Raw genomic sequence first — 144,179 nt, 5'->3', positions numbered from 1 at the left:
TTAAAAGACTGACTTTTATCATGTTTTTGGAGGCTGACCCTTTCCAGGGGTTTTGACTCTTTTTTGGGGAAATTATCTCCTAAGAGAAATGAATCTTTATTTTAATTAATTTTGGAGGCTAATCCTTTCCAGGGGTTTTTATTGAAATGAAGGAATGTGTGGAAGCTAACCCTTTCCAGGGATTTTATTTAGACAGATGTTGGAGGCTAACCCTTTCCAGGGAATTTTTGTTAATATGAATGGCAGAAAGATTATCTAGTGGAGACTTCTTGTTTAAAGCCCAAGATGAAGGCTGACTCAATGCTGAGGATGATCAAACATGGATCCTAGACTCTGCTAAGGAAGATTGATGAAGATAAGGGTGACAGAGACTGTCCATGTCTCTCATTCCAAAAATGTACTCAATGTGAAATTGAGACAAACTTAGCTTGTTTAAAGTCTGGTTTAAATTGGAAGAAACTCACCAGGGTAGGCTAAAAGGTGACTAGAGACCTGTTCCTATGTTTATAAGAAACCTGATGGGTCCTTGTATACAAGCTCAAGAGGAAGTTGGAAATGCTTTTAAGAAGCCTGTGGGTCCTTGTACAAAGCCCAAGAGGAGGCTAGTCGAGGGTCCTTGTTATAGCACAAGAGAAAGCTATGTAGTTTTGAACTTATTTTGGCTCTAAGCAAATGGGTAAGAGGTTTCACCGGGAATAATTCCTCTTTGGGTGGATGTGTCCTATTATTTGGATTCTAAGGTTTTTGCCAAGATGTTTCACCGGGAATAATTCATCTTGGGGGTTTGAACTACAGATCTCTAATTAGGAAAGAGCCTTCACCGGGAAGACATTCTCAATCCTAGGCCATATTCCTATAATATATATATAGTTTAACTGTCCTAAAGTTTATACTCAAACACAGTTCTAAACTAAATATATGCATAGTTTATATTTGACAGTAATTTAAATAAAGACTGTAAATTGAAAGCTTGTAAAGCCTAACCTGGATGGAGTGGAGGCCATTGAAGAAGTATGTACAGAGTCTCAACAGTATTTTTGTTGTTTTGTTGATAACAGTTGAATATATATGATAAACAGTTAATGGTTTTTGAAAACAGAAGAAGTGAAGATGGACAAAGGTCACATAGTTATCTGAAGAGTTTCACCGGGAATAATGCCCTTCAAATACCAGAAGAATGTTTTGAAAACAGAAAGAAGATTTTGAAAATACAGTTTTGAAAACAAGCTAAGAAGAGAAGGTTTTTAGGACTTACACTCTATTAGAGGCCCAGTACTTTACAGTACTGGTTATAACAGAAATTTGAAAATGATTTGGAATGATATGAGGTTTTGTTGTTTGAAAACCTTAATCGTTTGATTTAATCAGAGATTGAAAACAGTTTTGAGAATTGACAAAAGTCAACTTAATTAAAGTAAAAATAAAGATTTTTACTTAATTAAGACCTAAACAATTAGGGTTTTATCATAAAATTATTCACACAAATAATTAGGTTAAAACAAAATGGAAACATATATTTAAAGTATTTAATAAAACACTTAAAACATACTATTTTATACCTAATAAAAATACATGAATTAAATAATATTTTTATGATTTTTTTGATTATACATAAAATAGGTATATTAAATAACAAGTGTGTGAAAAATGAAGTGAAAATGATTTAATTTGATAGGTTAAATAATTGTGTGAAGTTGTGAAGAAATTTAGTGTGAAAAGTGATAAAAAATATGATTTTCTCACCTAGAGGGGTTGAACTCACGCCCTTTAGGTCACATACCCAAAACCAAACCACTGGGCCAGCGCGCGCTCAGTGTTAGTAACTTGCATTCAATTCATTATATTTTCAAACAAGTAGTAAAACCATGAAAAAAATAAAAGGAACAAAAAGTCTGGGGCGAGGGGGATTCGAACCCCAGACTTGTGGCATGAGGAGACTAAGAGCGCATGTGTGGCCACTAGGGCAAGTTGTTCAGTCGTTAATAACACGCATACCATTCAAAATAAAATAAACTCTCCCCTGAGAATTCAAATTTGCGCGCCACCACCATCTTCGTCTTCAACCTCAAGCTCCATGATTTTGAAATTCTGAACTCACTCGTTTCTCAACCATTTGCAATGATGTAAACATGAAACTTGCTCTAAATTCACTCACGATTCTAAATATGTAACTAACATGAACTATCATTAACTACATCTAACTAATTTACCAGAAATCGTGAAGAACCCTAAAATTTCAAAATTAAATTAAATGACTATACTGAAAGATAAATGGATGATGATAGAGGGTTTTCAATCCTCTGATGATGCTGAACAAGATAGAATCGAGCTATTTCACAAAGAGTACTTAAATTAAAGAGAGGGAGTTCAGAAACTTACCTCTGAAACTGAAGGTCGTGAGGATGATTGAGAGCAACTGAGCTTGAATGAATGATCTCAATAGCTTCCCTGAGACTCAATGATGCTAACTGGATGCTTATTGTAGCCTGAATCCTTCTGAATTGTTCTATGGACCTCCCTCGATTTCAGCTTCAAGTGAACATGGAGGTTGTTGAATTTGGAGTTACAGATGAGCTGCAGCCATCTGGTTAGCTTCACTATGACCTGAGGAGTGTGTCTGGATGATTGGCTTGGCTTGAAACCTCCTGAATCACTCCATGGACCTCCAACTGCAAATGCTCCAAAGCGAGAGCAACAATGGTGTTCCTCCACTTACAGAAGTGATCCAGGTGCTTGGATCACCTCAAATGACCTCCCTTGAGATGTTAGAATGCTCACTTCCCAAAGATAAGCTCTGGTTTGAAGAAATCGATTCTTCTTGCCAAAGAACTTTGAAAAACAATGAACAAGAGAAGAGAAAGAGAAAGCAAGTAATATGGTTGCTTTGGTGTGTTTTCTGAATGAGAAAGAGGCCTCTATTTATAGGCAATTGATTCAGAGCAATTGAGTATGGTAAGCTTGCTTAGTGTAGTGAGTTTGGTTTCTTAGCCATGAAGAAATTCAAAGAATATCCCAAGTGCAATGATGAGCTCTTTGATACCACTCCCTAGCCATCGGTTTTGCTTGATCTTAGGGGACCAAATTGCTGCAGAAATGAGCTCCAATTGGTTGGGAGAAGATTCCTTTGATGAATCACCAATTTGTCATAAATTCAAAAATGCAATCATTACATAATCACATGCCTTTGTTTTTGGAATCTTCTCTAATCCTTATGCAATGATGAAAATGGATGTATGGCATGGTTTCAGATGTGTTATGGGTCGTGTAGCATCCATAAGAGAGGTTATTTGCACAAAATTTGCAAAGTCCAATTTGCACATGACCTATAATTTTACTTCATGAGGCCAACTTTGAACAAGCATAACTCTTAGCTCAAATTGAATTTGGAGAAGGTTGAACACAATTTGGAAAGCCCTAAACATCTACTTCAATTCATTAGTTTATGTCTTCTTCAGAATCATTTGGGAAATTTGTGAAAAATGAGCCCAAAGTTGGATGAAAACTAGGTTAAAACACTTAGAAAAATTTCTAAGTGTTTATGACCTAAACTTCAAAATTTCCAAAACTTCATAAATGGTTGATCTTTTGAAAAAAGTTCCTTTGTAAGATGTTGTTTTATTTTGCAAGATCTACAACTTTCATGTTGGAAGTTTTTTGAGTTGTGTAGGTGAAATTTTGAGTTCTCACCATGCCTTCAAAAACCCTAATTCCCGACTTTTCGCTCCTTGATGAATTTCTTTGAATTTCTTTGGCCAAATGACTTTGACATCCATATATTGATGATATTGATCTTTGAAAGTCATTTTTTGACCAAAAACCTTAAAAGTCAATGATGATCCTTCACAGTTGACTTTTTCCTGACAAAGTGAATTTTTGGGCTTTTGTGTAGAAACAAGATCTTTTCCTCAAATGAATGATGTAAATGGATTATATTGAGGTAGTAGAGATTCTTGAATCATGTCTTGAGTTTTGGATTCATGCCCTGATTAAAAGTCAACTATCTTGGTGAATTAGGTCAAAACCCTAATTTGTCGACCATGTGAAAATAATGACTGTAGACTTTGAATTGAAGTGTGATGTCCAGTAGATCTTGTAATATGAGTTATTTGAAGATGATTGATGTCTTTGAATGGTTCCCTGGGGCTTTTTAGGGTTTCCCAAATGTGATCCCTGATTTCAGTCCTTGATAGGCTCAAAACCCTAGTCTGGTGACCTGAGTAAACCTGTACTCATATGACTGGATGTCTAATCAATCATAGATGAGAAAAGTGAAGTTTTTGAGCCCCATGATTGTATTAGAGACCAGTCTTTGTATTGATTGATCCTTTGCCTGAGCTTTCTTATCTTTGAGCATCCTCGATTAGGTATCAGATGGAGAAATGACTGCTCTGGGTACTTGTCTTGACCTGATAAAAAATCCTGAAGATATGTCATCTCAGGGGGGTCAAAAATTAGGGTATGACAGCAAGGCAAAATTCAGGGCAGCGTGACGCATTTGATCAAACAAGTGGCATGCCATTTTCCAATTGAAGTTCAAGGAATTATGAAGATCTTTTGAAGGTATTATTGAAGCCTTTCTATTATTTTCCATTCCCTCTATCCATTGAAACAAGAACTAAGTGAATAGGGTGGGTATTGAATCATTTATGGAGCTTTAAAGTCATGACTTCACCAAGTCACATTTTGGCCAAGACAAAGGCACTTTTCCAGGGCACGCGCAAAGCATTTTGTCAAACACGTGGTATGCCATTTTGAGTGTCAATTTTAAGGCTCTATGAGTCTCCATATGGATCAAGATTGATGCTAAACCTTTTTTGGCCATGTCCTCTATCTACTGAACCCAAGTTCTCTAATTTTGAACAAGTGTGGACCAAGTTGGAGACATCTAAAGTCATGCCCTGACCAAACCACAGTTCTGCCAAGGATGTGAGACCAAACCAAGCCAATTTAAATTGCTGCAGTTATGCCATAGAGTGTTGTCAAGCCTCTTGCCAAAAATAACCATGCAACTCATGCACACATGAAAGCAACAGAAGGAGCTACTACAAATGCAAGTGATTGTTCACTAAGTTTAGGAGAGAAATGATACACTACTTTGCATCACACCATAAACCATACACACACACACTCTATAAAAACTCTCCACGCCTCACACACGGGGGGACTCTCATTTTTTTCTTTTTCAGTTTCACAAACCTCTTCTCTTTCACCATTCTCTCCTCGCTCTTCTCTCTTCCCCCATCTTCACTCTCTCAACAACCTAACAAACTTCCATCCACCGCAACAACCTCACAACAAACTTCTAACGGCCACCATAACCTCCATTAACCACCTTCAACAACCTCCTTCTTTAGCAAGCATCACCGCAATCAATCATCGGCTCCGATTAACCTTCACCACCTTCATCACTCTCTCTTACCTTCATCCTTCAAGAACTCAACCACTATAACATATTCAAGATAACAAAACTCGCTCTCTCAAGAAATCATCGCCATCTTGCTCATTCGTGACCGTCGAATTCTCGCTAACCTTGCTCTTTTCCCTCTCTCATTTTCAGAGGCTCTCCCTCAAGAGCTCCATTCACGGAAGCAATAGCTATCCATTTTCGCAAGATTACGACAACGTCTCTGAGTATCGATATTTGTTACGAGAAACTCCAGTTATTGGTCCTTCCTTCCTCATCTTCACGAAGAGAAGTAAATTCCGGCGTTTATTTCGCATTGAAGGTCGCATTGAAGTGATTCATCATTTCCTTCGTATTGAGATCGTTGAGTTGAAGCCATAGTAAAGTTTTCCGAAGTTTGCGGTTCGGTTTCAGATAAGTCATCGCATCCCTCTATCAGTATGCTAGTAGTATGTTAGTTTCATGTGTGGTGGTTGATTCTCCACACCGGGATTCAGGTGGATAGCACTAGTGTTGATACTGCATATTCTTGATTTGTTTGTTTCGAGTCAATGTTGTGTGCCATGATTCGTAGTGATAGAATGCTTAAATGCCAAAAATGATTGCACATTCAGAATCTTGAGTTAATTTCGAGTAGAATAGTGTGTTCGCTGAAAGTTTCTAGATTTGCTCTTGTAGTTCCGGCGAAGGTTTGATCAGAAGTGATGATCGGAGCCCTAGCTCCGGCGTCCACGTGGCCATGCATGCTAATTTTCCATTGGTTTTTTCTTCTATTTTATTAAGTTCTCAGTTGAAGAATATTAGGTGTTGTGTTATGATTGGTTTAGGATTTTAATTTTGTTTTATTCAACTTAAGTGAAACCTTGACCAATTGATACCAATGTGGCATTTATGTGTCACGTTTTCTTTTCTGAGATAATGAACAATAATAAATGTAAAATGGAAGATACAAATCTGATTGCAATTGGATCAAACAAAAAACAGGATATAGTCCTTGGACCCCGAATTTCAATTGGGCTTGAGTATTTTACTTAGCAGACACTGGGTTTACTAATGCTATCACGTTTTGACAATGGGCTCAATGCTTTTCCTATTCACACCACCAGACTTCTGGGCCCATTGCGTGCTAGACATGAATTCAGTGTAATTGTTCTTTTACTTTCACACCCCTAGTGTAACAGATTTCATAAATAATAAAAATTTGTTCCTTTCATTTTTTGCTTCTTAATTCATTTTTCTTCAAATAAAAAATGTGAAAAATACGTTTCTATCCAATTAGAATTTTAGGAATTGTTGTTTCTTCCTTTTTAGAATTTAATTGTTGTTTTTTCTTTTATATTTGATTAGTTCTTAATAATGAAAATACATAGTTTGAATTCTTGAAAATATTTTTAAACATGAATAAAAATGCAATTTGTTTGTGAATATTTTTCTTTTAGGTTTAGAATTTAACTTCTTTTGCTTTTGTGAATATTTGTTATATTTTGTGAAATGTCTAAAATACCCCTAGTTGTTAAAGTTGACTTTAGTCAACTTAAACAATTTTCTTCTTAGTTAATCCCCTTGGGTTTTAGTTTAGATCTTGATTAGGTATTAGAATAACAATACCAATTAGATTAGAAAATAGGTCAGTTCCCCTTTCTCATTCTTTTTTCTTTTCAATCTTAAAAAATCTAATAAATACCGAAGAGGATCATACCGCTACTATTTTTCATAGTAGGAAAGAAATGATTGGGGCGTAGGCCCCGGTGTATTTGTTTTCTACTTAGCGGAAGAGAAATGATTGAGGCGTAGGCCTCGGTGTATTTCTTAACTGCTATTTAGAGAAACGATTGGGGTGTAGGCCTCGATGTGCATTATCTAAATATTCAAAAAAACTCTTTTTGGTATGATCTAAGTCACAAACAAATTTCCCTTAAAAAACACCCAACCAAAAACATTCAAAATGCTTAATAAAGACTCAGACTTAAAACAAAGTAAGGAAGTGATGCGAAGCCTTGTAGTGGGTTTTGATTCATCATGGAATTACAATAAAAGACACAAACCAAAGTTCATTTTGCTGCTAAGAACAAGTTAAGTCCTTTCCAAAAGTAGGCGTATAAGTCTCCAAAGGTCGAGCATCGTGGATTGTGACCTTAACCGCTGTTCAACTAAAAAACACAAAACAAATGGAAACTATTGAGCCGAACTATGGTCGCTCTGATTCCTTGTAAGGGATACGTAGGCATTGGGTCGCGGGGCCTAAGCGAGCACACTTGTAAATAATTCTTTCTTTTCCCCGTATTTCTTTTGCATTCATTCGCATTTAGGTTTAGACATTAGATACACCCTTTAGATAGAAACAAACATAGGCGGATACCATTGAGTACGATGGGCGTGAGGGGTGCTAGCACCTTCCCCCTGCGTAACCGACTCCCGTACCCTATTCTCTGGTCGCAAGACCTTGTTCCTGTTAGAGTTAGGTTTTCTGGTATTCCTTTCCCTCGATGGGATAAATATATTAGTGGCGACTCGGATCCATTTTTCGCGGTAGCGACAGCTGGCGACTCTGCTGGGGACGTCAGACCTGTGCTGGTCCATTCTTAGTGAGTCGATCCTAGCCTCTGTTTGTTTCGTTTATTGGGTGTTTCTTTGTTTGTTTAGTTGTTTACATCCTGTATATATATGCTTGCATATCATGTTTATTTTCGTGCTTGCATATCATGTTTACTTTCCGCATGCATCTGGACTATACTATGGGTCCCCGTGGGGGCCACACATATTTTCTCTGTTTGCCGGTTGGGTGGGATGTTCTATGAGGTAAAAGGCCCAATACCCAGGCCAGAGTTGACACATAGGATACCTAGGATAGAGTGGATAGTCATGACACCGGCGAGATGTCAGGTCTTGTCTAGTGCGATCATGAGACCCACGCCCAGTCGAGGTTCAAATGGGGTATCATTGTTGGCATGCATATGCAACAATGGTGGTATCTCAGGAGAACTGATAATGCTGGTTGCCATTGTGACCTACCCTGACCTAGATTCACCTGTGAGTGGGGAGGGATATACATGACAGGTACCATTGGTGACTACTCAGTTCTGTTGGTGACTATTGTTCCTTTGGTTCTGTGATATCTATGTCGGACGTTTGATCTCATGACATCTGATCTGCATCAGTTATTCAGAGGATTGTACAGTGGTTACTAAGATTATATGGACCTTGATCCATGCTTTTGCATTGCATAACATCATTACTTTATCCAATTCATTTGTGGGGGGTTCTAAAGTCTATTTCTAAAAAAAGAGGAAACGAAAAAAAGTAGAAAAACAGAAAAGATGGAAAAGGAAAAAAGAAAAAGGTACTCTATGCAAAAAAAAATAAGAAAAGAAAAGAGAAACAAAAGTTTACGAAAAGACTTTAGGATCCCTTAGAAATGAAACATGCATTCATACTATCATGCATTTTATGGTTCTATCAGAAGCTTGTGGGGGCCCTTCTATTCAGATTTCGATTTCAGAAACATAGTTGACTTCTCACCGCTTCGTGCTCGAAAGTTAATAATGGAAAAACTCCATGAGGTTTCGACTGAGATGAGAACATAAATGGGGACTAATGTGAATTAGTGTATGGAGACTATTCAAGCATTTTCTCTTAGACAAGGAAGAGTTGAGAAAAGTCCGTCAAAGGCTAAATGCAGGTGTTAATCTAACCCTGGGAGAAGGTCTTTTGAATCAGAATGTCTGAAATACTGTTGAGATTCCTATTACTATTAAGGAGGATTCGCAAAAATTTGGAAATTGAAATCTTCAAGTTTCCGATTATCGAAACTGAAAAAAGGTTCCACCTCTTAGAGAAAACTTTGAAAGCCATAAAAGGTCACGACTCCTTCGAGTTAGATATTGTGTGCTTGTGCCTAGCGCCTGATATCAAGAACTGCAAAGGTCATTTATGCTCACTCCGAATGGTTTGGATATGCAAGCCAAAGTGGTAATCATCTCTTGTACATATGTGGAAGTTGCTTGGGGCTCGCGACCGAGGGATAAGCAAGACCTTGTCTATCTTGAACATTGCACCATTCGCATTGCTCGAATCCCTAAAGCACTACAAATTTTTGTGCAACTTCGTTAGAATATTTTTCCATGTGATAATCAAAAGTGTTCTGCAGAGACATTTCTCTGTATCAAGTTGTTGCTTCATATCAAGTGTCATCTCTTCCCGAAATTTTCTTCTCAGTGGCCTTTGCTCGTCAACAGAGAAAGAAAGAATTTAAGAAATGAACCGATGTAATTCCAGTGCCTTGTGCTCACATATATCCCTTATTATTGGTATTTCAGTTGGTGTTTTGGGTCTTCCTCACCATAGATAGCTCTCTTGAGTTCGATGATAATGCAATATTCTTTCAATCATGAGTGTGATTACCGTTCTAACATCTATGTTTGGGGCTCCCGACCGAGGGATAAGCACGACATGGTCTATCTTGAGCTTTGCACCACTCGCATTGCTCGAATCCCTAAAGTAAGGCAAAAAAAACTTACCACTCATGTACGACTTTGTTGGAGTTTTCTTCTGGGAGTAATCTAAAGTGTTTGGAAAGAACATATGATGATGTTAGATGACTACCATGCTGGGGCACCTAGCCATTCAACTGAAGGTGGTAGGACATTCATTGGCAGAATTCAAGTCCTCAACGATTCCAGAGCAATCTCATTCACTCCAAGAGGTTTATGCACAAATTGAAATCTCGATGGGGTATCAAAACTGCAAAAGGCATTCGAGAGCAATAAGTCCATACGGAGTCAAGTCTCCTCAACAATGACATTCATTAATATCTTTATTGCATTCTCATTCCTAACATTTTGTTGTTTATTTAAGCATCGCTAGCATGCAAAAAATTTGTTAATTTCTGAATGAAAATCATAATGCATTGTTTATGTTTGTCTTGAATTAATCCTTTCGTTTTCACTCAAAAAATGTTTTTGGCATTACGATACCAACTTTTACTTATCTTTTGCTTAGGCAAAGAGCAGAGGGAGGATGATGTAAAAATGAAAAAACCCTAATTGTGTGTTGTTGAATAAAACCCTATTGAGGATGTACAGGCATCGTTTCAAATCCCCAAACACCGGAGATATAAGGGTGATAGACCCTCGTTAACCCCTTTGAGCCTTGAAGTAGGAGTTTCTTTTCTGATCAGAAAAAACCCTTAATCTTAACCCTGGGGCAGGGTAGTGTTCATTTAACTTGATCAAGTGTTCAAAACTCATAAAGGGTATGTATCTAAGGATACAACAATGGTTATCCTTCAAAAGGTTGAGGGAAGTCAAAACCGTGATGGTTATCCTTCACCTACCAATAGGACAAAAGATGACGATACCACAATGGTAATCCTTCGTCAATCATGGAATGAGGCAGTCACAATCACTTCTAACGAATCAAAGACAATGCGAGGTCACACGACTTGTTCAAAAAAAAAAGAAGAAAAAAAATGAAAAAAATGGAAAAAAGTGATGAAAGAAAAGAATATAGAAATAAAAAGAAAAAGGATGGTGAAAATAAAGCAAGAACAAAGTCGTGTGATAATGAATCAAAAGAATAAAAGGTGAGCGACTGCCATGTCCGAAAAATCTCATTGATTCCTCAACCGTTTCAAAATTCCTTGTGAGGGATGAACACTCATGTTGAGTTAACTGAATATAGGAATGGAGAACATCACAAAGGGGGTGGGTATCAAATAATTTTGAGCCTAAAAATCCTTTGTTTCTGAAAACCATGAACCAGGCCAAGTTACAACCCTTAAAAGTCCTAATTGAAGTAGGGATTATTTCGAAAACACACTCCGAAGAGATAGCGTTTAGCCGACTCCAAATGAAGCGTAACACATATCTATGTTTGTATTGTATGTCCGCTTTACATTTCATTCACAAGAGGTGGCCACCTCATTGCATAAAAAGTTTTTAAACTTCAAGACTAGCATAGGCTTTGCATTAGAATTATCATTCTTAGAATTAACATTCTTTTGCATACAAAACATTTGCTTAAACATCAAGAAAGTTTCCATGATGAGAATACACGAAGAGCTTGATCATGTCAAAGTAAAAAAGGACTTGAGAACTCCGTAGCGCAAAAAAGGCAATCACTTTAGAGACTGATTATCAAAGCAAATTGTTTGAAGGCTCCATTGAGCATGTGTAGTTTGATGCCCTCGTTTTTTGATCATTAAGGGACAAGTGCCTGAAGACTCCACTGAGCCCGATTAGTTTGATACTGTTCTTGATTGGTTACCCTGAAAGGAAAGGTTTGAATTCTCTGTTGAGCAAATCAATTGATACCTTCTTTGATTAACTACCCTGAGGGGAGAAGTCTGAATACTCTTTTGAGTAGATGCATTTTGATTAAATACCCTGAGGGGAAGAGTTTTAAGACTCCATTGAGCGCGATAAAGTTGCTTCCATAATTTGGTTGACTTCAAGGGAAGTAAACTTGAGAATTCTGATAAGATGTACACTCACGACGAGGAATCTCTCTCGTGAGTTCAGCCAATCTGGGGGAATCAAATTGAGGTTTGACATCTCAAATTCAATTAATCTGGGTCAATCAAGTCGAGGAATCTCTCTCTTAATTTTGACCAATCTGAAGTAGTGATGGCGAGACATCTCTCTCAAAGTTCAATCAATCAGGGATGATCACGATGAGGAATCTCTCTCTTGATTTCAATTAATCGCAAGTAATGACGTCGAGGATTCTCTCAAGCTCACTCAATCTGGGGCAGTTACATCGAGATTCGACCAATCCCTTAGAGGATCCGTTGATCATGAGGGACCATTTCAAATGCTTGAATATGCTGAGGCAGAATTTTCTCAAGTAATTGTGGTGTAAGGATCCTTTCGAAGCAAATGTCTTTGTTAAATCAGATATCTTCACAAGTCAGGCAGCCTGGGGCATACTCTTTTTAGTTTGTATTGAAGAAAGCGTCATTCACCTGTAAGGTGCGGTTGGCCATCTCATACTGGAGAAGTATCACAATGCTTTTCCCCAACAAGTTACTCTCTCCTCAAGCATAGGAGTTTATTTCTCCTAGAAAAGTCTCTCCTCAAGCATAGGAGTTTATTTCTCTTAGAAAAGTCTCTCCCCAAGCATAGTGTAACACCCCATATTTTCTAATTTTAATTTAAATGGAAATTAAATTATTAATTAGAGATAATTTAGTATTTGGTTGAATTATATGGAAAATGATGAGTTATTGGCATTGGGCCTAGAGTGGTGATTAGCAGAAGAGGGGGTGTTGACTAAGCAAGCCCATTATAATATTTTATTTTATTTTTCATAAAATAAAGGAATTGGGAAAAGAGGAGAGGAAAGGAGACAGACTCTGAGAAAGGGAGAACACGTGAAGTGAGAAGAGCCAAAGGGGAAGAAGATCTTCGAAGATTCGACTCTGAGGTAAGGGGGGATTCTTCGGGTTAGTATTCCTTATGTGATTATAGGTAGTATGATTGATTAGGATTGTTGTCTAGTTCAATCGTACGTGTCGGGTTTGGGACTTTGTTAGGTTTTGATGAATTGGTATGAACTACATGATTCTGTTGATGCTCATGTTATGTGTTGTTAATACTTGTATAAAATTTGTCTGAATTATGTGTTTATATGAAAATTGATGTTATATGTGTCATATGTTCTATGTACCTGAAATTGGGGAAATGGGATAGGGAAATGCTGTCAAAATAGTGAATTTTGCTGTGCAGGTACGTAGGAACCGGTTCCCGTATGGGACGAACCGGTTCCCCCTTGTAAAAACAAAGAAGTATGGATTCTGGGCAGCTGGGAACCGGTTCCCATGTAGGGACAACCCGGTTCCCCATAGTAAAAATCCGAGGCGTGATTCTGGAGACTGCCAGGAACCGGTTCCCATGTAGGGACAACCCGGTTCCTGCAGCATTTTTCTAAAAATGTTTTATCTTTGAAAACTCATAACTTTTGATCTGAGTATCCGATTTATGTGCCGTTTTGGGCGTTGCGAAGCTAATGAGATGCTTTAACTGATGAATTGATAAATGGGCAGTAGCCGACTTTACTTTAAGAACTCAAATTAATTATTGATGATTGAAACATGGTATACGTATATGTGCTTATTCATATGACTATTGATGCATGTATTTATGTTGGTGATGGGATTATAATATCCAATGAATGATGTTGGTGTATAACATGTCATAAATGATACATGCTTTGTGACTTACTGTTGAGTTGTCTTATATAATTAATACGTGGTGTGTAATGATGATAGATGTACGAAGTATGATGATGATGATTGGTGATTGTGAATATTAATATATTGTTAATATTAAAATGTTGGTTATGGTGGCAATTAACATTAATATGATGTGTATGTTAATTGTGATGATGTGATGTATGGATGTGAATGATTGAATGATGCTTATACATGTACATACTTGTTGTGACCTTATTGGTAAGAGGTGATAAGCGATGTTAAGCATCGGAATGATGATGATGTATAAAGATGTAAGTATGTGTCATGTGTGCATTATTCATAAATCATTTGCATTGGAAGGCTAATTCCCATTGTGCGGAGATTAGCGGGAAGTCATCGTGTGCCCATGCGGGGTGTGAGCGATGAGGCAGTAGTCGTGTGTTCATGTGGGGTGTGAGCGACTAGAGGGCAGTATCAAAGAGAGAAGTCCTGTGATATGATTCACGAATTTTTGGTACCACATGCATAGTGTCAGTCGAATCATATGCATTGGTTATAACATGATTGGATGAGATCCAGTGTTATGCCTTGGTGTGTTTTTACATGGTTAATGTATTAAAAAGATGTTGTTAATATGACTTGATCCTTGATGAAATTGATGAGTTGTGGGCCGATGGCCAATATTGTTGGATGATGCTTGCTTGTTGTAATAATTCCGACTATATGTATGATTGAGTGGATGATAATTACTATGAGATTTTATTGCTTATGATTGCATAATGCTTATTAATTCGAATGAAACTCACCCTTACTTTGATGATTTCAGATTAAGGGTGTAGCGGCGTCTTGATTGGGTGAAGATAGCTTGTAAGCTAGCCCGTAGTTCGTGTCGAGTCATGCTCTGATTGTAACACTGGGGAACGATAGTTTAGAGACGAATTATTATGTCGGTCTTGTTGTTTTATGATTGTTTTAGAATAACTTGCATGGATAATGAATATGCAATGTTATGGATTATTGTCCGCTGTGTTGAACATGAATTGTAATTATGTTAAGTGGTTCCTCGTGTAGCATGACAAATGACTATGGTATTTTTCTGTTAAAGAAGTTGTGACATCCTTGTATTTCATGTTTACTCTGATTATTATTCTATTTTCCGCGGGGGTTTAGAAGGGTGTTACAATAGTGGTATCAGAGCATAGTCGGTCCTTGTGACCAGAGTCTTGTTGTTAATGTCCTTTCGGTATGCGACATGTGTGTGAAACACTGTCAGTACTCAGTGTGTTCTAACTGTTTGCCTGTAGAAGTGGGATTGAGACTAGTGGGGGAGAAGCTATGCTTCTCGGATATGTCTCAGATGCAAGATGTTAGAGTGATGCGTAGGGCAGCAGTACAAGAGTGTAGACTTATTGTTTTCTGAAGTGAAGGTGACTTGGGCTGAAGACTGTGGTCGTTATTCAGTTGGAGTGTCTCGGAGTAGATGATGGTTATTTCTGAGAAATGGAATTTCGAAGTTGTGATGCTTCAAGTGCTACTGACGTACTGTGATGTTGTCGTGTGAGTAGCCTATGTGAAAGGTCGCTGTCGGAGTAGTGATTAAAGAAAGTATTGACGTAGACCTTGTCGTAGGATTACTAGTAAGTAATTGAGATGATAGTAGAGGTTATCGATATTGTTGAGAAAGTTTCGAAGTGCGAGTAATGCAAAGAGACGAGTGTGATCTCAAGGATAAGAAGGTTGATGATGGCGTACATGAATTTGGTTTCAGGATGTTGTAGAAATCGAGTTTCAGCGATGAAACGTGTTGTTTAAGTTATAAGAAGTTTGGAAGCGAAGAGATGTGATGAGATAATGTTAATAATGAGATTAATTTGGAAAGGATGAGTTTTGGAGCAGAATTTCCATAAGCAAATCGCAGGAAGATTGCTGAATCGTTATGAAACTTTGAAAATTCATAACTGGAGTCCTGGACATCCGATTTGAGTTCCGTTTGAAGCGTCGGAAAGCTAAAGAGATGGAGTTTGTTATAAAAATGGTTGCAGCAGCTGTAACAATATTTAATTGTGACCGGGTGCTGTTGGAAAGAGGTGAAGTACGGTTACACTTGTCCTTAGAACTAGATTGTTCGTTGGTGCGGCATGGGATGTCAGTGTCAGAGTTAAACAGAATAAAGGAATAATGAGGAGGCTTGTTGAGAAGCAATCTTAGAGATTAAATGTGCCAATTGAGAAGTTTTGGAGATGTCGTATAGGGTTTTGTTGCATGGTGTCGGTATTGTATCTTGGATAACGATTGGAAACATTCATGTCTTGAGCTCTGAGTGTCAGATTAATGTACCGTTTGAATCCACGAAGAGGAGAGATTATGTTCTACATTGTGGAAGAGTTATAAATACCATAGACAGATCCTAAGAGGAGATATGATGATGTCGGTTAAAGAAGCATGAACAAGTGTTGAATAAGAATGCCTATTACCGCGATTGCTCGGAACGAAGTCGAGTAGAATATGTCGTTGATGAATAAGATGATCAGGATGATTTAAGTATTAATGGATTTGAGTGATGAGGGAATCAGTAGAAAAAAAAGCAACATAGACTTTGGAACCATTTGTGGTATATTGTGATGCGTCGTTGATGGGTTTGGATGGTGTATTGATGTAAAACCAGTAAGTCGTAACTTATGCGTCGGGACGATTGAAAGCGCAGGAAAGGAATTATCTGACTCATGATTTAGAATTGGCAGCCATGGTTTTGTTTGAAGTTGCGGTAACATTATTGGTATGGTTCAAGATTGCCCCTAAAAATGTCGATGCTGATGGTGAAAGAGTTGGATTTAATTGAACAATTCAGAGAATTAAGTTTGGTATGTGAAGGTGCTCCTACTAATGTTGGATTGGGTATGCTGAGACTGACTAATGATATTCTTGACGAGATTAGAGAAAGTCAGAAAGCTGATGTTGAGTTGATCGATAAGTCGACCTTGAATTGCCAAGGTAAAGACGGTGAATTCAGAATTGACGAGGATGGTGTAATGAGGTCTAGAAGTCGCAGTTGTGTTCCAGATGTTACCGAGCTGAAAAGGAATATTCTAGAAGAAGGAAACCATAGAGAATTATTAGACTATGACAATTTTAATGAGTTTGGGTGCAAACTCGGAAAAGACACTATTATGTAGTAACAACGGTTTATGCTTAAATATGATTGTCGGCTACCTATTGACAAATTGAGGACTTGATCACCCTTAATCTCTTGTTGATAATAGGCGGAATCATATAGATGGTATAAGGTTGCTTGTTACCTTAATGGTATAAGATGTGATGAATGCTGAGATGTGAGAATGACCACTCACCATATTGTGGGAACTTATGAGGAAGTGATTATGAAGGAGTGCAAAGTATTGGACGGTGACTTGAGACGAGTAGTCGTAGTCGTACAGCGAAAGTATGATGTAAAGTGGTGTTATGAGTGCTACTCGTGAGCAGTGAGAATTAATATGTCGGGGTCCTACATGGGGAATATGTGTTTATCTATATGTTGGGTTTAGAATCTCGTGGAAGTAAGGATGTCGTGCCAAAGGATTATGACCTTTTGAATAATTGCCGAGATGATGGATATCCTTTTACGGTTGTACGTAGTTAACGAGTAGGTATTCGGAGAAGTTAAGAAGAAGAATTGATATTACATGATGCTATAATAATCTTGTGATGTTGTAAGGTATTGTGTGGATTTCTAATTGAAATGAAGGATTATACTCTACGAAGGACGAAGTGGATTTCATTCTTAGTGAAGAGTGGGACTCTGTTGAGCTATCTTGTAAGCAATGGTATATTGAGGATGATGAGCTATGTAATTATAACTACTGATGTGCACTCATTTCCATAGTTGGAATGTTTAATAGATGAAGTAAATCAGGAATTTGTTTTTGAGTGCGAGTAAGTATTGACGAGTGGTGAGTTAGAACCATGGATGGTAAAGAATGATTCTTGAACGAATGAGTAAAGAGGGCCAGAGTTGGGTATAACCTAGAAGTCTAATTGATAATGATGGTTGCAATGAGTAATCAGGATAGTGCAGCAAAAGCAGAATGTAGCGTGTTGGGTAATTCTGGTGTGACCTAAGAGGAGCCAGACAATTGGAATTCAATGGTATAGGAATATGAGTATTGAGTTCTTGAAGGAAGCAGTTGGTAAAGAGTGTAAGTATTACTTTATCGCTCAATTGGAAGAGTGTGCCTAAGGTTAGTACATGGGTAAATGGAATCCATTACTACAGTGTTGATCAGTTGTGATCATACCATGGATTGTGTAATTGTATTATTCAGTTATTGAGTGTATTGTATGGATCACACCTCGAAGTTTCATTGTGGTTAGCCGTTGGAATTATAGCGAGTGGTACATCTAGGGATGGTCAAAAGCAACGTAAGAGCTGATATTGAATGCATGAGGTATGCTTATGTTGGTTATGTCAGATGAACTTGGAGGTTCGACTAAGAAAGTGTTAACTGAGAACAGGAAGGTCAGATGGAGGACTCCTATTTGGAACTATTCACTAGAAGTATGTTTTCGAGGACGAAAACTATTTTAGTGGGGGAGAGTTGTAACACCCCATATTTTATAATTTTAATTTAATTGGAAATTAAATTATTAATTAGAGATAATTTAGTATTTGGTTGAATTATATGGAAAATGATGAGTTATTGGCATTGGGCCTAGAGTGGTGATTAGCAGAAGAGGGGGTGTTGACTAAGCAAGCCCATTATAATATTTTATTTTATTTTTCATAAAATAAAGGAATTGGGAAAAGAGGAGAGGAAAGGAGACAGACTCTGACAAAGGGAGAACACGTGAAGTGAGAAGAGCCAAAGGGGAAGAAGATCTTCGAAGATTCGACTCTGAGGTAAGGGGGGATTCTTCGGGTTAGTATTCCTTATGTGATTATAGGTAGTATGATTGATTAGGATTGTTGTCTAGTTCAATCGTACGTGTCGGGTTTGGGACTTTGTTAGGTTTTGATGAATTGGTATGAACTACATGATTCTGTTGATGCTCAAGTTATGTGTTGTTAATACTTGTATAAAATTTGTCTGAATTATGTGTTTATATGAAAATTGATGTTATATGTGTCATATGTTCTATATACCTGAAATTGGGGAAAATGGGATAGGGAAATGCTGTCAAAATAGTGAATTTTGCTGTGCAGGTACGTAGGAACCGGTTCCCGTATGGGACGAACCGGTTCCCCCTTGTAAAAACAAAGAAGTATGGATTCTGGGCAGCTGGGAACCGGTTCCCATGTAGGGACAACCCGGTTCCCCATAGTAAAAATCCGAGGCGTGATTCTGGAGACTGCCAGGAACCGGTTCCCATGTAGGGACAACCCGGTTCCTGCAGCATTTTTCTAAAAATGTTTTATCTTTGAAAACTCATAACTTTTGATTTGAGTATCCGATTTATGTGCCGTTTTGGGCGTTGCGAAGCTAATGAGATGATTTAACTGATGAATTGATAAATGGTCAGTAGCCGACTTTACTTTAAGAACTCAAATTAATTATTGATGATTGAAACATGGTATACGTATATGTGCTTATTCATATGACTATTGATGCATGTATTTATGTTGGTGATGGGATTATAATATCCAATGAATGATGTTGGTGTATAACATGTCGTAAATGATACATGCTGTGTGACTTACTGTTGAGTTGTCTTATATAATTAATACGTGGTGTGTAATGATGATAGATGTACGAAGTATGATGATGATGATTGGTGATTGTGAATATTAATATATTGTTAATATTAAAATGTTGGTTATGGTGGCAATTAACATTAATATGATGTGTATGTTAATTGTGATGATGTGATGTATGGATGTGAATGATTGAATGATGCTTATACATGTACATACTTGTTGTGACCTTATTGGTAAGAGGTGATAAGCGATGTTAAGAATCGGAATGATGATGATGTATAAAGATGTAAGTATGTGTCATGTGTGCATTATTCATAAATCATTTGCATTGGAAGGCTAATTCCCATTGTGCGGAGATTAGCGGGAAGTCATCGTGTGCCCATGTGGGGTGTGAGCGATGAGGCAGTAGTCGTGTGCCCATGTGGGGTGTGAGCGACTAGAGGGCAGTATCAAAGAGAGAAGTCCTGTGATATGATTCACGAATTTTTGGTACCACATGCATAGTGTCAGTCGAATCATATGCATTGGTTATAACATGATTGGATGAGATCCAGTGTTATGCATTGGTGTGTTTTTACATGGTTGATGTATTAAAAAGATGTTGTTAATATGACTTGATCCTTGATGAAATTGATGAGTTGTGGGCCGATGGCCAATATTGTTGGATGATGCTTGCTTGTTGTAATAATTCCGATTATATGTATGATTGAGTGGATGATAATTACTATGAGATTTTATTGCTTATGATTGCATAATTCTTATTAATTCGAATGAAACTCACCCTTACTTTGATGATTTCAGATTAAGGGTGTAGCGGCGTCTTGATTGGGTGAAGATAGCTTGTAAGCTAGCCCGTAGTTCGTGTCGAGTCATGCTCTGATTGTAACACTGGGGAACGATAGTTTAGAGACGAATTATTATGTCGGTCTTGTTGTTTTATGATTGTTTTAGAATAACTTGCATGGATAATGAATATGCAATGTTATGGATTATTGTCCGCTGTGTTGAACATGAATTGTAATTATGTTAAGTGGTTCCTCGTGTAGCATGACAAATGACTATGGTATTTTTCTGTTAAAGAAGTTGTGACATCCTTGTATTTCATGTTTACTCTGATTATTATTCTATTTTCCGCGGGGGTTTAGAAGGGTGTTACACATAGGAGTTTATTTATCCTGAGAATTCATTCTCTCCCCAAGTATAGGAGTTTATTTCTCCTCGGAGTTGTTCCAATCATCCTAGAAAGGGTTCCTTATCCGTGGTTCTCATCCCCAACATGGTAAATTGAGGGAATTTCCTCAAGCTAAAAATTCTCCGAGCTATGGCACATGGTGAGAAGTCAGAAGTTATTCTTCAAGTTAACGAAGAAGTATATCTTGCAAGTTGAAGTCCAATGACCGTTGACATCCCCACAGAGTTCTTAACACTAAGGGGATTCTCCTTGGTGTTTACCTCTCCCGAGGTCAGATACGAAGTTCAATCGATAAGTCAATGGAATATTCTCTAAAGGGCCCTCGTTATCTCTGCATATAGTAATGATTGCATTCATATTGCATCTGCAAAAAGCGTAGCATTTCCATGAATATGGAGCATTATGCCAAAAAATTCAAACATGCATCAATGCATAAGCCAAGTTTGTGTGTGCTCCAAAAGCACAAGGTAATATATTCTCAAAAGAAGTCTCACTTCCTCCCTCAAGTGTGGATTGGATACAAAGTCTTTCTTCATCAAGATCGTTGTCTTTATGGTTATTTCCCGTTTGGTGAGTTCAATTGTCTGGATAACCCATACTTTGTGTGTGGCAATTCAAGTGATTGTCACTCTGGTAGAATTACACCCTGCCTTTTGGCCTGAGGGAACCATGTAGTTCTTATGTCCCGTAAGTAACATTATCTTCTTCAAAGCCCAGTGTTTACTGGCATTATCTAATAGAGTCTGGTCGTCACCAGTCATCTCTTTGTACTCACCTTTTGTGAGTCCCCTTACTGCCTTTTGCATAAGGGATATCTCTTGCTTCTTGCAAGTTTGCCTTGGTTATTTTCCCGTATGCTGCATGCATTTTTAGAGTGCGAATGAGGATGGGCATTCAACCCATCTCATTTTTCAACCATTTCGGTAATCATACTTGGGGTGTGGCAGCTCGAACGAAGGCTACTCTTGAAGAGTTACACCCGCCTGTTGGCCTGAGGGACCCATGTAATTCTTATGCTTCGCAAGCATCAATATCTCAAAAAAAATTTAGTGTTTACTGACGTCTTCTGGTCGAGTCTAGTGGTCATTAGTCTCCGTTGTTATTTTCCCGTTTGCCGAGTACAATTGAAGTGAGGGTAATATCTCATATCTCGATCATTTGGATAACCATACTTGGTGTGTGGCAATTCGAATGATTTCCACTCTTGAAGAGTTCCACCCCGTCTTTGGCCTGTGGGATTCATGTAGTTCTTGCACTCCGCAAGCATATATGCTTTCTTGAAAGTCCAGTGTTTATTGGTACTCCTTAATATAGTCTAGTCGTTACTAATCTTTTCTCAATCAAGCCCAATAGTTATTGGCATCGCTTTCAATCCAGTGTTCATAAACATCCCCAGTAGAGTCTAGTCGTTACTAATCTTCTTCAGTCAAGTCCAATGATTATTGGCATCTCTTCCAATGTCCCGTGATTATGGGCGCGTCTTAGTAAAGTCCAATGATTATTGGCATACCTTTTCAGATCTATAGTCACCCTTCGGCTGTGTCTCTTTTCAAGTCTAACTAAGGTTAGCAATTTGGTAGATTCCCCTACGGCTGGTTTCTTCCTTTTGGAGTCTTCCTACAGCTACGTCTCTTTTCAAGTCTAACTAGGGTTAGCATTTAGGATCGGATTCCCCTACGGCTGGTTTCATCCTTGTTGAGTTACCCTACGGCTGTGTCTCTCTTTGAAGTCTAACTAAGGTTAGCAGTTTGGTAGATTCTCCTACGGTTGGTTTCTTCCTTTTGGAGTCGTCCTATGGTTGTGTCTCTTTTTCAAAGTCTAACTAAGGTTAGCAATTTGGTAGAGTCGTCTACGGATGGTCTCTTCCTTATGGAGCCACGCTACGGTTGTGTCTCTTTTTCAAATTCTAACTAAGGTTAGCAATTTGGTAGAGTCGTCTACGGATGGTTTCTTTCTTGTGGAGCCACACTACGGTTGTGTCTCCTTTTTCAAAGTCTAACTAAGGTTAGCAATTTGGTGGAGTCGTATACGGATGGTTTCTTCCTTGTGGAGCCACGCTACGGTTGTGTCTTTTTTTCAAAGTCTAACTAAGGTTAGCAATTTGGTGGAGTCGTCTACGGATGGTTTCTTCCTTGTGGAGCCACGCTACGGTTGTGTCTTCTTTTTCAAAGTCTAACTAAGGTTAGCAGTTTGGTAGATTCATCTACGGATGGTTTCTTCCTTGTGGAGCCACGCTACGGTTGTGTCTTCTTTGTCAAAGTCTAACTAAGGTTAGCAGTTTGGTAGATTCATCTACGAATGGTTTTTTCCTTGTCGAGCCACGCCACGGTTGTGTCTCTTTTTCAAAGTCTAACTAAGGTTAGCAATATGGTAGATTCCTCTACGGATGGTTTCTTCCTTGTTGAGCCACTCTACGGTTGTGTCCCTTTTTCAAGCCTAACTAAGGTTAGCAATTTGTTTGGTCCGCCTTTGGCTGGTATCTCTTGATAACATTCAACACTCTTTGCTTTACCATATGATGCAAATTTTGATGGTACTTTTGGGTATTCAATCCACTTACACCTCTCATGTCCAGAACTTGTGTCGTTCGTACATTCAGGTTCAAGAAGATTGAATAGGGGCAGCTGTTGCACCCCAAAATTTTCCCACTTATTTATTACCCAATTGGCTTTCACATCACATCCATGTGCATACCTCATGAATGACATCCATTCAATGCATTCATTCATACTACAGTTGTAACACCCCATAATTTCAGCTTATTAATTGATTTGGATTTAAATTAAATAATTGGAATTTTAGTATTTTATTTGAATTTAATTGGAGAACGATGGAATAAGAGCTTTTGGGCTTGTAGTGTGATGTTAGTAAAAGAGGGGTGCTAATTGGTTAGGCCTTTTACTAAGTTATATTCATTTTTATTTTATTTTCATAAAATAAGAAAAGAACCAATTGGGGAGAAAAAGGAAGAACACGTGAAAGAGCAAGGGCAAAAGAAGAGAAAGAGGAATAGAGACAGAATTGGGAGAAACATTCATCGTGAGAAGAGAAGAGGAGCAAGGAGGAGGAAAACCCCAAAGCTCAGAGAGAATCAAGAACCTAATTCCAGGTAAGGGGTGATTACTCTAATTATATGGTATTATGATTTTGATGATGATAGGATTGAATTAAGGAATTAGAATCTCTATTTGGAATGTTAGGTTTTGTGAAATACCAACACCGACATGTAAGATTTGATGAATTGACTGCAATTGATGATGTAGTATTGTTACATGGTGTTATGGTATGTTGTTTGTGCATTATAATCATGTATTTGGAGTATTTTGATGTTATTGGTGATCAATTTCGTAATGGTATGAGTTGGTATGTGTTTGGGATGCATAAAAGCCTTAAAAATCATGTTTTTCAGCTTCTGGGTTCGTGGGAACCGGTTCCCATGTGGGAGGAACCGGGTTCCACTGTGTTAGAACGTTAAAAATAGCATTTTTGGGTCCAGGAACCGGTTCCCATGTGGGACGAACCGGGTTCCAGTAACAATTTCCAGCAGCACGTTTTGAAAACTATTCTAACTTTAAAAGCTTCTAATTTTTGAACCGTAAGTCCGTTTTAGACGCCGTTTTGGACGTTGTTTCTTAAATTAAATAATCTACGATTTAAAGTAAAGAAAACAACAATAACTTGATTTTATTTTGAAAATCTTGATTTATTTCGTTTATGGCGTGTTTTGTACATTGTGTGCATGATTTGGTTAATGTGACAATGTGGTGATGTTGTAATGATATAACTGTGATTTGACGTTATATGAGGTGTGAATTATATATGATGAATAGATTATATGGACGTAAGGTCCGAGTTTTGTATCGTGTTTATAATATTTATTGGGTGATGTCTTACATGTATGCGTGTGATATATTGTATGAATGCTAAAACATGTACATACTTATTGGTGATAACTATGTTGAGTTATGTGAGACGATGTTGTTCATCAGATTGGTGATGTTGTAAGTATGTCATCTGTGTGCATTCATTCATACGCATTTTGGTGATGGATCCCGGTGATGAAAGTGGATCAAAATGGTGGGCATAATTCCCATTGTGAGGAATTTGTGCTGGTTGGACTGTATCTTGGTGATGAAAAAGATCAGTTGGATGGGTTTAACCCATGTATGGTACCACATGCATAAGAGTCTGCATGGTATTTGTATAAATTGTGACATGTTAGGATGAAATCCAGTGTTATGATTGTGTGGTGTTATTGGTGCATATTTTTGACTTATGCTTGTGAGTGATGTGAATTGATAAATCTGAATATGCTAAGTAGGGTGGATAATTGCTTATGAAATTCAATATCTGATGATTTATAATGCTATTTAATTATGATGTAGTCTCACCCATACTTTGATGATTTCAGATTGAAGTAGCGCCCTAAGCGATCGGTGAGGATGACTCGTAGAGTTTATCCGGTTATGTTGGGTCGTGTCGGTCATGCTCTGATCTTGTAACACTAGGGGACGATAGTCTTAGAGTTGCTTGTGATACACTGTTTTTCCATTATTGGTTTATGTACCGTTGATTTTATTAGAGATGTTTTATAACATTGTTGAATGAGCTTTCGCTGTGTTGAACATTTGTTTTGATATTTTTGGATCATTCTAATAAAGCATGACAAACGACTTGGTATTTTATTTATTTTATTAATTGTAACATCCTTGTTGTATAATTACTCTGATCTTTATTATATTTTTCGCGGGGGTTTTTAGAAGGGTGTTACAATAGTGGTATCAGAGAAGGTCGGTCCGTCCGGCCAATTGTCTAGTCAGTTGAGTTGCGCGACAGTTGTATACTGTCGGCGTTTTATCACTTGGTACACGGCATGTGAGTGAATCAATGTCGGTACTTGTTTATTTTGTTGTAGGTGTTGGATTGAAACAGGTGGGGGAGAAGCTTCGCTTCTCGGTTGTGTTTCAGTTGTAAGACGATTGATTCAGTAGGCTGTTGTTGGCAACCGTGCAAGCGTTGTTGGAGTTGTTGTTTTCCGAATCGAAGGTGACTTGAAATTAGGACTTGATTGGTAGTTAAGTTGGAACATCTGGAAGGAAAATGATTAGAGGTAATTGATGATTATTTGTAAGAGAGAGAAATTAAGAAGTTGAAATGTATCAGCTTTGCTGATGGGCTGCGAAGTTGTCAGTTGAGTAGCCGTGCGTCTCAGAAGAGGTTTAGCTGCAAGTTTGCAGAGAGGATTGTTGTCGTATGTTTCAGAAATCGCACTTCGGCAATGGGATGTGTTGCTTAAGTTATAAGAATGTTTGGAAGTGAAGAGATATGATAAGGGGCTGTTTGGAATGTGACCGAGTTGAAGAGAATGAGTTTTGGAGTGAAATTTTTGTAAGCAAAACGCAGGAAATTGCTGAATAGCTACAGAACTTCGAAAATTCATAATTGGAGTTCTGGACATCCGATTTGAGTTCCGTTTGAAGCGTCGGAAAGCTAAAGAGATGAACTTTATTATAAAAATGGTTGAAGCAGCTGTAACATATTTAATTGTGACAGGATGATGTTAGAAAGAGGTGAAGTTGCGGTTACGCGTGCTCTTAGAACTAGACTTGTTTGTTGGTTCGGCTCGGGATGTCAGTGTCAAAGTTGAACGGATTGAAGGAATAATTAAAAGGTTTGTTGAGAAGCAATTTTAAGAATTAAGTGTACCATTTGAGGAGTTTTGGAAATATCATTTAAGGTGTCGCTGCATGGCGTCAGTGTTGCAATTTCGGACAACGATTGGAAAATTCATATCTTGAGATCCGAGTGTCTGATTTAAGTGTCGTTTGGGGCATTGTGAAGCTGACTTAATAACCATGATATATGTTGTTATTTGATGTTTTAAACTTGTTTGAAATGTGTTCCCATTATAAAAACAGAGGCGTGGAAATTCTGGGTTGCTGGGAATCGGTTCCCAGATAGGGACAACCCGGTTCCCCATAGTAAAAATCAGAGACGAGTTGTGGGAAGCAGCCAGGAACCAGTTCCTGTGTGGGAGGAACCGGGTTCTGCTGTGTGTTTTTGGAAAATTGTTTTTACTTTAAAAACCCATAACTTTTGATCCCATGAGGAGATATTCTGAAGTCGGTTAAGGAAGCGCAAAACTTGTTGAATAGGAATGCCTACTACCGTGATTGTTTGAAACAAAATTGAGTAGAATATGTTGTTGAGGAATAAGTTGATGAGATGTTCGATAATAAATATGATTTGAGTTCCGATGGATTTTAGTGAGGCGTGAATTAGTAGTAATGGTGAAATGAACTTTAGAATGATTGAAGTCGTATTTATGATGCCAAAGCAACGACATGTATAAAAGAAAAAGAATTGTAGAGAATTTTTGACACCTATTGATGTGAGGAAGACTTGGTTAAGATTCCGAGTGGAATGATACTTGGACGCGAAAAATGTCATGGGATTTAGAGTGAAACTAGGAGTATGAATGTTGTCGCGGTCTTTTGCTAAGATGAGGATTTTGATTTGGAACGCGATAAATAGTAATGTACGAGTATATAAGTGACTATGAAGTGGATTGTGTAAAATGTTTGGATGTTGGTATCTCACTGACAAGATCCAATGAGAGAGAAGTGTGCAAGTTTTAAAGACTCAGAGTGAACTACTGGACTATGACGATGTTAATGAGTTTGGGTGCAAACTCAGAAAGGACACTATTATGTAGTAATGACAGTTTATGCTTAAATATGGTTGTCGGCTATCTATTGACAAATTGAGGACTTGATCACCCTTAATCTCTTGTTGATAGTAAACGGAATCATATATATGGGATGAGCTTGTTTGTTACCTTAATGGTTTAAGTTGCGATGAATATTAAACCGTGAGCATAATCACTCACCATGCTGTGTGGACTTATGAAGAAGTGAATAGGAAAGAGTGCAATATATTGGACGGTGACTTAAGACGGGTAATCAGAATCGCGCAACGAAAGTGTGATGTGTAGTAGTGTTATGAGTATTACTCGTGGGCAGTGACGAATTAATATGTCAGGAGCCTACATAGAGGATATGTATTGATCTATATGTTGGATTTATAATCTAGTGGATGAAAGGATGTCATTTCGGAGAAATAGTACTCTTTTAAAATAATTGCGGAGATGATGAGTATGTGATTGTGGATGTGCTTAGTTAACAAGTATGTATTCAGCGAAGTTAAGGCGATGCGTTGATACTATATGATGCTATAATAATTTTGTACTGTTGTAAGGTGTTATTGTAGATTTCCCGATATAATGAGGAATTATACTCTATGAAGGACGAAGTTGATTTAATTCTTAGAGAAGAGCGGGACTCAGTTTGAGCTATTTTGTAAGCAATGGTATATTAAGGCTGATGAGTGTGATTATAATTACTTGTGTGTACTCGTTCTGATGGTTAGAATGTTTAAATAGAGGAAGTAAATCAGGACTTTGTTTTTGAGTGCGAGAAAGTGTTGCTAAACGGTAGATTAGTACCATGTATGATAAAGAAGGATTCTGGAATGAATGAGTAAAGAGAGTTGGAATTGGATAAAACTGAGAAATCTAATTAGTAATGATGATTGTAATGAGTAATCAAATAATGCAGAAAAACCGGAATGTAACATGTTAGATAATTTCTGGTATGAATTGAGAGGAGTCAGATAGTTGAAATTCAATGGTATAGGAATGTTATTATCGAGCTCTGGAAGGAAGCAGTTGGTGAAAAGTGTAAGTGTTATTTCATCGCTCATATGGAAAAGTGAGTCTAAGGGTGGTACGTTCGGTAGATGGAATACTTTACTGCAGTGTTGATCGGGTGTGGTCATACCATGGTTGTGTAATTATATTACTTAGTTATTGGGCGTATTATATGAGTCGCACCTTGACACTCCATTGTCGTTAACCTTGGGAGATATGGCGAGTGGTACACCTTGGGATGGTCAAATGCGACGTAAGAGCTGAGATTGAATGCATGAGGCATGCTTATCTTGGTTATGTCAGATGAATTTTGAGGTTCGACTAAGAAAGTGTTAACTGAGAACGGAAGAGTCAGATGAAGGACTCCTATCTGGAACTTTTCACTAGAAGTATGTTTTCGAGGACGAAAACTCTTTTAGTGGGGGAGAGTTGTAACACCCCATAATTTCAGTTTATTAATTGATTTGGATTTAAATTAAATAATTAGAATTTCAATATTTTATTTGAATTTAATTGGAGAATGATGGAATAAGAGCTTTTGGGCTTGTAGTGTGATGTTAGTAAAAGAGGGGTGCTAATTGGTTAGGCCTTTTACTAAGTTATATTCATTTTTATTTTATTTTCATAAAATAAGAAAAGAACCAATTGGGGAGAAAAAGGAAGAACACGTGAAAGAGCAAGGGCAAAAGAAGAGAAAGAGGAATAGAGACAGAATTGGGAGAAACGTTCATCGTGAGAAGAGAAGAGGAGCAAGGAGGAGGAAAACCCCAAAGCTCAGAGAGAATCAAGAACCTAATTCCAGGTAAGGGGTGATTACTCTAATTATATGGTATTATGATTTTGATGATGATAGGATTGAATTAAGGAATTAGAATCTCTATTTGGGATGTTAGGTTTTGTGAAATACCAACACCGACATGTATGATTTGATGAATTGACTGCAATTGATGATGTAGTATTGTTACATGGTGTTATGGTATGTTGTTTGTGCATTAGAATCATGTATTTGGAGTATTTTGATGTTATTGGTGATCAATTTCGTAATGGTATGAGTTGGTATGTGTTTGGGATGCATAAAAGCCTTAAAAATCATGTTTTTCAGCTTCTGGGTTCGTGGGAACCGGTTCCCATGTGGGAGGAACCGGGTTCCACTGTGTTAGAACGTTAAAAATAGCATTTTTGGGTCCAGGAACCGGTTCCCATGTGGGACGAACCGGGTTCCAGTACCAATTTCCAGCAGCACGTTTTGAAAACTATTCTAACTTTAAAAGCTTCTAATTTTTGAACCGTAAGTCCGTTTTAGACGCCGTTTTGGATGTTGTTTCTTAAATTAAATAATCTATGATATAAAGTAAAGAAAACAACAATAACTTTATTTTATTTTGAAAATCTTGATTTATTTCGTTTATGGCGTGTTTTGTACATTGTGTGCATGATTTGGTTAATGTGACAATGTGGTGATGTTGTAATGATATAACTGTGATTTGACGTTATATAAGGTGTGAATTATATACGATGAATAGATTATATGGACGTAAGGTCCGAGTTTTGTATCGTGTTTATAATATTTATTGGGTGATGTCTTACATGTATGCGTATGATATATTGTATGAATGCTAAAACATGTACATACTTATTGGTGATAACTATGTTGAGTTATGTGAGACGATGTTGTTCATCAGATTGGTGATGTTGTAAGTATGTCATCTGTGTGCATTCATTCATACGCATTTTGGTGATGGATCCCGGTGATGAAAGTGGATCAAAATGGTGGGCATAATTCCCATTGTGAGGAATTTGTGCTGGTTGGACTGTATCTTGGTGATGAAAAAGATCAGTTGGATGGGTTTAACCCATGTATGGTACCACATGCATAAGAGTCTGCATGGTCTTTGTATAAATTGTGACATGTTAGGATGAAATCCAGTGTTATGATTGTGTGGTGTTATTGGTGCATATTTTTGACTTATGCTTGTGATTGGTATGAATTTATAAATCTGAATATGCTAAGTAGGGTGGATAATTGCTTATGAAATTCTATATCTGATGATTTATAATGCTATTTAATTATGATGTAGTCTCACCCTTACTTTGATGATTTCAGATTGAAGTAGCGGCCTAAGCGATCAGTGAGGATGACTCGTTGAGTTTATCCGGTTATGTTGGGTCGTGTCGGTCATGCTCTGATCTTGTAACACTGGGGGACGATAGTCTTAGAGTTGCTTGTGATACATTGTTTTTCCATAATTGGTTTATGTACCGTTGATTTTATTAGAGATGTTTTATAACATTGTTGAATGAGCTTTCGCTGTGCTGAACATGTGTTTTGATATTTTTGGATCATTCTAATAAAATAACATCCTTGTTGTATAATTACTCTGATCTTTATTATATTTTTCGCGGGGGTTTTTAGAAGGGTGTTACAATAGTGGTATCAGAGTAGGTCGGTCCGTCCGGCCAATTGTCTAGTCAGTTGAGTTGCGCGACAGTTGTATACTGTCGGCGTTTTATCACTTGGTACACGGCATGTGCGTGAATCACTGTCGGTACTTGTTTGTTTTGTTGTAGGTGTTGGACTGAAACAGGTGGGGGAGAAGCTTCGCTTCTCGGTTGTGTTTCAGTCGTAAGACGATTGATTCAGTAGGCTGTTGTTGGCAACCGTGCAAGCGTTGTTGGAGTTGTTGTTTTCCGAATCGAAGGTGACTTGAAATTAGGACTTGATTGGTAGTTAAGTTGGAACATCTGGAAGGAAAATGATTAGAGGTAATTGATGATTATTTGTAAGAGAGGGAAATTAAGAAGTTGAAATGTATCAGCTTTGCTGATGGGTGTCATACGCCAAAATTTGCCTTCCATATTCCATTTACAATGATTCAAGGTTCAAGATTCAATTCCAAAGCTTTGCTCAAATAATCCCAAGATCCACAGTCAACTGGTTCAAACCTGAAGGCCAACTACAATCAAAGCATGATTCAAACCTACGATCATTGGTCAGACATCAAGTATAGAGGTGCATAACCATCATTTGATCAAAGAATGATCATGATTCCACTAATAGAAACTCAGAGATGAACAAATACAAAAAGGTTCAAATTAGGGTTTCTTAGGAGAAAGTCAACCCAACTTTGACTGGGCATAACTTTCACATGGAACATCAAAAATTCCCCACTCAAAGCCTATTTTGAAGGAAATTGGACTCCCTACAACTTTGTCTCTCACAAGCCAGGGCTAGAAATGATTCATTTGAGAGATACAATGCAAAAGATTACAGGTCATTTTCAAGCATCCTCCAAAAGCAGTTTTTTGTCAAAGAGGATATGATCAAGATAAATGCTCCAAATGAAAAATATATTCCAAAGTGGCTTATAGAGGACCTCTTGAGGTTTCCAAAAAGTCTTAGAACTCCCTCATAGCTTAAAAATTGAGTGAGATATGATTGATCAAAGTCGGGTGATTTTTGGAGGCAATGTGTGAAAAAATGAAGGTTCAAACTGAGAAACTTTGCAAATGGGCCTATGGTTTTTTGATGCAATCTTGGTCCACAAGACATTACCTAGCCCAAAATCATTTTCCACGAAATTTAGCATTATATGTGATTTAATATGATTTTTTATTTCATTTTAATGATTTAATTAACGTAAAAATCAAATATTTTGGTAAAGGAGATATTTTGATTGATTCCAATCAATATTTATGACTAAATGTAATATAATTTCGTGGGATATTAATTGGAGAAAGATCAACACAAACTTTGGCAAAAAAAGAAAGTTTCTATTCAAGAAATAAAATCAATTTTTCTCAAATGGCAAGATTGGATTCAAGGATTCTTTGGGCTCTTTTCTAAACCTAATTCATTCCCCTATAAGTACTGAACCTAAAGCATAGGATTAGGGGACGAAAGATTGGAGAGAGGGCACACTTGCAAGAACAAAAAATCACCAAAGAAACTCCAATTCGGTTTTGGCAATTGTGAGGCTTTTAACAAAAATTGAAGATTGCAAAGGACTCACTGAAGGATTTGGAACGTGTCTGGATCAATACGCTGCTTCAACACCCCCAGAACACCTCCATATAAGCCCAGGTAAGTCGCTAATGAGTTGAACCTGATTCCAATAATTTATGCATCTTCATTACAATTTATTTGCATATTGTGGTTTATATGTGTGTTCCGAACGATTCTGGATTGATTGCTTGATGTTTGCGTGCCTTAAATACGTTTTGCCATTAGAGCCCTATTCGAGTTCTAGGGTTTTAGTTTGGGGGTTTTAATTAGGATTAAGATTGAGGGGAATTGAATACATGGCTGAGTTCGCATGGTTTAAATGAAAAGATTTCAGGTGGTGCGAAAGATTTATATACGTGCAGGCCCAATTCGCTGTTTTCCAGGTTTTGTTTGCTACAAAGAAAACTGTAGCTATTTCGTAGCTACTTGTTCTGAAAATTACAGGTTAAATGGAGAGGATGATGATGTGTTGTTCTGTCGTTGGTTCATTTGAACTGCGCGCGCGTTTTATAAGTTTATGATCATGGTCTTTTTTATAATATAATGAGCGCATACATATAACGAATGGTGCGCTTGGATGAACTGGCAAAGGGGAGAGTGAGTGAGCGAAGGGACGAGGGTTCGATCCCTCGCTCCCATATATTTTTTATGAAATACCTGTTTAAGGATCCAGTGCATGCACCCTGCGTTAGGGCATACCATGAACCCTCATGATCTTACCTTTGGTTCTCCACTCAGCCAAATCCAATGTCCAGAACTTGTCCCCCATACCATGTTCCATACTAACAACCATACTGAATCCAAACCTTAATAAACTAAATAATTTTAATTATTTATTTTTTTAAATTAAAATGCTTTTTAATATATTATGTATATACTAATAATTGTTTTTTTAAAATAAATTAGTATATAATATTTATATTAAAATTTCAATTCGTTGTTCGTTCCGATTAAATCAATTAATCGCTATGGTCAATGATAATTTTAATTAAAATGATTATTTAATTAAAATAAAATTAATTTCTATTTGATTAAATGGTTTCGACTATCTTATTAGTCGCGATGATTAATCTTTCTATTTTCCTTATTCTAATTCGCTATTCTTTTTAATCGAATCAATCGATTACGAGGGGTAATGATACAAATTAATTATAAAAATATCCTAATTCGTTATTAGTAATAATCAGATCATTTGATTAAAATTGGTAACGATACAACTTCAAATCTGTTAACTATGGCGATTGAATCTATTGATCGTTGCGGTTAATAGTGCTAAATCAAATCAGGGTTGTACGCCCAAATCTAAAACATTCAAAACACTTCAAATCAAACTACGGATTTTCATCCTTATTCAAAACTACGATAGGCCATTCAAAAAGCCTTCAAAACAAATTCAAACACCTTCAATTCAAATTCTAAGGGCGTACAACCCTTCCCCGAACTACGTTGACTCTGATTCTCCATAAGGAGATACGTAGGCACTTGGATAACCAAGGCGAGTCCCCTTCCTCTAAATTCTAATCCTGTCAATATAATTAGCCTTGTAATTACTTTCTGTCACCTTTCTTTATAAACCTTGCCATAAACCTTTATCTTTGAATGTTAGCCTTTAGGAAAGGGTTGAGGGTGGCTAACACCTTCCCTCGACCTGAATATAGTATCTTACCCTGATCTCTATACTGCATAGGGTTTCCTATTCGCCCTTCAGAATAGGTGGCGACTCTAAAACATTAAATTTTTAGGCAGGTTGCTACAATGGGCTGCGAAGTTGTCAGTTGAGTAGCCGTGCGTCTCGGAAGAGGTTTAGCCTATAAATAGAGGTTCAAAATCCATTCATTCTAAAACCAAAACCTTTCCAAGCATTGTGTAGCAACCTGCCCTAAAATTAAGCTTTTAGAGTCGCCACCTATTCTACCAAGGCGAATAGGAAACCTTACGCAGTTAAGAGATTCGGGGTAAGTTATTATAATCAGGTCGAGGAAAGGTGTTAGGCACCCTCAACCCTTTCCTAAGGTTTGATCTAAGTTGAAGGTTTATGGAAAAATTATAGAGATTAATAGCTAATGAAATGAGAAGGGCGAAAAGTGAGATTTGAAAGAATTGAGGTTTTAGGGAAGGGGGCTTGCCTTGGTTATCCAAGTGCCTACGTATCTCCTTATGGAGAATCAGAGTCAACGTAGTTCGGGCACAGGGTTGTACGCCTTTGATTTTAATTTGGTTGTTTGAAGGTATCTTGAGTTACCTTGTCGTAGTTTTCGAAATGCGAAGTTCGAAGGTATTTTGAATTACCTTATCGTCGATTTGAAAATCGCAGTATTGAAGGGATGAAAATCCGTAGTATCGTGGTTTAGTGTGTTTTGAATGTTTGGGCGTACAACCTTGATTTAATATGTCACCGTTAGTTGCGATGATCAATAGGTTTAATCATTATAGTTAACGGATTGAATGAAGTATTGCTGGTTGCTCTAATCGATAGATTCGAACGTTACGGGCAGCAAATTAAGTGTATTTTAATCTTGTAATTTTTTATCTCTTGTCTAATGCGACTAATAGATTTAGTCATCTCTAACCCAGAAAGCCCCTTTTGAAGGTGATGAATCCTAATAATGGCATATTCATCAACCTGCAACTAAACACAAATCAAACTATCCAGACAGCTTTATAACATCCTGATAACTTGAGGAACAAGATTGGGTCATAAAAAGTTGAGCCCTTTTGCAAGAAAATCCATTTTGACCTTTATTTACTTCACACTTTCCATCAAAAATCGACCAACTTTGATGAGGCATATCTCCCTCAATTTTTAAGATATAGGGAGTTCTAGGACTTTTTGGAAACCTCAAGATGTCCTCTACAAGCCACTTTGGAACATATTTTTCATTTGGAGATTCTATCTTGATGATATGGCCTTTGACAAAAAACTATTTTTGGTTGACCTTTGAAAAGGACCTATAATCTTTTGTACCATATCTCTCAAATTAAGCATTTCTGGACTTGGCTTGTGAGAGACAAAGTTGTAGAGGATTCAATTTCCTTCAAAATAGGCTTTGGATGGGAAATTTTTGATACTTCATGTGGAAGTTATGATCAGTCAAAGTTGAGTTGACTTTTCCTATAAAAAAACCCTTAATTTGAACCTTTGCTTTGTTCATTTCTGAGCCTTTATTAGCGGATCATGATCAACCTTTGATCAAATGATAGATATGTCCTCAAATACTTGATGTTGACCAAGAGTATTGAAGTTTGACTGTATTTTGCCTATAATTGACTTTTAGGTCAGCATAGTCGATTATTGATCATATGAGCCATTGAATGAGAAATCCTTGGGATTGAAGCTTGATAATTGACATGGAGATACCTTGAGACATATGAGACACCTTGAGATCCATTTTAGGCCTTAAAGATTCAATCTCCTTTGATAAATAGCAAACCCTAGTTTAAGAGGCCTTCGATTAGGAGAATGTTGCTTGAATAAACCCTTGAGCCTTGAGTCATTGAGGATGAAGTGAGATGGGCAAATTTTGGGGTATGACAGCTGCCCCTGTTCAATCTTCTTAAACCTGAAGAGTCAGATAGGCACGTCTGCCTATCGTGATCTAAAGGTAGAAGATGATTGAACACTGAAAATGCCCTGAAATTTGCACTTGTTGGGAAGAAATTCCGTGGGAGATGGGCTTAAAGATGCCATCCAAGGTAAATACACCTCTTTTTTCCTGGATGTGAAGCAGATGCTTTTGAAAGGAACTGATGTGTTTTGGTTGTAGCACGGCCTAAAAAGTAACCTGAATTTTGTGCAATGTTATGATGCATGCGATGTATGATGCAGTGAGCTTCTCAAAATAAATGAGAGCGATGTATGTGTATGCATTATGTATGAATGAGGTATGCAATTGAATGATGCATGACAGTTAGTGATGTTAGTTGAAGTTATTAACTTTGGAAAATAAAAATAGAACCTTGTTTGTTATTGATGAAATTTTGAAGAAGATCACTGCCAAGGGACTAACGTGATAAACCCAATTGAAGAACCCTTTGAAAAAACTTGTGATCAGGGAAAATAAATCCCTATTTGCTGTCGGAGATGATATTAATTAACAAGACGATTTGAAGAAGATCACTGCCAAGGGACTAACGTGATGAATAAACCCAGCTAGCAATAGCGATTCGCCGTTTGCTGTGTAGAAGATAGTCAACTTGTTATGGTGCTAGCAAGGGTTTGTAGTTTGTAGGTAACCCACTTACTATAGTTCTAGTAAGTCGTCGCGGTTGGTATACCTACTCACCATCGTAGTTTGAGTAAGTTTATCGTAGACGGTAGGGCCCACTTACTATAGTTCTAGTAAGTCGTCGCGGTCGGTCGTATCTACTTACTATTGTGGTTTCAGCAAGTTTATCGTAGATGGTATGACCCACTTACCATAGCTCTGGTAAGTCGTCGCAGTTAGCCATACCTACTTGCTATCGTAGTTGGAGTAAGCTTATCGTAGATGGTATGACCCACTTACTATAGTTCTAGTAAGTCGTCGCAGTTAGCCGTACCTGCTTACTATCGTAGCTTGAGTGAGTTTATCGTAGATGGTATGACCCACTTACTATTGTTCTAGTAAGTCGTTGCAGTTAGTCATACCTACTCACTATCATAGTTTCAGCAAGTTTATCGTAGATGGTGTGGCCCACTTACTATAGCTCTAGTAAGTCGTCGCAGTTAGCCATACCTGCTTACTATCATAGTCTTGATTAATCCCAAAAGGATCACTTGCCATAGCCCTAGCAAGCTCACCTGGACCAATGGGATCCACTTGCCCCGGTTCGAACAGCTTTACCTGCATAGAAGATTGTTTGCTATAATTCTAGCATGCTTGCCTGTATGAAAAAGATTCACTTGTTTGGAGACTCACGACTCGAGGGTCGAAGAAAAATAGCATGCCAAATATTCATGACTCGAGGGTCGGAAAGGAAACGATATGTTTTGAAACTCACGACTCGAGGGTTGGAAAACACACCTGTCACAACACGAGGGTTGGAAACTCACGACACATGGGTCAGAAAATACACCTATCACAACACGAGGGTTAGAGATCTCACGACACGTGGGTCGGAAATTACACCAATCACAACACGAGGGTTGGAAACTAGGCTTTTGTAGTATTTGAATGCACTAGATGATATGCATATGCTAATGCGTATGTATGTATGCTGATGCTGATGTCAATCCCAAGATTTTATCTCCTTATTGAACCCGTTGAACTTGTTTACTCCATGCTTGCACCTATACCATGCCTATGCTTATGCTAGCTTGGTAATGTTTATGTATGTGGATAATGCTTATGCTTATGTATATGTTGATTGATGTAACGAGTGGAACGAAGTAATGTCTTCCATAAGACTACCTAAAAAGGTTTCTGGAATGGATATGAAAATTTGTCTTAAAGAAGACTACCTGGAGAGGTTCCTAGCAAGGATAAAATTTGTCTTAAAGAAGACTAACTAAAAATGTTTTTTTTTAGCAAAGGATAAGGGATGTCTTAAAGAAGACTTCCTGGAAAGGCTGAAAGATGTCTGAAAGGACTACCTAAAAAGGTTCTTAGAAAGAGAATGTCTTAAAGAAGACTACCTAAAAAGGTTCTTGGAAATGGCGATGATTGTCTTAGAGCAGACTACCTAGAAAGGTTCTTAGACAAAGAATGTCTTACAGAAGACTACCGAAAAAGGTTCTTGGAAATGACGATGATTGTATTAAAGAAGACTACCTAGAAAGGTTCTTAGAAAAATAATGTCTTAAAGAAGACTACCTGAAGAGGTTCCTGGAAAGGATGACAATTCGTCTTGAATAAGACTGCTTGAGGAGGCTCCTAGAAAGGATCGTGAGATTTGTCTTAAAGAAGACTACCTAAAAAGGTACGGTGTAATGTATCAACCCATGTATGTAATGCATGATTTATATGTTTTTGCATGATGCTCCAATGATAAGCGTATATAGCTTGCTAATGCTGGATGGTTGTTGGATGCTAGCGCGACTTCCCAATATCTTCGTTTGAATTTTGAAGACCGTAGTTAGGAGAAAGATTTGTTCAATGTTGTAGAGTGCGAGAGCGCCTTTTCCTTATGTTGTGCGCCTTGTGGATTTGATATCCATTGCCCCAATATTTTTGTGGGAAAAGATGCTTATGATCTCCAAGATGTGAAGGAAGTCCCCTGAGAAATAACCTTGTCATATGCTTCGACGTTTAGACTGAAGGGTATGCTCTTGATCTCCAGGATATGGAGGGTTATCCATAGTGTTCTATCCTTTTGGTTTAAATTCTTCCCATGTTTGACATGCACCTGTTTGTTATTGCTTCGAGGTGTGCCCCAAGTCAATTGAACCTCAGGAAGAATGCCCCTAGTGAATAGGATGTTTGATTTCATGCCCCTGTGATCCTTGAAATTTTGCCCCTGTTTAGGAGAACCCCCTGGATGTGGTTCCCCCCATTCCAGAGTCTTTATTGGAAATGATCGCCTTTAACCAATTTCGAGATCTCCTTGAATGCTAAGTGTATGCTCGTATATGACGTTGTACCCTTTGAAAAATAACTCCAATGCAATGCGTGTGCAAGTTTTGAAATCGAAGTCCGTTATGAATTAGGACTGGATGATTTTAGAAAGAATGCTTGAAGAAGCGCAATGGTTAGGAATAGTTTTAACAAACTTTAGGAGTCAGTATAACAAAATCCTGCTTAATATGCTTTCGTAGTTAACCTTGCCTCAATTAGGACTTTTGAATGTTGAATTTGGCCTGGTTCACGGTTTAAGAAACAACAGATATAAGACTCGAAATTTATTTAACCCACCCCTTTCTCCTTGATGTTCTCCAAATCCTAAGAATTCGCTTAATCCAATGAATGTGCTTTGTTTGTAAGAGAATCGTTTCAGTTGAGCAGAAGCCTTTAGTGAAGATCCAAGCATTGGTGTGAAGCTTTGATGGTTTAGCAGTCACAAGATTATCCTTTGTATTTCGCCTTTGTTTTTTTATCCCTTATTTTTGCATGAACCAATTCCTTTGACTTTGATCCATCGGGATGCCCTAATTTTTTTGCCTAAGTCGTTTTTGTTTTCTTTCATGGAATTTTCCATTTGACTTAGCGGGCGCTTTTCTCCTTTTCTTTGACTGCTCCTTTGGTCCTTGGATTTTGAATATTATGACTACCATGTCGATTTTGATTTGCAAGCTTCGTCTTTGATATGTCCTCGATCTTGAATGATATATTGAGGAAGAAGATGTTGTGAATGTTATCTCTATTGCTTCCTCAATCTTGGATGAACGCGAGGAAGAAGATATGCTTGAACCTTATGCTTGAATCTTTGCTTGGATTGACTGATTCTCTTGACAACCAAAATACGCCATTGAATTAATTGAAATCTACCCTGCCCCTGGTTGAAAACAAGGTTTATTTGAAAAGTAGAAACAAACTCCAACTCCTGGCTCGAGGGATGACGAGGGGTTAACATCCTTATATCTCCACTGTTTAGGAATTGAAACAATGCCTGTACATCGTCGGTTCAGTCTTACCTTGAAAGCATATGTTTAGCTGGACTTAGTTATTTGTATCCGTCCTTCTCCCTTAAGTCTGCTAATAACCCTAAATTTGAAATACAATAGAATAGAAGTGTGCGAGTGGAGAGTCTTAGTGGTGAGCGAATGAATTGACTCCAAAACCTGCATGGTCATCCCATTAGAATTGCTAATCCGAAGGTACAACTTTTATCCCGAGAAACACTTAGCGATCATAGGGGTTAAAATTCTGACATGATAAACACCTATTGATCCTAGGGACAATCTCCTTTGTAGATCCATTGATCTTGTTTTACTCCTTAGCTCTTTAGACTTGTAGAAGTAAGGGCAACCTCGAATTTTCCTTAGGCACGTCAAACCTATCGGGAATAAATTGTTAGCGGTGGGTTTTCGTCGTATCGGAACTTCATGAGTTTCCTTTGACTGAACCTCTTTTGCTTTTTTTTTTTAGGATAGTATCATACCGTTCGTAACCCCCAGAGATTGTAGATTGATAGAGAGAACGCCTATGACCCTTTTGCCCCTTGGTGTGGAGTTAACACAGGTCGCCTTCCCTCCATCCTAGTTATGCATCTTTGTTCAGGATTTTACCCCAGTTGGACAAACCCTTGCCCCCAGGTTATCGTAGAGCGTCCTTGTGAGTTTGATATGTTCTAAGATGAACCCCTTTATGACTAGATACATCTTGAGTGTATCTATGAGGGAACTTCTTTGTTGAACTAATCCTTGCTCGATGACAACCTTTATTGTATTTACAAACCCGTTATGGAAAGGCATGGACATGCGGCTGGCATTATGAAAGGCAACCTTTTTTCCTTTTGTGAGACCAAGCTCATTCCCATTAATTAGTCCTCCTTTCTCCGTAGTTTACGATCCTTTGATTGTCTTCTTTGCGGGTCTCGGGAAATCGGCTAGCACGGTAAGTGTAGATGCGGGCGAAGGTAGAAATGCAAATGTAGATGCAAATGTATGACTGCATGAAAATGCGGATGCGCGAGTATGCGAGAGACTCTTTGTATTATAACTCCGTGTATGCAATGCATACGTGTGATGTATAATCCTAGGGATGGCCTTAGAAGCGACATTAGACCCTCGTGAAATCCTTGCAAGATAGATGTTATGGCACGCCAATGGAAATCCCTTAGATTAGGGAGTACGCGGAAAGTAGCAGCTGATGACCGTTCAAGACAGTCACCAAGTCTCATGGCAATCGAGAGGCCGTTCGACGTGTATTAATAAAGTTGTCCCTCGTGGGAAGGTTCTCTATGCGGAACACAACCTATCTAAGGACGATATCGAACAAAGAGAAATCCCTACAGGCTAGGGATGAAAGATGTATAGATGGAAAACCAAACCCTACGAATTAGAGGGTGCGCGGGAATAAGCACGGGGTGACCGTTCAAGACAGTCACTAGATCTCATGGCCATCGAGAGGCCAATCGATGTGCGTTAATGAGGACGTCCTTCAGGGGAAGGACACGTCGCTGTGAACAACATATGGGCCTAAAAGAAAATCCCTATAGGCTAGGGAGTACGTAGGAGTAAGCACGGGGTGACCGTTCAAGACAGTCACTAGATCGCATGGCCATCGAGAGGCCAATTGACATATGCTAACGAAGATGTCCTTCGTACGAAGGATGCGATTCTTAGAAATGGAATCCCTACAGGCTAGGGAATGCGTAGGTGTAAGCACGGGGTGACCGTTCAAGACACTCACTAGACCGCATGGCCATCGAGAGGCCAATTGACGTATGCTAACGAAGATGTCCTTCGTACGAAGGATGCGATTTTAGAATTAGAATCCCTATAGGCTAGGGAATGCGTAGATGTAGGCACGAGGTGACCGTTCAATACAGTCACTAGATCGCATGGCCATCAAGAGGCCAATCGACGTATGCTAACGAAGATGTCCTTCGTACGAAGGATGCGATTTTGGAATTAGAATCCCTATAGGCTAGGGAATGCGTAGATGTAGGCACGAGGTGACCATTCAAGACAGTCACTAGATCGCATGGCCATCAAGAGGTCAATTGACGTGCGTAAACGAAGATGTCCTTCGTGGGAAGGACACATAGTTGTAAGAGTACAAAGATATAAAAGGAAACTCCCTACAGGTTAGGGAGTGCGTAGATGCAGGCGCGGGGTGACTGTTCATGATAGTCACTAAGTCTCATGGCCATCGTGAGGCCAATCAACGTGCATAAATGTAGGTGTCCTTCGTGGGAAGGACATGGTTTTGGAAATAGGGTCCCTGCAGGCCAGGGAACGCGTAGGAATACCTGCAAAATCAAAACGCAAGACATTCGTAGTATAAATTGCAACCACACAATAAGCATATAAGCACATAAGCCCTAGGTTCATAGGTTCGACGTAACGGCTTAGGGTGCCTACCCTTCCCATTGGTATGTTCTAGAAGGTCTCATGGGGTCGTTTGTAGCCGCCGAGACTTTTTGTCTCTTTGGATTTTAGAACAACTCATTTTATCCATGAGGTTCGAATTTTAGGGGTAGGTTCCCAGAGAGATCAGCCAAATACCAAGTCCTGCCCTTAACAAAGTCAAGCTTCGTATCATAAATTTTCGGATATTCAACCCACTCTGAGTGGAATTATAATAAGACTCGTAGGCGATGTAATTCCCCTCTGGTCTTAAATATAATTCCCACGCTTATGTTTAACAGCAATTTATATCCCAAAAAGCAATGAAATAACACATATTCAAATTAATAAACATTTAATTAAATTGCAGTAAATAAGTGAATTGCGGTAAATAAATGTAATTGCAAGTAAATAAATAAATAAATAAAATTTTAAATATTTACAATAAACCATAAACCCTAATCCGAAACCCTAAAAATTTTGCCAAAAACCTAAACCGTTTGCTAAAAACCTAAACCCTTTCAAGACTTAGGAGCCTAATAATTCACCATTATAGTTATCCCCAGCAGAGTCGCCAGCTGTAGCAACCTGTCCTAAAATTAAGCTTTTAGAGTCGCCACCTATTCTACCAAGGCGAATAGGAAACCTTACGCAGTTAAGAGATTCGGGGTAAGTTATTATAATCCGGTCGAGGGAAGGTGTTAGGCATCCTCAACCCTTTCCTAAGGATTGATCTAAGGTGAAGGTTTATGGCAAAATTATAGAGATTAATAGATAATGAAATGAGAAGGGTGAAAAGTGAGATTTGAAAGAATTGAGGTTTTAGGGAAGGGGGCTCGCCTTGGTTATCCAAGTGCCTACGTATCTCCTTATGGAGAATCAGAGTCAACGTAGTTCGGGCACAGGGTTGTACGCCTTTGAATATGAATTTGGTTGTTTGAAGGTATCTTGAGTTACCTTGTCGTAGTTTTCGAAATGCGAAGTTCGAAGGTATTTTGAATTACATTATCGTAGATTTGAAAATCGCAGTATTGAAGGGATGAAAATTCGTAGTATCGTGGTTTAGTGTGTTTTGAATGTTTGGGCGTACAACCCTGATTTAATATGTCACCGTTAGTTGCGATGATCAATAGGTTTGATCATTATAGTTAACAGATTGAATGAAGTATTGCTGGTTACTCTGATCGATAGATTCGATCGTTACGGGCAGCAAATTAAGTGTATTTTAATCTTGTAATTTTTTATCTCTTGTCTAATGCGACTAATAGATTTAGTCGGGTCGAGAAGGGAATTAAACAAAGGATCAATTAAAATTATTTCTCGTCAATGCGACTAATAGGTTTAGTCGGATCGAGGAGAAAATTATATTAATCCCGAATCAATTGAATAAGAATTAAGGTTTTTGCCAAATGGCAGTGGGATTGGGCAAACCCTAATGCATTGATAAACCTATCTATGATTTAACAATTAAAACTAATTAAATAAACTAATCAAAATCATCAAATAATCGGGAAAATCCTAAAACCTAATCATAGCCCTAATCCTAATTTTAATTATATTAGTAATTCAATGTTAAGTAATTCAACTAATTACCCTAATTAAAAATACTAACTAATTATTTATTGACTAATTTAAATGAATTACTACAACTAATCTTATTGATTTAAAAGAATTTTACTATTTTTTATAAACAAGAATTTAATTAGTTTGAAAAAAAACAATAAAAAAACAAATCCATATGATAAGAAATAAAAAAAAACTTGTAAAAACCTGGGTGTGAAATCTTGTGTGGTGCGTTTCTAGATGTCCATGGTAGGGAAGCATGCTTTTGGCCTTTAGATCTGATTGTGGTATGATCCTAAGGAGGAGATATGATGGGCGTATCATGCACGCGCATGGATCTGCAGCACCGGATCCTTAAACCAACCAAACATGCTAAATGGTAAAAAGAAGGCTTAAATACACTTTTCGTCCCTGTAAGTTAGCGTGTTTTTGATTTTCGTCCCTGTAAGTTTTTTTTTTGGGTTTTAGTCCCTATATTTTACTTTTTGCTTGAGGTTTAGTCCCTAAAGCCAAAATCCGCAGGAAAATCTGCAGGTTACCTGCGGATTTTCTTGTGAAATTTCCTGCGGATTTTGTTTTTAGGGACTAAAACGAACGCGAAACTGAAATATAGGGACTAAAACCCAAAAAAAAAACTTACAGGGACGAAAACCAAAAACACGCTAACTTACAGGGACGAAAAGTGTATTTAAGCCTAAAAAGAATTAGAATGCCAAGTATAGGGATCGAGCCCAGGTCCTTGGACTCAACCCAAAACATGCCCTTTGCCAATTGCGCTCGCTGCAAGTTGTGTTTATAATACACTTCGTAAATAATATATACAATTAATAATAAAAATATTCAAAAACGAAAAATGCTTCGCGCATAGCACTGTTGCGTCGTCTTCTTCATTTTTTTCTGGATATTGGAAACTTTTGGCTACGGTTTTCGTGTGTTGCCATAGCCTTTCCCCTTAAAACCTGCAAATCAACATCAATCGAGACACGCGAATAACCCAAATCGACTATAAACTATGCCACGGATTCAGTGAGCCCAATAATTTGGCCTAAAATCATCTCTAACCCAGAAAGCCCCTTTTGAAGGTGATGAACCCTAATAATGGCATATTCATCAACCTGTAACTAAACACAAATCAAACTATCCAGACAGCTTTATAACATCCTTCTAAACATGAAAGCTCAATTAAAACACATTTATAATGCCTGAATCACCATAATCGAACATGACAAAATATGCAAACCGTGACACCTAATAGTGTTGATTCAAGGGTCCTTGGCCGCTGATGATGACCTGTTTGGCTTCATAGATTACCGAAAAAGCTTCTTGGACGTTCAGGATGGCTTGAGTCGGTATAAAACTCCGGCTGCAAATAGCTTGAACCTCACAGATTTTTGGAGTTCTGTTAGAGTTCTTTTGCCTGCAATTTCGTCCCAAAAAATCCCCCTCTGCCTTGGACATGTTATGGTTATATATTATCACCAATTAGGTCAACAAAAATTGACTAAATCACTCTTGAATCAAATATTGGAAAATTGAAGAATATTTGATTTCAAACCTTCCAAATTGGGACCAATTTCAATCCATTTAATCCAATCTTGTTTGCACGAATTTGTTGTCAAATATTGAGTATCATGGCAATTGATTATGATTGGAATTTGTTTTTAAATCATATCTTTTATTTTCCCTTGATTTATTTGAATTGAATCACCTTTAAAATGAATAAAAATTCATAATAAATCCAATAAACCATACAAATTCGTGGCAATGACATTTGGACCTCTTTGATAACTTGAGGAACAAGATTGGGTTATAAAAAGTTGGGCCCTTTTGCAAGAAAATCCATTTTGACCTTTATTTACTTCACACTTTCCATCGAAAATCGACCAACTTTGATGAGGCATATTTCCCTCAATTTTTAAGATATGAGGGAGTTCTAGGACTTTTTGGAAACCTCAAGATGTTCTCTACAAGCCACTTTGGAACATATGTTTCATTTAGAGATTTTATCTTGATGATATGGCCTTTGACAAAAAACTGCTTTTGGTTGACCTTTGAAAAGGACCTATAATCTTTTGTACCATATCTCTCAAATGATGCATTTCTGGACTTGGCTTGTGAGAGACAAAGTTGTAGAGGATTCAATTTCCTTCAAAATAGGCTTTGTTTGGGAAATTTTTGATACTCCATGTGGAAGTTATGATCAGTCAAAGTTGAGTTGACTTTTCCATTAAAAAACCCTTAATTTGAACCTTTGCTTTGTTCATTTCTGAGTTACAAGTTTCTCTTTCTTTCTTAAGTTACAAGTTTCATTAGTTTCAAAGGAGGAAGAATTGCAATTTCCAAACCTTGCAAGTTCTGACCAAAGTGTTGCTTCTAACACTTCCTAAACATCATATGGAAGTTGTTTGATCCACTCACACACCCCAAAAATACCTAAAACTCAGAATCACCATCTCACCTCCATATGAACACAAAATGAACCTTAACATGCCGATTTCCATTCTTGCTCATATCTGTCCAAAGTAACACTTCAAACATCATCCATGACCTGTAACACCAGAATCATCAAATTCGATTCTCACATCAAGCAACTGCAGATCGGGTACCACAGTTTGATCCAGATGAATTCAATCCATTCCAAGCATTCAAACACCTTCCATAAGGTCCATTGAAGCTATTCAGATCCTTAAACAACATCTGGAACATCTCTTTTGCAGAATTCGATCTCCACTTTTAAAGTAAGTTCTCTTGAACTTCAAACTTTATCATTCGTGCATCATAAATGAAATATTACTTTGCTATCTTGTTTCTGCACCATCACTGAGTAATAGCCCTCAATCAATTTCCTAATTCATCAACCATACATGATTTCATGATCAATCTCAAAATTAGGGTTCTTCGTGTTCATCAGAAAATTAATGATCTTAGAGTGAAAATAAATGAAATTAAATGGTACCATCATGTTCCTTGTGAAAAACCGAGTGAGATAGACTATCTACTTGACCAAAATGGTTCAGTTTCAAAGATTTTCAAATTCTTGGTAGGGTTGTGTTCTTGGCGCCAGATTTGGTTTGGAAAATTCAAATTCTTGATTTAAAATATAATCAATTGAACGCGTATATATTATAAGCCACAAGTGTGGCTCAGTTGGTTGTTGTTTTGAGTGGTAACCCCAAGGTCACGAGTTCAAGCCCTTGTGAGACCAAAACCTTTTTTTAACACTATTTTTCATCATATTTTTTCACAACTTCAACCAATCATTTAACATAGCAAATTAATTCATTTTATCTTTATTTTTTTGCAAACTTGTCATTTAATATGTCTATTTTATGATTATTGATCAGTGCATTTTGATGCACATTCCTCTACGGTTGTACTTATACATTTCCATGGTTTGCTTTTCTTATTTTTGTATTTTATAATGTTTTTATATTTTAATTTATTTTTATTGTTATTTGATTTTCGTATTTAATTTTCAGCTTTAACAGTCTGCACGGAAACGATCATAACTGGAGTTCCAGGAGTCCGATTGAGGCGTTCTAATAATCGACGGAAAGCTAAGAGAAAGAGCTACAATTCTTATGTTGGAGTAGAAGTCAGAATCGGACTGTAGGAGGGCCAGAAAATTCGTTAAAGTTGCAGCACTAGTTTTAGTTAAGTTTCGGGTCAATTAGTTTTGGGCCTGGGTCGTATGTTTGACCCAGTTGGATTGTAAAACGGGTTGTACTCTTTCCCCTTAGGGTAGCAGCTGTGGTACTGTAGCAACCATTCACTATTCACAAAAAAAACCAGGCTTGTACGATCCCATGGCGAACTAATCCCTACTGAGTTGATTTGCTGTAATTCGGATTCCAAAACTTGAGGTTAATACAATTTCACAATTCATTTTCTATTCATATCAATTCTGTTTATGTTGTTTGTTTGCTTAATTCAAATCATCATATATAGTTTTGTTAATTTGATTGACTTATGTTTTCCTACAATCGAATGCGTATTATCGTTTGCTTAATCCGTTAATCCGCTGATTTCATTAACCGTTTGCTTAATTCGGTGAAAAGAGAAACATAATTCTTATAATTTCTATCTCGCTTGTGGATTGTTGTTGTGATCAAATATGAATAGATTCCGCTTAGGACAGTGATATTTTAGTAATCGATGATAGATAGGAACCGAAACAGCAGATTAGCTTAACTCCATAATCACTTATTTTCAAAACAGCTTATTTCATAATCACTTATTTTAAGCGCTTTTTTTCTAAATCGAACCCAAACCAACCCCCCCCCCCAATTTCGACTTTGCTTTTAGTTAATAAAATCAAGAATCCTTGCGATACGACTCGAGCCATTGTCGCTGTACTACGTTTTACAAAATACTCGTTTTTGATCCGTGCGCGACAGCCGATCAATTATGAAAAAAAAATCCAAAAATATTTTGTTTTTGATTATTTTTCATTTAATTGAAAAACAAGTTATTTTCATGACTTTTTTTTAAAGCCTTTTTCTAGGGTTTTCTCTTTCAAAAAAACTCTTGATTAAATCTTTTTGGATTGATCAAGTCATTTTAAAAACAAATGGGCCTCTCGAATATTAGAGAGTGTAAGTCCCATCCCTTTTTTTTATACAGTTTTTTTTAAAAACAAAAACTTTCAAACTGTTTTCAATCCTCGATTAAAACAAACGATCAAAGTTTTCAAACGATGAAACCTCGCGTCTGTTAATAAATCAATCAACCATGTTTTATAAAATAAAACATGGGCATCCCTTAAGGTATAAGTCTCATTCCCTTGTATAAAATTAGGTTTTTCTATGTATATACGCCTATCTTTTTATACCCCAATCGATTTGATTTAAACCTTTAAATACAAATCAAAAATTAGGTTTTTCTTTCTTTCAATCTGTAAGAAACCTAACAATCAAAACTTGTTGGGCCTCTCCCTGAGTATAAGTCCCACTCCCGTGTACATAACCTTGTTTGATAAGCCGTTCATCCTTAAAGGTATATTTCCTTCATAAACTCCAATGTACACACACACACTTTGTCATATATACTTATTCATATATTTGTTCATACTTGTTCATATACTTGTTCATGTTATATGCTTGTTCAACTAACACTAGGTTCCCCATAGCCTCCTATTGGGCTTCGTGCAAAGAATTTCTCTTAGCTAGGTTAGGACATAGAGTATGGTTTCCCGTTGAAATCGCTCTAAGAGCTCAAACCAACTATACCATGCCTCCGCTTGGGCTTCATACAAACGACTGTGCCTCCCATAGCCTCCTCTTGGGCTTACAAAGCAAGGATCCTCGATTGTCCCTCCTATAGCCTCCTCTTGGGCTTACAATGCAAGGACCCTCGAATAGCCTCCTCTTGGGCTTCGTACAAGGACCCACGGGCTTCTTAAAAGCATCCCCATATCCCCAATCAAATACCCTAGGAGATTAGACATTTATCATCTCTATGGCAGGAGTATCTCTTCTATATCATCATAATCAAACTTTTTGCCACACGGCTGGCTCATCAAAACTTTTTGCCACACGGCTGGCTCATCAAACTTTTTGCCGCAAGGCTGGCTAATCATACTTTTTGCCACAAGGCTAGCTAAACAAAACATATTTATCATTCTAAGAACCATAAGTGGCACAGCCCAGGTTTTATAATGAAAAGATTCAAACAAAATCAACAGATGTATGTGATGAAATAGATTAGATACATCGATCATTGAGATGACATTTGTCTCTTATCCTTTGCTTCCACTAGCATAAGTGGGAACTACGATTGCTCTGACTTTCTCAACATCCCTTTGAGAATACGTAGGCACAAGGTCTCATCCTTGGCGAGCAAACTTCTATCTCCCTCAAACCACTCAAACCTTAGCTTCCCGTAGACCTCGAGCTACAGATGCTCTAATTCCCTCTAAGGGATATGTATGCAGAAGATTGCGATGATCTTTGCGAGCATAATCAAACAAACACCTTAGGTCCCACCTATCTCACAACAGAAAACTTCCTCAATAGCATAGAAAGAAATAAACAGACAAATATAACAAAGAAACCTATAGGGTACTATAGATACGTAGGGTGCTAATACCTTCTCTTCGTATAACTAACCCCTTACCCGAAATCTCTCCCCCTTTTGCATTGCTTTTAATTTTGTATTATTTGCATTGCATATCTTTTAAGGTTTGTGCAACTTTTTTCCTTTTCCTGCTTTGGAAACAATAAAAAGTTTGGTCGTGACCCAAAAACAAAAAATCATCTTTTGAGCCCGAGCCCAAAGAAGGCATCCGGTGTCTCATCCTGATTTTCCCACGACATGAAGCTAACAGAGCAAGAATTCAACCTTAACTCTCCCTGAATCAAGCACACGAACTCCATTTTCAGAGCTTCCACGTTGAACTTCTACAAGTAGATTCCTTCACCAATTCATCTTAAATTTATGGCTACAATGTAGCTCTCATCACTCTAATGCTCGTGGTATGGTTTATTTTTAACTGGAAGTGAGTTTTTCTTGTGTATTTTCAAATCCCTTTTAATTTGTTCTTTTGGTTTTTCCCAAAACGAGTAAGCTATGGTTTGAATAAATATTTCGTGAGGGTATGGTTGTCTTTGTTTTGATGAGACGAAGAAATTGGCATAAATATAAGCTCATGATTTTACCATTTGTGGAGGACGAGTTCAGGGTGGCTGGAGGTTGAAGATGATGATGTGTTCGTCTTCAACCGGTGACAAAATGCCACTAGTTTTCAAAAAATGTTTAAAATGTTATTTAGTGTGTTATTTGATAAAGTCCATGATATGCACAGCGTGCCAGATTCTTTGATCTGCTTACTAACGCGTTTTGACATTATCCAGTGGTCAATATTATTTTGTTTTTATTTTCTTTTATTTTTTTATTTAACTTCTAAAGTTAATAACTCTTTCATTTTAATTCCTAAAAATACCATTGTTTTTGCTAAAATTTTCTCTTCTTTTTCTCTTTCTGGTTTATATTTTTCCATATTTTTATTTTTGATTTTACTATTTTTCTTGATTTTGGCTATATTAGCTTTATTTTAATTAGTTTAAAATTGTTTTCTAACCTTTAAAAAATATGAAAAAATTTGTCAACACTTGTTGACTTCTGTTTGACCTATGATAAGTTTTTGAGATTTTTGTTTAATGTTATGATACCATTTATGTATTTCATCACAAATTTCCAATTAATTAATATTTTTTGTCATTTTAAAATGATTTTGAGTTTGTAAAAATTATGAAACCTTTTTCTAAAAATCATATATAGTTTTCTTGATTTTATTATGGTCTTGTGAGAAATTTATTTGGTGTTTGGATACCCCTTAAGTATTTCATGAATAATTTCTTAATTTTTGACCATTTTAAAATTCTTTTAATTTGTTTTAATTGAAGTGTTTGTTTCTTTGTGATTAATTATGAACTTGGGAATATTTTGTGATATCTTGACTTAACTTCATTAATATCATTAGATCTAGGATGTTGATACGTTTGAAAGAACCAAATCCATAATATTAGATGAATGATATTAATGATAGTTTGATTTTTCTTTCATCTCTCTTTTTTTATTAGTGGCTGTAAGTCTTGATTGACTTCATTGTGTAGAGGTTTTGATTCTATCAGTCATATGATGAATCATCAAGATGAAATTCCATAAAAATCAAAAGGAAATCATTTGGACATTGTGGTTCTAATTCTAATACACCTCTCCCCTTCTTCTTTTTCTTCTTTGTCCCGTATCAGAGAATGATCATTCGTGGCCTAAACCTGTGTTTACAAGCCCAAGGATGGTTGACTATTTGACATTTGGTTCAAAAGCTTTGAAAACTTTTTGTGTAGAGGTTTTGATTCTATCAATCCTCATATAAGTTTTCCTCAACCTTGACCTAAGTTCATTAGTTAATCATTGTTGATCATTCATACTAACTACTAACTACTAATTTCTAACTATTAACATATAACACTTATTTTATATTTCTTATATTATCTTGCTTTATTTTATGCTTTATGCTTTATATTACTATCCATCATTCATTATCATGTTTATGTGTATGTTCTTTTCCTTTTGTCCGTTTGGACCTATGTTTATGTTTATGCACATTTCTTCCTTTGTCCATTTGGACCTTTTATTTTATTCTTAAAACAATTAATAATCAAACTTTAACCACAAAAGACTTAAGGATATCTTGGACTATCGTTACTATCCCTTGGCATTTTGGAGTTATGGATCTTTGGACTTTGTGTTAGGAGCATTGTTCTTTGAGAACCTCTGGACCTTATGATCGTCTTATCTATTATGCTTGTCTGGAAGTCCTTGGAGTTTACTCCTAGGCATTGGGTTATTTATCTTTGTGTATGCAGGTAGTGCTGTAAAAGTCCTTGAGGTTTAATTCCAAGACATTGTGATTGGGAATTCATCTGTACACAGTTGTTACTCTGCCCAACTTTTGCCACAAGTTCTCAGGGTGCATCTTCAAAGCTTGGTGCAAAATATTATGTTCATCTGGATCCTATGCTGGGTATTATGCTTGTTTGGTTGGTTTAAGTCCAAAGGATGAGAAATCAACATTGACTCTTTAATGTCAAGTTTTAGCTTCTTGTTTGGTTAGATTGTTCTTGTCTTTAGGTTTTATTTTATGCTTTAGGATAGTCCCTTCATCTCCTCCCATGTTCTTTGATTTTCAAAACTTCTCCATCTATTTCAAAATTTTCTTATGTTTGCAAAATTTCTTAAAAAATATCTTTTGTCCTTTGTGGCTCTTCTTTTAAAAGTGTAAGCATGAGTAATTGTAATGGTGGAGATGTAATTCCATAAAGTCTCGATATTGATTGATACAATGGGTTCTTTTCAACTTGAAAGAGTTAGTGGCATACTTGTTGATTTATCTAAGTTGGATCCCTTCTTTCATTTGGGATGCAAATAATTCATTTGTTTTTATGTTCATGGCAATTGGATGAGTATTTTCCCCCATAATGACAAAGCGTTTATTTAGTTTTAAAACCTTTTGTTTCCCTTTTAAGTGGAACTACAGTTGCTCTAAATTATCGAGTGTACTCAGGAGGTATGTAGGCACAAGATTTTATGTCTTACCGAGCGTAATTTTAAAATCAAACAAACTCTCTCTTTATGCACACAATTTCTTTTAACACACTAATTTTTTAAAAGGTTCCTGTAGAGTACCACAGATGTAGGGGGTGCTAACACCTTCCCCTTACATAATCAACACCCGTACCTAAGATCTCTGCTTTTTTGTTCTTTTGATTTAAAAACTTCTTTGGCTTTATTTCGCTCTTTTCCCATTTCCTTTGGAAATAATAGAGCGCAGTGACAACTTTCACTAAAATAATGAGTCAAGTCAATCCAAGGCTTTGATCTCAATTTTCCCCGCTACAATGATTTAAATGACGTATGATGGTGTTGTATGGTGTCTAATTGTATGTTGTGGTATAGAATATGCGTGAATACATTGTTTTTGCTTGCTATATTGTTATAGTGTTGTTGCATGATGTTTATAGCATGTTTTTAGTGTATGGCGGCAAACATTGGCGTGGTACATTGACTAAGGTGAAGGTCATTGTACATTGTTGTTATGGCATGTCTACTATGTGTCATGTATCATGGTGTTTAGACGGTGGTCCATTTTTGGTCAGCCTCAATCCTAAGGTGGGGACTGGATGCGAGTAGCTGGTTCTAGGTGGAAATCATTGAAGCGTTACTTATGGTGATGGTAATGATTTTTGGTGAGCCTCAGTCCTATTGTGTAGATTGAGTGAGATTTTGGTATGTTGTGTGCCTATGGTAAGGATCGGAGCGGTGAACCTAAGTGTTCACTGTAGCGGTGAAATTGGTGAGACTAAAGCTATGGGAAAGACTTAACTCGTTTGTATTAAACAGAGTCGCCACCGCGCTTTCTAATTTTCAAAAGGAATGGGAGAAAGAGCTAATAAAACCCACAAAAGTTTTTAAAATCAAAACTAATAAACTTATCAGAGATTTGGGTAAGGGGGTTTGTTATACAAGGGGAAGGTTTTAAGCACCTCTCATATTCATGGTACTCCATGGGAACCTCTTTGAAAATATTATTGTTTTTGTGTACATTTATTTGAAAAGCATATGTGAACTTGTTTAAAAAGAGTATGGGGATGGGAAAAGAAGTTTTTGAAAGTGAGCTCGATAAGACATCACATCTTAGGCCTACATACCCCTTTTAAAGAAAAGGGAAGTCTGAGCTTTTGTAGTTCCTCTTAAAAGGAAAATAAAAGAGGGCCAAAGTGGCCAAAATCTTTTTTGGGTGTTAAGCTTTAACAATACTTAACAAGTTTTTAAAAGGTTAAGCTTTAACAATACTTAACTAGTTTTTAATAAAAAGGGACCAAGCTTTAACAATACAAGGTCAATGGGTTAGATAAGCAAAGTATATACAAATGGTAATACAATGGATAATAAGTACAAAACACAAGGATGGAAATCAACAAGTAAATGTACATGGGCAAAGAATAAGGATCAAGGTAAACAAGTCACACTTAACATGGATAAACAAAGATCGAGATGTTTTTGTATTAGGGTTTGAAATTAGGGTTTTTAAATCATCACCTAAACCTAATTAATTTTTTAATGATTAAATACCAAATTCTTAAAGATAATTGGTCTGAGGGTACAAGGAAAAGCCAAGGATACATTATCCTAACCCTAAACATATATTTACAAAAATACACAAATATTTTCAAAGAAATAATTTTTGTTGATTTTTCTAATACTTAAATACCTCTTTTTGATTTAATTTTTAAATGAATTAAAAATCAATATTTTTGGGTGTTTAATTTATGACATGAAAATATATAACATAAATAAGCAACACAAAAAAATCAAGCTAAAATGGTTAATTTCACTATTTTAAAATGATCTTCAAAGTTATAAAAAAAAAATGAATTAATGATAAAAAGAAGGTTTTGTGGCCGCCAAGGTTTGAACCCACGCACCTTGCTTCAATTCTCAAAACATACACCACTGGGCCATGCGCGTGGCCCAGTTAGGAGACATATCCAGTTCAATATAACACAAAGTCAGTGGTGAAAATTATGAAAAAAATAAGAGCAAAAGGTCTGGGGCGAGGGGGATTCGAACCCCAGACCTGGGACACGCGCACAATACACACACTATTACCAACTGAGATATTATGATGAAGTCGTTAGTGAATGGTTGTTATTCAAAATAAAATAAAACAAATTTCAAAAATTCAAATTTCCACTTCATCTTCTTCATTCAGCCACGAAGAACAATAACAATGTTAACAATGGCACAAATTCATACTTTCTCAAAACTGAATCAATTTTCACAAAATAAAACATCATTATGATCAGCATCAAGACACGAATTCAAAATGTAACTAACTATCATTTATTCATCTTCAAATAAGAGAATTTATGGAAAACACACATGAACTCTAAAACTGATTTTTAAAATTAAATTCTTAAAACTCAAAATTAAGCCCTAAAACCTTAGGGCTATTGATCCTTACATTGTTCTGAATAGAATGACCACAAGTTTTGTTCAGAATGGTGCTTAAATGAGTATGCTCGAGTTTGAGTTTGATACCTCTGGAAGTGAAGATCAATCTGAACCTAGGAGTGTTACAGAAGCTCTTTCTTGATTTGGATAGCTTCCTTGTGTTGTAGGGAAGCTAAATAAATGCTTAATTGCTCCTTAGGAACTCTATAACTTGGAACTCGATTGTACCTACAAGATGAAAAATTCAAAGAGCAATAATGGCATATGAGTGTTACAGTGATGAATGGATGATCTGGACAGCTTCTATATGATATATAGAAGGTATCTAGATGATTTGTTTGAGCAATGTGCTTGAGGAATGAAGTTTGGAAGGATAAGGCCTTTTATGAAGCTTTAATGGAGGTTTGAGAGCAATTTTTGTCTAAGGTTTTTTGGAAGTGTTTGGAGGTGATCAACAACTTCCAAATGATGTATGGAAGATGTTAGAAAGGTTGGTTTTCACCCGGAACTTCTCTAACTAAAAATTGCTATAAAAATGCAAATGACACAAAAAATGGATTTTGGAATGAAGAGTGAATTTGGGATTTCCTGTGTTTTTGATCAAGGAAGTGAGGCCCTCTATTTATAGGCATGAATTAGGGTTTGTGGAGGGAAAAATCTCAGAATTTGGCCTTCTCATGTGATAGTTGTACCATATTGCTTCTTCATGAAGAAAGGAGAAAATTGTGGTTCCAAAAGCAAGGTACAACTTCAAGCATGCTTCCATGAATTTATTCTGAGTAAGGAGAGGTTTCTTGTGAGGTTTGAAGTGCTTTTGCTACAGAAGAGACATGTTTAGAGGCTAAATGCGAGTGGTTGGATTAAAGCCTCTTTACAAGAGTGGAAGTGTGATCTTTATGCTTGAAATGGAATGATTCATTGTGTAATGGCTTAAGCATGTGGATCATAGCTCAAAAGAGTGTGTAAATATCTGATTATGGCCTCTAAAACAAGTTAGAGGACTTCTACTTCAAGTATTTTTCAGATTTGGATCAAGATTCAAACTTGTTCTTCATGTTCATAACTTCCATTTCAAGTGCCATGGAGTCATATTGACAAAATCATATCTCCTAGCTCAAGCCATGGAATTTCATGCTATTGGTCTATTTGGAAAGCCCTTTCCACATACTTCAATCCACTTGTTAAAAGTTTTCTCAAACTCTTTTGGGATCATGGAGAAAAATGGCCATAAAGTTAGGAAAAATTCAAGTGAAAACACTTAAAAAATTTCTAAGTTTTTTGAACATAGTCTTCATAATTCCACATCTCTTAAAATATTCACTTTTGATGAAACCATGAGGAGAGACAAAGTTGTTTATTTGATTAATATCTACAAATTTCATGTTGGGAGATTTTTTGAGTGTGTAAGTGAAATTTGAAGTTCCCAAAATGAGGTCAAAATCACTTAAAAACCCTAATTTTAACTTTTGTTGACTTTTTGATTCTTGATGAATTTTCTTGATTTCTCTTGGTCAAATGTCTTCAATAGTCATATGTTGATGATTTGAATCCTCAAAAGTTCATGGTTGACCTTTTTTCTCAAAAGTCAAAGATTGACCCACACAGTTGACTTTTTCAGATGAACTGCAGTTTTGTGGATTACACGTGAACCAAGGTATCCTCTTCAAATGAATGGTGTGAATGGATTATAATGTTGATTTAGATGCCTTTGAATCATTGTTTGAGTCTTGGAGCCATGTCCTGATTAAAAGTCAACCCTCTAGTGGAATTAGGTCAAAACCCTAATTTGGGGCCTCAGGTGAGCTTGGGAGTGATTGATCTTGAATTGGGCCATCTTTGGATTTGGATATTGATGAGAAAATACTTTGAATCATAGGAGGATGTTGAAATTCCTTGTGGGCCTCAAAACCCTAATTTGCTTAGTCTCCTCTTTGATCAGTCTCCTGTCTTGGGACACAAGTAACAAGCAACAATTTTTGTATTTCTTTAGTTAGCAGATGATATGCATGATGATAATGATGATCCTAATATTTAGAAATATTGTGGGATCTCAGTGGTCCAAAATTAGGGGTACAACATTCACATATTGGTACCACATTCATTGAGTCATGGTGTTAAGTCTTTAGGCATTGTATAATTGTTGTTATTGCATAATTATTATATTTCATGATTGTTGCCATCGCTTGAATGTTGTTATTACATGAAAGATGTGAAATTGGGTGTGGTTGATTGTGTGGAAGGTGGTGGGTGAAATAAGTGATTATGCATGAAATAATCTGTTACTTACTCATTAGTATGCATTGCTCTATATAACTATGATATCTCACCCCCTTTTGTTTGAATGTTTCCTTCACGTGGGTAACGCGCTGGAGATCCTTAGTGAAGGTATTGACATGAGTTGAAGATGAAGGATAGAAAAACACTTAGAAAGGGGGGGATTGAATAAGTGTGACTTTAAATCTTGGACGATAAAAATAAATTGCACAATTATTTTTATCCTGGTTCGCTGTTAACGAAGCTACTCCAGTCCACCCCCGCAGAGATGATTTACCTCAACCTGAGGATTTAATCCACTAATCGCACGGATTACAATGGTTTTCCACTTAGTCCGCAACTAAGTCTTCCAGAGTCTTCTGATCACACACTGATCACTCCAGGAACAACTGCTTAGATACCCTCTAAGACTTTTCTAGAGTCTACTGATCAACACGATCACTCTAGGCTTAGTTCACTCCTAAGACTTCCCTAGAGTATTCTGATCAACACGATCACTCTAGTTACAAACTGCTCAGCCAACTGCTAAGACTTCCTAGAGTATACTGATCACACGATCACTCTAGTTCCTTACAACTTAATGTAATCTATTCAAGAGTTTACAAATGCTTCTTAAAAGCTATAATCACAACTGTGATATTTCTCTTAAACGTTTAAGCTTTGATCTCACTAAAATATTACAACAGCAATGTAGTGAGCTTTGATGAAGATGAAGATTCTGAGTTTTGATTTGAACAGCGTTTCAGCAAGTTAATTTGAATTGTCTTTGTTCAGGATCGTTAACCTTGCTTCTCATCAGAACTTCATATTTATAGGCGTTGAGAAGATGACCGTTGAATGCATTTAATGCTTTGCGTGTTCCGTACAGCATTGCATTTAATGTTATACGCTTTTGTCAACTACCTCGAGCCTTGTTCACGCTGTGTCTACTGACGTAGCCTTTAGTAGCTTTTAACGTTCCTTTTGTCAGTCAGCGTAGTCTGCCACCTGTACTTCCTTCTGATCTGATGTTTGTGAATACGACGTTTGAATATCATCAGAGTCAAACAGCTTGGTGCATAGCATCTTCTGATCTTCTGACCTTGAAGTGCTTCTGTTGCGTGATACCATCTTCTGATCTTCAGTGCTTCTGATCTCATGTTCTTCTGATGCTTCCATAGACCCATGTTCTGATTCTGCTTCGACCATCTTCTGATGTCTTGCCAGACCATGTTCTGATGTTGCATGCTGAACCATTTGAGACACAACTTCTGAGCGCTGAATTATGCGTACTCTTTATATATTTCCTGAAAGGGAAATTGCATTGGATTAGAGTACCATATTATCTTAAGCAAAATTCATATTATTGTTATCATCAAAACTAAGATAATTGATAAGAACAAATCTTGTTCTAACAATCTCCCCCTTTTTGATGATGACAAAAACATATATAAATGATATGAATTTGCGATCAGAAAGAGTAGACGGCAAAAGACAAATTACACAGCTATAGCATAAGCATATGAATATGTCTCCCCCTGAGATTAACAATCTCCCCCTGAGATAAATAATCTCCCCCTGAAATAAATACTCGAAGAACTTTGATAAAAGACTTCCCTGATTATTTCGGTAGAGACGATCATATAAGCTTCTGCCTTCAGAGAATTCATAGCTTCTGACTTCTGCTTCCATTGGACAGCTTCAGAACTTGAATTTCTTTAGATCCTTAGAACACTCACAGCTTCTGATTCCTGCTTCCATCGTGGACAGCTTCAGAACTTGAATTTCTTTGATCTTCAGAACATTCACAGCTTCTGACTTCTGCTTCCATTCAGGACAGCTTCAGAACTTGAGTTTTCTGGATCTTTTAGGACATTCACATCTTCTGATTTCTGCTTCCCTCGGATAGCTTCAGAACTTTGAATGTCTACCAATCATCACTTCATGCTAGATTTGTATCAGAACATTGTTGAATGTACCAGAGCATCATCTGAGCATCTCTACATCCTGAAATGTTACAGAACAAAAACTAAACGACAAAAGTCAGCATGAACGAGTTAGAACATAAAATGTATGTTTGAACACATTATATGTATCAGAGCCATATAGGCTGAAATAATGTATCAGAGCAAATAATGTATCAGAGCCATAACATTATATGTATCAGAGCAAATAGAATTTTGTCAGAATAGGATAGACAATGATATTCAAATTCTATTATCAGTGCTTCTGATTCATTCTTCTTTCTTGCTTCTGATTTCTGAAGCTTGACAGCACTCAGCTTGCTTCAGTTTCCATGGTTTTGCTTCTGGTGTTTGCTTCTGAAGATTCACTTCACTTCTTTATACCTGCAAAACACTTAAACCATATAGAACTTGCAGTTCTTGTTAGTGAATGTGTGGGAGCCTCTTTACCCAGCAACTGATAGATTTAATCAAATCATTTATCATTTATCTTCTCCCCCTTTTTGTCATAACATCAAAAAGAAATATTTCAAAAGATTCAGATGCATAAGACAACAAATAGAAAACATTTACTGGAATGTAAAACGAAAGAAACTTTCTCATTGATAATCAAAAGAGGATTACAAGAAGATGTGCAACAAAGAAAAATAAAGCTACTAAGACCAAATCCTAGGACCCTAGCTAAGACAACGTCTGTGCCAGCATGCCATGAAGGAGTAAAACGCCTCATTGACTGCTTCTTGGGCTTTCAGGCGAGGGATCAGGGAGACTTGGTCCTGAAGCAGATCTTCCACCATCTTTACCAGAGACAACATTCTCAGCAGGTGAAGATGAAGAGATTTCTTCAGAAGAGATTAAGGGAGAGGAAAGGTTAGATGAAGAGGACGCTGAGTCTTGAAGGTCGAAAGATGAGGAAGAAGATGGAGATGATGGAGGGCTTTCACCAGGAGGATGAAACACTCGTCTAGAATAATTTCCAGACAACATTGCTTCGAAAGGATTCACCTTGAGAGGATCATAGGTGATTTTGATCTTTTTTGGTTTGGAAGGTGATGTTTCAACAGCTTTCCTTTTGTTGTTTTGATCATTTTCATTATTTCCTGGGCTTGATGAAGAGTTCATGATGGGTTTGCAGAAAAATGAACAAGTAGGGTTTGATATGGAAGAGAGAGAGAGAAGAAGGAGATAGAGAAAGATGAGAGGGAAAGAGAAGAGTTTGAAGAGTATTTAAAAAGAAATAAAATGAAACGAATGATGACTAGCATTTAATGTTACGTGACGTGAGGAGAGATAATAAAGACAAATGAGGTGACTAGCACAGTTACCTATGGTCGGCGTCCCTTCAACTGCACGCGCGTTTATCCATGAATAGTAACGACAGGTTTACCATCCCGAGATAAAACGTAACAGCTGTTTTGCTTTAAAAGAGGTTCTGAATCAACTTAGACAATGAAACGTTAGTAATAACCGAATCATAATTTCTAAAAGAATTCAATCAGAACTTCTGACTAAAAAAGAATGTTCCACATTCATTTCAGAAGATACTCATACATGAGAACTTCTCATCTTCTCATTCTGGGCATAAATCCATACTGATGTTCTTCAGAATGAACTTAAACCTATCTTCAGCCAGGGGTTTTGTAAAGATATCAGCCCATTGATGGTCTGTATCAACAAAGTTTAAAGATATAACACCCTTCTGAACATAGTCCCTTATGAAATGATGTTTAATCTCAATATGTTTAGCTTTTGAATGAAGAATAGGATTTTTAGATAAACATATAGCAGAAGTATTATCACAGAATATAGGAATGTTACTCTCAAATATCTGATAATCTTCTAACTGACTCTTCATCCAGAGCATCTGTGTACTACAACCAGCAGCAGCTACATATTCTGCTTCTGTCGTTGATAGAGCAATAGTTGCTTGCTTCTTGCTGTACCAGGAGATCAAATGACTTCCAAGAAATTGGCAACTTCCTGAAGTACTTTTTCTTTCAATTCTGTCTCCAGCATAATCAGCATCACAGAATCCTACTAAGTTGTATTCTTTAGATTTTCTGTAAACTAAACCAACATTAGTAGTACCTTTCAGATACCTTAGAATTCTCTTAACAGCAGTTAAATGAGATTCTCTAGGATCTGATTGGAATCTAGCACACAAACAAACACTGAACAGAATGTCAGGTCTAGAAGCAGTCAAATATAGAAGAGATCCAATCATACCTCTGTATAACTTCTGATCTACCTTCTTACTTACCTCATCCTTACCTAGGATGCATGTTGGATGCATAGGAGTTTTGGCTTCTTTGCAGTCCAGAAGATTAAACTTCTTCAGAAGTTCCTTCACATACTTGGTTTGGTGAACATATGTTCCTTCTGATGTTTGATTTATTTGTATTCCAAGGAAATACTTGAGTTCACCCATCATGCTCATTTCAAACTCAGCCTGCATAGACTCAGCAAACTCCTTTCCAAGTGTAGCATTAGATGTTCCAAAAATAATATCATCTACATATATTTGACAAATTAAAATATCCTTTTCAAAGGTTTTACAAAAGAGAGTAGTGTCCACTTTTCCTCTAGTGAAGCCATTATCCAGAAGGAAAGAACTTAAGCGTTCATACCAAGCTCTGGGAGCCTGTTTCAATCCATACAATGATTTCTTAAGTTTAAAAACATGATTAGGAGACATAGAGTCTTCAAAACCAGGAGGTTGATGGACATAAACTTCTTCATCTATATAACCATTTAAGAAGGCACTCTTAACATCCATCTGATAGAGAGTGATGTTATGTTGAGTGGCAAAAGAAATTAATAAACGAATAGATTCTAACCTGGCCACTGGTGCAAAGGTTTCTGTGTAGTCAATCCCTTCTTGCTGACTATAACCCTGAGCCACCAGTCTGGCTTTGTTCCTTACCACCTCACCCTTCTCACTGAGCTTGTTTCTGAAGACCCATTTTGTACCAATTATATTGAATCCATCTGGTCTAGGAACAAGATCCCAAACATCATTCCTTGTAAACTGATTTAGTTCTTCTTGCATAGCAATTATCCAGTCTGGATCTTCTAGAGCATGATCAACAGAAGTTGGCTCGATCAAAGATACAAGACCTAATTGACAGTCTGCATTGTTCTTAAGGAATGCTCTTGTTCTGATTGGATCATCCTTCTTTCCAAGAATGACATCTTCTGAATGACCAGAGATAAGTCTGGATGATCTTCTGACAGATGGTTCTTCAGATATGCTTAGATCCTCCAGAGAAGCTGATACTTGATCTTCAGATTCTTTGCTTCTGAGAAGCTCTGCTTCTGATGCGTTGCTTCTTGGCTCAACAACTTCTGATATGTCAATATCACAATCTGCAAAATTATCAAACTGCTTTGGTTTTTCAGAACCAAGCTTATCATCAAACCTGATATTGATTGAATCTTCTACAACCAATGTTTCAGTATTGTATACTCTGTAGCCTTTTGAGCGTTCAGAATATCCAAGAAGAAAACACTTTTGAGCTTTGGAATCAAACTTACCAAGATGATCTTTAGTGTTCAGAATAAAACATACACATCCAAAAGGATGGAAATATGAAATGTTGGGCTTTTTATTCTTCCACAATTCATAGGGAGTCTTATTTAGAATAGGTCTGATAGAGATTCTATTCTGAATATAGCATGCAGTGTTTATTGCTTCTGCCCAGAAATGCTTAGCCATATTGGTTTCATTGATCATGGTTCTGGCCATTTCTTGCAGAGTCCTATTCTTTCGTTCTACAACCCCATTTTGCTGTGGAGTTCTAGGACAAGAGAAATCATGGGCAATACCATTTTCTTTGAAGAATTCTTCAAAGGATTTGTTCTCAAATTCACCACCATGATCACTTCTGACCTTTATGATTTTACACTCTTTTTCAGATTGAATCTGAATGCAGAAATCAAAGAACACTGAATGAGTCTCATCCTTGTGTTTCAAGAATTTTACCCATGTCCAGCGACTATAATCATCTACGATGACTAATCCATATTTCTTTCCTCTGACAGATGCTGTTTTGACTGGTCCAAACAGATCAATGTGCAAGAGTTCTAATGGCCTTGAGGTAGAAACAACATTCTTAGACTTGAATGCAGGTTTGGAGAACTTGCCCTTCTGACATGCTTCACAAAGAGCATCTGATTTGAATTTCAGATTAGGGAGTCCTCTGACAAGATTCAGTTTGTTAATCTGAGAGATCTTTCTCAAACTAGCATGACCTAATCTCCTGTGCCAGACCCACTGCTCTTCAGAAACAGACATAAGACAAGTCACCTTCTGACTCATAAGATCTTGCAGATCTGTCTTATAGATGTTGTTCTTCCTCTTGCCTGTAAATAGGATTGAGCCATCCTTCTGATTTACAGCCTTGCAAGACTTTTGATTGAAGATTATATCATAACCATTGTCACTTAATTGACTGATAGATAAGAGGTTATGAGTTAATCCTTCTACAAGAAGTACATTAGAAATGGAAGGAGAGTTACCAGACTTTATAGTTCCAGAGCCAATTATCTTGCCCTTCTGATCTCCTCCAAACTTGACTTCTCCTCCAGACTTAAGCACCAGGTCTTGGAACATAGACCTTCTTCCTGTCATGTGTCGCGAGCATCCAGAGTCCAGGTACCATGACATGTTGTGCCTTGTCCTTTTTGCAGTCAAGGATATCTGCAATAGGAATAATCTTATCCTTAGGTACCCACATCTTTTTGGGTCCTTTCTTGTTAGATTTTCTCAAGTTCTGATTGAACTTGGATTTAACATTGTAAGCAATAGGAGGAACAGCATGATAATTCTTAATGTGAGTTTCATGATATTTCCTAGGTTGTGTCACATGCTTCTTAGTGTGTGTAATGTGAAAACTTTGAGCATGTGAAGTGTGCCTAATATCATGTGAGTGGCCATACTTGAACTGATCATACAATGGCTTGTATGTGAGTTTCATTTCATCAACAGGTTCAAGTTTGTATGGGGTTTCACCCTCATAACCAATGCCAACTCTTTTGTTTCCAGACACAGCATATATCATAGAAGCTAGCTGACTTCTGCCAATACTTCTAGATAAGAACTTCCTGAAACTTAAATCATATTCTTTCAGAATATGGTTTAGACTGGGAGTGGATTTTTCTGAATCAGAAGGAGATCCAACATTATTGGATAATTTTAAAAGTTTTTATTTTAATTCAGAATTCTCCAACTCAAGCTTCTTTGTTTCAAATTCAAATTGCTTTTTCAGCTTTTTGTATTTGAGACTAATCTGAGACTTGAGTTCCAGAAGTTCAGTTAGACCGGAAACTAACTCGTCTCTAGTAAGTTCAGAAAATACCTCTTCAGAATCTGATTCTGATGTAGATTCTGATCCATCATCTTCTGTCGCCATCAGCGCACAGTTAGCCTGCTCATCTTCTGAATCATCTTCTGACTCATCCCAGGTTGCCATAAGACCTTTCTTCTTATGAAACTTTTTCTTGGGACTTTCCTTCTGAAGATTTGGACATTCATTCTTGTAGTGTCCAGGCTCATTGCATTCATAGCACATGACCTTCTTCTTGTCAAATCTTCTTTCATCAGAAGATTCTCCTCGTTCAAATTTCCTTGAACTTCTGAAGCCTCTGAACTTCCTTTGCTTGGTCTTCCAGAGTTGATTTAGCCTTCTGGAGATCAGGGACAGTTCATCTTCTTCTTCAGATTCTGATTCTTCAGGATCTTCTTCTTTGGCCTGAAAAGCGTTAGTGCATTTCTTGATATTTGATTTTAATGCAATAGACTTACCTTTCTTTTGAGGCTCATTTGCATCCAGCTCAATCTCATGGCTTCTCAAGGCACTGATCAGCTCTTCCAGAGAAACTTCATTCAGATTCTTTGCAATCTTGAATGCAGTCACCATAGGACCCCATCTTCTGGGTAAGCTTCTGATGATCTTCTTTACATGATCCGCCTTGGTGTATCCCTTGTCAAGAACTCTCAATCCAGCAGTAAGAGTTTGAAATCTTGAAAACATCTTTTCAATGTCTTCATCATCCTCCATCTTGAAGGCTTCATACTTCTGGATTAAAGCTAGAGCTTTAGTCTCCTTGACTTGAGCATTTCCCTCATGAGTCATTTTCAAGGACTCATATATGTCATAGGCCGTTTCTCTGTTAGATATCTTCTCATACTCAGCATGAGAGATAGCATTCAGCAAAACAGTTCTGCATTTATGATGATTCCTGAAAAGCTTCTTTTGATCATCATTCATTTCTTGCCTTGACAGCTTCACGCCACTGGCATTTACTGGATGTTTGTAACCATCCATTAGAAGATCCCATAGATCACCATCTAGACCCAGAAAGTAACTTTCCAGTTTATCTTTCCAGTATTCAAAGTTTTCACCATCAAATACCGGCGGTCTAGTATAACCATTGTTACCGTTGTATTGCTCAGCAGAGCCAGATGTAGATGCAGGTGTAGGTGTAGACTTTTCACTTTCATCAACCATCTTTTAAATGAAGCGTTTTTCTCTTCCTGAATCTTTTCTAAACACGGTTAAGTGCTTGCACCTTAGAACCGGCGCTCTGATACCAATTGAAGGATAGAAAAACACTTAGAAAGGGGGGGATTGAATAAGTGTGACTTTAAATCTTGGACGATAAAAATAAATTGCACAATTATTTTTATCCTGGTTCGCTGTTAACGAAGCTACTCCAGTCCACCCCCGCAGAGATGATTTACCTCAACCTGAGGATTTAATCCACTAATCGCACGGATTACAATGGTTTTCCACTTAGTCCGCAACTAAGTCTTCCAGAGTCTTCTGATCACACACTGATCACTCCAGGAACAACTGCTTAGATACCCTCTAAGACTTTTCTAGAGTCTACTGATCAACACGATCACTCTAGGCTTAGTTCACTCCTAAGACTTCCCTAGAGTATTCTGATCAACACGATCACTCTAGTTACAAACTGCTCAGCCAACTGCTAAGACTTCCTAGAGTATACTGATCACACGATCACTCTAGTTCCTTACAACTTAATGTAATCTATTCAAGAGTTTACAAATGCTTCTTAAAAGCTATAATCACAACTGTGATATTTCTCTTAAACGTTTAAGCTTTGATCTCACTAAAATATTACAACAGCAATGTAGTGAGCTTTGATGAAGATGAAGATTCTGAGTTTTGATTTGAACAGCGTTTCAGCAAGTTAATTTGAATTGTCTTTGTTCAGGATCGTTAACCTTGCTTCTCATCAGAACTTCATATTTATAGGCGTTGAGAAGATGACCGTTGAATGCATTTAATGCTTTGCGTGTTCCGTACAGCATTGCATTTAATGTTATACGCTTTTGTCAACTACCTCGAGCCTTGTTCACGCTGTGTCTACTGACGTAGCCTTTAGTAGCTTTTAACGTTCCTTTTGTCAGTCAGCGTAGTCTGCCACCTGTACTTCCTTCTGATCTGATGTTTGTGAATACGACGTTTGAATATCATCAGAGTCAAACAGCTTGGTGCATAGCATCTTCTGATCTTCTGACCTTGAAGTGCTTCTGTTGCGTGATACCATCTTCTGATCTTCAGTGCTTCTGATCTCATGTTCTTCTGATGCTTCCATAGACCCATGTTCTGATTCTGCTTCGACCATCTTCTGATGTCTTGCCAGACCATGTTCTGATGTTGCATGCTGAACCATTTGAGACACAACTTCTGAGCGCTGAATTATGCGTACTCTTTATATATTTCCTGAAAGGGAAATTGCATTGGATTAGAGTACCATATTATCTTAAGCAAAATTCATATTATTGTTATCATCAAAACTAAGATAATTGATAAGAACAAATCTTGTTCTAACAGAAGAGAGTGCTCTTCGTTATGATTTTGTCGAGTCGGTATCTGCTCTGTGTGGTTGTCTTTTTTTTTACCTCTCCGTTTCACTTGGGAGGACGGCACGCTAGACCCTTCACGCGAAATTTGGAAGGAGAATGCGCCTGTGGTGGGATGAATTTTGTTTCAGTTCTTCCTACGATATCACACGAACTTTCTTATTTGTCCTACGAGTAGGAAAGGGGAAAAAAGATCTCAACTAAACCCTAGGAGTTTGCTAAGTGTGGGGATTCACCTAGACTAGAAATTCTGGAGTCCGGGAGGTCGGTTATACATAGGGAAGAGTTTAAGCACCCTACATATCTGTAGTACTCTACAGGAACCTTCTCTGTGTCTAAATGTGTTTGTGCTGTTAATGATTATTGGGAAAGTTTCTCCTTTGTATTAGGAGAAGGAATTGAATTGAATAAAAGAAAGACAGACAGACTGACTGACTATTTTTGGTATTTTATTAGCTCGCTGAGATTCCTTGTGAACCTCATGCCTACATATCCCTAATGGAAGTCAGAGCTTAATGTAGTTCGGGGAACTAATTAATTATTAATTATTTTTGGGTGCCTTGCTTGAAGCTCAAGGTTGAAGCTTGAATTAAATCTCTGTTTACAGTAAAGAGACATGAATTTATCTTTACAGAGAGGTATTTCTACTATTCCACCACAAACATTTAAAAGAGTGACAGAATAACTGAATTCATTTCATTCAAGAGGGGGACCTTACTTGTGTATGTGCAAGTATACCAGTCAAATGCCTCTTAAATGAAAGAAAAATGCTCATCCAAATTAGGGAAAGTTACCACATGTCTGGGTTTTACTGCCAGCTCATGCCTTTCAAAATCCTAAATGGGAGACTTGATTAAAATGAAATGTAATGTTTGTTTGTTTGAATGTGGTGAGATAGAGGAAAGATCTCTCTATAGAGATAAGCTATGTCTATCTACTGTATAAAAGATTTGATTTTTAACTGGCTTTTATGAGGCCCAAGCTTGAGGCTTTTTGATTAATGTATTATTTATTGACTCTGGGAGATGACTCCACTGGGGGTTAATTACAAGGAATTTTTGTATTCTGTACAAGGCCCAGAATTGAGGCTGACTCTAGCTAGAAAAAAAATATTATTTTCTGCCTTGTACAAAGCCCAAGGTTTTGGCTGACTGAGTATGAATGACTCTAATCGGGAAAAGATCCTAGATGTTAGGAATCTTTGACACATGAAGTATGGTCTATCTGCCTTGTACAAAGCCCAAGGTTGTGGCTACCTGAATGATGAAGGACTCACTAGGGAGACTCTATTATCTGCCTTGCACAATGCCCAAGGTTGAGGCTGACTATTAACAGGGGAGTTTTATTGTTTTGGTGCCTTGTATGAAGCCCAAGGTTGAGGCTAACTATTTTTGTTGCGTTTTGACTCTACTGAAGGATTTATTTATTAGAAGACTGATTTTTTTTGGAAGCTAACCCTTTCCAGGGATTTTGACTCAGCTGGTGAGTTTATCTTTTGAAAATAATGATTTTTGGAAGCTAACCCTTTCCAGGGGTTTTGACTCTTTTGGGGAAATTATCTCCTAAGAGAAATGAATCTTTGGTTTTTGAAGAAGTGATTTTGGAGGCTAACCCTTTCCAGGGGTTTTATTCTTTTAAACAGGTTTTTATTAATTGACTTTGGAGGCTAACCCTTTCCAGGGGTTTTATTAAGATGAAAGAATGATTTTGGAGGCTAACCCTTTCCAGGGGTTTTGACTCTTTTGGGGAAATTATCTCATAAGAGAAATGAATCTTTGGTTTTTGAAGAAGTGATTTTGGAGGCTAACCCTTTCCAGGGGTTTTATTCTTTTAAACAGGTTTTTATTAATTGACTTTGGAGGCTAACCCTTTCCAGGGGTTTTGTTAAAATGATGGCAGAAAGATTATCTAATGGAGACTTCTTGTTTAAAGCCCAAGATGAAGGCTGACTCTTGCTGAGGATAAGCAAACATGGATCCTAGACTCTGCTAAGGAAAATTGATGAAGATAAGGGTGACAGAGACTGTCCATGCCTCTCATTCCAAAAGGTGTACTCAATGTAAAATTGAGACAAACTTAGCTTGTTTAAAGTCTGGTTTAAATTGGAAGAAACTCACCGGGGTAGGTTAAAAGGTGACTAAAGACCTGTTCCTATGTTTATAAGAAACCTGGTGGGTCCTTGTATACAAGCTCAAGAGGAAGCTGGAAATGCTTTTAAGAAGCCAGTGGGTCGTTGTACAAAGCCCAAGAGGAGGCTAATCGAGGGTCATCGAGGGTCCTTGTTATAGCACAAGAGAAAGCTATGTAGTTTTGAACTTATTTTGGCTTTAAGCAAATGGGTAAGAGGTTTCACCGGGAATAATTCCTCTTTGGGTGGATGTGTCCTATTTTTTTGGACTCTAAGGTTTTTGCCAAGATGTTTCACCGGGAATAATTCATCTTGGGGGTTTGAACTACAGATCTCTAATTAGGAAAGAGCCTTCACCGGGAAGACATTCTCAATCCTAGGTCATATTCTTATAATATATATATAGTTTAATTGTCCTAGGGTTTACACTCAAACGTAGTTCTAATATATATATAAACAGTTCTATATTTGACAATAATTTTAAATAAAGACTGTAAATTGAAAGCTTGTAAAGCCTAACCTGGATGGAGTGGAGGCCTTTGAAGAAGTATGTACAAAGCCTTACCAACAGTTGATGGATAATAGTTGAATATATATGATAAACAGTTAATGGTTTTTTTGGAAAACAGAAGAAGTGAAGATGGACATAGGTCACATAGGTATCTGAAGAGTTTCACCGGGAATAATGCCCTTCAAATACCAGAAGAATATTTTGAAAACAGAAAGGAGATTTTGTAAATACAGTTTTGAAAAACAAACTATGAAAAGAAAAAGGTGTTGGGACTTACACTCTATTAGAGGCCCATATAAAAAAAGAAGATTTACTGTTTATGCAAACAGTTGAAAATGATTTGAAATGATATAAGGTTTTGTTGTTTGAAAACCTTAATCATCTGTTTAATCGGAGACTGAAAACAGTTTTGAATATTGACAAAAGTCAACTTAATTAAGACAAAGATGAAATCTATACCTAATTAAGACCTAAATAATTTAGGGTTTTATCATAAAGTTATTCACAAAATAATTAGGTGAAAACAAAATGAATATATATATTTTCAAAGCATTTAAGAAAACACTTAAAACATACTATTTTAAACCTAATAAAAATATATGAAATAAATAATATTTTTATGATTTTTTTTGATTATTCACAAAATAGATATATTAAATAACAAGTATGTGAAAAATGAGGTGAAAATGGATATTTTTGATAGGTTAAATAATTGTGTGAAGTTTGTGAATAAAACAAAGAAAAATAGTGGTAAAAAATTGGGTTTGTCTCCTCCAAGGTTTGAACACACGCCCTCTAAGTCACCAGCTCAAAATAACACCACTGAGCCAACGCGCGCTTGGTGATTATAACACACACCCATTTGGTTATGTTTCAAAAAAGTGGTAAATCATTGAAAAATAAAAGAATCAAAAAGTCTGGGGCGAGGGGGATTCGAACCCCAGACTTGAGGCATGAGGAGACTAAGGGCGTATGTGAGGCCACTAGGGCAAACGATGAATTCGTTTGTAAAACGCATACCATTCAAAATAAAATAAACCTAGCCCATGGATTTGAATTTCGCGCGCCACCATAGTCATCTTCTTCCTCGAGCTCAAAGATTTTCAAATTTCAAACTCTCTGGTTTCTCAACTAAATGGCATGATGTAAACATCAATCTTGCTCTAAATTTCCTCATGAACCCAGATATGTAACTAACATTTATTTATATTAACTATAGCTACCTAATTTCTCAGAGAACTCTAAGAACACATGAACCCTAAATTTGAAATTAAATGACGAACAAGATGAATAAATGAATGATGATAGAGGGTTTTCAATCCTCTGATGATGCTGAACAAGATAGAATCGAGCTTTATCACAAAGAGTACTTAAATTAAAGAGATAGAGTTCAGAAACTTACCTCTGAAAATGGAGGTCGTGAGGATGATAGAGAGCACCTGGGCTTGTATGAATGATCCCAAAAGCTTCCTTGGGACTCAGTGATGCTAACTGAATGCTTATTGTAACTTGAATTCTCCTGAATTGCTCTATGGACCTCCCTCGATTTGAGCTTCAAGTGGACATGGAGAGTGATGATTCTTGAGTTACAGATGAGCTGCAGCCATCTGAACAGCTTCACTATGACCTGAGGAACACGTCTGGATGCTTGGCTTTGTTGGAATTCTTCTGAATTGCTCTATGGACCTCCAACTGCAACAGCTCCAAAGTGAGAGCAACAATGGTGTTCCTCCACTTACAGAAGTGATCCAGGTGCTTGGATCACCTCAAATGAACCCCTTTGAGATGTTAGAATGCTTACTTTCCAAAGATAAGCTCTGGTTTGAAGAAAACGATTCTTCTTGCCAAAGAACTTTGAAAAACCATAAGCATGAGAAGAGAAAGAGAAAGCAAGGAATATGGTTGCTTTGGTGTGTTTTCTGAATGAGAAAGAGCCTTCTATTTATAGGCAATTGATTCAGAGCAATTGTGTATAGTGAGCTTGCTTAGTGAAGTGAGTTTGGTTTCTTAGCCATGAAGAAATTTCAAGGAATATCCAAGAGTGATCATTGCAATTTCGAGCCAGCCCCCCCATCCATTGATCCTATCTGATCTTAGGGAACATTTCTGATGCAGAGTGAGCTCTAATTGGTTGGTGAGAAGATTCCTTGGGTGATTCATCAATTTGCCATAAATTCCCAAATGTAATCATTACATAATCACATGTTCTTGTTTTGGGAATCTTCCTCAATTCTCATGTCATGGTGGAAATGAATGCATGGCATGTTTTCAGATGTGTTATGGGTCGTGTAGCATCCATAAGTGAGGTCATGTGCACAAAATTGCAAAGTTCAAAAATGATGCATGACCTATAATTTTACTTCATGGTGCCAACTTTGAACAAGCATAACTCCTAGCTCAAAATGAATTTGGGGAAGGTTGAGCATAATTTGGAAAGCCCTAAACATCTACTTCAAATCATTAGTTTAAGGTTTCTTCAGAATCATTTGGGAAAATTGTGAAAAATGAGCTCAAAGTTGGATGAAAACTAGGTTAAAACACTTAGAAAAATTTCTAAGTTTTTATAACCTAAAGCTTCAAAATTCCAAAACTCTTAAATGGTTGCTCTTTTGAAAAAAGTTCCTATGTAAGATGTTGTTTTATTTTTCAAGATCTACAACTTTCATGTTGGAAGTTTTTTGAGTTGTGTAGGTGAAATTTTGAGTTCCCACAATGCCCTCAAAAACCCTAATTCCCGACTTTTTGCTCCTTGATGATTCTTCTTGAATTTCTTTGGTCAAATGACTTTAATATCCATATATTGATGATTTTGATCTTTGAAAGTCATGGTTTGACCAAAAATCTTAAAAGTCAAAGGTGATCCCATACAGTTGACTTTTTCCAAATAAAGTGAGATTTTGGACTTTTGTGTGGAATTAAGATCTTCTCCTCAAATGAGTGATGTAAATGGGTTATATTGAGGTAGTAGAGGTTCTTGAATCATGTCTTGAGTTTTGGATCCATGCCCTGATTAAAAGTCAACTATCCAGATGAATTAGGTTAAAAACCCTAATTGTCGACCAGATGAAATTGGTGACTGTGGATCTTGAATTGAGGTGTGATGTCCAGTGGATCTTATTGTATGGATCATTTGAAGATGATTGAAGTCTTTAATAGATGTCTTGGAGCTTTTTAGGGTTTCCCAAAGGTGATCCCTGATTTCAGTCCTTGATAGGCTCAAAAACCCTAGTCCGGTGACCTGAGTAAATCTGTACTCAGATGACTGGGGGTCTAATCAATCATAGGTGAATATAAAAGTGAAGCTTTTGAGTCCTATGATTGTGTTAGAGACCAATCCTTCTATTGATTGATCCTTTGCCTGAGTTTTCTTGTCTTTGAACATCCTTGATTAAATGCCAGATGAAGAAGTGACTGCTCTTGATATTTGCTTTGACCTGATGAAAATCCTGAAGATATGTCATCTCAGGGGGGTCAAAAATTAGGGTATGACAGATGCCCCTATTTAAGTTTCTTTTATCTGGAGGGAGAGAGATTGACATCTCGATCTCTCCTGCGTGAAAGAGACTTAAATATCAAAGAATGTCCGAATTTTGGGCGCTCCTGAGATGTTGTAATTGATAAAATCTTTACATGAACTGATCCCGTTGTCGCACTTAGCGGGGGATGAGGAGACAAACTCCTGTAGGAATACGTCATGTGGATTCTGGTGAATGGATGGCAATGTAGGATGCGCAATCCATCTTCTTTAACTAAGTGTTGACACTTAGAAAAAGGCAAACAACCTCCCCCTTGTTTCGGATGTCCATATCTCGAAACTGGTCTCATTCGTGTTTGGACAATATCTCAGATAAAGAGAAAATTTCCAAAGATTTGTTTCTTCATCAAACTTCTTACCAGCACTTGGAGGTAAGATACCATTTGACGGTAAATAAAGAAACTTCAAAGGTTTGTTTCCTCATCAAACTTCTTACCAGCACTTGGAGGTAAGATACCATTTGACGGTAAATAAAGAAACTTCAAAGGTTTGTTTCCTCATCAAACTTCTTACCAGCACTTGGAGGTAAGATACCATTTGACGGTAAATAAAGAAACTTCAAAGGTTTGTTTCCTCATCAAACTTCTTACCAGCACTTGGAGGTAAGATACCATTTGACGGTAAATAAAGAAACTTCAAAGGTTTGTTTCCTCATCAAACTTCTTACCAGCACTTGGAGGTAAGATACCATTTGATGGTCATAAAGAAACTTCAAAGGTTTGTTCCCTCATCAAACTTCTTACCAGCACTTGGAGGTAAGATACCATTTGATGGTAAATAAAGAAACTTCAAGGATTTGTTTCCTCATCGAACTTCTTACCAGCACTTGGAGGTAAGATACCATTTGACGGTAAATAAAGAAACTTCAAAGGTTTGTTTCCTCATCAAACTTCTTACCAGCACTTGTAGGTAAGATACCATTTGACGGTAAATAAAGAAACTTCACCATCCCTCCTTTCAACTTGACGTTTTTGAAGGATTGTCATATGGTCCCGTGCTCTTTTGAGGGGCTAATGACTTTGCTCGAAAGTGGATGAACTATCTTCGGGAAGAGGACTACCATTCACCTATTTATGCTGAGGAATCTGAACTATCTTCTGGACGAAGACTACCATTCACTGACTCCGTTGGGGATCATTTGTCGATCCACTGGGGAAATACCAAACTTCTGAGGAATTCAAAATGCGAAACAAACTATTTTATTTGAAGAAGATTGTCGAGCGTCGCTCTGCAGGAGATTCTCAATTGGGGAATTCCAAAAGTGAACAAACTATCTCTTTGAGGGAGACTACCATTTGTTGACTTGCTTGGGGAATTTGGGTGTATGAACCTTCTTCATGAAGAAGAAAACCCTTTCACAACTTTGCAGGGGAATCTTGAGTATATGCCCAAGTAATTTGGGTATTAACATGATCAAAACCTGGCTAGACTATGCTAATTACGCAAATATGGTGTGAGACAAAATGCATGAATACTACGATGATTTATGAAATGCAAAGTGAATGTGAATAGAATTGTCGCGGATGTAAAATCCTATGATACGACTTGAATCTTGTTGACCAGAAGATTTCTTCTTCTTGTAGTTTGAACTCTGTTGGGAATACCTGGTTATCAGTTGTTCGCTGTCCGAAGTGAGTAATATGAATTGAAGTGAAGATCCGCCATCGGGAGATGTTCGCAAAGCGACCTCATGGGGAAATCTTGGTTCCCGGAGTCTCAACCGTTCTCGGAGTAGCTGTTTGCATTCTTCCTATTGTTTGTAAACCTTAGAAAGAAAATTTCACCTCTATTTTTTTGCAAGTAAATTCATTTTTATTTTATGAAAACATTTCGTTTCAAAAAAATGACTGTTTAAATTAAAAACGCATTTCAAGAAACTGAAAAAGACTCGATTGCAAAGAAAGGCACAAGGCTCAAATTATTATTTACGAAATGGTAATCAGCCAAATGCTTGATTCCATGGAGTATTTACAAAGTTGGAAATTGGTAATTTTTGGGAAAGGGCTACGATGAAACGTGACGACCGTTATCTTTCCCTTCCACTCCGAGTTGCGTTGTATTCGTGCTTCGTAGAAGATGACCTACTGCTGATGAATACTCCGCTATGGATTTTTGAATGATCAAGTTTGTCCTGAACACAGTTACTTGCCATATATCCCTAACTTTTGCGTAAACTACCCCTTTCGGGTTTTAAGTCTACCGGGATTGATTATTTATTTTTTTATGTCTCTAACTTTTGCCTGAATCGCCCTTTCGGGTTTTCGATTCACCGAGACGCTCTTTTTTGCCTAATCTGCTCTTTGCGAGTTTTCAACTTAGCGAGCTGTTCTTTTGTTTTTATTTAGGCGAAGTATTTCTTGACTGCGTCGACGTTCACAGGACGGGTGAATTCTTCTCCATCCATAGTCGTGAGTATTAAGGCTCCTCCTGAGAAAGCTCTCTTGACCACGTAGGGGCCGTCATAATTGGGAGTCCATTTCCCTCTCGAATCTGTGAGAAAAGATTGAATCTTTTTGAGTACAAGGTCGCCTTCTTTGATTGTGCGAGGTCGCACCTTTTTGTTGAAAACTTTCTTCATTCTTTGTTGATATAGCTGACCGTGGCATAAAGCTGTCATGCGCTTTTCTTCGATTAAGTTCAATTCATCGAATCTGCTTTGACACCACTCGGCCTCTGTTAATTTCGCCTCCATCAAGACTCTCATTGATGGGATCTCAACCTCTATGGGTAGGACTGCTTCCATGCCATATACAAGGGAGAAAGGAGTTGCTCCAGTCGAAGTACGTACTGATGTACGGTAACCATGAAGAGCATACGGGAGTATTTCATGCCAATCTTTGTAAGTGATGACCATCTTCTGAACGATTTTCTTGATGTTTTTGTTAGCTGCTTCTACAGCTCCATTCATCTTTGGTCTGAAAGGAGATGAGTTGTGATGCTCAATCTTGAATTCTTCACAAAGCTCCTTCATCATTTTGTTATTCAAATTTGACCCATTGTCAGTGATTATCTTGCTAGGAATGTCGTAGCGACAGATGATGTGATTCTTGATAAACCTGACGACAACTTGTCTTGTAACGTTTGCATATGAAGCTGCTTCAACCCATTTGGTGAAATAGTCTATAGCTACCAAAATGAAGCGATGTCCGTTGGACGCTTTTGTCTCGATCATTCCAATCATGTCGATTCCCCACATGGAGAAAGGCCAAGGGGAAGAGAGTATATTGAGAAGAGATAGTGGCACATGAATTCTATCGGCGTAGATCTGACATTTGTGACACCTCTTTGCGTACTGGTAGCAATCTGACTCCATCGTCAGCCAATAATATCCTGCTCTCAGTATTTTCCTTGTCATGGTATGTACATTGGTGTGAGTACCAAAGGAACCTTCATGTATCTCTCTCATGAGTACTTTTGCTTCTTTTCTGTCAACGCATTTGAGCAGAACCATGTCGAAGTTTCTCTTGTACAGAACATCTTCATTCAGGAAGAATCTACAAGCTAACCTTCTCAAAGTCTTTCTATCTTTCTTTGACGCCCCAAGAGAGTACTCTTGCTTTTGAAGAAATTTCTTGATGTCGTGATACCATGGTTTGTCGTCGATGATTGCTTCTACTGTGAAAACATGAGTAGGCCTATCCAGGCGCATAACATCGATCCGAGGAATGTCATTCCAATGATTTATCCTAATCATGGAAGAGAGTGTGGCTAATGCATCAGCCAAGTTGTTTTCTTCGCGAGGAATGTGATGAAAATCTACCCTGTCGAAGAATGGTAACAATCTTCTCGCGTAGTCTTTGTAAGGAATTAGCCCTGGTTGGCGTGTTTCCCATTCTCCTTTGATTTGATTAATGACCAAAGCAGAATCTCCGTATGCATCCAAGTGTTTAATTCTTAGATCCACGGCTTCTTCGAGACCCATGATGCAAGCTTCATATTCGGCCTCATTGTTTGTGCACTTGAAAGTTAATCTGGCAGTAAATGGAATATGGGTACCTCGAGGAGTAACAATGATTGCCCCAATTCCTCGTCCATAAGCATTGACAGCTCCGTCAAAGATTAAGCCCCACTGGGATCCTATCTCAGGTCCTTCGTCTGGTAGTGGCTCGTTGTAATCTTTCATCTTGAGGTACATGACGTCCTCGTTCGGAAAGTCGAAACTGGTTGATTCATGACCATTGAGTGGATGGTGAGCCAGGTGCTCAGCTAGAATGCTTCCTTTCACGGCTTTCTGTGCGTGATACTCAATGTCATATTCTGATAACAACATCTGCCAACGGGCAATTCTCCCAGTTAAAGCAGGCTTCTCAAAGATGTACTTGATTGGATCCATATGAGAGATCAAACAAGTAGTATGTCGAATCATGTACTGGCGGAGACGCTTGGCAGCCCAGGCCAAAGCACAACACGTCTTCTCGAGCATGGAGTAGCGGGATTCACAGTCAGTGAATTTCTTGCTTAGGTAGTAAATGGCATGCTCTTTTCTCTTTGTCTCGTCTTGCTGCCCAAGGACACAACCCATGGAATCTTCTAAGACGGTTAAGTACATTATCAAAGGTCTTCCTTCCACTGGAGGAGACAAAATGGGTGGTTCGAGCAGATATTCTTTAATGCTGTCGAACGCTTTCTGACAATCGTCTGTCCAGACGCAACTTTGATTTTTCCGTAGAAGTTTGAAAATAGGAGCGCAAGTTGCAGTCATGAGATATATGAATCTCGAGATGTAATTCAGACGTCCAAGAAATCCTCTAACTTGTTTCTCGGTTCTGGGTGAAGGCATTTCTTGAATTGCCTTGACTTTGTCTGGATCTACTTCAATTCCTCGTTTGCTGACAATGAAACCAAGGAGTTTTCTTGAGTAGACACCAAAGGTGAACTTGTTGGGGTTCAGGCGAAGCTGAAACTTCCGTAAGCGTTGAAATAACTTTGTGAGATTTTGTATGTGATCTTCTTCATTTGCTGATTTGGCGATCATGTCGTCCACATACACTTCCACTTCCTTATGCATCATGTCGTGGAAAAGCGTAGTCATGGCCCTTTGATAAGTTGCCCCTGCGTTCTTTAGTCCAAAAGGCATAACACGATAGCAGAACGTGCCCCAGGGGGTGATGAAAGCTGTTTTCTCCATGTCTTCAGGTGTCATTTTGATTTGGTTGTATCCTGAAAATCCGTCCATGAATGAGAAAACTTTGGATTTTGCTGTACTGTCTACCAACATATCAATATGTGGTAAAGGAAAATCATCCTTAGGGCTAGCTTTGTTCAAATCTCTGTAGTCGACGCACATGCGGACTTTTCCGTCTTTCTTAGGAACGGGAACAATGTTAGCTAACCACTGAGGATATTCTGAAGTGACGAGGAAACCTGCGTTGATCTGCTTTTGAACTTCCTCTTTGATTTTCATGGCCATCTCCGGATGAGTTCTTCTCAATTTTTGCTTGACCGGAGGGCATTCTGCTTTTGATGGCAAGTGATGCTCCACTATACTGGTATCCAACCCTGGCATATCTTGATAAGACCAAGCGAAGACATCTGAGAATTCTTTGAGCAGTTATATCAAACTCTCTCTGATCTCTGAACTAAGCGAAGCTCCAATCTTAACCTCTTTTCTGTTTCCATCGGAACCAAGGTTAATGATATCTAGAGGCTCATTGTATGGCTGAATGGCCTCTTCCTTTTGTTGAAGTAATCGTGAAATTTCCTTTGATATTTCTTCGTCTTCTTCTTCCTCTGCCTCGAATACAGGAAACTCAAAGCTTGGAGAAATCATACGATCGCACGTTTCAATGGGGTATTTTATGATTAATCTGCATATGTGTGATAAATTTTATTTAGACAACGAGGGAAGACTCAGTGTATGCAGTTAATGGAATTTTTGATGTTTTTTAAGGGTGTTTTTTAGGATTACCAATTTCCGAAAAAAGAAAAGGAAAAACTAACGACGGAACAAAATGACATTTTTATTTATTGACAGTCATTTCTTGAAACAAAGACCCTATAAAACAAAACTCTATTGCTTTGGGCGAAGCAAAGAGGGACATTTTCCTAAGAAATAGTAAAATGCAAAGCCCTATGAAACATCTCTTCACCCTGGGCTATGGTGAGAGGATAAAATAACGGTGAAAGTTCTTACTTAGGAGTGCGAACAACAGTTGTAACTTCAACAGCTGTCCAATAGTGGCGAACCCCATTGTGCACTAGGTAATCTGGAACCTTAGGCTTAAGCTGGCCTGTGGTAGGTCTTGATTTACCAACCACTGTCTTTGCAACACTCAGACGATCTTCTTCTACTTCAGCAGACTGAGCGGTGTGAGCATACCCCTTTCCAAGTGGAGTATGTCGAACTTTCTTTTGAGGAAACTTCCAATCTTCTGAATGGAGAGACTCGTTGTCGGAGACACTTTCGAGATCATCCTCTTCTGTATTTTGGTCATGCTCTTCTCCCAAGATGGCATTGACCAGGTATGTGAACTCTAAATCAGTAGCCTCGGAAGGTGACTTGGGGATATAATCCTCAATGATGATTTCACCAGTCGATGATGATGAATAGTAAGGGTTATACATCTCTTTTGGCTGAGAGAGGTACTCAAAATCACTATTCCATCCAGTTGGAACAATATCTTCCAAAGAGGTTTTTGAGCTTTCAGGAGCGGAGTATTTCACCTTGTAGTTGAATTTTCCGCTTGGTTCTCCTAATGTGTCCCAAGTTTCTTCGGATATAGGGGGAACTTTTTCTGATGAATCATGACTTCTGGTGGTGAAGCTGTCAGTAACTTCATCATTGCTTGATTGAGTCTTACTTTCAGATCCTTTAGTCGAATAACAGCAAGGTGATTCAGACTCTGATAGGGCTATGTATCCTGCTTTGTTAAGATAGGATAGCCATTCCTCTTCATCGGTGTTTTCCGTACCGATGGTATTGACTGTTTGTTGAACAGGTTGAAGAAAACCTCCGCTGCGGAAAGTTTCTTGAATTGGAAGAACTACCTCAATTCCTGGAATAGTCTTTGATGATGTTGGAAAGAATCCAACTCCTGTTCTGTTCTTGTTGTTGGCAGGAATATTAATGTGCCCCCAACCACTGGTAGTGCCATCCTTTACAACTTGGATTGCATCTTTGTAGGAAGAAATAGACGCTGCTTTCTCTTTTCCTTTTTCCTTGTCCAAGGAAAGTGCTTGGAATTCAGTCCCAACAACTTCTTTTGGTTCTATGTCGGAGAATGATGACAGGTTGCTGACGATCAGAGCTCGTTCTCCACATACGGTTACCAATTTGTCATTTCTTATGAACTTCAGTTTCTGATGAAGTGTTGAAGTAATTGCCCCAGCCTCATGAATCCATGGGCGACCTAGCAAACAACTGTATTGTGCTGGAATGTCCATGACTTGGAAAGTGATTTTGAACGTCTGAGGTCCAATAGTTATGGGAAGATCCACTTCTCCAAAAACTGACTTCCTTGATCCATCAAATGCTTTGACGATGACATGACTTTTTCTTAGAGGGTAATCTTCGAAGGATAATCTTGACAATGTTGATTTCGGCATGACATTGAGAGAGGATCCGTTGTCTATTAGGACTCCTGTGAGTACATCACCCATGCAGCCAACTGAGATGTGAAGTGGAAGATTATGGTCTACTCCTTCTTCAGGGAGATCTTCGTCACAGAAACTTAGGTTAGTTCCGGCGGAGATGTTGGCAATGATGTTGTTGAATTGGCTTATAGTAACACTCGGTTCTACAAAAGCTTGTTCCAAAACTTTCTGTAGAGCTTCCCTATGAGCTTCAGAACTCAATAGCAGGGAAAGGACAGAATTCCTAGACGGAGTATGTAGCAATTGATCTACAATGTTGTATTCACTCCTCTGGATTAACTTCAAGATCTCATCATTTTCTTTCGCTTGAACAGCATTGGTCGGATGATTTTCTTGCCTATGTGGTACTTCCTCCGAAGGTTTCTCCACATTTTCTGTTGTTCTGTTGAAGACTCGTCCACTTCTGGTGACTCGATTAACATCAGCAATGTTGACAACAGACGGTAATGGTATCTCCTTACCATTTTCAATGTATGTAGCATTGTACTTGTATGGTATAGCCTTGTTGGACTCATACGGTACAGGACCTGGTAAGTAGATGACTAGTGGAGCAACTGCTGTCTTCCTGCTATCGTACTTAACTTGCATTGGTTCAACTTGATTAATTTGAGGAGATATGGTAAAGACTTCGTCATCTTCCCTATTGGCAAGAACTGTAATGGTATTATCATCCATCAATTTTTGAATGTCGTTGCGAACACGCAAACATCCTTGTGAATTTCTTCGACAAATTCTGCATCTACTGTAAGCGTGGAAATCTGTTCCAAAGTAGGCAAGTCCATTTAAAGTTTTATGGAACCTGACTACCGATCCTTCAAGATCTTCAACTTTGTAGATTTTGTATTCTCCTGGACATCCTTGAACCATGTTGATGTCATGTTCAGTCCTGACTCGGATATGTTGAATCCATCCTAAGTCCATTTGTTCTTGTAATGCAGCTTGAACTACGGCACATCCTTGATTATTCTTTGGACAAATTTCTCATGTGAAGTAGTTGTGAGGTGGTACATGGCCGTACCCAGCTTGTTTAGCGTGCATCTTAACAAGATTTTCCCCTATCTGACGAATGTCGTAGATTTGAATGACGTTAGGGTGTTGATCTATCAGATTTACTGAAGCTTCTTTATGCTGCGGCAAAGGATTTGCTTGGACGTTTGGACTAGTATCTTTGAAGGATAGCATTCCGCTCTTCACTAATCGTTGGATGTCAATCTTGAAAGGGAAACAGTTTTCAATATTGTGACCTGGTGCCCCCTGATGATAGGGACAAGATTGGTCAGCCTTATACCATGGTGAGGAACTGTTTGTAGGATTTGGAGGACTCCTTGTCTGAATGAGTCCTTTCGCCAGTAATGTTGGAAACAATTCCTCATACGGCATTGGTAATGGGTCAAAGGCAGGATACCTTGGAGCCCGATTGTTGTTGAAATTTAGAGGTCGAACCTGTTGCTGAGGTTGCTGCGACCTTTGTTGAATTTGTTGTTGCGAGACCTGAGGTTGATAAGCTGGCGCTGAGTTAACAACCGGAGTTATTGCTGCAACTTGAGGTTGGATTTTCTTCTGTATTTTGTGTAAGACATTGCTGACATCTTGATCCTTTTTCTTCTGGAAAGAACTTCCATACTTCCTTGGACCAATAGAAGATTCTGGTTCTTTGTTCAAGCGTCCTTCCCGAACTGCTTCTTCTAAACGTACACCCATGTTTACCATCTCGGTAAAGTCACTTGGTGCACTTGAAACCATTCGTCCGTAGTAAAATGGACTCAAAGTTTTAAGATAGATTTTTGTCATTTCTTTCTCTTCAAGTGGTGGACAGATTTGTGCAGCAACTTCACGCCATCTTTGAGCGTATTCCTTGAAGCTTTCCCTATCCTTTTGAGTCATGGCCCGGAGTTGATCTTTGTCGGGAGCCATATCCAGATTGTACTTATACTGTTTGACGAAGGCCTCTCTGAGGTCTCGAAAAGTACGAATCTCTGAACTGTCCAAATTCATGTACCATTTGAGTGCAGCACCTGTCAGGTTGTCTTGAAAATAATGAATGAGTAATTGTTGATTATCAGTCTGAGTTGACATTCTTCGAGCGTACATTACGAGGTGACTTTGTGGGCATGAATTCCCTTTGTACTTCTCGAAATCTGGTACTTTGAATTTGTGAGGAATCTTAACATTTGGAACCAGACAGAGGTCTGCAGCATTCTTTCCAAATAGATCTTGTCCTCGAAGAGTCTTGAGTTCCTTCTGCATTTGCAGAAACTGTTCCTGGAACTCGTCCAATCTTTCATACACGCCAGCGTCCTCACTGGGAGCGTGATGATATACTTGTCCTCCCTGTGGAGGAAAAGTATGCATAATAGGTCGTGGAGAAGCCATGACAGCATATCTTGGAATCTCAGCATTCTGTTGTGTGAAACCCATTGTCGTTGCTCTTGGAACTTCAATTTCCAGAGGTTTGTAACCCTCCGGTGGTTGCATCTCCATTGTAGCTCTTGGAACTTCAGAAACTGGGGGTATGTACCCCTCTGGAATAAAGTTATACGGCATGCCCCAAGGTCGGTTGGGTGGCATGGTATACTGAGGAATAGGAGTAGAAACAATCTCGGAAACCACAGTCCTTTGCGGTTCTTCTGGCGTTGGTCGATTCTGTGCAACTACCAGGGCTTCTACCATGCTATTGAGCCTTTCAATAGCATCTTTGAGAGTATTAACCTCTTCTCTGAGTTCTCCATTCTCTTGCTCAAAGTCTTCCATTCTTTTCTTGCGACTTGAACGAGTGTTGTATGGATGAGACAGCTTGAAAGTCTTGGTTCACCTCCTTCTCCTCCTCTCTTTCTGGAGAAAGGAAAGTGACTATTAGATCCGCGACCATTCTCGTGTCAGTGCGTACGACTAAAGCGATGCATGATATGCAATTAAGTTAATATTTTTCAAGGAAACACCATAACTACGTTATGAAACATCAAACTTTTATTAATTAAGCGAAAACGCCGTTTTTTACACACTTTGAAAAAGAAATACAGAGAAACTGAGAGAAAGGACTTTAAAACTTTGACGAAGAGCCGACTTCACGTTCTAACATCTTCTTCTGTTTCTTGAGCTGAGCGTTCTCTGATGTGAGCTGATCGATGATCTAGGAAGCAGGAGGGATATGATGAGAAAGTGACGTTTGTGACACTTGTCGATCGAGCACTTCAAGTAACTCATCCTTCCTTCTTAGGATGTTATGAATCTCAATGTTTTCCGTGTTGACGATTCGATACTTGTTCCTCCAAGCATTCCTTTCTTGGTATACCTTGTTTAATGCCGCTTGTAATTTTTCAACATCGGTGGAGAAAAGGTAAATTGGTTCCCTTAGGGGAATAGGTTCTTGATGTTGATATGGCATCCTGAGCTTGAATGCTCTGACGCGTACCCATTGAAGGTAAGGATCCAAGGAGATGCAAAGATGTTTTCCTAACAATCTTCTCCCTTTGCTGTGAACAAGACGCCAGGCTTGGACAATTTCCTTCTTCAGCATCTTGCCATGATCGTCGATGTTTTTGAAGAACAGACCCTCCAATTGGATGTTACTTGGTATATTTTTCATGGGATAGCCGTATTGACGACGGGCTAAAGCTGGATTGTAACTGATTCCTCCCTTAGTTCCAATAAGGGGTATGTTGGGAAAACTTCCGCAACTGAAGATGATCTTGGTTTCGTCGTTGTCAGGACTACACCACTCAATGTCCGTATGAGTGAGGGACATGATTTTCTGTGACCAGTAAAGGCCATCCCTCATATTCCAGAAAGTGCTAGACTTTGGTAGGTGTGAAACGAACCATTTGTATAACAACGGTACGCAGCATGTGATTAATCCTCCTCGCTGCAGGTTTCTTGAATGCATAGAGTGATAAGCATCCGCAAGCAAGGTTGGAACTGGATTTCCAATTAAGAAGATCTTAATTGCGTTGATGTCGACGAAATCGTTAATGTTAGGGAACAAAAACAATCCGTAGATAAGCAAAGCCAAGATTTCCTCAAATGCGCTCATATCTTGGATGCTGACGAAGTACCGAGCTTGATCAAACAGGAATTTGGAAGGCAATCCTTGAATTCCTCCTCTACTCACCATATGAGTTCTGATGTCGACTACGTTCAAAGGAGTAGTTGCAGCAATGATAATGTCGTCAGGATTCTTTTCCAAACCGAAGTACGGATCTTGCGCGTACACGGGTATTCCAATCAGACGAGAGTACTCCTCCAACGTAGGCATGAGCTGATAATCTGGAAAGGTGAAGCAGTGATACGTTGGATCGTAAAACTGTACCAAGGTGGGAAGGATCCCATCCACAATGTTGGTATTGAGCAAAGGCATAAGTTTTCCATACTTCTCCTTGAAAGCCTGGGGGTTGACCACCAGTTTTCCGAGCTTTCCCAGTTCCTCGACCTGGGGAATCTTGAAGGTGTATTTCCTAGCTCTCTTTCTTCCGTAATCCATGGTATAGATCCTTAAGTCCTTTCTCCGTTTCTCTCTTTCTATGAAGTTTAAAACGTTTATTATTTAGTTTCCTTGAAAAATGACTCGAAAAAGACTCTTTTTGGTTTTAATTATTATGATGAATGATGCATGAATGCATGAATGCACACACAAGAGTTTTTAAACAAACATGGCGTAGAAGGGTATAGTGGTCATGAAGTCAAAACGTAAACCTCGCCCCAATGGTAAACTAAGGATAAGGATTTTTGTACCTGTAGAACGGGTTCTAGGGGTCTCAGAGTTTTTGCTCAACCTTAAGGATACGTTGATTGGTATCTATAAGAGAGTTTTCTCTGAGTGTAGTATCTGCGTCACAATTACTTCCGTAATCACCGCTCTACGTCCTAAAAAAGGCTTTAAGTGGGGTTAATGTGTTTCTAGGTCCTCCTGGTACAAATCAGTCTCGGAATGCATTGGCGCAGTTAATCACAACCAGCCAGGCGAACCCCAAGAGTAGAATTGTGAACCAAGATTAGAGGGTCTTCACCGGGAAGACATCCTCCATCCTATCTTATGTTGCACTCAAATCCGGGTATAGGATTTCTCACCACAAGGGGGAATCAAGCCCTTTCCCGATACAGAATAAACAAAATAAACAAATATATATGCAACAAACACATGAAATGACACAGAGGTTAGGCAGGACCTCTCTTGTTTGAGGGGGAATTTGGCATCCCTAATTCCTCATTGGGGCTGGACCAGCAACAGGTCAACCATTGGTTTGGATGAAAAACCAAGGTTTTTAACACTTATATCCCCAGCAGAGTCGCCATTTTTCTGTGGTTGTCGTTTTTTTTACCTCCCCGTTTCACTTGGGAGGACGGCACGCTAGACCCTTCACGCGAAATTTGGAAGGAGAATGCGCCCGTGGTGGGATGAATTTTGTTTTAGTTCTTCCTACGATATCACACGAACTTTCTTATTTGTCCTACGAGTTTGCTAAGTGTGGGGATTCACCTAGACTAGAAATTCTGGAGTCCGGGAGGTCGGTTATACATAGGGAAGAGTTTAAGCACCCTACATATCTGTAGTACTCTACAGGAACCTTCTCTGTGTCTAAATGTGTTTGTGCTGTTAATGATTATTGGGAAAGTTTCTCCTTTGTATTAGGAGAAGGAATTGAATTGAATAAAAGAAAGACAGACGGACTGACTGACTATTTTTGGTATTTTATTAGCTCGCTGAGATTCCTTGTGAACCTCATGCCTACATATCCCTAATGGAAGTCAGAGCTTAATGTAGTTCGGGAAACTAATTAATTATTAATTATTTTTGGGTGCCTTGCTTGAAGCTCAAGGTTGAAGCTTGAATTAAATCTCTGTTTACAGTAAAGAGACATGAATTTATCTTTACAGAGAGGTATTTCTACTATTCCACCACAAACATTTAAAAGAGTGACAGAATAATTGAATTCATTTCATTCAAGAGGGGGACCTTACTTGTGTATGTGCAAGTATACCAGTCAAATGCCTCTTAAATGAAAGAAAAATGCTCATCCAAATTAGGGAAAGTTACCACATGTCTGGGTTTTACTGCCAGCTCATGCCTTTCAAAATCCTAAATGGGAGACTTGATTAAAATGAAATGTAATGTTTGTTTGTTTGAATGTGGTGAGATAGAGGAAAGATCTCTCTATAGAGATAAGCTATGTCTATCTACTGTATAAAAGATTTGATTTTTAACAGGCTTGTATGAGGCCCAAGCTTGAGGCGTTTTTATTAATGTATTATTTATTGACTTTGGGAGATGACTCCACTGGGGGTTAATTACAAGGAATTTTTGTATTCTGTACAAGGCCCAGAATTGAGGCTAACTCTAGCTAGAAAAAAAATATTATTTTCTGCCTTGTACAAAGCCCAAGGTTGTGGCTGACTGAGTATGAATGACTCTAATAGGGAAAAGATCCTAGATGTTAGGAATCTTTGACACATGAAGTATGGTCTATCTGCCTTGTACAAAGCCCAAGGTTGTGGCTACCTGAATGATGAAGGACTCACTGGGGAGACTCTATTATCTGCCTTGCACAATGCCCAAGGTTGAGGCTGACTATTAACATGGGAGTTTTATTGTTTTGGTGCCTTGTATGAAGCCCAAGGTTGAGGCTAACTATTTTTGTTGGGTTTTGACTCTACTGAAGGATTTATTTATTAGAAGACTGATTTTTTTTTGGAAGCTAACCCTTTCCAGGGATTTTGACTCAGCTGGTGAGTTTATCTTTTGAAAATAATGATTTTTGGAAGCTAACCCTTTCCAGGGGTTTTGACTCTGTGGACCTCCGTTTTTTAATCCCGGGCCATACCTCTGTTCTGTAGAGATACGTGAACTGACTCTTTTTTATCGCTTAATGCTTTCGCATTTTTGAAAATTCACAGAGTCGCCACCGACCTTTTATTTTATCCAATTAAGGAAAGGTTTATAAAAGAAACAGAAAAAAGACCTTTAAGGAATTCTGGGTAAGGGGGTAGGTTATACAAAGGGAAGGTGTTAGCACCCTTTGTATCCATGGTTATCCATGGGCTCTTAAGTTTGCTTAGCTCACTTGTTTTTCGATCACTTTTCAATTGCTTTAGAATGCTCATATGTGGTTTCAAATACTTTTGTAAATTGAATTTTGTAATGATCCTTGTATGGATGTATACAAAATGCTTGTTTATCTTTCGAAAGATGTTTTGAAAAGAACGTTAACTTTGTAATAATCCGTGTTTGGATGTATACAAAGTATTGTCTTTTTTGAAAGTTTTGTTTTGAAAAACAACAGTGTATGAGAATTTGTTTGTTTTGATTTGAGCAAGCAAACTAGGAGGTCTACCCTGAGTTGTAAGGTCTTTATCCTATTTCCTTTAAAAATCTATCCTTTCACCGGATATAAACGCAAGGTTCGATTTTGTACTCAAAATAGTAGAATTTTGACTTTGATTTTGAAAAGAATGAGAAGGGATTACCTTAAGAGGTGCAAGTGTGATTGTGTTTGTATTCAGATATTTTATCTTTGAAGTTAGTGATCTAACGGTTCAATTTTATCTTTGACATACACGCAGTTTATATTTGCTGGAAATTAAAATGCGGAAATGTAAAGTGCGGAAAGTAAATCTACGCTATTACATCGATTGTGCAGGAAATGTAAACTAGCCTATTTACACGAATTTGACATCCTATACATTTATCTAGGAATTTAAATTGCAAGAAAAATAAAAGGCATGTTTTTTGGATTTTTTATGATTGGTTTTAATTGTAATTAATGCATGATTAATTAAATTAAAATGAAGAAAAAAGATGAAAATAAATTTAAACCTAGAAATTAAGTTTAAAATATGTACAAAATATTTATCAATTAATTTTAAAACAAAACTAATTTTTTTGGAATTTTGAAATTGATTTGAAATTGATTTAAGTTAATTAAAACATAATTATGCAAATAATTATACAAATAATTAAAACTTAAAGAGAAAATTATTCAAAATATGTACAAAATTAGTTTATAATATATAAACAATATTTTATATAAAGAACAATTTTTTTATGATTTTTTGATTGGTTAGAATAATTAAAAAGCAAATATATAAATATATACTAATTAATTATGCAAAATATTGAAATTTTGAAGAAAAATAAAATATTTTTATTTCAGAAAATAATATATTATTTTAGAAGCTTAAAAATATTTTTTGTGTATTTTTTTGGATTTTTAAAACTATTTTTAATTAATTTAACAAAGAAATTATAATAAAAATAGAAAATAAAAGGATACTGATCAGGTGTGGAAATTAAATAAGGTCCATGGGATAGGCCCTCATTCTGATGCGTTGGATGGATAATAAATGAAATCAGATGGCTCAGATTGTGAGGGTCCACCAATTATGACGCGCCTGCAAACACTGAAACCAAGGGTTAAGTTTTAAAAAAACGCGCGCTTGCTGTCCAATGAGGTGAGGACACCTCATCATCTTCAACCTCTCGCCAGGACTTTTAATAGCGCTTTCTTATCAAAAGCGCTGTAATAGATGAAGCTTAAACCTGGAAAATAACGAATAGGGGTTAGACATAAAAGAAATTAGGCGCGATGGTACCATTCAACTCGTCTTGTTCCACTGAATGTAACCATGCCCTTTATTTGCTTTAATTTTGGCCCTAATGAAGAACCCTAATTTTGAGCTAAGAAAACCCTAAAATGGTATATGCTACAAACAGCCATTAAGATCCAATTGAAGCTCCAGAAACGACCAGAGCTTCAAACCAAACACAATTATGCATCTACATCTTGTTAAATATGCGTGTGTTATGAGATATAAGTTGGTTTTAGTTTGAACAAACCGTGGCCTATATAGCTCGATTCAATGAGGTTTAAGACTTGGAAATGATTGGAATTGTTTCAGTGAAGCTCAGAGATGATGTTTGAATGTTTATTTTGTATTAAAATTGACTGAAACTTAAAATTCGAATTTCAAGTTTCTTTGAAAATTACAAGTTGTTACAAGAGTGCTATGTGCTTATGAATGCTACTGAATTCGTTTTTTTTTTGTTACTGAAGTATGCTAGCCTATATATAAGCATTGAAGTGCTTAAAATTGAAGCTAAGAAGCATCTAGTTGCCTTTGTGGAATTCTTGAGTTTTTTATATTAAAAAGCTTTGAATTATTGACCAAGTCTTCTTGTCTTCAATGCACTTGCCTTGCTCTTCAATTCTCTGCAGAAAGATGAAGATTCCTTGGGTGAGTCATGCTTGGAAATTAAGCCACCCATTATCCATCCATTTTCCTTTTAATTTAATCTTAAAATAAGATAAAATTATGCCAAAAAATGGATAAAAATGATATGGGCCTTGTCTTGGTCGTGGAAGGCCCATAATATTATGGAAATGATGTTTGAACCATGAAAACTTGGCCCCATTTGAAAAAAATGCATTTTTGAGCAATGTTGACTTTATGCATTTTCCAAAATTTAGCCAACTTCAACAAGGTGTAAATCCTTCAATTTTTGTCATATGAAGGAGATCTTGCACTTTTTGGAAACCTCAAAGAGTCCTCTAACCAATTTCTTTGGTCTCATGTCAAAATGATTTTTGATGCTCCTTGTGTGTCCTTTTGAAAAAAGTGTCTTTTTGTTGACTTTGAAAATGACCTGTAATGTCTTTGATCATATTTTTCAAATGGTGAATCCAATGACCATGGGATCAATGGCATTTGAAAGATAATTGAATTTCCTTCAAAATGAGCTTTGGTTTGAATTTTTTGGATGAAGGATGAGAGAGTTATGATCAGTCAAAGTTGAGTTGACTTTTCAGGCAAAAACCCTAATTTTGAATCTTAGGGTTTTGTTGATTTTTGATCTTTCCTTGATGAATTATGATCATCCAATGATCAAATGATGAATCCTTTGACAAAATATGGACTTTGACAAAAAATTTCATTTTTGACTGTCTGTTGACTTTTTTGGTCAAACGGGTCGTCTGTTGACTGTTTGAGCTGCTGACGGTGCGTCTGAGTGAATTGAAGTTTGAAAATTTGTATGATGGTACTTTGAGATATATGGATGTGTATGAAATCCATTTGAGCTCTTCAAAACTTGTTTCTCCTGTAAAAACAAGAAAACCCTAGTCAGGGACTGTTTATGTAGGAGACAGTTAAGCGTACCTCATTTTTGTGCAGTGTTGAGTCTCTGCTAATCACGTGATATTCAGAAGACTTCTAGAACAAAAATCTTGGAATTTTGAATTGTGAAAGATTGATTTGATTGATGGTACAAAACACTGAGAATTGTACTGCCAGCAGTTTGGCTGTCAACTGACTGTCCAGGTATTGATGTAGCAGTTAGAGTGAAAAATCAACAGTCAAAGTTAATTTTCTTTTTTGTTGTTTTTTTGTTTTATGTGAAAAATGAAAGTTATTTACATGACTTGTTAAAAATACAGACATAATAAATAACTAATATTTACTGTATGCGGGCAAAATTACCGATAATAACCCTGAAAATCATTTAATGCACAGAAAAATGAATATTTGACTGGCAGAAAACACATAAAATATTATCTGAGTAATTAAGCAATATTATGACAAATAGTACAACATTTAATACTGACAGTACAAATATTACATACTATATTGAACAGTACGACGAATAAACGGTACATTTAAGAAATACGGCAAATCTTAAAAATGACGATTGATAACCCATGCTATAAATAGTAACATGTAGATGATTGGGAGCATAAGCATCCTAGGTCCACAGTGTTCCGGGCTATGTAGACAGAAGAAAGACATGATCACTATAGCAATGGTGATGACCATAAGAAAACACGTTTCCCACCGCTTTGCCATTTTGTCGGGAAAGAAGAAAGGATGGATTATGAAGTGGAAATTTGAGAGATGAATTAGAATTTGATGTGAGATTTTATGGAAGAAAATGGGAGGTATTTATAGAATGGAAAGGAGGATAGAGTCGTTGGGGAATGATGTGATTCCGTACAAAAGGAAAATTTGAGTGGAAGTAAGATTTGAAAGAAAGTGGAGATAGTGTTGGGAAAAAGAGAGATTTGATTTTTGAAAAAAAAAGAGATTTGAAAAGATTTTTGAAAATAATGGAATATAGTACAAAAATTAGTGGGAAACAAAAGATAATAATAATCTACTTGTTACCAGTACAGTCTGAGTTTCCTGATTCTGCGCCTGCAAAAAGATTTAACTCTGTACCAATTGTGTCAGTACTATTTATCTGTAAATAAATAAATAGCATGTGTGAAGTAATAAACAGTATTTGGCGTTTGCGTAAGAATAAATTCAACTGCAAGCCAAATTACTGTATAAGAAAAATTCTAAAAACTAAGTATTTCATATGTCAGGATATTTGTTGAAATAAAAATCCATGATTATATGAGACTTTTAATTTTCAGATTGGAGTTTTCTTGAAAAAAGATGCGGGCAAATTTTTGGGTATAACAGACTCTTTTGGGGAAATTATCTCCTAAGAGAAATGAATCTTTGGTTTTTGAAGAAGTGATTTTGGAGGCTAACCCTTTCCAGGGGTTTTATTCTTTTAAACAGATTTTTATTAATTGACTTTGGAGGCTAACCCTTTCCAGGGGTTTTATTAAGATGAAAGAATGATTTTGGAGGCTAACCCTTTCCAGGGGTTTTGACTCTTTTGGGGAAATTATCTCCTAAGAGAAATGAATCTTTGGTTTTTGAAGAAGTGATTTTGGAGGCTAACCCTTTCCAGGGGTTTTATTCTTTTAAACAGGTTTTTATTAATTGACTTTGGAGGCTAACCCTTTCCAGGGGTTTTGTTAAAATGATGGCAGAAAGATTATCTAATAGAGACTTCTTGTTTAAAGCCCAAGATGAAGGCTAACTCTTGCTGAGGATAAGCAAACATGGATCCTAGACTCTGCTAAGGAAAATTGATGAAGATAAGGGTGACAGAGACTGTCCATGCCTCTCATTCCAAAAGGTGTACTCAATGTAAAATTGAGACAAACTTAGCTTGTTTAAAGTCTGGTTTAAATTGGAAGAAACTCACCGGGGTAGGTTAAAAGGTGACTAAAGACCTGTTCCTATGTTTATAAGAAACCTGGTGGGTCCTTGTATACAAGCTCAAGAGGAAGCTGGAAATGCTTTTAAGAAGCCTGTGGGTCCTTGTACAAAGCCCAAGAGGAGGCTAATCGAGGGTCATCGAGGGTCCTTGTTATAGCACAAGAGAAAGCTATGTAGTTTTGAACTTATTTTGGCTTTAAGCAAATGGGTAAGAGGTTTCACCGGGAATAATTCCTCTTTGGGTGGATGTGTCCTATTTTTTTGGATTCTAAGGTTTTTGCCAAGATGTTTCACCGGGAATAATTCATCTTGGGGGTTTGAACTACAGATCTCTAATTAGGAAAGAGCCTTCACCGGGAAGACATTCTCAATCCTAGGTCATATTCCTATAATATATATATATAGTTTAACTGTCCTAGGGTTTATACTCAAACGTAGTTCTAATATATATATATATATAAACAGTTCTATATTTGATAATAATTTTAAATAAAGACTGTAAATTGAAAGCTTGTAAAGCCTAACCTGGATGGAGTGGAGGCCTTTGAAGAAGTATGTACAAAGCCTTACCAACAGTTGATGGATAACAGTTGAATATATATGATAAACAGTTAATGGTTTTTTTGGAAAACAGAAGAAGTGAAGATGGACATAGGTCACATAGGTATCTGAAGAGTTTCATCGGGAATAATGCCCTTCAAATACCAGAAGAATATTTTGAAAACAGAAAGGAGATTTTCTAAATACAGTTTTGAAAAACAAACTATGAAAAGAAAAAGGTGTTGGGACTTACACTCTATTAGAGGCCCATATAAAAAAAGAAGATTTACTGTTTATGAAAACAGTTGAAAATGATTTGAAATGATATAAGGTTTTGTTGTTTGAAAACCTTAATCATCTGTTTAATCGGAGACTGAAAACAGTTTTGAATATTGACAAAATTCAACTTAATTAAGACAAAGATGAAATCTATACCTAATTAAGACCTAAATAATTTAGGGTTTTATCATAAAGTTATTCACAAAATAATTAGGTTAAAACAAAATGAATATATATATTTTCAAAGCATTTAAGAAAACACTTAAAACATACTATTTTAAACCTAATAAAAACATATGAAATAAATAATATTTTTATGATTTTTTTTTATTATTCACAAAATAGATATATTAAATAACAAGTATGTGAAAAATGAGGTGAAAATGGATATTTTTGATAGGTTAAATAATTGTGTGAAGTTTGTGAATAAAACAAAGAAAAATAGTGGTAAAAAATTGGGTTTGTCTCCTCCAAGGTTTGAACACACGCCCTCTAAGTCACCAGCTCAAAATAACACCACTGAGCCAACGCGCGCTTGGTGATTATAACACACACCCATTTGGTTATGTTTCAAAACAAGTGGTAAATCATTGAAAAATAAAAGAATCAAAAAGTCTGGGGCGAGGGGGATTCGAACCCCAGACTTGAGGCATGAGGAGACTAAGGGCGTATGTGAGGCCACTAGGGCAAACGATGAATTCGTTTGTAAAACGCATACCATTCAAAATAAAATAAACCTAGCCCATGGATTTGAATTTCGCGCGCCACCATAGTCATCTTCTTCCTCGAGCTCAAAGATTTTCAAATTTCTAACTCTCTGGTTTCTCAACTAAATGGCATGATGTAAACATCAATCTTGCTCTAAATTTCCTCACGAACCCAGATATGTAACTAACATTTATTTATATTAACTATAGCTACCTAATTTCTCAGAGAACTCTAAGAACACATGAACCCTAAATTTGAAATTAAATGACGAACAAGATGAATAAATGAATGATGATAGAGGGTTTTCAATCCTCTGATGATGCTGAACAAGATAGAATCGAGCTTTATCACAAAGAGTACTTAAATTAAAGAGATAGAGTTCAGAAACTTACCTTTGAAAATGGAGGTCGTGAGGATGATAGAGAGCACCTGGGCTTGTATGAATGATCCCAAAAGCTTCCTTGGGACTCAATGATGCTAACTGAATGCTTATTGTAACTTCAATTCTCCTGAATTGCTCTATGGACCTCCCTCGATTTGAGCTTCAAGTGGACATGGAGAGTGATGATTCTTGAGTTACAGATGAGCTGCAGCCATCTGAACAGCTTCACTATGACCTGAGGAACACGTCTGGATGCTTGGCTTTGTTGGAAACCTTCTGAATTGCTTTATGGACCTCCAATTGCAACAGCTCCAAAGTGAGAGCAACAATGGCGTTCCTCCACTTACAGAAGTGATCCAGGTGCTTGGATCACCTCAAATGAACCCCTTTGAGATGTTAGAATGCTTACTTTCCAAAGATAAGCTCTGGTTTGAAGAAAACGATTCTTCTTGCCAAAGAACTTTGAAAAACCATAAGCATGAGAAGAGAAAGAGAAAGCAAGGAATATGGTTGCTTTGGTGTGTTTTTTGAATGAGAAAGAGCCTTCTATTTATAGGCAATTGATTCAGAGCAATTGTGTATAGTGAGCTTGCTTAGTGAAGTGAGTTTGGTTTCTTAGCCATGAAGAAATTTCAAGGAATATCCAAGAGTGATCATTGCAATTTCGAGCCAGCCCCCCCATCCATTGATCCTATCTGATCTTAGGGAACATTTCTGATGCAGAGTGAGCTCTAATTGGTTGGTGAGAAGATTCCTTGGGTGATTCATCAATTTGCCATAAATTCCCAAATGTAATCATTACATAATCACATGTTCTTGTTTTGGGAATCTTCCTCAATTCTCATGTCATGGTGGAAATGAATGCATGGCATGTTTTCAGATGTGTTATGGGTCGTGTAGCATCCATAAGTGAGGTCATGTGCACAAAATTGCAAAGTTCAAAAATGATGCATGACCTATAATTTTACTTCATGGTGCCAACTTTGAACAAGCGTAACTCCTAGCTCAAAATGAATTTGGGGAAGGTTGAGCACAATTTGGAAAGCCCTAAAAATCTACTTCAAATCATTAGTTTAGGGTTTCTTCAGAATCATTTGGAAAAATTGTGAAAAATGAGCTCAAAGTTGGATGAAAACTAGGTTAAAACACTTAGAAAAATTTCTCTGTTTTTATAACCTAAAGCTTCAAAATTCCAAAACTCTTAAATGGTTGCTCTTTTGAAAAAAGTTCCTATGTAAGATGTTGTTTTATTTTGCAAGATCTACAACTTTCATGTTGGAAGTTTTTTGAGTTGTGTAGGTGAAATTTTGAGTTCCCACAATGCCCTCAAAAACCCTAATTCCCGACTTTTTGCTCCTTGATGATTCTTCTTGAATTTCTTTGGTCAAATGACTTTAATATCCATATATTGATGATTTTGATCTTTGAAAGTCATGGTTTGACCAAAAATCTTAAAAGTCAAAGGTGATCCCATACAGTTGACTTTTTCCAGATAAAGTGAGATTTTGGACTTTTGTGTGGAATTAAGATCTTCTCCTCAAATGAGTGATGTAAATGGGTTATATTGAGGTAGTAGAGGTTCTTGAATCATGTCTTGAGTTTTGGATCCATGCCCTGATTAAAAGTCAACTATCCAGATGAATTAGGTTAAAAACCCTAATTGTCGACCAGATGAAATTGGTGACTGTGGATCTTGAATTGAGGTGTGATGTCCAGTGGATCTTATTGTATGGATCATTTGAAGATGATTGAAGTCTTTAATAGATGTCTTGGAGCTTTTTAGGGTTTCCCAAAGGTGATCCCTGATTTCAGTCCTTGATAGGCTCAAAAACCCTAGTCCGGTGACCTGAGTAAACCTGTACTCAGATGACTGGGGGTCTAATCAATCATTGGTGAATATAAAAGTGAAGCTTTTGAGTCCTATGATTGTGTTAGAGACCAATCCTTCTATTGATTGATCCTTTGCCTGAGTTTTCTTGTCTTTGAACATCCTTGATTAAATGCCAGATGAAGAAGTGGCTGCTCTGGGTATTTGCTTTGACCTGATGAAAATCCTGAAGATATGTCATCTCAGGGGGGTCAAAAATTAGGGTATGACACTCTAAGATATAACACTAGGGAATTAAACGCTTTTGTGCTTAATTTATATTTTGGGGAGATTACTTTGCAACCTCCGATGTTTTTATTTCATTAAATTAATATAAGATATGAATATGCTTAAAGATATTTAAATAATAGTTTGTTGCTATTTTCCGCTACAATAAAATGAAGTTAGACACGGTGATGTTTGTGACTGTTATTATTAATAATTTTTAAAAAGTTGTATGTGTTACATGTCATATGATATGAGCAGGTTTTTGTTAATGAAGATAGCATCCTAATTGTATGGAAATTTTGAATACACTAATTTTTAATTATAAATACGCGGGGGAAAATTAGGGTGTTACACCAATAACCTAATTGTACAGAAAGCCCTAAATCTACTGAAATCCCGAAATGTACAAAGCCCTAATCCATTTACGAAAACATGCACACAATACTTACCTGGAATCGAAACTTCGTCTTCAGTTGTTCCTTCAAACGCAGGTTGAATCCTTCCTAATTGCTTTCCTTTGAAATTGCCTTCACAATAGCCTTCAAAATCGCCTTCGTGTAGCAAACTTAGGGTTCCTTCATTTTGAACATCAAAGATGTGTTATCCTTTCGTTTTGGTTGCCATTTGGAGTCCACTAATCCACGTCATCAAATAACATGCCACCTGGAAGTTATTTTTGGAATTTGACTAATGGTTCACTAAGAGAAGGACAAACGTGGTTTGGTTTAAACAATTAAAGGACCAAAGTGACACGAAAATAAAATTAAGGGACCAATTTGAACCCAAGGGTATAGTTAAGGGACCAAAATGAGTATTTTTCCTTACAAAAACAACATTTTCCATCATCACCACCAATAAAAAACCCAAGAAAAATTCATAAAAAACAACAAACAAAGGCGAACAATTTCTTAACTAAAGAAGTTGATTTTTTTTCTAAATTTACGATTTATCGTGTTGTTCACTTAAAAATAGATGAGGATGGGCATATAAAAAATAATACATTAAGAAAACCTAAAATTCCAAATAAGATTTTAAATATATGGATTGATATCAAAACCCTTTCATTCACGACGACACTCGTCCTCTCTTTTATCTATAATTTTTCAAAATTTGTTTTACTTACCTTGAATGATAAAATAAAAGAAAAATTATACTATTAGATAACAGATCACCGAAAGAATGAATTGAATTGAGACATATAAGAATCAATTGTATTTTTTTATTTCACTAAAATATTTTTATTAGCTTTGAGACAATTATATTTTTTATTAGTTTAATGATAAAAATGTCACTATTTAAAAATGAATAAGTTAAATGTTGCAGGTTCGAACTCGCGTTCATGCAATCACATGCTAATAAATTTTTATTTTAACGAGACTAATAAAATTTTATTTTCATTTTAGTTCATCACAATTGATAAAATAAGTTTAATTATACACATAATTGATACTAACAAATAAACTATAAAACATCTATTGCTACTACTTATCTACTATCTATCCATAACTATTCAATTGAACAAACGATCTAAATTGTCTTTTCACCAAAATTTAATTGCACTACTAAAAGGTCATTTTGGTAACTAACAAATTAACCATGAACTTTAAATTTGGACTAATGAGAGAATGAAAAATGGTACATTATGTCAAAGAAACTAACAAGTGTCACTTTGTTAGTGGCCACATTTCTTATTTCAAAATCACTCCTCTCTTCTTCCTCCTCATTCTCTCTCTCTCTCTCTCTCTCTCTCTCTCTCTCTCTCTCTCTCTCTCTCTCTCTCTCTCTCTCTCTCTCTCATCTTCTCTTCTATCTTCTTTTACAGGAAACCCTAAAACTGCCGTAGTCACCAAAATTGAAGTAAAGAAAGAGCTGAAAAAGAGAACAAGAAATGGCATTAGGGTTACGATCGATAACTAGAGATCTAGCGATCGATAAAGAGAGCGGTGAAGAACTGATGCACGTCCAACCCGACGTCGACATAGCCCTCGCGAATCACCAGACACTCTCTATATTACAACCAAGTAAGTAAAACTCTGAAATTCCCTCATTCATTCAAATTCGTAAATCACGATTCTTGCGGTTTTTTATTTGGGTTATTCTTGGTTTCACAAGAAAGTGATATGGGTTAGTGATGCTGATAAATCTAAAGGATACGCTGTTGATTTCTTATTGATTTCTCTTCATGGTGATTCTAGAGATCTTGATGCTTATTATGTTATGTGTCTCTATACTCAGGTAACTTATATGTTATAACCATTCTTTGTGTTTCACTTTTGTTGTTACTTTGATGTACTTTATAACATGGTCTATAATCTTTGATGTTGTTGTCTTCTTCCCTTTATCTTTGTATATTGTCGATCAATTTCAGTTTCTTTGGGATTTGATTTAGGTTGCTTGGAAATGAACTATTCTGATCACTTGATGAAGTCAGTGTTTCTTGAGTTATCAATTCAGTTATGCTCAATCATTCAAATAAAACTTATTTACAACTAATTATTTCAGTTATTTTCCTCAAATAAATTTAGGAATTTGAGTTGTTTGGAATACTACTAATTGTAACACCCCATATTTTCCGTTTATTAATTTAATTTGAATTTAAATTAATTAATTGGAATTTTAGTATTTTAATTTGGATTGATTTGGAAAATTATGGAATAAGATCTATTGGGCTTATAGTGTGATGTTAGTAAAAGAGGGGTGCTATTTGGTTAGGCCTTTTTACTAAGTAGTGTTCATTTTATTTTATTTTTCATAAAATAAGAAAAGAACCAAGAGAAGAGAAAGAGAAAGAACACGTGAAAAGGGCAAGAGAAGAGAAAGAGGCAAGAACGTGAAACCGGAAGGAGAGCATTCAAGAAATTCGTCGAGGTAAGGGGGGACTCTTCCTTTTAGTATCTCTTATGTGGTCTTAGGTAATAGGTATATTGATGTATGGTTTGGTTCGATTAGACATTGGGATTGTTAGGTTAGGGTGTTATAATTTGGATTGAATTGATGAAAATTGTGTGAACTATTTGGTTAATAATGAGTTTAAATGATGTTTTGTGGTGTATGAATGAATGGATGATGTTTGTATGCCTGTATATGATGTCTGGAATCGTTTTTGGGTGAAAAGGGTGTGAAATCGCAGGCCCGTTGAGCGGAGGGGCGTCCGCTGAGCGGAGGACCCGACCTGGTTAGCTTCTGTCTAACGTCGCTAGAGGTCCTCTGAGCGGAGGTCTGAAGGAATTCGCTTCTTCCTTGCGTCGCTAAGCGAATCTTGCGATGTGGGAATTTTTCTAAACTTTAAAATAGCGTATCTTTTGATTCGTGAATCCTTTCTTAGTGCCGTTTTGGGTGTTGTGCAAGTAATTAAATGTTTTATATGATGAATGATGAATATGGGCAGTGGCCGACTTTATTTCTTTAAAACTCGATTTATTTACTTGATGAGAATTGAACATTGTGTGCATATGAAAGGTGTGTGGCAATGTAATTGATGTGATGATGAATTGGTTGTGATTATTACTATGATTGTGATGAATGCATGACTATTTTAATGATGTTGAAAACATGTACATACTTATTCGGTGATGTGGTGTTGAGATGAGTTGTTCATCGTGATTCGGTGATGTTTTTAAGTATGTTATGTGTTTCATTCATTCATATGCATTCGGTGATGGATCCCGGTGATGTTTGGATCGTTGGTGGACATATTTACCATTGTTCGGAAATTGTGTCGGTGGGCCGTATCTCGATGAGGCGTAGATCGGTTAGGTGGATTGATTCCACGGTTTATTGGTACCACATGCATAGTGTCAGTTGTGTCATATGCATTTTGTCATAACATGATTGTATGGATTTCTGTGTTATGTGTTGTAATCTATTATTGTGTGAATTGATGAATAATAGATGTGAATCTAAATATGTATAATTAGGTGAACGGTATATTATGATGCTTGTTGCTTACGAATTGCATAATATTTACTAACTGCGATTGAGACTCACCCTTACATGTTGTCATTTTCAGATTGAGGAGTAGCGGCATTAGTGCTCGGTGAGGATGACTCGTAGAGTTTATCCGTTATGTTGGGTCGTGTCGGTCATGCTCTGATCTTGTAACACTGGGGGACGATAGTTATAGAGATTTATGAGATTACTCTATTTTATTTGGTGTTGGATTATATTTCCATTTGGTTATATTGACGATGTTTCTTATTCCGCTGTGATAGACATGATTGTGTTTTTGGTAAATCGTTTCCTAGTGAAGCATGACTTGACCATGATTGGTTTATTTATTTTAAATAATTGTGGCACCCTTGTGTTTATGTTTTTACTCTGATATATTTATTTAATTTAACGCGGGGTTTAGAAGGGTGTTACAACAGTGGTATCAGAGCATAGTCGGTCATTGTGACCAGAGTCTTAGTGTCAGTCTTTCCCTTTGTATGTGACAATTGCGAGTTATCACTGTCGATACTTTTGGTTCTAATGGAATTATTTTGTGGATTAGCAGAATAATGGCTGGAAGAGATGGAAGAAACGATGATGTTATCACTGAGGCTTTGGGCATGATTGTTGGTGTGCTGGGAGGGAATGCAAATGGAGCTGGGATTGGTGCTGACAGACAATTAGGGAATTTTCAGAGGAACAATCCTCCGTTGTTCAAGGGCACGCATGATCCTGAAGGTGCTCAGAAGTGGCTTAAGGAGATCGAGAGGATTTTCAGAGTCATCGATTGTGCTGAGAATCTGAAAGTAAGATATGGTACTCATATGTTATCCGAAGAGGCTGATGACTGGTGGATGGCTACTAGGGCTGAACTGGATGCTGATGGTGTTGCTATTTCCTGGGCTGTGTTCAAAAGAGAGTTTCTGAGGAGGTATTTTCCTGAGGACGTTAGAGGCAGGAAGGAAATTGAATTTTTGGAGCTGACTCAAGGTAACATGACGGTACCAGAGTATGCTTCAAAATTTGTTAAGTTGGCGAAGTACTATGTTCACTACAACAATGATGAAGCTAGTGAATTCTCAAAGTGCATCAAGTTTGAGAATGGTCTTCGTGATGAGATCAAGCAAGGTATCAGGTACCAGAGAATTCGGCGATTTATCGATTTGGTGGATTGTAGTAGGATCTTCGAAGAGGATAACCTTAAGCTGAAGTCATCTCACTCACGCGAGTTGGTTGACAAGAAAGGTAAGAAGCCTATGGATAGAGGTAAGCCATATGGTAGAGGAAATCCTAGAGTTGGGGATTGGAAGAGGCCTAGTGGGGGAGATTCTAGTGCTCCTGTTAGGTGTTACAATTGTTGTGAGACTGGGCATAGAAGGAATGAGTGTAAGAGTGGGGAAAAGAAATGCTTCAAGTGTGGTAAGGAGGGTCATATTGCTTCTGATTGTAGGATGAAGATCGTGACTTACTACAATTGCGGAGAAGAGGGTCACATCAGTCCACACTGCACTAAACCAAAGAAGAATCAGGCTGGTGGAAAGGTCTTTGCTTTGTCTGGGTCAGAGACTACTCCGGAAGATCGTCTGCTTGTTTGAACTGTCCTATCGACATATTTGGTAGAAAGTTTGGAATGGACTTAGTGTGCCTTCGACTTGAACAACTTGACGTCATTTTGGGGATGAACTGGTTATAATTTAATCGAGTTCATATCAATTGTTTTACGAATACGGTTATCTTTCCTAAAGAGGTTAGTGTTGAGGATTTGACTATGTCGGTCAAACAGATGAATTTGGTTGTCAATGATGGAGCGGTGGTATTTATGTTGTGCTCTTCAATGAAAGTGAAGAGGGAAGCTAAAACTGATGAACTACGAGTAGCGAATGAGTATCCGGAAGTATTTCCAGAAGATGTTAGTGAGTTGCCACCTGAAAGAGAAGTGGAGTTTGCTATAGAGTTGATTCCTGGAACTAATCCTGTGTCGATGGCACCGTATCGCATGTCGGCATCAGAATTAGCTGAACTGAAGAAACAATTAGAGGAATTGTTGGAAAAGAAGTTTATTCGTCCTAGTGTGTTACCGTGGGGTGCACCGGTACTATTGGTTAAGAAGAAAGAAGGTTCAATGAGACTATGTGTTGATATTAGACAACTGAACAAGGTGACAATAAAGAATCGATACCCTTTGCCGAGGATTGATGATTTGATGGATCAGCTGGTTGGAGCTTGTGTGTTTAGCAAGATTGATCTAAGGTCTGGATATCACCAAATTCGTGTGAAGGCGGAAGATATTCAGAAAACGGCATTCCGCACGAGGTATGGACATTATGAATATTCTGTTATGTCGTTTGGTGTTACTAATGCACCTGGTGTTTTCATGGAGTATATGAACAGCATATTTCACCCGTATCTTGACAAGTTTGTGGTAGTGTTCATTGATGACATTCTAATTTACTCGAAGAGTGATGAAGAACATGCAGAGCATTTAAGAGTGGTATTGGAGCTATTGATGGAGAAGAAGTTGTATGCGAAATTGTCTAAATGTGAATTCTGGTTGAAGGAAGTAAGTTTTCTTGGCCATGTAATTTCGAAGAATGGTATCGAGGTAGATCCAACGAAGATGGAGGCGGTATCTCAGTGGGAGACGCCAAAGAATGCTTCAGAGATTCGTAGTTTTCTTGGTCTGGCAGGTTACTATAGAAAGTTCATTGAGGGATTTTCGAAGTTGGCGTTGCCAATGACTAAGTTAACAAGAAAAGGACAGGTATTTGTATAGGATTCAGAATGTGAAAAAGGTTTTCAAGAATTGAAGAAGAGATTGACGAGTGCTCTGATCTTAATTTTGCCTAATCTAGTGAAGTCTTTCAATGTGTATTGTGATGCTTCACTGATGGGTTTAGGTGGTGTGTTGATGCAAGATAAGCAGGTAGTGGCTTATGCTTCGAGACAGTAGAAAATTCATGAAAGGAATTATCCGACTCATGATTTGGAATTGGCGGTTGTGGTATTTATGTTGAAGCTGTGGAGACATTATCTTTGTGGTTCTCAATTTGAGGTATTCAGCGATCATAAGAGTCTGAAGTATCTCTTCGATCAAAAGGAACTTAATATGAGACAGAGAAGATGGTTATAATTTCTGAAGGACTATGATTTCGATTTGAATTACCATCCCTGTAAAGCAAATGTTATTGCTGATGCATTGAGCAGGAAGTCATTGCATATGTATATGCTAATGGTGCGAGAATTGGATTTAATTAAGCAATTCCGAGATTTGAGTTTAGTATGCGAAAGTACTTCTAATAGTGTTAAGTTGGGAATGTTGAAGTTGACTAATAATATCCTTGAGGAAATTCGAAATGGACAGAAATCAGACGTTGGCTTAGTAGATAAGTTGACATTGATTAACCAAGGTCAAGGAGGTGAATTCCGAATTGACGAGAATGGCGTTATGAGGTTTGGAAACCGAGTATGTGTACCCGATGTTGCTGAAATCAGAAAGAGTATTCTGGAAGAAGGACACCGAAGTGGATTGAGCATTCATCCTGGTGCTACCAAGATGTATCATGATTTGAAGAAGTTGTTTTGGTGGCCTGGAATGAAGAAGGAAATTGCTGATTTGTTTATGCTTGCTTAATTTGTCAGAAGTCGAAAATTGTGCATCAGAAATCGTCGAGACCGATGGAACCGTTGTTTGTTCCGGATTGGAAGTGGGATGGAATTTCTATGGACTTTGTATCTGGTTTACCTAGAACGGTCAAGAATTGTGATTTTATCTGGGTTATTGTGGATAGGTTGACGAAATCTGCTCACTTTATACCAATAAGAATGGAATATCCGATGGAGAAGTTGGCTCAGTTGTATGTTGAGAAGATAGTGAGTTTGCATGGTGTTCCGGCTAGTATTGTGTCGGATAGAGATCCGAGGTTTACTTCTAAGTTCTGGACAGGATTGCAAGAAGCCTTAGGTACTAAGTTGAGATTGAGTTATGCTTATCATCCGCAGACAGATGGTCAGAAGGAGAACGATTCAATCGTTAGAGGATTTGTTGCGAGCTTGTGTATTGGAGAAAGGTGGTACTTGGGATAGTTATTTACCTTTGATTTAGTTCACCTACAACAATAGTTATCATTCAAGTATTGGTATGGCCCCGTTCGAGGCATTGTATGGTAGGAGATGTAGAACGTCGTTGTGTTGGTACGAATCTAGAGAAAATGCGGTGGTTGGACCGGAGATTGTGCAGCAAACTACAGAAAAGATCAAGATGATTCAGGAGAAGATGAGTGCTTCTCAGAGTCTTCAGAAAAGTTACCATGACAAAAGAAGGAATGATATTGAATTTAAGAAGGGAGATCATGTATTCATGCGAGTTACTCCGATGACTGGCATTGGGATGGCCTTGAAGTCGAAGAAGTTAACTCCATGTTTCATTGGTCCATTTCAGATTGCTAAGAAGATTGGGAAGGTTGCTTATCAGATTGCTTTACCGCCTGCACTCGCTAATTTGCATGATGTGTTCCATGTATCCCAGTTGAGGAAATACATTGCGGATCCGTCTCATGAGATTCAGGTAGACGATATACAGGTGCGAGATAATCTGACTGTAGAGACATTACCTATGAGGATTGAGGATCGTAAAGTGAAGCAGTTGCGAGGTAAAGATATAGCAACAGTGAAAGTGGTTTGGGGAGGACCAGCCGATGGAAATGTTACATGGGAGTTAGAGATCCAGATGAAGGACTCTTACCCGGAACTTTTCGTCTAAGGTATGTTTTCGAGGACGAAAACTCTTTTAGTGGAGGAGAGTTGTAACACCCCATATTTTCCGTTTATTAATTTAATTTTGATTTAAATTAATTAATTAGAATTTTAGTATTTTAATTTGGATTTAATTGGAAAATTATAGAATAAGAGCTATTGGGCTTATGGTGTGATGTTAGTAAAAGAGTGGTGCTATTTGGTTGGGCCTTTTTACTAAGTAGTGTTCATATAATTTTATTTTTCATAAAATAAGAAAAGAACCAAGAGAAGAGAAAGAGGAAGAACACGTGAAAAGGGCAAGAGAAGCGAAAGAATCAAGAACGTGAAATCGGAAGGAGAGCATTCAAGAAATTCATCGAGGTAAGGGGGACTCTTCCTTTTAGTATCTCTTATGTGGTCTTAGGTAATAGGTATATTGATGTATGGTTTGGTTCAATTAGACATTGAGATTGTTAGGTTAGGGTGTTATAATTTGGATTGAATTGATGAAAATTGTGTGAACTATTAGGTTAATAATGAGTTTAAATGATGTTTTGTGGTGTATGATTGAATGTATATGATGTCTGAAATCGTTTTTGGGTGAAAAGGGTGTGAAATCGCAGGTCTGTCACAAACTTGAGAATTGGTAAAATCGCAGGTCCGCTGAGCGGAGGGGGGCCGCTGAGCGGAGGACCCGACCTGGTTAGCTTCTGTCTAACGTCGCTAGAGGTTCCCAGAGCGGAGGTCTGAAGGAATTCGCTTCTGCCTTGCATCGCTAAGCGAACCATGCTGTGTGGGAATTTTTCTAAACTTTAAAATAACGTATCTTTTGATCCGTGAATCCTTTCTTAGTGCCGTTTTGGGTGTTGTGCAAGTAATTAAATGTTTTATATGATGAATGATGAATATGGGCAGTGGCCGACTTTATTTCTTTAAAACTCGATTTATTTACATGATGAGAATTGAACATTGTGTGCATATGAAAGGTGTGTGGCAATGTAATTGATGTGATGATGAATTGGTTGTGATTATTACTATGATTGTGATGAATGCATGACTATTTTAATGATGTTGAAAACATGTACATACTTATTCGGTGATGTGGTGTTGAGATGAGTTGTTCATCGTGATTCGGTGATGTTTTTAAGTATGTTATGTGTGTTTCATTCATTCATATGCATTCGGTGATGGATCCCGGTGATGTTTGGATCGTTGGTTGACATATTTACCATTGTTCAGAAATTGTGTCAGTGGGCCGTATCTCGATGAGGCGTAGATCGGTTAGGTGGATTGATTCCACGGTTTATTGGTACCACATGCATAGTGTCAGTTGTGTCATATGCATTTTGTCATAACATGATTGTATGGATTTCTGTGTTATGTGTTGTAATCTATTATTGTGTGAATTGATGAATAATAGATGTGAATCTGAATATGTATAATTAGGTGAACGGTATATTATGATGCTTGCTGCTTACGAATTGCATAATATTTACTAACTGCGAATGAGACTCACCCTTACATGTTGTTATTTTCAGATTGAGGAGTAGCGGCATTAGTGCTCGGTGAGGATGACTCGTAGAGTTTATCCGTTATGTTGGGTCGTGTCGGTCATGCTCTGATCTTGTAACACTGGGGGACGATAGTTATAGAGATTTATGAGATTACTCTATTTTATTTGGTGTTGGATTATATTTCCATTTTGTTATATTGACGATGTTTCTTATTCCGCTGTGATAAACATGATTGTGTTTTTGGTAAATCGTTTCCTAATGAAGCATGACTTGACCATGATTGGTTTATTTATTTTAAATAATTGTTGCACCCTTGTGTTTATGTTTTTACTCTGATATATTTATTTAATTTTCCGCGGGGTTTAGAAGGGTGTTACACTAATGGTCTTGAGAAGAAAGCAAATCAGGTAGCTTCATTGCTATTCTTTCATTTTCAAGGAAATTCATATGAATAGTTTTCGTATGTTGTAATTCTTTTACTTTCTTTATATGCAACTTACAAATTTTCTTTAAATGCAGCCTACAAATTTTCTTTATATGCAGCAAACTTATAAAGGAATTGGTTAGTACATGAAAGAGTTTTTCATTCTTTACTTTCTATATATGCAGCCTAAAATTTTTTATCATAATTTTGGTTTTACTTCTTTAGAACAAAGTTACAGAGATGATTTGGAGTCTCTAGGCTATGTTCTTTTGTACTTTTTAAGAGGAAAGTGTGTCTTGTCCTATTGATTCTACTTTCAACAATTCTTGCGAGTATCGATTGTTTAAGACTTTTTAGGTAAATGTAGAACTTAATTATTTGGTCCTTGCACTTTAGCCTTCCTTGGCAGGGTCTGCAAGCTGCCACGAGAACACAAAAATACGAAAAGATTTGGAAAACGAAGTTATCAATTCGCGTTGAGGTATGTAGATTATGGTTTCGCGCTAAGGTACTTTGCAAGTTATATCCTGTGGAGACTCTAGGCTATGTCTCTTTGCTCTTGAGCGAATAAATATATTTTTTTTATAAATTGTGTAGGCCCTGGAAATTTTTGTTTGGTTCATGTCAATTTGACTCCTCTTCTCAACGTTGTTGGCGAACAGGTATGTTGTAAAACATTTCATCATATCAGTTTGGGTTATATATATTTGACTGCCCTGGTTTAATTGAGATGGAAAGCTGGTATGGAATTGCTTTTTCTTAGATGATACTACTCATTCAGATGCCTACTCCATCCTTTTTCGTTTTTTCTATATTTATTTTTATGTGAAACCGATACATAACTAATTTACTTCATTCCAGGTTCACATGGAATCAGACATCCCAATAAATCAAATGAATATTGTTATTCCCAAAACTCAAATTCCAACGTGGTTCAGCAAACAAAATGAAGGTAGTTCAATAAGTATCGGCCCATCATCCATTAAGCATGACAAGAATTGGATAGGTGTTAGCTTGCTACTTAAAATTTGTAGCACATGATAATCCGACTAATTTAAGTGAAGAACTGTGTGACCTAATATTGCGTTTGGTTTTCAATGTAAACGGTGTGGGATCTATCCAATTATTCATATACGTCTTGGAAAAGATCTGCTCACAGTTGATTTATATCACTTGTTGCTAATGTTTTTCAGTAGGGAGGAATTTTTTGGTATCATAAGTGATACTACCTCCGGTTCCATTTATAATAAAAGATTTATTTTTCAGATATATTGAATAAATAATGTATTTGGACAATATGTTGGATGATATTAGTGGTATTGAATTGAAAGTTATAGTTGATCAGCCCCCTCTTATGCACTTGGAGGTAAAAATTTGTGGTTATCCTTGGATATTTAAGGAGGGTCTGGAACAGTTAAACCCGCAAATGATGTAAAGTGGAAAATCGTCTGTTCAGCCATATTATTGAACTGATTGATGAAAAACCCAAAAATTCAATAGAATCAGTTTGATATTTTGTATTTTAAAGATGATAATATGCTGGTTTTTTTTAGTTCTCATTTTATGCTATCGTCAATATTAACGTGCATCGTTAATAAAGTGATAATGAACATGCTTGGTCATTCATTATCTCTAATGATCACTTTTGTATATTTATTTATTCCTTTTTTAATTAAATAATTTATTCCAAATTTTCATGTAAATTTAAATATAATTTTTATGGTATCAAATAAATTTACATGAGAGATATTTATAAATATAAATTTATCAACTCCAGTGAATTTTGTCGTTAAAACTTATTATTTTCACAAGTCACTACCACCACAATACATTTTTAACCTTTAACATAAAAGATGCTATAGATTTAAGATATTAGTTTTTATCAACTTTGTATTTGAAAACTAGATGTGATATAATTTTTATTAACATGAATTTTATCAGTAAAACTCACTATTTTTACGAGTTACTATCATTATGATACATTTTTTATTTTAATCAACAAAATATTTATACATAGTAATTATGAATGAACTTACCCGTGCGGACACATGAGTCTTCTACTACTTAGTTATAAAATATAAAATGTTACGTTACCAATTTCACATTTTTGAAAAACTCTAAAGGTTAGAGATCAAAAGAAATTGCCATTGATTTTATAAAAAAGAAATCCAAATAAAACAATTACAAAAGTTAAAACAAACAAATGTCATATTTATATTTATAAAGATTAAAAATATATTTAAATAATAACATATTTTAAATATTACTAACATTTATACTTAATATATCGTTTCAAATTTTAGAAGTGAACAACCATGCAAAAGCATGGTGTTAAACTAGTTATAACTTATAAGGGTGGAAAAAGACTAACTTAAACTAGAATTTTCATGAATGGATTAAATTTGGTTTATTTTTATTTTTATTTTTATTTTTGGTTCCTTTATTTTAGCTCATTCATCAAACTAATCTATTTTAAGTTAAAATAGTTTGTCTCCTTTCACATTTTACACTTAAATTTGAAAGCATGTATATTTTTTAATGACGTGTGTAATACGGTGGGAGAACTGACTTTTAAAATGTTGTGGATAGTAAGAGTCTCCACTAACTTTTATTTTATCCAATATGTAGAAAGGCTAAAAGAATAGGAAAAGACCTTTTAAAAAGATTTTGAGTTCGGGGGGTAGGTTATACAAAGGTAAGGTGTAAGCACCCTTTGTATTCATGGTTATCCATGGGCTCTTAATTGCTTAGCTCACTTTTATTTTCAAAATGTTTGAAGTGTAGTGTGTGAATAGAGAAAACTTTGTTTAAGGACTTTAGCTTGTAAATAAGCGTAGCCTTGTTTGAAAGTATTTGAAAATAAGTGGGAAAAAGAGTTTTGAATTTGAAAAGAGTATGCAATCAGGAGCACCTACCCTAAGTTTAGAAAAAATGTTCTTTTAGCTTTTCAAGGTGAAAGGGCTATCCTTACCATAAAGAGGGCAGGTAGTCCTTTCATTGGATTTAAAGGGTCATCGAAATTACCGTTTGCCACAAGACTGACCCTGCCATAAAGAGGGAAGGTAGCCTAAGGGAAGGATATAATAGTCATTTAATCTTTTTAGGCAACAAGCGAGGATACCTTAGCATTCGAAGGGACTATCATCATTTATCGAGGCAACATCGAGGGACGAGAACATTTTATTCGTAGGCAACCCGAAGGGACTATAATCTTTTATTCCGAGGGACTATGATGATTTGAATTCGTAGGCAGCATATGCTAAGGTATCCCTACATCCGAGGGACTTGACTATTTTTGATCGAAAGGCAGCATGAGAGAGATTACCTTAAAGGTGAGTGGGTGCAACAATCATGTGAATTGGATTCATATATTTATCTTGCATTAGGTGAGCTATATTCAATTAATTGTTTTGTCACTCCCTATTTTACTAGCCACGCAGTTAATATCATACAAAAATTTAAAGTGCGGAAATTAAATCCTACGCTATTACAAGGCTTCGGGGAGGGGGATTACAATACCAAAATGGGGGATGCGGAAAAGTAAAATCCTAGTTTAAACTATTACAAGGCTTTGGGGCAGTTACATAATAATTAATAAAAATAGGCGGAAAATAAAATCCTAATTACTATTACAACCCTTAGCAGTTACATAATATGGAAAAACTACGGAGAATTAAAATACGGAAAAAATCCTAATTACTATTACAACTTCGAAACAATTACATAATAATTATTAAACAATAATAAAATCGGGAAGTCGAGAAGTGGAGATGAGAAGAAGAGAATTTAGGGTTAAAAAAAAGATTTACTTGTTAATATTAAACTAAATCTAATTTAATTAATGAAAATAAATCTAATTATCTAATTATATACAAATTAAATCTAATCCAATTAAATCTCTAATTGATTTTAATTATTAAGTCTAAAAAATCTAATCAAATCCTAATTACTAAATTAATCAAAATTATGTTAAAAAAATTAAAATAAAATAAAATCAATTAAACCTAAATCTAATTATTTAAAAAAATATTCTAATTACTAAATCTAATCTAATTAAATTTTAAATTGTAAATTAATCCTAATTATTAAATCCAATCAAATCCTAAATCTAATCAAATAAAATTAATGTTAGGAAAAAAATCAAATCAAACTAGAACTAATATTTTTGTGTTTTTTATGATTTGGTAATGATTAAACTAATTAAAATATCCTAATTAAATTAAAATAAATTAGTTGAAGAAATAAAGAAAAAAAATTAATCGGTTAAAAAAACCTAATCCTAATTAATTAATGGAAATCAAGGGTTAATAAATAATTAAAAGTTAAAAGGTTAATTAATAAAATAAGAGAAATAGTAAAAAGATGATGAAAATTGGGAGAAAAAAAATGATTGAGGGACGTCGACGTTACCGGCATGAGGGTTGTTGGGCTGCTACTTTTTGCGGTGCCGTTGGAGGGATCGCCGGCGGTTGAGGTGTGAAGGAGTGATGCGGACGCGGTTGATTCGGTGATTCTGACTGAATTCCACTTCTCTTTTGTTTTCCTCTTCTATGTCTTTGGTAGATTATTTTCGATGTGATTTCATCTTTTTCCCCATATGTATTCTCTCTTCTCCATTCACACAAACAAAATCAAATCAAAAGAAAAACAACACTTTTAAAACAATAGTCATGGCCATCAATTGAACCAATAAAAGCTAGCAAAAATAATAAAAAATAAACAACACCACCTAGGGCTCCGGTGGCGGTTTGTAGAGGAAAGATGGGTGTTGAACCGCTCGGTTCTACGGTGAGAGGAAGATATAAGTTCTTGAGTTTTTTTTTTTGAAAGTGTTCTTGATGTTCTTCAACAAGCTATGAAGTTGTTGTGATATTCATGAGAGAAAGTAAAGTTTGATCTTAGAGAGAAGGAGGAGAAAATATTTTGTGTTTGTGAGAAGAGAGAATGGGAATAAGGGTTAGAATTGTTTGAAATTGTTTTATAAAAGTGAAAACTTAGACTATATATATACAAAAATACTAGGTCAACAATTTAGAAATAAAAATTGAATATTGAATCATCATAAAAGTCAAAAATTGAAATTTAATATGATTGACTAATATTTTCTTAAGATTCCTTTACTTGTTTCCCAAGTTGTGAAAAGTGTTAAAAATAGAACAAATAAAATTAAAAACTTTCTTTTTTGGATTTTTTGAATATTTTATGATTTTTGGTGATTTTTTGACTAAAAAATGCATAAAAGTGAAAATTGACTATTTTAAAAAATGTCTATTTAATTAGTGCGAAAAATAAATTAAAATAATAAAAAAATGCAATTTTTATGATTTTTTGAATAATGGAAATAAAGTTAGAATTAAAATTAGAAAACAAATAAAAAAGGAGAAATGTTAGAAGTGAGATTCGAGCCCGAGACCTCTTGCTCATGTACCTTTTAACCTCAAATCCTTACCAACTGTTCTACTTCACTTATTCGAAATAAAATGACGTTTGCAATTGTATGAGGGCAAATTTTGGGGTATGACAGCTGCCCCTGTTCAATCTTCTTAAACCTGAGGATTCAAATTGGCCTGTGTGCCAATCGGTATCTGAAGGTGGAAGAGGGTTGAACACTAGAATACCCAGAAATTTGCACTTGTTAATGTTTGAACTTGTATCAGGGATGAGCTTAGAGATGCCATCAGCAGGAAATATGAAGTGGGCTTAAAGATGTCGCCAGGATATTGAGAGAATTGATTGAGATGGGCTTAGAGATGCCATCTAGCTTGATAGACTTGAGAGTCAGAATACGTCATACTATCATACCCCAAAATTTGCCCAACATATTTATTCATATTTCAGTCCATCTGACTTTCAAAGGCTCAAAGATACACAAGAAAGAAGCATGCAGTCTCTCTCCTAAACAACAGCCTCTAAATTAGGGTTTCTGATTTAATCAAGGAATTTGAACTTCTGATACCTCAAGTGGATTCCATGATCTCTCATATGATTCAAAGTACCCTCATGCCAAGTTTCAAGCCCTGCTTCAAAAGATTGCTCACTCAATGACCCAAATAATCAACAGTCGATTAGTTTGACCTAAAAGTCAACCGTGGTCAAAGTACAGTCAAAACTCCTGATTTTTTGTCAACATCAATATTTTGAAGTCCCATTCATCATTTGATCAAAGGTTGATCATGATTCATCAAGGAAAGATCAGAAATCAACAGAACTCAAAGTTACTAATTTAGGGTTTTTGAACTAAAAGTCAACCTGACTTTGTCTGATCATATCTCTCTCATACTTTATCAAAAATTCCTCAACCAAAGCTCATTCTCAAGGAAATTCAATTCTCTACAACTTTGATGTTGGGACCAAGATCCAGAAATGCCTCCGCATAAGAGATATAGGCCAAAACATTATAGGTCCTTCTAAAAGATTGCAAAAAGTCATTTTTTTCTCAAAGCTCATAACTTGAACATGATAAACTCAATTAAGATGAAACCAAAAGGAGCTTTTATAAGACTCTTTAAGCTTTCTAAAAAGTCCTAGATCACTTCCATATGATCAAAATTGAAAGAGATATGAGGTGTACAAGTTGGTCAAATTTCAAGAGACATGCGAAACCCTAATTTCATAACTTTGTGCTTTCTAAGCTAATGGGCCTAGGAATTACATTCCAAACATGATCATAAGCCTAATAAAGACCTATAAAACCTTCTTCATATTTTTTTTATTTTTATTTACATTTATTTAGATTTTTTCAAATAAAAGCTAAGTAAATTAAGTAAAATACTAAAAATAAATAGATCAACTCATGAGGCTTTGGTCTTAGTCATTTGGAGGCCCAAATAATACTACAAAGAAGCTCAAATTTCGTTGGTACAAGATATGGAGAGAGAAGATCCAAAAATAGGAAGAATATGTGATTTTTCAATCAAATTTCCATGACTCAAGAGATTGGATTTCCTTCCATTATTGTTACCCTAATTCCTTCACTTATATATACCTTGCAATTTCAGACTATAAGAGGACGAAAAATCAAGCCAAAGGACTAGGGTTTCCAAGTGCAAAGTTACACCTAAAGTTTACAATTTTCAAAAACTCGATTGGCAGACCTCTTTAGAGTTTTATAATCATCCAGTCTTGTTCTTCAGGTAAGAGAAGGTAAGAAGCATTCCTTGCACAGTCCCATGCTCGTCCTATAGCTGCACATACACATTCATATTTCTCAAAACACGTTTATTATCGTTTAGTATCCTATCGCTGGTTTCAATTAAAACTAATGTTACTAACGTGTGTGTATGATGTATTAGAAGCGATTTGATCATTCACTCGCAGATTTTGGTGGCCGAATGATCACTTGCCATTGTTAGGGCAAAGGAGCTCGTGAGTTTTGTATGCATAGTTACAGGGGGATTCACCAAAAAATGATACCACAAGCGTGTTCATGGGAAGATTTCATGAGGATCTGGGCGTTTTCTTGTGGTTGCTAACGTCTATTTTTTTTTTGAGTTTTGCGTTGTTGCAGATTCGCTACGAAACGTTGCAGCCAGAGCCGTAGCTAAAACATCCCAGAATCGTAGCTAAGATTTCTGCAATTTTTCGCGAAGAAGATGAGTAGCACCCCCACACGTGGTGACGATCCATTCGTTGGTCAACGGATCTGACTTCTCCGTGCGCGTGTGGCTATTCGCTATTGGCCGGTCAATCTTCTCGACGTCCTCTCTCTTTCCCTCATTGGCCAACACGCAAACGGAGGGACCCCACTTTGTCTTTATTCAAAATCCAACTTTATTACATAGTTTAATTATTATTGTTTGGCTTTGGTTTAGTAAACAACTAATTCTTGCAGATCAGCTGGTCATGTGAAAAGGCTGGGAACCCAATGGACCTGGGATCGATCCCCAGGTTTCTTGAATTTTTATTTTTTCCTTTGGTTGGTTCTTCTTACAAATCCAGCGCGAATGGCCAGAAATTGCCTATGGTACACCTCCCTAATCCAGCCATCGGATCCTCCCAATCACCAATCAGACGCACCAGGAAGCGCAGCTCCATGGTGCACCCTCAGAGGCGCCCCACACCTAACCAAAGCTGAGTTGTTTTTTTAAATCTTTTATTTTTTTTAATTACATAAATTTTTTTTTTAATTTTTTTTCTTTCTTCTTTCTTTCTTTTATTTGTTAAATTTTTATTAAACTATTTTACATCTTATTTTTATTTAATAATTGTATAACCATTTATTTTATTTAATCAAATATTCGATTTTTTTATAACATTAAAAATAATTGTTTTTTTTTAGTTTTTTTAAGCTAATATTTATTTTAGGGTAACAATTTTAATTTTGGGCTAATTAAATTTATTTTATGCCTTAAACCCTGATTTTATCATGACCACTAATCACTGTTATTGGTAGGTGTTGTCCATTAACCTTAGTCTAGGTTTTTACCTGTTTCTTCTATTAATCATAATTAACTTCTGTCCCTTTCGGGATTTGCCTTTTGCCTTGCATTTAATTTGTTTGCCTAAATTATTATTATTTTAATTTTTGATCTACCACGTTATAATTGTTGAGATCTTTAATGCACTAACATTTTTCTTCTTTGTGCCCAATTTTCAGGTTTAATCAAAGATCTTTCAGCCGCGCGCCTCGCCATACCCAAAAAAAGCTAAGTTTCTATTTAACATCATTTTTTTTTTATTTTTTTATTTTTGCCTTTCGAATTAAAATAGGGTTTGCCTCCATAGTTAATGAATCTGTAATACACTAACCTTTATTAATTTTCCTTTTGACTTGATCAAGGGTTCGAGGAAGATCAAGGCTCAAGATAATTAAACTAATTACTCATCCCTCTTATTTTCTGCTTTAATTCCCCCATCCCCGCAGGTGTTTATTGTAATAGCGTAGGAATTTTTATTTTTCTGCCTTTAATTTCTGCTTATTTTAAACTGCGTGGCTAGTAATCCTAGGGAGTGCAAGACTATTAACTGAATATAGATCACTAACTTACAAGATAAATATCATCGAAGTTAACCACGTGATTGTTGCACCCACACACCTTTAGGGTAATCCCTCTTGTTGCCTTATATTGTTGCCTTAATTGTTGCTTGTTGCCTCTAAGTGTACTAAATAGTCAAGTCCCTCGATTCCGAGGATACCTAAAGCAAGGTTGCCTTAAAGAATAAAAATCATCTAGCCCCTCGATGCTGCCTCGAAAAATAAGATGATTGTCCTATTGCTAAGGTATCCTCGCATGATGCCTAAAAGATTAATGACTATTATATCCTTCCCTTAGACTACCTGCCCTCTTTATGGCAAGGGACAGTCTTATGATGAACGATACTTTTTCGATGACCCTTCAATATCCAATTGAAAGACTTCCTGCCCTCTCACGGTATGGATAGACCCTTTCGCCCTAAAAGCTAAAAGAACGATCTTTCAAACTTAGGGTAGTTGCTACTAATTGCTTGCTCTAAAATTAAAATTACTTTTCACACCTCTTTTCAAAATCAAATTCAAAAAGACTACGCTTATTTACAAGCTAAAGTTCTTCTTCGAAAATCTTTTCAAACAATTCAAACATTTTGAAAACGAAGTGAGCTAAGCAATTAAGAGCCCATGGATAACCATGGATGCAAATGGTGCTTTACACCTTCCCTTTGTATAACTTACCCCCCGAACCCAAAATCATTTTAGAAGGGTCTTTTCCTGTTCTTTTTGCCTTTCCAATTGGATAAAATAAAAGTCGGTGGCGACTCTTGCTTACCGCAACATTTCTTTAAAGTCAGTTCACCGTATTATACATACGTTAGACTATATCTGAAAGGATATACTTAGGATGAGTCATACGTTAGACTAGGTCCAATTGCATCGATAGATGTCTGGATATGCCGTATATTAGGCGGAAGGACGGGTCGTACGTTAGACCGGGTCTGATTGCATCGATAGATGTTTGGAGAGCTGTACGTTAGGCTGAAGGATGGGATGAGTCATACGTTAGACTGGGTCCGATTGCATTGATAAATGTCTGGAAAAGTCGTACGTTAGGCTGTAGGATAGGTCGTACGTTAGACCAGGTCCCCTATGTTGATAATTGTCAGAATACAACGTACGTCAGGTTGTATCCTAGGATAAGTCGTACGCTAGACCGAATCCTTTGTATTGAGAAGTACCAGAGTGGGTCGTACGTTAGGCTGCATCTGAGCTTAGTATGTTGAGAAGTGTCCATTTTCGTGACCCCATTGTCGTGACTCCATTGTTGTGACTCCATTGTCGTGATTCAATTGCCGTGACTAAATTATCGTGACTCCATTGTCGTGACTCCATTGTCGTTTTTTTCTGAATTGAGTGTCATGATTAAGTCTGTCTCTTTCTTTGACCGTGTCGGTACCGTTCGTGGTGACCGAATTAGATCTTTGAATGTGGATCGTGTCAGCGCTGTTCGTAGTAACTGAATTAGATCTTGGAAAGATGATCGTGTCTACACCGTTCGTGATGATAGAATTAGATCTTTAAAGGTCGTTCGTGTCAGCGCCGTTCGTAGTAACTGAATTAGATCTTGGAAGATGATCGTGTCTACATCGTTCGTGATGATAGAATTAGATCTTTGAGAGTTGACCGTGTCAGTACCATTCGTAGTAACTGAATTAGATCTTGGGAGATGATCGTGTCTACACCGTTCGTGATGATAGAATTAGATCTTTGAGAGTTGACAGTGTCAGTACCGTTCGTAGTAACTGAATTAGATCTTGGAAGATGATCGTGTCTACACCGTTCGTGATGATAGAATTAGATCTTTAGGAGTTTACCGTGTCAGTACCGTTCGTAGTAACTGAATTAGATCTTGGAAATTTGGAGATTTTGTTTATCTGCTTGTACCTGTATCCTGAAAAAAGTAAAGTTAGTCTTTATGCAATGTCATGATGCATGTATTATGTGACGAGTCTCTCAAAATAAAATGAGAAACTTGTATGTTTATTATGAAATGATGCATGCAATGTATGAATATGTTTATGCCATCTGGAGTATATTAGTGATTTTTCTAGATTGAGAAAATAAATCTCTATATCATTGTGATTTTGATGTCTGATCTTGTTTTGAAGATGCTCAGCTGGGGATTTATGATTTTTGCTTGGGGATGAGAGCCATTTCAGTGATTGATCTTGATGTACCATGACTAGGGATAAAGAGAGAAGAATAAACCCGTTTGGGGAAGAGAAAAGTGTCGGGGAACCGGCAGAAGATGTAAACTCTGTTGAGGAACTTAGTCTTTGTTGGGACGAGAACATTTGAAGATATCTTCTTAATGATTACTCTGTGGGGATATGATCCTGTGAAACTGGATTTGTGGGAAGGCATGGATGTCTTGGACGTTGCCCCCAGTATTATAATAACTGCCATTCCTGGATTTGTATTGATTGGGACACACCCATAAGTGTTGGTTGAAGTGTCAAACAGGCTTTGCACAGCTTTGCCCCTGCTAGTAGGGAGTTTGAAGAGATTCGCCTCGCGATGACTTTATGAGATGTGTATTATGGATGACATGCCCCCAGTAATCATAAATTGAGGATGATGCCCCTGACTGATCGAGAGGTAGCTTCAGACCCACTTGGGTGCATGCCCCTGTTTGTTTGGCATTCTTGAGAGATTCTTAGAATCTTGACTTAATTGCCCCCAGATGGATTGGACAAAGCATGTCATGCCCCTTGTATACGTTGCTTCTGGAATGATCTTGTCTGTCGGGATAACTGTTAGTCATTAGTCGTACCCTGTGCAGATTCTTCCTGTTGCTAACATTTGAAATTATGTAGCAGAATATGTTTAATAATAAATTCATGAGATGCAATGCATATGTCTGTCTTGAGTTTTTTTGAAAAACATTAAAACAGGAGATGTAAAAGCGTGATATTTGTAAAAACGTGATGTTTGTAAAAATGAAATATCAACTCAGCATCTTTGGTAAACCTTAAGGAGTCAGGATACCTTTTTTGGTGACAGTATGCTTTTGAACTAACCATGCTTCAGTTAGGACTTTCAAGGGTTGTAACGTGGCTTGGTTCACGGTTTAAGAAATAAAGGATAATGGCTCAAAAATTTATTTATACCCATCCCAATCTTCGTGATGTTCTTCGAACCTATGCTTAGTTAACTCTGTGTTTAAGCCTTAGCCAAGCTTGAAGTTGTAACATTGATATTTGATGATGGTTAAAGTACCGGAGGTTTATTTGGACAGGCAGTCATCCTTTTTTTTTAATACTTTCTTTTTGTCGAGGATTTGTAGTGACCTCTTTTGAAATGTTTTCTTTTGTCGAGGAAATTTTTTAGCAACCACCTTTTTAACTTTGATTTTGTTATCCCTAACTTTTGCCTGAACTGTTTATTTTGAGATTACAATCAGCGGGCTGTTTCGATTTTGATAAGTCTCCTTCATAGGTTTTGACTTAACAACTTTTTCCTTTTTGGTGGATATCGACTGGGTGACTTAATGGTTGCAGGAACCCATCATTATTTGTGTAGAAGCGTACTGGCATGACTGAGATAACTAAGCAACTACCCTGCCCCAGGTTTTAATTTGTACGAGAAAGAAAACTTCCACTTCTTAGGCTCAAAGGGTTGACGAGGGATTAACATCCTTATATCTCCACTGTTTAGGAATTGAAACAATGCATGTACATCGTCAGCATAGTCCGTTCAAAAGCATATTATATGAGGTTGCGGTATCGTTTTCGTCATCCTCCCTCAAAAGTCATACAGCTTTAGCAAGAATCGAGTATCACAAAACATATGCAAAGTAAAGACACAATTTAAAATGAGTGATAGCGAAATAATTCATTCAAGACAAACATATGCAATGCACTGATGATGATTATTAAAACAGATAATGTCTATCATAAGTCGAATGTTTAAACAAATAGAATAGAAATTGCGCATGAGAATAAGTCTAATGGTTAAAAAGTTCATCCTTCTAGACATTAATCATTCTTGTCGTGATTAGGCATGGGAGCAGTGATCACTACAGGAGTCTTGGGAGGATTGAATTCGATTTCCCGAGCATCAATCATATCTTGGATCTTGTTCTTCAATGACCAACAATCATTCGCATCATGTCCAGGGCTATTGGAATGATATGCGCACCTCGCATTGGGCTTATAGATAGGAGCGGAAGTGTTGGGCTTCACAGGAGGATCCTTTACAGTAATCAAGTTTGCCTTCAGCAGATGTTGCAGTACCTGTGCCAGCGACATATTGATCTTTGTGAACTGACGCATAGGTGCACCTGGCTTGCTTCGTTGTTGTGGAACTGCTTCAACAAATAGGTTGAGTTCATTGCGACCTTTCTGGTTGTACATAGCATTAGCCATATGAGGCTTCTCAGGTGAGTTGAAGTCAATGATCTTGTCGTCAATTAAGTCTTAAATCCTATGCTTCAATGGTCCACAATCTTCAGTATCATGAACAGGGTTGTTCGAATGATAAGCATATCTTGCATTATACTTGTACCCAGGAGCGGGATTGGTAGGAACTGAGTATGGAGGCAATAGAGTTCTCAAGTTCTGATTGAGCAGTTATTGCAGAACTTGAGACAGTGGCATGTGCAACGGAGTAAATGATCGCTTAGGTTTGGATTTCCGATTATCTTTACTACCTTGATGCTTATGTTGATTCTTCTCCTTCTCGATCAGAAGTGCCTTCAATTCTTCTTGCCCCTTGGCCAAGTTAAGGATCATCTCTTGGAACTGGTTGTTCTGAGCCTATTTTGACTGATTGCTCGAGATCCATGATGCTGAAATAAACAGCGAGGAAGGATGAGAGACCTATTGTAAGAAACCTACTATGCGATGTTATGAATTAAAATGCAATATTTTCAAGGATCTATAGGAAATTTAGTTAGCAACATTGGAAAATGATTTGGTCGCATCTTTGTTTGAAGAACTCTAATTCTTGGATGTTCTTCTATGGGAATCAAGCTCACCATATCCAGTGGGTCATAGCCTCTGATTCGGGATACTTCTGAATTTGAAGGAGTATGGCTAGAGGAAAATAAATCCTCTTTCCCCTTGATAGGTATTGAGTCTTTGAATTGGAAGGTATATGGCCAGAGGAAAATAAATCCCCTTGCCCCTTGATAGGAATTCAGTCCTTGATAAGAGTTCTTGAAATTGTGCGCCCAAAATTCCTAAGATCCTTAAAAGGGTTAATTAACATGTGATGTTATGATGTTATGATGTCATGATGTTATGTGAATGCAGTGCATCAGGCAAAGCGTAAAATATTAAGGACAAACAAGTCCTACAAATAAAAACCTGCAAGGAAATCAAAGGGTTAGCAGCACACACAAGCAAGTCACACAAGTGTCCTTAGGTTTAAAGGCTTGCATGGAGTCTGACCAGGTAACTACCCTTCCTAAAGGTACTTCTATGGATAAAGAGTTTTCAGCAACAGGGTTCTACCAGTTACTCAGAATTGTCAACCCCTCTAAAGCACCCTCGGACATGATGCATTCGCATCATGCAATGATACTTTAAGAAAGAACCTATCTGAGTTGTAGTATCGGGTAGCGACTAGGCCCTCAACATTTGTCAAGAGTAGCCCCCCACTACGTCCTAAAGGCCAAGATGGGTTAAAGGGTAACTAAAGGTCCTTAAGCTCCAGCGCACCCAAAGGTACATACATAGACCTCCCTCATTTGAGAAAGGTGTGCATATATCTATGGAGTCCTAACTTAAGTGTAAACTTCATATTGACTCATCTCCCACGTATGTGAAAGAGGTCGCCATGACTATGCCACTCCTATCTTAAGTGTACTTGAATCCGGGTATAAGATTCGTCCTTCATTTAAATCCCAAGCAACCTTTAAAATAAAGCAAGCAAAGCAAATAATAGAAAACATTTAAGTGATCCTAAACTTTAAGGTAACCCCTCTTTTATTCGAATATATCCCCAGCAGAGTCGCCAGTTCTGTAATACGGTGGGAGATCTGACTTTTAAAATGTTGTGGATAGCAAGAGTCTCCACCAACTTTTATTTTATCCAATATGTAGAAAGGCTAAAAGAACAGGAAAAGACCTTTTAAAAAGATTTTGAGTTCGGGGGGTAGGTTATACAAAGGGAAGGTGTAAGCACTCTTTGTATCCATGGTTATCCATGGACTCTTAATTGCTTAGCTCACTTTTGTTTTCAAAATGTTTGAAGTGTAGTGTGTGAATATAAAAAACTTTGTTTAAGGACTTTAGCTTGTAAATAAGCGTAGCCTTGTTTGAAAGTATTTGAAAATAAGTGGGAAAAAGAGTTTTGAATTTGAAAAGAGTAAGCAATCAGGAGCACATACCGTAAGTTTAGAAAAAATGTTCTTTTAGCTTTTCAAGGTGAAAGGGCTATTCTTACCATAAAGAGGGCAGGTAGTCCTTTCATTGGATTTAAAGGGTCGTCGAAATTACCGTTCGCCACAAGACTGACCCTGCCATAAAGAGGAAAGGTAGTCTAAGGGAAGGATATAATAGTCATTTAATCTTTTTAGGCAACAAGCGAGGATAACTTAGCATTCGAAGGGACTATCATCATTTATCGAGGCAACATCGAGGGACGAGATCATTTTACTTGTAGGCAACTCGAAGGGACTATGATCTTTTATTCCGAGGGACTATGATGATTTGAATTCGTAGGCAGCATATGCTAAGGTATCCCTATATCCGAGGGACTTGACTATTTTTGTTCGAAAGGCAGCATGAGAGAGATTACCTTAAAGGTGAGTGGGTGCAACAATCATGTGAATTGGATTCATATATTTATCTTGCATTAGGTGAGCTATATTCGATTAATTGTTTTGTCACTCCCTATTTTACTAACCACGTAGTTAATATCATACAGAAATTTAAAGTGCAGAAATTAAATCCTACGCTATTACAAGGCTTCGGGGAGGGGGATTACAATACCAAAACGGGGGATGCGGAAAAGTAAAATCCTAGTTTAAACTATTACAAGGCTTTGGGGCAGTTACATAATAATTAATAAAAATAGGCGGAAAATAAAATTCTAATTACTATTACAACCCTTAGCAGTTACATAATATGGAAAAACTACGGAGAATTAAAATACGGAAAAAATCCTAATTACTATTACAACCTCGAAACAATTACATAATAATAGTTAAACAATAATAAAATTGGGAAGTCGAGAAGTGGAGATGACAAGAAGAGAATTTAGGGTTAAAAAAAAGATTTACTTGTTAATGTTAAACTAAATCTAATTTAATTAATGAAAATAAATCTAATTATCTAATTATATACAAATTAAATCTCTAACTGATTTTAATTATTAAGTCTAAAAAATCTAATCAAATCCTAATTACTAAATTAATCAAAATTATGTTAAAAAAATTAAAAAATAAAATAAAATCAATTAAACCTAAATCTAATTATTTTAAAAAATATTCTAATTAATAAATCTAATCTAATTAAATTTTAAATTGTAAACTAATCCTAATTATTAAATCCAATCAAATCCTAAATCTAATCAAATAAAATTAATGTTAGGAAAAAAAATCAAATCAAACTAGAACTAATATTTTTGTGTTTTTTATGATTTGGTAATGATTAAACTAATTAAAATATCCTAATTAAATTAAAATAAATTAGTTGAAGAAATAAAGAAAAAAAATTAATCGGTTAAAAAAACCTAATCCTAATTAATTAATGAAAATCAAGGGTTAATAAATAATTAAAAGTTAAAAGGTTAATTAATAAAATAAGAGAAATAGTGAATAGGTGATGAAAATTGGGAGAAAAAAAAGATTGAGGGACGTCGACGTTACCGGCATGACGGTTGTTGGGCTGCTGTGTTTTGCGGTGCCGTTGGAGGGATCGCCGGCGGTTGAGGTGTGAAGGAGTGATGCGGACCCGGTTGATTCGGTGATTCTGACCGAATTCCACTTCTCTTTTGTTTTCCTCTTCTATGTCTTTGGTAAATTATTTTCGATGTGATTTCATCTTTTTCCCCATATGTATTCTCTCTTCTCCATTCACACAAACAAAATAAAATCAAAAGAAAAACAACACTTTTAAAACAATAATCATGGCCATCAATTGAACCAATAAAAGCTAGCAAAAATAATAAAAAATAAACAACACCACCTGAGGGCTCCGATGGCGGTTTGTGGAGGAAAGATGGGCGTTGAACCGCTCGTTTCTACGGTGAGAGGAAGATATAAGTTCTTGAGTTTTTTTGTTTTGAAAGTGTTCTTGATGTTCTTCAACAAGCTATGAAGTTGTTGTGATATTCATGAGAGAAAGTGAAGTTTGATTTTAGAGAGAAGGAGGAGAAAATATTTTGTGTCTGTGAGAAGAGAGAATGGGAATAAGGGTTATAATTGTTTGAAATTGTTTTTTAGAAGTGAAGACTTAGACTATATATATACAAAAATACTAGGTCAACAATTTAGGAATAAAAATTGAATATTGAATCATCATAAAAGTCAAAAATTGAAATTTAATATGATTGACTAATATTTTCTTAAGATTCCTTTACTTGTTCCCCAAGTTGTAAAAAGTGTTAAAAATAGAACAAATAAAATTAAAAACTTTCTTTTTTGGATTTTTTGAATATTTTATGATTTTTTGTGATTTTTTGACTAAAAAATGCATAAAAGTGAAAATTGACTATTTTAAAAAATGTCTATTTAATTAGTGCGAAAATTAAATTAAAATAATAAAAAAATGCAATTTTTATGATTTTTTGAATAATGAAAATAAAGTTAGAATTAAAATTAGAAAATAAATAAAAAAGGAGAAATGTTAGAAGTGAGATTCGAGGCCGGCACCTCTCGCTTATGTACCTTTTAACCTCAAACCCTTACAAACTGTGCTACTTCACTTATTTGAAATAAAATGACGTTTGCAAATGTATGAGGGCAAATTTTGGGGTATGACAACTGCCCCTGTTCAATCTTCTTAAACCTGAGGATTCAGATTGGCCTGTGTGCCAATCGGTATTTGAAGGTGGAAGAGGATTGAACACTAGAATACCCAGAAATTTGCACTTTATAATTTTTGAACTTGTATCAGGGATGAGCTTAGAGATGCCATCAGCAGGAAATGTGAAGTGGGCTTAAAGATGCCGCCAGGATATTGAGAGAGTTGATTGAGATGGGCTTAGAGATGCCATCTAGCTTGATAGACTTAAGAGTCAAAATACGTCATACGTTAGACTGTATCTGAAAGGATATAATTAGGATGAGTCGTACGTTAGACTAGGTCCAATTGCATCGATAGATGTCTGGATAAGCCGTATATTAGGCGGAAGGATGGGTCGTACGTTAGACCGGGTCTGATTGCATCGATAGATGTCTGGAGAGCCGTACGTTAGGCTGAAGGATGGGACGAGTCATACGTTAGACTGGGTCCGATTGCATTGATAAATGTCTGGAAAAGCCGCACGTTAGGTTGTAGGATAGGTCGTACGTTAGACCAGGTCCCCTGTGTTGATAATTGTCAGAATACAACGTACGTCAGGTTGTATCCTAGGATGAGTCGTACGCTAGACCAAATCCTTTGTATTGAGAAGTACCAGAGTGGGCCGTACGTTAGGCTGCATCTGAGCTTAGTATGTTGCGAAGTGTCTGTTGGAGATGGGCTTAAAGATGCCATACGGGCGTTGTCAAAGAGTATATCGGAGATGGGCTTACAAATGTCATTTGGATGTTAGGAGTATGAAGTGAATTGATTGTAGTGACTCTATTGTCTTGACTCCATTGTCGTATTGTCGTGACTCGATTGTCGTGACTCCATCATCGAGATTCCATTGTCGTGACTTCATTGATATGACTCCATTGTCGTGACTCCATTATCGTGACTCCATTATCGTGATTCCATTGTCGTGACTGCGTTGTCTTGACTCCATTGTCGTGATTCAATTGTCGTGAATCAATTATCGTGACTCCATTGTCGTGACTCCATTGTCGTGACTCCATTGTCGTTTTTTTTCTGAATTGAGTGTCATGATTAAGTTTGTCTCTTTCTTTGACCGTGTCGGTACCGTTCGTGGTGACCGAATTAGATCTTTGATTATCAATCGTGTCAGCACTGTTCGTAGTAACTGAATTAGATCTTAGAAAGATGATCGTGTCTACACCGTTCGTGATGATAGAATTAGATCTTTAAAGGTCGTTCGTGTCAGCGCCGTTCGTAGTAACTGAATTAGATCTTGGAAGATGATCGTGTCTACATTGTTCGTGATGATAGAATTAGATCTTTGAGAGTTTACCGTGTCAGTACCGTTCGTAGTAACTGAATTAGATCTTGGGAGATGATCGTGTCTACACCGTTCGTGATGATAGAATTAGATCTTTGAGAGTTGACCGTGTCAGTACCGTTCGTAGTAACTGAATTAGATCTTGGAAGATGATCGTGTCTACACCGTTCGTGATGATAGAATTAGATCTTTGAGAGTTTACCGTGTCAGTACCGTTCGTAGTAACTGAATTAGATCTTGGAAAATTGGAGATTTTGTTTATCTGCTTGTACCTGTATCCTGAAAAAAGTAAAGTTAGTCTTTATGCAATGTCATGATGCATGTATTATGTGACGAGTCTCTCAAAATAAAATGAGAAACTTGTATGTTTATTATGAAATGATGCATGCAATGTATGAATATGTTTATGCCATCTGGAGTATATTAGTGATTTTTCTAGATTGAGAAAATAAATCTCTATATCATTGTGATTTTGATGTCTGATCTTGTTTTGAAGATGCTCAGCTGGGGATTTATGATTTTTGCTTGGGGATGAGAGCCATTTCAGTGATTGATCTTGATGTACCATGACTGGGGATAAAAAGAGATGAATAAACCCGTTTGGGGAAGAGAAAAGTGTCGGGGAACCGGCAGAAGATGTAAACTTTGTTGAGGAACTTAGTCTTTGTTGGGACGAGAACATTTGAAGATATCTTCTTAATGATTACTCTGTGGGGATATGATCCTGTGAAACCGGATTTGTGGGAAGGCATGGATGTCTTGGACGTTTCCCCCGGTATTATAATAACTGCCATTCCTGGATTTTTATATATTGGGACACACCCATGAGTGTTGGTTGAAGTGTCAAACAGGCTTTGCACAGCTTTGCCCCTGCTAGTAGGGAGTTTGAAGAGATTCGCCTCGCGAGGACTTTATGAGATGTGTATTATGAATGACATGCCCCCAGTAATCATAAATTGAGGATGATGCCCCTGACTGATCGAGAGGTAGCTTCAGACCCACTTGGGTGCATGCCCCTGTTTGTTTGGCATTCTTGAGAGATTCTTGGAATCTTGACTTAATTGCCCCCAGATGGATTAGACAGAGCATGTCATGCCCCTTGTATACGTTGCTTCTGGAATGATCTTGTCTGTCAGGATAACTGTTAGTCATTAGTCGTACCCTGTGCAGATTCTTCCTGTTGCTAACATTTGAAATTATGTAGCAGAATATGTTTAATAATAAATTCATGAGATGCAATGCATATGTCTTTCTTGAGTTTTTTTGAAAAACATTAAAACATGAGATGTAAAAGCGTGATATTTGTAAAAACGTGATGTTTGTAAAAATGAAATATCAACTCAGCATTTTTGGTAAACCTTAAGGAGTCAGGATACCTTTTTTGGTGACAGTATGCTTTTGAACTAACCATGCTTCAGTTAGGAATTTCAAGGGTTGTAACGTGGCTTGGTTCACGGTTTAAGAAATAAAGGATAATGGCTCAAAAATTTATTTATACCCATCCCAATCTTCGTGATGTTCTTCGAACCTATGCTTAGTTAACTCTGCGTTTAAGCCTTAGCATAGCTTGAAGTTGTAACATTGATATTTGATGATGGTTAAAGTACCGGAGGTTTATTTGGACAGACAGCCATCCTTTTTTTGTATTACTTTCTTTTTGTCGAGGATTTGTAGTGACCTCTTTTGAAATGTTTTCTTTTGTCGAGGAAATTTTTTAGCAACCTCCTTTTTAACTTTGATTTTGTTATCCCTAACTTTTGCCTGAACTGTTTATTTTGAGATTACAGTCAGCGGGCTGTTTCGATTTTGATAAGTCTCCTTCATAGGTTTTGACTTAACAACTTTTTCCTTTTTGGTGGATATCGACTGGCTGACTTAATGGTTGCAGGAACCCATCATTATTTGTGTAGAAGCGTACTAGCATGACTGAGATAACTAAGCAACTACCCTGCCCCAGGTCATAATCAAGGTTTTAATCTGTACGAGAAAGAAAACTTCCACTTCTTAGGCTCAAAGGGTTGACGAGGGATTAACATCCTTATATCTCCACTGTTTAGGAATTGAAACAATGCCTGTACATCGTCAGCATAGTCTGTTCAAAAGCATACTATATGAGGTTGCGGTATCGTTTTCGTTATCCTCCCTCAAAAGGCATACAGCTTTAGCAAGAATCGAGTATCACAAAATATATGCAAAGTAAAGACACAATATAAAATGAGTGATAGCGAAATAATTCATTCAAGACAAACATATGCAATGCACTGATGATGATTATTAAAACAGATAATGTCTATCATAAGTCGAATGTTTAAACAAACAGAATAGAAATTGCGCATGAGAACAAGTCTAATGGTTAAAAAGTTCATCCTTCTAGACATTAATCAGTCTTGTCGTGATTAGGCATGGGAGCAGTGATCACTACAGGAGTCTTGGGAGGGTTGAATTCGATTTCCCGAGCATCAATCATATCTTGGATCTTGTTCTTCAATGACCAACAATCATTCGCATCATGTCCATGGCTATTAGAATGATATGCGCACCTCGCATTGTGTAACGACCGTTTTTCTTTAATTATTTATTTATGTGAATTAATTGTGAATTATGTGTTAATTATATGCTTAATTGATTTTATGTTGTTTTATTTGGGAATTGTTAGTAAATAATATAAGATAGTAAGTGTTGTTAATTATTGGGCCTAAGTTGATATTAGTAAGTGAGGGGTGTTAGTTAGAGCCCATTAGCAATTTAAGATAGTAAGGGTTTAACTAAAACAAGGGTTTTAGAGGTAATAGAAATTAGAAGTTCATTTTGGGGTTTTTGGTGAAAGAAGAGAAGAGTAGAGTGAAGAGAAAGAAGGGAATCTCAATATTGAAGCTAGAGTTGTCTTCAATCCAAACCTAATGTAAGGGTGGGAATCTTTCATGCTAAAGGGATGTATGATGATGTTTTGGGTGGGATTTAATTGTATGTTGCATCCATGGAAGTTGTGTGTAGAGATGTTAGGGTCTATGAACAAATGCTTGATTTGATGATTTGAAATGTGTTTAATTGATGGTTGATGATGTTATGATGTTATAAGACCCATAATATGTGTTGTATTTGTGTTTATACCATGTATTCTGTGGTTGTTCATGATGTTTGATGTTTTCCAACTTGATTGGGTTGAGTTTAGGGGTTTTGGGATGGGTTTCGTATGCTGTTTTCTGTGTTTGGGAGTTTCTGAAAATCGCCAGTTCGCACCGCGAACCCTTGTTGGCGCCGCGAAACGCTTGGCAGAAACTCAGGAAAAATTGGATTCGCTCAGTTCATGCCGCGACCCCTTGTTGGCGCCGCGAACTGCTTGGCAGAAACTTAGGAAATATTTGATTCACCCAGTTCGCGCCGCGAACCCTGTTTTGCAGAATTTTTTCTAAACTTTGGAATGCTGTATCTTTTGAACCGTAACTCCTTTTTAAGTGCCGTTTGAACCTACGTGAAGCCCTAATTGATGTCTTGCCGTAGAATATGCTTTGTATAACTTTGGAAACTCTTGGAATCTCCTTGAATTGGATTTTTGTTGACATTGGATATCCGGAATTGATTATGTCGTTTAAGTTGATCATGTCGTATACGTAGATTATGTTGTTTGAGTCGATTATGTCGTTAAGTGGGATTGTGAATGTGCATCATTGAGTCACATTCATTGCATTGTTTGAGACGGCCCTAGTGGCAATTGTTTGAGACGGCCCTTGTGGCAAATGTTTGAGACGGCCCAATGGCAATTGTTTGAGACGGGAGTTTTACTCCCATGGTACCACATGCATTTGCATTGTTTGAGTTGCATAAGTAAAGTCGTATAATGAGTCGTATTTGAATATTTGTTGTGCATAACATGAGTGTTATCTCGTGCCGATTTGATGGTTGTTTCGTTGAGCATATGTGATAAATGACTATGTATGCCTTAATTGAGATTGAGATTATAGTTGTGAGTGATGTGAATATTAGTAAGTGATGTATGTTGAGAAGTGGTGACCGATGTATGATTATTTCTCCGCTTTGAATATTATCATACGCTTCTTTATAATGAATGATATCTCACCCCTTCTGTTTGAATGTTGCCCTCTGTTGGTAACGTGCAGGTAATGACGCGGAGTAGTCGTGTACCTATAGCTCGAGTCGGTGTGTGTCGATGCTCTGATACGTAGCACTCGGGGGACGTTGGATTACTTGTTTATGTTTTGGCTTCTCGTGTTTATCCTTGTTAAACTTGTCTTTATGTTATGCTGAGACTTTTTAGATGTATCGTGCCGTGTTTGGCCGTGATATTATGAGTTGTATTGTTGTTGACATATGATTTTCCGCTGCGATGCAAGTACTTGATTGGATGGCAATGATTAATGATTTCGATATTTGTTCTCCTACATGGGTGCTATGTATCTAAGTAATTGAGCATGATTTATGTATGTGATTTTGTTGTTTAAAATGTGACGCTCCGAATCGTTATGTTATATTTGCTTGAAATTTTGTACTCTGATATTCCTCCTTATTGCGGGGTAGATTTGGGGTGTTACATTAGTGGTATCAAAGCCTGGTTGGTCTTGTCCAGCCATGTGTCGTGTCGTAGTGTAGTCTAACAAGCTTATATTGTTGTTTGTGCTGATTGCTTTTGTGTTGTAGTGAAGACTTGTGATGGCTGGGAGGAATGATGCTGCGATAGCTGCTGCTTTGGAAGCAATGGCTCAAGCTTTGGAGAACCGACCGAATGGTGGAGAGAGTGCTGCTTCTCGGAGTTTGGCTACCTTCCAAAGAGAGAACCCTCCTGTGTTTAAGGGAACTTATGATCCTGATGGCGCATTGACATGGCTTAAGGAGATTGAGAGGATTTTCCGTGTCATGGATTGCACTCCTGAACAGAAGGTTCGGTATGGGACTCATATGCTAGCAGTTGAGGCGGATTATTGGTGGCTAGAGACCCGTAGGAGATTGGAAGCGAGTGGTGAAGAGATCTCTTGGGTTGTGTTTCGCATGGAGTTTTTAAGGAAGTACTTTCCTGAAGATGTCCGTGGCAAGAAGGAAATTGAATTCCTTGAGCTAAGTCAAGGGAACAAATCTGTTGTGGAGTATGCTGCTAAGTTTGGTGAATTGGCTAAGTTTTACCAACACTATGATGGGCCGAATGGTGAGTTTTCCAAGTGCATTAAGTTTGAGAATGGGTTGCGTCCGGAGATTAAGAAAGAAATTAGTTACCAGAAGATTCTTATCTTTGCTGATTTGGTTGATTGTTGTAGGATCTATGAAGAGGATAACAATGCTCATTATCGTGTGATAAGTGAGAAGAGGGGTAAGGGTTATCAAGGTCGTGGTAAGCCTTATGAAGCTTCGAGTGGAAAGGGCAAGCAGAAAGCGATTGAGGGTAAGAGAACTAGTGGGGGAGATGCTCCTGCTGGTATTGTATGCTTCAAGTGTGGCAAGGTTGGTCACAAGAGCACGCCGTGTAATGTTGATGCTAGAAGATGCTACCGTTGTGGGAATTTTGGTCATGCATCGTCCGATTGTACGCATAAGGATATGGTGTGTTTCAACTGTGGTGAAGAAGGCCATATTGGAAGCAAGTGTCAGAAGCCCAAGAAGGAACAATCTAGTGGGAAGGTGTTCGCCTTGTCGGGAACTCAGACCACTAGTGAGGATTCACTCATCAGAGGTACATGTTTCATTAATAGCATTCCTTTGATTACTATTATTGATACCGGTGCTACGCATTGCTTTATATCTGCTGATTGTGTTGATAGATTGGGTCTGGTGTTATCTGCTATGAATGGAGAAATGGTTGTTGATACTCCGGCTAAGGGACCGGTTACTACTTCTCTTGTGTGTCTTAAGTGTCCCGTGTCAATTTTCGACAGAGACTTTCTTGTTGATTTTGTTTGCTTGCTGTTGAGAGGTTTGGATGTGATTTTAGGGATGACCTGGTTAGGGCATAACCATGTTCACATTAATTGTTTTGATAAGTCTGTGAGGTTTTCTTCTCCTGAAGAGGAAGGCTTAGAGTTGTTATCGGCCATACAGTTTCGTTTGTTGATGAAAGAAGATGTTCAAGTGTTCGCGTTGGTTGCTTCGATGTCTGTTGAGAATCAGGCTGTAATAGAAAGGTTGAAGGTAGTATGTGAATTTCCTGAAGTTTTCCCTGATGAAATTCCCGATGTGCCGCCTGAGAGAGATGTTGAGTTCTCTATTGATCTTGTACCTGGTACTAGACCTGTGTCTATGGCACCGTACAGGATGTCTGCTTTAGAGTTGTCTGAATTGAAGAAGCAATTGGAAGAGCTGCTTGAGAAGAGGTTTGTGAGACCTAGTGTGTCACCGTGGGGAGCTCCAGTGTTGTTGGTTAAGAAGAAAGATGGAAGTATGAGACTTTGTATTGATTATCGTCAGTTGAATAAGGTGACAATCAAGAACAAGTATCCACTTCCAATAATTGATGACTTGATGGACCAATTGGTTGGTGCTCGTGTGTTTAGCAAGATTGATCTGAGGTCGGGTTACCATCAGATTAAAGTGAAAGATGAGGACATGCAGAAGACAGCTTTTAGAACACGTTATGGACATTATGAGTATTCTGTGATGCCCTTTGGTGTTACTAATGCACCTGGAGTATTTATGGAGTACATGAACCGCATTTTCCATGAGTATCTGGATCGTTTCGTGGTGGTGTTCATTGATGATATTTTGATTTACTCTAAATCAGAATCAGATCATGCTGAGCATTTGAAGTTGGAATTGCAAGTCTTGAAAGAGAAGAAATTGTATGCTAAGTTGTCCAAGTGTGAGTTTTGGTTGAAAGAGGTTAGTTTTTTGGGGCATGTCATCTCGAGTGATGGTATTGTCGTGGATCCGTCTAAAGTTGATGCCGTGTTGAGATGGGAAACTCCTAAGTCGGCTACCGAGGTTCGAAGCTTTTTGGGATTAGCTGGTTATTATAGAAGGTTCATTGAAGGTTTCTCTAAGTTAGCCCTTCCGTTGACTAAGTTGACTTGTAAGGGTAAGGCTTTCGTGTGGGATGTTTCTTGTGAAGAGAGCTTTGTTGAGTTGAAGAAAAGGTTGACGTCGGCACCGATTTTGATATTGCCTAATCCGGAAGAATCATTCGTGGTCTATTGTGATGCTTCTAAGATGGGTTTAGGAGGTGTGCTCATGCAAAATGGTAAAGTTGTTGCTTATGCATCAAGACAGTTGAGAGTTCATGAGAAGAACTATCCTACACGTGATTTGGAACTTGCTGCTGTAGTGTTCGTGTTGAAGATTTGGAGGCATTATCTTTATGGTTCTAGATTTGAAGTCTTTAGAGACCATAAGAGTTTGAAGTATCTGTTTGATCAGAAGGAATTGAATATGAGACAACGAAGGTGGTTAGAACTGTTGAAAGATTATGATTTCAGTTTGAATTATCATCCAGGAAAGGCTAATGTTGTTGCCGATGCTTTGAGTCGCAAGACTTTGCATATGTCGGCAATGATGGTCAAGGAGTTAAAATTAATTGAGCAATTTCGAGATATGAGTTTGGTATGTGAAGTGACTCCTACGAGTGTTCGATTGGGTATGTTGAAGATTAAAAATGATTTTCTGGATAGTGTCAGAGAAGCCCAGAAGTTGGATGTGAAATTGGTTGATTCAATGATTGGAGTCGATCAAGATGAGAATGGTGATTTCAAGTTAGATGCGCACGGTGTGTTGAGGTTCCGTGATCGGATTTGTATTCCTGATGATGTGGATTTGAAAAGATCTATTCTTGAGGAAGGTCATAGAAGTAATCTGAGTATTTATCCCAGAGCTACGAAGATGTACCAAGATTTGAAGAATTTGTTTTGGTGGCCCGGAATGAAGCGTGACATAGCTCAGTTTGTGTATGCATGTTTGACTTGTCAGAAGTCGAAGGTTGAACATCAGAAGCCTGCTGGTTTAATGCAACCGTTAGAAGTTCCTGAATGGAAATGGGATAGTATTTCCATGGATTTTGTGACAAGTTTGCCGAATACCGTGAGAGGACATGATTCGATTTGGGTGATTGTTGATAGGCTTACAAAGTCGGCTCATTTCATACCTATTAACATCACTTATCCGGTTTCGAAGTTGGCGGAAATTTATGTCTGTGTGATTGTGAAGTTGCATGGTGTTCCTTTGTGTATTGTTTCGGATAGAGATCCGAGGTTCACTTCAGAGTTTTGGAAGAATTTGCAAGAGGCGTTGGGTTCTAAGTTGAGGTTGAGTTCGGCGTATCATCCTCAGACCGATGGTCAAACGGAGAGAACGATTCAATCTTTGGAGGATTTGTTGAGATCTTGCGTTCTTGAGCAGGGAGGTACGTGGGATACTTATCTTCCATTGATAGAGTTCACATACAACAATAGTTACCATTCGAGTATTGGGATGGCACCTTTTGAGGCGTTGTATGGTCGGAGATGTAGGACTCCGTTGTGTTGGCATGAATCAGGTGAGAGTGTAGTACTTGGACCGGAGATTGTTCGAGAAACTACCGAGAAGGTTAAGTTGATCCGTGAGAAGATGAAGGATTCTCAGAGTAGGCAGAAGAGTTACCATGACAAGAGGAGGAAAGATTTAGAATTCCAAGCTGGTGACCATATATTTTTAAGAGTTACGCCAACGACTGGTGTGGGAAGAGCCTTGAAGTCGAAGAAGCTAACTCCTCGTTTTATCGGACCATATCAGATTTCGGAAAGAGTTGGGAATGTGGCGTATAGAGTGGCCTTACCGCCTAATCTTTCGAATTTGCATGACGTGTTTCATGTGTCGCAACTTTGAAAGTATGTTTCGGATCCTTCGCATGTGATTCATATGGACGATGTGCAAGTGCGGGATAATCTCACGGTGGAGACTATGCCTATAAGGATTGAGGATTGCGAGACGAAGACGCTTAGAGGCAAAGAGATTGCTTTGGTGAAGGTCGTTTGGTCGGGTGCTACCGGTGAAAGTATGACGTGGGAATTGGAAAGCAAGATGCGCGAGTCGTATCCTGAGTTATTCGATTGAGGTAATTTTCGAGGACGAAAATATTCTAAGTGGGGGAGAGTTGTAACGACCGTTTTTCTTTAATTATTTATTTATGTGAATTAATTGTGAATTATGTGTTAATTATATGCTTAATTGATTTTATGTTGTTTTATTTGGGAATTGTTAGTAAATAATATAAGATAGTAAGTGTTGTTAATTATTGGGCCTAAGTTGATATTAGTAAGTGAGGGGTGTTAGTTAGAGCCCATTAGTAATTTAAGATAGTAAGGGTTTAACTAAAACAAGGGTTTTAGAGGTAATAGAAATTAGAAGTTCATTTTGGGGTTTTTGGTGAAAGAAGAGAAAAGTAGAGTGAAGAGAAAGAAGGGAATCTCAATATTGAAGTTAGAGTTGTCTTCAATCCAAACCTAAGGTAAGGGTGGGACTCTTTCATGCTAAAGGGATGTATGATGATGTTTTGGGTGGGATTTAATTGTATGTTGCATCCATGGAAGTTGTGTGTAGAGATGTTAGGGTCTATGAACAAATGCTTGATTTGATGATTTGAAATGTGTTTAATTGATGGTTGATGATGTTATGATGTTATAAGACCCATAATATGTGTTGTATTTGTGTTTATACCATGTATTCTGTGGTTGTTCATGATGTTTGATGTTTTCCAACTTGATTGGGTTGAGTTTAGGGGTTTTGGGATGGGTTTCGTATGCTGTTTTCTGTGTTTGGGAGTTTATGAAAATCGCCAGTTCCCTCCGCGAACCCTTGTTGGCGCCGCGAACCGCTTGGCAGAAACTCAGGAAAAATTGGATTCGCTCAGTTCACGCCGCGACCCCTTGTTGGCGCCGCGAACTGCTTGGCAGAAACTTAGGAAATATTTGATTCACTCAGTTCGCGCCGCGAACCCGGTTGGCGCCGCGAACCCTGTTTTGCAGAACTTTTTCTAAACTTTGAAATGCTATATCTTTTGAACCGTAACTCCTTTTTAAGTGCCGTTCGAACCTACGTGAAGCCCTAATTGATGTCTTGCCGTAGAATATGCTTTGTATAACTTTGGAAACTCTTGAAATCTCCTTGAATTGGATTTTTGTTGACATTGGATATCCGGAATTGATTATGTCGTTTAAGTTGATCATGTCGTATACGTAGATTATGTTGTTTGAGTCGATTATGTCGTTAAGTGTGATTGTGAATGTGAATCATTGAGTCACATTCATTGCATTGTTTGAGACGGTCCTAGTGGCAATTGTTTGAGACGACCCTTGTGGCGAATGTTTGAGACGGCCCAATGGCAATTGTTTGAGACGGGAGTTTTACTCCAATGGTACCACATGCATTTGCATTGTTTGAGTTGCATAAGTAAAGTTGTATGATGAGTCGTATTTGAATATTTGTGTGTGCATAACATGAGTGTTATCTCGTGCCGATTTGATGGTTGTTTCGTTGAGCATATGTGATAAATGACTATGTATGCCTTAATTGAGATTGAGATTATAGTTGTGAGTGATGTGAATATTAGTAAGTGATGTATGTTGAGAAGTGGTGACCGATGTATGATTATTTCTCCGCTTTGAATATTATCATACGCTTCTTTATAATGAATGATATCTCACCCCTTCTGTTTGAATGTTGCCCTCCGTTGGTAACGTGCAGGTAATGACGCGGAGTAGTCGTGTACCTATAGCTCGAGTCGGTGTGTGTCGATGCTCTGATACGTAGCACTCGGGGGACGTTGGATTACTTGTTTATGTTTTGGCTTCTCGTGTTTATCCTTGTTAAACTTGTCTTTATGTTATGCTGAGACTTTTTAGATGTATCGTGCCGTGTTTGGCCGTGATATTATGAGTTGTATTGTTGTTGACATATGATTTTCCGCTGCGATGCAAGTACTTGATTGGATGGCAATGATTAATGATTTTGATATTTGTTCTCCTACATGGATGCTATGTATCTAAGTAATTGAGCATGATTTATGTATGTGATTTTGTTGTTTAAAATGTGACGCTCCGAATCGTTATGTTCTATTTGTTTGAAATTTTGTACTCTGATATTCCTCCTTATTGCGAGGTAGATTTGGGGTGTTACACATTGGGCTTATAGCTAGGAGCGGAAGTGTTGGGCTTCACAGGAGGATCCCTTACAGTAATCAAGTTTGCCTTCAGCAGATGTTGCAGTACCTGAGCCAGCGACATATTGATCTTTGTGAACTGACGCATAGGTGCACCTGGCTTGCTTCGTTGTTGTGGAACTGCTTCAACAAATAGGTTGCGTTCATTGCGACCTTTCTGGTTGTACATAGCATTAGCCATATGAGGCTTCTCAGGTGAGTTGAAGTCAATGATCTTGTCGTCAATTAAGTCTTGAATCCTATGCTTCAATGGTCCACAATCTTCAGTATCATGACCAGGGTTGTTTGAATGATAAGCATATCTTGCATTATACTTGTACCCAGGAGCAGGATTGGTAGGAACTAAGTATGGAGGCAATAGAGTTATCAAGTTCTGATTGAGCAGTTGTTGCAGAACTTGAGACAGTGGCATGTGCAATGGAGTAAATGATCGCTTAGGTTTGGATTTCCGATTATCTTTACTACCTTGATGCTTATGTTGATTCTTCTCCTTCTCGATCAGAAGTGCCTTCAATTCTTCTTGCCCCTTGGCCAAGTTAAGGATCATCTCTTGGAACTGGTTGTTCTGAGCCTGAAGATTTTTTACTGATTGCTCGAGATCCATGATGCTGAAATAAACAGCGAGGAAGGATGAGAGACCTATTGTAAGAAACCTGCTATGCGATGTTATGAATGCAAAAAATTAAAAATTAAGATGACCCATAATTATATTTTTTAGAAATTAAGATGACCCAAAAAATTATTTCCTACACACCCTTAAAACCCCAATTAAGATGACCCATAATTATATTTGACAAAACTTTTCAAAAGCACCTAAAAGAAGTTGACTCTGCTCAATAATAATCAACAAATATTGTCATTTAATAAAAGTAATTATATATAACTTTATCTATAATATAAGAAAATTAATGGCTCTAGAAAAGTCTACAATACCCTTATCTGATTTTTTGTCACCACATTAAAATTGTGGTTATTTGGTCTTTGCATCATAAAATTATTAATTTTATTATTAAAATAAAACAACTATTATATTTTATCAAACTTATCAAATTTCTCTCCATTCTCTATTTTTTTCTCTTTCATCACTTTCTCACTTCTTTCTTAAAAAAAACATATTTATTATTGATCTATATATTTTAATATATTAAAATGGTATTTATAATCCAATTATTTTTAATTAAAAAATAATATACAGAAAAAAAATTATTCAAAAAATCTATTATTGATCTAAATATTTTTTATATACGAAAATTTAATATTGATCCAATTTTTTTTTTGTAAATGATACCTAAACAAAAATAATATGTGTATACGAAAAAAATCTATTATTTACGAAAAATAGTATTTATGATCTAAATATTTTTTATTCAAAAATGATATACGGGAAAAAATCTACTATTGATCTAAATAGTTTTATATACTAAACTTACTATAGATCCAAATATTTTTGTAAATGATATCTAAACAAAAATGAATTCTTTATACGGGAAAACAATCTATTATTGATCTAAATATTTTTAGATACGAAAAATGTTATTTAAGATCCAAATATTTTTTATTCAAAAATGGCATAGGCCAAAAAATCTATTATTGATCTAAATATTTTTATATACAAAAATTTAATATTGATCCAAATATTTTTGTAAATGATACCTAAACAAAAATAATATTTGTATACGTAAAAAAATCTATTATTTATGAAAAATAGTATTTATGATCCAAATATTTTTTATTCAAAAATGGTATACGGGAAAAAATTGACTATTGATCTAAATATTTTTATATACAAAATTTACTATTGATCCAAATATTTTTGTAAATGATGCCTAAACAAAAATAAAGTCTGTATATGAGGAAAAATTTACTATTGATATAAATATTTTTATATACGAGAAATGGTATTTATGATCCAATATTTTTTATCCAAAAATGGTATACGGAAAAAAACCTATTATTGATCTATATATTTTTATATACGAAAATTAAATTTTGATCCAAATATTTTTGTAAATAATACCTAAAAAAATAATATTTGTATACAGAAAAAAAATCTATTATTTACGAAAAATGGTATTCATGATATAAATATTTTTTATTCAAAAATGGTATACGGGAAAAATCTACTATTGATCTAGATATTTTTATATATGAAATTTACTATTGATTTAAATATTTTTGTAAATGATACCTAAACAAAAATGAAGTCTGTATACGGAAAAAAATCTATTATTGATCTAAATATTTTTATATATATATATGGGAAATGGTATTTATGATTAAATATTTTTTATTCAAAAATGATATACGAGAAAAAATCTATTATTAGTCTAAATATTTTTATATAAAAAATAATCAATTATTTATCTAAATATTTTTTTTCTTTTTTAACATTTTATTTGAAATAAATGATATATCTAAATGCGCGTAACATAATAAAACTCGTGCGTATGCACGGGTTTGTTACTAGTTTGTCAGAAAATAAATAACTGTATTTTATATTCCTAGCACTTGATCTTATCTGAATCTTTCTTACCCAGTTTATACTTCATAAAAGCCATATGGTGGAATTTGCGGTGTTATTCAAGTAGATCTTGAGAGAAAAATTCATCTGATTTGAAAGTAATTATTTATTAATTGATTTGGTTTTTCTATGACTAGTTAAAAAAATTAATTCAATTTAATTTAATTCAATTTAATTTGAGACCGTTTTAGTTATTAAATTAAGAATTATAATTTTGATTAATATTAATATTATAAAATAATAGTTTTGAAATACCATATAACACATACTCCCTCCGTCCCAAAATATAAGAGAAAAAAATGCTATTTTCTTGTCCCAAAATATAAGAGAAGAAATCATCTTTCATTTTTTTCAAGGTAAAATTAAATACAAATTGCATTTAATTTACATTCTCTCTCATCATTTCTATAACCAACAACCAATTAGAAATTTTTTTACATTTTCCAACACACTTTATTTCAAAAAAACCATAGATTAAATGATTATGTTTTTACTTTTCTTAATAAACGTGATTTTGTTTTTTTCCCTTATAATTTGGGACGGAGGGAGTAACTTATAAAAAATTAAAATCATAGAATGAGAATAATCAATTTTGTTTGAAATAATTGAATTATTAAAAATAAATTGATAAATTAAATTAACAATTAATATTAAAAACAATTAAATATTAATGAATAATAAATTAATATAATATTATATCATACAAATAAAAAATAAATAAGTATTAAATATATACATGTAATCTAATTTAGATAGATTTTTGAAAAATTATTTCAAAATTCAATACAATATGAACGGTTTTTGTAAAACACATATAATATTTTTTATAATAATTTTTAATTAAAACACATATAATAAAAATTATTTCAAAATTCAAAATTCAAAATTATTTTTTATAATAATTTTTAATTAAAACACATATAATATTCATTAATGTTGTGACGGTTCTACTATACGGTCAGGCTGGTTTATGTCAGGCGCGCTAATTTTTTTTGATATTCATATTATTAAAAATAAGAAAATAAAATTAAAAAAAAAAAGAAAAAACAGTGGAACAAGAACGAGAAGACAGAAAGTGGAAAAGAAAAAGAAAACGCAAACGTGCCGTTTCTCCGACTCCGTGACGTCTCCTCCTCCCTTCCTCCCTCCGCCATCTCCACCGTCGCCTCGCCTCCCTCCTCTCTGTCTCTTTTTTTCCCTCTGTCGCCGGCTCTTCTATTTCCTTCTCTCTGCTGCTGGCTGCCGACGCCGCCGTCTTTTCTTCCATAATTCATAGGAGGTAAGTTACTAGATTATTGAATAGTATCAGTATGTAACTATTATTTCTCTTTTTTAGGTTATTTGATGAATCATGTAATCAAAATCAATTATAGATTTTTTAGGTTATTCATAAATTTAGTAATATTGTTTGTTTTTATTCATAAATTTAGTAATATTGTTTCAACTTTATTTTTTTTCATAAATTTAATTTTTTTATGGATTAGGATTGTTGAATGTTAGTTTTGTTTATTCATAAATTTAGTAATACTGTTTGATTTTATTTAATTGACTAGTAACCTTGCATTGTTTGATTCTTATTCTTTAAAATTTTGAAACTACAATTTTGTAACAACTTTATTTTTTTTTTTAGATATGAGGAGATTTTTGGTTGATAGAGAAAATATTGAGAATGTGGAACCGAAAGCTGCATTAGAACCACCGCTTAATAATGTGGATAGTGAGTTTAATTCAAATGAGATTGTGCGTGATCCAAGTCGTAGGAAATAAATTAATGAGTATACTCCGAATATTCAAGACCAAGTGAGGAGGACATATATATTGAAGGGTCCAATGCAGCCATATTTCCCAAGCTTTCCTCGTACTCGAATTTAGAAGTGTTAAAAGAGCATTTAGTAAATCATGGTATAAGAATTATACATGGTTAGAATACAGTGAGATAAAGGATGAAGCTTATTGTTTTTATTGTTTTTTATTTAAGCAACCCGAGAGGGCCGAACACTTTGGTTTTGAAGTCTTCACTAAAAGCGGATATAGAGATTAGAAACGTGCATCTCAAGGCTTGAAAGGTCAGGTTGGTAGTCATTATAGTTTTCACAACTCATGTGTCAAGCACTACGATGATTATAATAATCAACGACAAAGTGTGACAAGTAAGTTTGCTAAAGTAGAAGAATTGTATAAGATTCGTTTGACTTGTTCTTTAGATTTTTCAAGATATCTCATAGCACAAGGCATGGCTTTTCGTGGTCATGATGAATCCTCTACTTCTCTAAATAAAGGCAATTTTACAAACATGGTAGATTGGGTAAAATCTCATAATGAAAAAAGGAGGGATGTTTTTGACAGTGGTGGAAAAAATTGCACGATAACTTGCGACGACATTCAAAAAGAGCTTGCAACGGGTTGTGCACATGAAGTTACCAAGGTGATTATGGAAGAGCTTGGTGATAGACAATTCTCCGTGCTTATTAATGAGTCACGTGATTTATCCATCAAATAGAAAATGGCGGTGATGTTGAAGTTAGTAGTTGTATTTTCCAATTTCTAATTTTCATTACCTATTATTCTCTATGTCGTCAAGTAAACTTGTTGAATTTGTTTTAGGTTTTTGAATGACAAAGGGAATGTTGTGGAACGATTTATTGTTCTACATCATGTCACAGATACTTCATCTGAGTCATTAAAGGATACTTTTTATGGTATTATTGATAAGTACACATTATCTATTTCAAGGATATGAGGGCAAGGATATGATGGAGCTTCAAATATGAGAGGTGAATTTAATGGTCTGCAAAGAAAAATTCTAGATGAAAACCCTTATGCTTTCTATGAGAAATTCTGGCGTTCAGATCGCTGATGTCCTATGAGATGTCGAGACAACATTTTCCAAACAACACACAATGACAAGGTATAAAATAGTTCAGTGCAGAAACTTAAAGAACACAAGTAATTGTTCACCCAGTTCGGTATACAACAATACCTACTCTGGGGGCTACCAAGCCAGGGATAAGTCCACTATGGTATTATCAATTCGAAGTACTATGCAAACAACCTCCGGTTCACACGTAAACAACCTCCAATTTATAACTTGCTCACTTAATCACTACCCGTGCTATACTTCTACCTAAGACTCACCTAGGTATGAGGCCCTCCTCAATCACCCTCAATCACCATCGTGATGATCAATTACAAAATATTAGAAGACACACTTCCAAAACACAGTCACTCAATGCTTAAAAGCTTATGAATGAACACAAAACTTTTAACTCAGCAAAAACTCCAAACTCATCTCTCAAGATGATATTAGAGAGGCTTACAATAGACAAGACTGCACAAACCCTAACACAAACTACAATGTAAGTTCCTTGCAAATACTAGGTTTGACGCTTGCTATTTAAAACAATCTTCTAGACTAGACTTTGGCTTCAAATTGCAGCAGGGCACTCCAGAAAATACTCCACAATCTTCTCCTTGAAGATAGGTCTTCAATCATTAGTTTCCTAAATATTCTCCATATCTAGAAACCAATCAAATATCTTGAAAACAGAGACAATCTCTTATCCCTAAATCAAGCGCCACATAGGATTGCA

This window comes from Vicia villosa, linkage group LG7 (assembly GCF_029867415.1).
Source record: "Vicia villosa cultivar HV-30 ecotype Madison, WI linkage group LG7, Vvil1.0, whole genome shotgun sequence".
NCBI classification, from domain to species: domain Eukaryota; kingdom Viridiplantae; phylum Streptophyta; class Magnoliopsida; order Fabales; family Fabaceae; genus Vicia; species Vicia villosa.
This window is presented reverse-complemented; position numbering follows the sequence as displayed.